The sequence below is a fragment of the Hyperoodon ampullatus genome (genome assembly GCF_949752795.1).
Source record: "Hyperoodon ampullatus genome assembly, chromosome: 1".
Taxonomy (NCBI): domain Eukaryota; kingdom Metazoa; phylum Chordata; class Mammalia; order Artiodactyla; family Ziphiidae; genus Hyperoodon; species Hyperoodon ampullatus.
Window position 1 is genome coordinate 154,687,146 of NC_136914.1, and position 144,179 is coordinate 154,831,324.

Consider the following 144,179-nt stretch of genomic DNA (forward strand, 5'->3'; position numbering starts at 1 on the left):
AGAACTCTGCTTCAGGCATGTCTGGAGTGAAACAGCTCAGGATGAAACAATGCAGAGAGTGTTTCTCATTTAAGGATTTAAAAAAAAGAAGAAAGAAAAAGTTAACAACAACAACAAAATCTTGCCTGTCACAGCTGCTTAAATTACCTAGATATTTTCCCTTTCTCCCAGCCTTTTTGTTGGTTTGTTTGTATGTCTTTAAATAATTTATTTAGTGTTTTTAACACATTTTCAGTGATCACACGATAATCATTTATTCACATGAAGAGGATATCAGTTGGAAATCAAGGTTAATAGGTGGAACTGGAACCATACGGTTTCAAAAGAATAGAGTATGCTAAGCCTTCTATTAGGTGCTAGAAAAGAGGGCAGAATGCTCATGTTATGTAGCAGGTGACATTTAGTCAAATAGGATCACAATCAGGCATTGTGCACAATGAGACCATGAGATTTAGGAAATAAAAATATTTGATTTGCATGTTTTCCAAACTGAGTATCTTAGATGAAAATGCTCTTTTAAAAAAATAGATTCTTAAAGGAGGATATTTCTGGTAGAGACATGGGAGGCTCAGCAAAGGAAAATACTTTTTCAGGGTGACTTGCTAAGGAAACAAAGTGTGTTTTCTCTCTACTTTGACCAGGGAGACAGTGTTAGATCCTGATCAAGGACACAGGGTCCTATCAAGGACACAGGGTCCTAGTTTATGAGGTATCAGATTCACTGCACAGCTTGAAGATAACGGTTCAAAGATAATGCTATGTTATGGGCTATTGTGGTCTTATGTTATCGCTGGAATCCTAAAAGGGGTGCTAAAATACAAAAATGTAATCTAAACACATAAAACTTCCAAAATGTTCACTTTTGGAAGAAGAAAAAATATTCACACAAATATAATTTTCCCATCATTGGGAGAATTATGACTACATTTTTTCTGAGGTCAGTTCACTCATTAGAAATAAAAGACAGATCTTCTGATCCTCCAGGTTATCAACTATCAATTAAAGCAAAACTGAATACAGAAAAATCTGAATTAACTCCACCATAAAATCTTTACCAAAACTTCTAAGAAGTATCTACTTGAAATGGGCTTCAACTCCTTTTCATGCTGACTTCTGGTGTAACCAAAGTCCAAGGAGTTCAAGAGAAAGGAAAGAAAAGATAAGCAAAAGGACTAGTTAATGCATAAACTGAATAATTCAAAGCCCCAAACAATCCACAATTACAGTATTAGGTTGTGTAATTTGTAGTAATAATGTCTTGGCTGCAAGAATGATATTTAATTGGAACACTTTGTGAAATTTTACTTTATAACGTTAGAAAGATTCCAAATATGATTTTTTTTGTAAAGTAACAATAGCAAGCTTAGAAAATCACTTTGCTTCAACTCTAACATCCCCTTAAACTATAATTTATTACTTAACCAGGTGTACAATAAAATGTTTATGTTTAATGCTGATTTTATTTAAATAATTAGAAGAAATTGATTGCTGTCCAAAATTAAAATAAATCAGGCAATTTGCTTACAATCTCATATGTTGAAAATAAGTAAAAATTCTGTTCAAACATACAAAGGGAGAATTTACCATTTTCATTAGAGAAAAAATTATGTGGGGGAAAGAATAGTAATGTCAGAAACACAGAAGTCTCGGGTAATGTTTTAAAAATTAAATGCTTTCATTCAAAGATTTTTAAAGGAAAAATAGGCCATCCAATTTGGAAGAAATCAGGTTCTAAGTTAGTACATTTTTCATTAATTTATCAAAATTCATTCTTCAAAATTACCAGCATGGACCACACCAATGATAAGTTAAATGCCTACCTATGTATTATATCAATAACAATAATTTTAATATTCTAACCATTTCATAAAATTGAGCTAAATGTTCTATCCAGATAAGAGAAATTACTTTATAACTGACCCAACCTGTATGATTGATTGTTTTAACCCCAAATATCTTCTGGGGCTGCAGGAAAAAAAAAATCTGTCTGTATTGAATATTGAAGACAACACTTCAAAGTGTTTACAAAGCACTACTTTTCCCATTTTGGTTTCTAATGAGTTACCCAGTGATTCTTCAGGTTACTTTTACTTGAAAATCTTCAGTGAGACTGCTTGAAGGAAGAAGCAAAAGCACAATACGTATTCGTCTCCGACGCTGAGTAGGTGATTAGTTGTAGAGATTGTAGAATGAAAATCTGTATTTTTTCCTCTACCTTTTGAAATGAAGTATGACTATCCATCAATAACAGTTTGTTCCTCTTGATCTTACTTTTAATTCCAGCTTTCACTGAGTCAGCTCCATTTGGTGTGGTGGATCCGGAGCTCTTTGTTGCCATAATGGATAAGCTGATGGGAGAGAATGGGACTTCTCAACTCCCCCAGCAATGGGCCATGCCCCATAGGAGGGGAGATGAAAGCTACACTTCATTCCCTGGTGACTAGAGCCTTTATCACTGGATGATGAAACACAGCATCCTTGTTCTGTGCTCATATACATCTGGGGCTCCTTTCTCCATGATGTTGGTTGCAATGACCCTATACAAGAGAAAAAAGACATTTCAGTATTCATATCACTCACAATGTCCAGCAAGACAGACCCTAATAGTAGTGGCTGGAGAGTAGGCCTGAAATATGAGACACAAATGAACCCATTTTCAAACCATTCTGGACCCAATTTTTAAAAAATTAAAATAGTTTTGGTTAGTGAGATGATTCAAAGGACTGTGCTACCTGACATTGCTACTTAGCTTTCTCTGTGTACCTCCTCTGTCCCCATTTGGCCCATAAATGACTTGAGAACAGACCTCGGGTTTTAAATGCACTTGCATTCCTATTCCTTAGCTTGGTACTCTGCACTTAACTTGTACCAGTTGATGTTGGCTGAGGTCAATGAATATGGTTCTATGGAGGCACCACTAGTATAGCCTGTGGCTTAATGGGTTTTCCAGGGTAGAGAAAGAATTGGCTCAGAGCCAATCTTGATCTTTTATCTCATTTCCCACTCTACCTCCCCACTTCCAATCTCCACACGCACTTTCACAACAGGCATTTATGAGATGGCTGGACATGACTGCGGATATGATCACTCATATTGGGAGACAGGTATTTTGAGTAGCTCATAGAGAACGGGTCAAACTGTTTGCAATAGAATGAGTAAAAAGAGAGAGATTCTAATTTATTCCTGAGTATTCAGCTAACTGAGTCCTTAGTTCTTGTCTGAGTTTAACCATACTCTTTTAATTGTGCTACTGAATATCTTACAAAATTACATTATATATACCTCTAAAGGGGATTATCTTCATAACGAAGAATTATTTGCTTTTAGCTCCTCAAGAAAAAGTACTATGTAAAACAAGATATTCCATTACATTCAAAAATGCTACTAATAACAACAAAAACCCAAACAACATTTGAAAATGCTAAATGTTTTTCATTATCCTGATTAATAACACTTGTAATGATATATATATACATATATAATATTTATTGTAGTTTTAATATTCAATTCTGAAGCATACCTTAATATCCAGAGCCTTCCTCAAATTAGGAAAGAAAGTTATACTGAATTTGGGTTACGTGGCAACACACGTATGAGAGGGGGATTTGGAGTGAGTTTTTCAAAACAAGAAGCCTATGTTCTCTCTACGAGGAAGTCTGAGAAGAGAATGGTAATAAGCATATTTATGAAGGGCAAATATCAGAAAATATAAGTGGGGCTGAAGCACCTCTCATTAGCAGAGGAACTGGTTTTGTTGGCTCAAAGTTTCTCTGAACCTTTCTGAAGGTTTATGATTCAAAAAGCATATTCAACCTCATCCTCTGAGTTAGGAAATACAACTATGATATCTGAGACCCAAGCCCAAGAAATTTATCTTAATACAACTCTTGACAAAAGTATTATGTCGAATCATACGTAACTCCATTTCTACTGGAAGCAGATTGAGTTCCAGAACAGCCTGAAAATGTGGGTTGATTTTACAGCCCCTCTCCCAGGGGTCTGGCTGGATTTCATAGACGGCCAGGCATCTGGTTGAGGGCTAGCTCCTGATAAGACTTAAATACTTGCAAATCCCTAGGAGAACCCCCAGATCAACTTAAATTCACAAGAATCCTTCCTTCTAAAACATGGAACACATTTTCTTGGAGCCACTTGCAATTTCACTGGAACCATACCTACAGCTGCCAATATAGATCCCGAACCCCAAGAATGACCTCAAAACCCAATCTAAATCAAAATAAGGAGTGACTCGTTGTGTGCTTGCTTAAGGGGACCTAGCAGACTGCTATGTGACCAGAGTTTTCAGTGAACATGGTAACCTCAGGTAAACAGGAATCTAGTCTAAACATATTTCTCTAAAGTTCTATGGCATTCCAATACAGCCAGCTGCTCACACAGCTTATACAATTTCACTATTCACTGTTTCTGTGTGTAGATGAGACTTTTCACATTCAGGGAAACATTCAAGATCCAGGTAAAGATAATCATTCACCAGGCTCCAGGGAAGAAAACTGGCCAACATCTGCCACCAGGCCGTCCTTGAGGGCTACAGGTTGACTCCCATTGCTGAAGTTTTGATGTTCCTTTATAACCACAAACTGCAGCAAACAAAAGGGAGAGAGAGGACATTGTTAAAATCCATAAATTATCTCAACATACGTTAAATAAAATCTATGGCTTCATGTCCACCTATAGAAGGTAAAAGCCAAAAGAAAGGCCCTGTCAAATTTGTCTCTCTGGCTAACTAAAGATTCAGTTTTCAGTTAGAAAGCTTCTGTTACTCTCTGTTAAAGCAACTAGCACTACCCATACATGAATCCACAAGTGTTCTAAGCATTGCCCACAGGCCAGACGAATAATATCTTGCACATGTATGTGCTCCAACTTTTCAAATGTGTGTGTGTGCTTAATTAGGAAAATTCACTTAAACATGCTATCAAGTTCTGAATAATCTGGGCTCATTAGTGGGTAATAAGAACTAATAATGCAACTACTATTTTGCAGGGATCCATGAAATGTCTTTTCATGCTTGAACAGCTTGGGAACCAGAATTCTAAAAGGCAGTCTCAGAAAACAACATTATTTCTCTTTGGTCAACAAAATGATTATTTTTGTCATTGTTTGTACTGTCCACATTCGATTGGGCACTTGCAATGCAGGCTAACCAGAGTTCACTGGCTCACATTCACACCAGATAGATTAGAGATTAAAGTAGATCAAAGATAAAAGGAGAGAAAAGAAGTGACCCCATGCCCCAGGATGAAGGATGCAGTTTGGTGAAGTCCTTCCTTGCCAATCAGTAACCCAGCAGAGAGACTGCCCCAAGGTTCTGAACCAATGCTCTACTGGTTCAGAAATGTACCCTCCACATAATGAGCCCATAGCTCAGAAATACAACGAGGAAGAGAGAATAGAAAAAAATCTCCTTGGTCATATTTCTCCTTGAGAAAAGTATAGGAATTAAAATGAGTAGAGTCGATTAGGGAGAGAAATGTTGGTGAGAGAATGGTGGATCCTCTGAATACGTTTTCATTTTCTTATTTTCCACAACACTAATCACCCTTCTCCACCTCCTCCTCATTGATGGTCTCCCGCAGTAACTCATTGCAAAACTAATACATGACCCACTGTTTAAGGGCACATGACCATTTTTCTGGCTCAAGTTAAAATCCAGTCCACTGCACTGCCAGTTTTCCAACCACATGCCTCTCTGCCAGAAGAACATAGGTTCCAGGATTCTGGCCTGGGTTGGGGAAGGCAGCTGATGGAACCAAATTTGTTTCTGCTGCTTCTCCTCCTAGTTTGGGTGCTCAGCTCTCTCCCACTCACACTGATATCTGCAGCAGCAGTTGGTGTCAACGACAGTTCTGATGGCTGGGAGACTGAACCTCTTACCACAGCCCTGAGACAGCATGCTGCTCATGACAGCAGCAAGTGTTTTTGATTTTTAAAGAAATAAGATACAGATTGTGTTTCTCCTTCTCTCCCATGATTTAAATAAGATGAACTAAACTTGCTACCCAAAACCTGAAGGAAGTAACATACAGGCTGACAGTGAGATCTGGAAAATTAAAGAGTCCACAAGTCATGAAGGTTCAAAGAACTGAGGACATTCTGTAACTAAGTCCACCCAGAACCACACACTTAGGGAACCTCCAGAGACAGGAGGGATCTTAGAGCTCATGTAATCCAAACTCCTTGGAGTCCTGATGAAGAAACAGGGGTTCAGTGACTTGCTGAAAATTAGCCAACTGGTTAGAAGAGTAAAGCCAGAATTCACATTTCTTATTGTATTTCTGTACTCAAGTTCCACCAAAAAATAAGTATACACTGAATGCGTACAACAGGCAGAAACAGATGGTCACTTGTTAGTCAAAAGCATAGCCACAGGAAAGCTGTTCTCTGAAATGCACATGAAGTAGAGGCTGGAGAGTGGGAGAAGTGATGTGGGAAGGACCCCAAATGATGCCTTTGCCCCTTGACAACCTCTCCCTAATAAACTTTTCCCTACGTGCCCACAGGTTTCAATTCCCCACGGACCTGCCATATAGTCCAGCCTCTTCCACAACATATACCACAAGTGATACCAACAACACACACTGAACCAGTCAAGTTATCTCTGACGGGATTCTGAAAATGGAAATTCCAGCAATTTCAAGAGAGCCTGTCCCAAGTCTGCCCTCTAGTGTTCTAAGATCAATTGCTGAAGTGGATGATCTATGAAGCATTTTGAACTTCGCAATTACTATGCTTTTTGGAAAATATACAGGGTTGCCAGATAAAATACAGGATACCCAGTAAAATTTGAATTTAAAATTGAACTTTCAGTATTAGCATGAATTTAACTAGGTGTCCTGTATTTTTATTTGCTAAATCTGGCAAATGTTTTGCTGCTGAAGTTTAAGGACTTAAAATGTGTGTGAGAAAAGAAATTTTAACAAAATTAGGAGCATAATCTTGGGTTTTTAAGACATCTATCTGAAAGGGATCGCCTAAAAATGGGGAAAGACTTTTCACAAACACATAAAAAGCCAAGTTATAGCAAGAAAGTACATGCTAGAAAAAAGATCCCATAAATGTCTCGTGCATTACATTATGGCACTAGTTTAGCTTATCTGATTACTTTAATTTAGGACACAGTTCCCCCACCCTCACTGCCCACCCAGGACCTCCCACTTGCTGTGGTGTTAGGTAACATTAACACCAGCTGGAAGCTATAATAGATTCCAGTCTCTCTGAACTCAGTGAAGAATGAGAAAAAAAAAATGAACTGGGATTAACGTAAAGCTTTACTGCTTTACATTTCTTGCTTCATGTAGTTAATTTCTTGCTTCATGTACTGTGGTCACATTACCCAAGGTTGGGGGCAAGAGGACATCCCAGCCTCGTCATCTGAAGGCCTGATACTGCTCACATCTCTGCTCGACTCTTCATAAGGATTCTTTGGATTTTTCGATAGCAGCTTCTGAGTCCTGCCATAGAGCCAAAATATCAGACAATCTCAAAACAAAATAAAACAGTAGCCTACTCAGTGATGGTCAAGGACAACTACTTTTGTTACTGAAATTTAGGTACTTAAAATGCATGGGAGAGAAGAAGTATTAAGGAAACTAGGAGACTAATTTTGTGTTTTAAGGCATCCTTATCTGCATTACTTTCCAGATGATGCTTCACTCTTTCCAAGGTGCCGTGACAAGGGGTAGGAGGGCGTGGGGTGGGCGGGAAGCCATGCATTCATTCATTCATTTATTCATGGACATATTGATTGAGTACTAACTATATCCTAGGCCCTGTCCTAGTCCTGGAGACATAGGAATGGAAAAACAACACAACAAAATCTCTACCTAAACGGACTTAGAATTTGTGGGGAGGGGGCGCCCATGGAAATAGTACCACAGCAATTGTGTGACACACACTATCTTAGCTTCATTTTACAAGTGAAGCCAGTGGGACTGGAAGATAGTAGTGATGAACCCAAGGCACACAGCTACCAAGGGCAGCCCAGGAGCTGGGTCACAATGCTGTGCCAACTACATATTGGCACCTGCCATCTACCTCTACAAGGATTATATCACGAGCTGCAGCAGCTGCTGACCTTCAACACCCACTGAAAGGAGTTCAGTGCGGAGATCAGGAATGAGGCACTCTGTGCTCTGCGAAAAACTGGCAGAACAGGTCTTTAGATAATTAGATATTCTCAGGAAAAGATTTTATGAGCCCAATTCTTGCATCTCCTTGTATCTAGCAAAGCACTAAGATCCTTCATGGTGACGTCACCTCCTCATGAGTAGCAGTAACCTTCACAAGACTAGCAGCAACCTTGCGCAAAAAATATGTGCTTGATTGCCCGTACTCCCCCTTCACCAAAGTCACATATATACCGACCTTGCCCCCTTCCTCTTTGGAGCAGTTTCTCAGAGCCATCTGAAATGCTGTCTTCTGGGCTATAGTCCTCATTTTGCCCCAAATAAAACTTAACTCATAACTCTCACGTTGTGCTTTTTTTTTTTTTCAGTCGACGGATGCAAAGCCTAGGCTCCTTCCAGGTTTATGCAAGGCATGGTGTCATGCCCTGGGGGAGGGGGTGAAAGGGAGGGAGATCTAATGTGAAAGTGGGATCCCTGTCCTCAAGGCATAGCCTTGAGAGGGAGAGAGACAGGTACATCACATACTGAGCAGCCATTTAAGGGAAACCAATGAAGGAAAGGTGGTGGGGAAGACCACCAGCCAGCCTCAAGATTCCAAAATAATGCTGCTATCCGGGAGCAGATGGCATCTTAATTCCCTCTAGGAGTGTAACCCTCAGTCAAACAGGCCTGTCTGACCATTGGAGGAAGGACAATAAGGAAGGTAGGGGCTGCTGTAGAAGCCCCATCCCAGGAGCTGTGAATTCCATGAGACAGATGGAACCCCATCAGGAAATAGTGTGGGTTATTATTTTTAATCAAAAGCATCAAGGAAAAAAATTGAAGTGGTTAATATAAACAGTTCCAAAGTTGCAAGTTATAGTTTGTGACATAATACTTCCTGTTGATTTTTTTTACAAAGCAGTCCTTCCAAGAAATAGTTTTATTTTTATTTACCTTCCAAGAAATCGTTTTATTTTTAAAGTCTTTTTTATTGAATTTGTTACAATATTGTTTCTGTTTTATGTTTTGGTTTTTTGGCCGCAAGGCATGTGGGATCTTAGCTCCCTGACCAGGGATCAAACCCGCATCCCCTGCATTGGAAGGCGAAGTCTTAGCCACTGGACCACCAGGGAAGTCCCCAAACAAGTTTTATGAAGTAATAATATTACAATACTTTTAAAATTATTTAGTTCCACGAACAATCTTTTCAGAGATACACAAGACAAATAGTGTCGGACAGTCAATCTAGACAAAACAGGTCAGACTGACACAAAGGGAGGAATAACTGATTTTAACTCTTTAAAGAAAATTGCTAAACACACCTAACTGATAAACCCAATTATAGATCTGTATTTATTGGTGTACATTAGTGACGTGGCAATATTTAAACTGGCAGTTTTAATTTGAACTTAGCAGCATATTACTTACTATGTCATAGTCCATAGAATAAGAAGAAAAAATACCTAATAATTACAGTACACTTGGACTTGTTTCTTCCTTCCATTTTTCTCTACATTATTTGCCAATCATCTACTTTCCTTTTGGCATTCTGTCCAATGGGATGAAACGGTGATTATTCAATATTCTTCCTACAAATATCCAAGATATTGATTGAACACCAGGCTAAAAAGTACAATGGTTACTGATGAACCACTGAATTAAAATTTCAAGTTTTTGCCTGAGAATCCTGTGTCTCAAGATAGAAAAGGATTTGGAACGTGTGACTCCCTGGGGAAGATTACAGTTCATGGAAAATCATAACAATAACAAAAAGCATTTATTAAGTCATATATGCCAGACAAACTACAACGGTGCATAAAATGCTTTTCTGTATTGAGGGTAGTGGAGGATGCTGTCTTACTTTTTAAGAAAGTGGAAAATGAGCAAACAGTGTGATGTCCATTCCTTCACCCTAATGTAGTGGTTTTTTTTTTTTTTAATAGATGTGTAAATATTATCGTTCCACAGTTCTAAACTTTTAACTTGAAATGATTAAAAACATAAACTCCAAGGACCCGAAACTTCCTTCCAAGTTAGGGAAGATAACTGAGTTTCTTGAACAGAAGTTAATACTTTGTGGGAAATCAACTCAATGGATGGCACCCATGAAAAATTATAGTTATACAGGCTGGGGCTGGTGTGAGAGGAAGCACATGATGCTAAAAGAAAAAAAGTGGAATATAAAAACGTGTGAGGTTAAATAACAACCCAGTAAACTACATAGGTTTATGGACAAAGACTGGAATGGAACAATAAATCCACTGATGTTTTAGAGCAATGAAATCCTGGACCATTTTTTGTTTTCTTTTACTGTTACTCCAGTTTTTAAATGAAATAAGTGTGTAGAAGCAGCTCATCTCAAGAAGCCCCTGGGAGGAGCTAGAAGGAGGTTGAAAGTTCCAATGGAAGCAAAGTCACCTGTATTTCTGAGCCCCGCACAGCCCCAGGAGCAGTAGTAGAAGAAGCACCACCGCGCAGGCAGCCACCGCGGTGATGCTCCGCTGCCGCCCGTGGCCAGCATGGCGCAGTTCCCACCACTTCAAGTCTCGGTGCTGACATCGCTCCCCGACGTAGCCAACGACACAGCTGTGACAACATACAAACAGAGGTCAGCAGTGAGTCAAGGCCGAAAGCGCTTATATTTTTGCACTCAATATCCAGCCGTCTCTCAACCTCTGCATTTCAGCTTCAGCTCTTTGGACATATGGAAAATCCATCAGGGGTCAGTTGAAAGCCCTCTAATTTACAAGTTAATGCAACACAGACTTCCCCCATTGTTCTGTTGGCCCTGGGATTAATGGGGGATTATTTGCATACCGCTTCTATAAGGCACTGCAGAACATTGATTAAAGATCAATTTCTGTTAGGCTAAAATCCTGTGAAGCTTCCTCTAAGACCAACATAAAGCAACCCTGCCCGGAGAGCCAAGGGAGTTTTTGAACAAATGTTCAGCCAGACTGCAATGAGTATAGGTCAAAGGAAGGAAGAATTCAAAGCAGAGTCTTTCACTTGAGACCAGGTTGTAAAAGAATGTTGAGTAGTCTCTGAACTGGAAGCATAGACTAGTCTGCAGAGGAAATCATTTTTCCTTCTTTTTTAAAATCACAGACTCAAAAGGACTCGGTGGTGACACACAAGCATTTGCCTACTTCTTCAAGGGAGAAAAACTAAATGGAGGAAAAGGGGCATTCACCAACATCCTGCTGTTTCATTAGTGAAATTGTTACTGGAATTACCAGCGGGCAACACAGGCTGCGAACCTTTAGATGAAAGTAAATGAAACAATGCTGCCATCTACTGGGAACACATGCTTCCAAAACTCTCAGGATCTTGGGTAGAACTATATTTATTATTCTTTGTAAGAGCATAAACTTTAAAAATATTCTATTAGAAATTTTGTGTTGCTCACTTGTTAGGAATTTCTTCACCTTGGCCCTGGATCTACTCTCTGTATGTATATTCATGTCCCTACTTTGTTCCAAAAGGAGGTAAAGGAATGAATACACAGAGGACTGATACCAGTCCCCATGGGGGGAAGAGGCAGCAAGGGAAAGGCGTTAGATGAAGCATGCATCATGGATGAAGTCATGGATGAAGGCCCAGAAGGTCTCAAGTCTAGTCCTAGTTCTACCTGAGTTGGTTATAGGAGCTTTGGCGAGTCACTTTCAAAGACAGCAGGGAAAGTAACTAGTGTTTGTTATGCACCTTATGTTTCTGATATTGTACTAGGCACTTTTACTCATTTTATTTTTGATGGCATATTCCCATTTTATAGATGAGGAAAGTGAGATTCAAATGAGTTAAGTAATTTTTCACACAGTTAGTGAATGGCAGGTTTGATTCAAATGGTTCTCTGATTTCAAAGTCTGTGTTCTTTCTACTACATTGGGCCACTTCCAAAGAGTTTTAAGTTACATGCACCTCTGAAGAACTATTCTTCTAGAAGTGATCCTACCAGAGAATGCAGGATCTGAGTGTAGGAAGCATAAAGGACCATCAGGCTATTCCCGGCTTTCCTGGATGCTGTTTTAATGCTAGCTGTCCTTGGTTATAGACGTTTACTATCAACGTCTACCAGCCACTTTTAAATTGTTTAGATATTAATAGGCCACATCTCCAATCCTCTCATAGATCTTAGGGTCTCAAGGAATATGCCAAGCACGTGACAAGAGAACTGGGAGCCCAGGAGGCTGCAATATCAAAGCCTCTCAGCCTTATAAGGTCCAGAGCAATCAGCCAGCATTTCACAAGGGCAGGCCAGGCTCCACTAGTTCTTTAGGGTTTTTTTTTTTTTTAAACATCTTTATTGGAGTACAATTGCTTTACAATGGTGTGTTAGTTTCTGCTGTATAACAAAGTGAATCAGCTATACATATACATATATCCCCTCCCTCTTGCGTCTCCCTCCCACTCTCCCTATCCCACCACTCTAGGTGGTCACAAAGCACCGAACTGGTCTCCCTGTGCTATGCGGCTGCTTCCCACTAGCTATCTATTTTGCATTTGGTAGTGTATATATGTCCATGCCACTCTCTCACTTTGTCCCAGCTTCCCCTTCCTCCTCCCTGTGTCCTCAAGTCCATTCTCTACATCTGAGTCTTTATTCCTGTCCTGCCCCAGGTTCATCAGAACCATTTTTTTTGTTTTTTTGTTTTTTTTTTAGATTCCATATATATGTGTTAGCATATGGTATTTGTTTTTCTCTTTCTGACTTACTTCACTCTGTTATGACAGACTTGAGGTCCATCCACTTCACTACAAATAACTCAATTTCATTTCTTTTTATGGCTAATATTCCATTGTATATATATGCCACATCTTCTTTATCCATTCATCTGTCGATGTACACCTAGGTTGCTTCCATGTCCTGGCTATTGTAAATTGTGCTGCAATAAACATTGTGGTACATGACTCTTTTTGAATTATGGTTTTCTCAGGGTATATGCCCAGTAGTGGGATTGCTGGGTCGTATGGTAGTTCTATTTTTAGTTTTTTAAGGAACTTCAGGGTATATGCCCAGTAGTGGGATTGCTGGGTCGTATGGTAGTTCTATTTTTAGTTTTTTAAGGAACTTCCATACTGTTCTCCATAGTGGCTGTATCAATTTACATCCCCACCAACAATGCAAGAGGGTTTCCTTTTTTCCACATCCTCTTCAGCATTTATTGTTTGTAGATTCTCTGATGATGGCCATTCTGATCAGTGTGAGGTGATACCTCACTGTAGTTTTGACTTGCATTTCTCTAACGATTAGTGATGTTGAGCATCCTTTCATGTGTTTGTTGGCAGTCTGTATATCTTCTTTGGAGAAGTGTCTATTTAGGTCTTCTGCCCATTCACAACCCTTTTTTCATGAAACCTTTCACAGCACCGCTGTTGGGAGAACTTGGGCTGAAGAAGACTTGCCCCATAGGGTGTGGGTTGGTTCAAAGCCAAACCAGAATGAATGAGGACCTCTTCTGTGCTCAGGAGGTTTGGGGTCCTCTGAGAATCCCCAGAGCGGGGAATCTGTGAGGAGGACTTTGGGTGTGGAGACTTCCAGTTCTCACATCCTCTGCATCCCCGGGGCAGCCAGCAGGTCCTGCATCTGAGGGGAGCTTTCGTTGCCTCCAAACAAGGAAGGAAGCGCATTCCTTTATTAATGTGCTCACAATGTTAAGAACACTCTGTGTGGAATGATGCCTGTGAAGTGTTTCTAATAAAAGCTGGACTGGGAAGCACTCCTTAGAGATGTGTTATTATGGAATTAAAAAACTACAAGGTGAGGTCATTGGGGCGGGGAAGGAGGGAAGGGTTGGACATCTGATTAAACCACACTTTTATTAAATATAGAATTCAAAAACAAAGTTATGATCCAGATTAATGGGAACTCTGGTGATATTTTAGATGTTGCTTTTTGATTAAAGGTCCTTAAATTTAAGTGTTAGATCCCACTTAATTGTCATTTTGTAGCAACTCGTGTTTGAAACATTATTAGGGGAATATGATATATTCATCAGGATTTAATGACAGAAAGGAAAGCAGTGTGCTAAAGAGTTCACAAATCATTTAATGAATTGCTGCTATCAGGTCCAAATGAAATTAACGTGCTGACTGCAATAGGCAACCCTGCAGTACCCTTCTTCTTATTATAATGTCCTCTTTTTTTTAACATCTTTATTGGAGTATAATTGCTTTACAATGGTGTGTTAGTTTCTGCTTTATAACATAGTGAATCAGCTATACATATACATACATCCCCATATCTCCTCCCTCTTGCGTCTCCCTCCCACCCTCCCTGTCCCACCCCTCTAGGTGGTCACAAAGCACCGAGCTGATCTCCCTGTGCTGTGCGGCTGCTTCCCACTAGCTATCTATTTTGCATTTGGTAGTGTATATACGTCCACGCCACTCTCTCGCTTCATCACAGCTTACCCTTCCCCGTCCCCATGTCCTCAAGTCCATTCTCTACATCTGAGTCTTTATTCCTGTCCTGCCCCAGGTTCATCGAACCTTTTTTTTTTTTTTTTTAGATTCCATATATATGTGTTAGCATACGGTATTTGTTTTTCTCTTTCTGACTTACTTCACTTTGTATGACAGACTCTAGGTCTATAATGTCTTTAATAACCCAAAGTTAAAGTATCAGAGAGAAACACAAACCATTGCTAGGACACTTGTTTTCATAATTTCATTATCTGTAACAACAAGAAATCATGAACAGGTAAAAACAATTTGATTCTTATTATCAAAATCAAGGATGATTAAGTACTAAATTTATCTTAGGTTAGAAAATCACAGCATGAAATATGAATATGAAAGCAGATTTCTATTAGAACTGAGTCAGTTTTGCTAATATTCATGAGCATTTTTCACTGTGTCTGTTTGTGTCAGGCTGATGTGATTTATAATGCAAGGCCATATACTTTGTCACAGAATATAACTTATTCTTCTTATAATTTAGGCTATGTTTCTGCTGATTATTAGTGATAAAATAATCAAAGCCTTGAAGCTTATAGCATCTTTTCATGAGGATCGAAGTATTTCATCATTCCTTCACTAGGCACAGAGAAAATTATCAATGAGTCAGGAGTCCAGCCATAGGAGACCTATTCATTTTTCAGTATCTATCAATTCCCTCAGATTGCCTTCAAATTATGAAAGTAATTAAAAGTAAGATTTGATACAAAACTAGATCTTCTGGGTGTGGTTTTTACTAAAAACTGAGGGGCATGGTTTCTGAGTGAGTACGGTGGAAACACCTCAAAGTTCCAGGGCTTCCTTGAACCCTCTCTTCAGGTTGACACTTAGCCCACCAAAACCATCACGGGGACAAAAGCAGAGCAAAGGCAGCCATGGCTGCATCCAGCAGTTGTTACCAAACAACAAAAATGTAAATGCCAACTATTAGGAAGTAAAGAGGGAAAAAATGTGTTAGTTTTGAGCATTGAAGGCAAGAAGTCCAGTGTGAATATATATAACACTTTTTAAAATTCAGAAACATAGCATTGATGTGCTCCATCTATTTGGCAGAAAATAAATCAAAGTTTTAAGAAATTCTCTCAGTTTAATCCCCAGCCTATACCAGTAGTAACATCAAGTTATTTAAATAAGAGGGAAAATAACCAGTTCCTTACAATTAATATTTACCACTAGCACTGGGTTAGGGGCGGGGGGTGGTGAAATATGCAGGAAAGGTGTAATACACACACAGAATTTATATATGTAAATATAGGGTTACATATATAAATTATATATTTTTCCCTATGGAAAAGCCTAATTATAGAAAAATCTCAATATAGGTTTTCTGAATCTGCTAAAAGTTATGGGCTGCAATATCATTTCTCTGTGCCAGCAGAAAAATAGCTTGACTTACTTGCAGGCATAGCTGTCGACTGCTTCAACATACATACACACACCGCCATGGAGGCAGTACCCATCATGGGACGGGGGACATTCGGGGTAAATATTTCTCACAGGAGAGCGGCCATCCTCCCTGGGATGAGAGGGTAGAGTCGAGTCTAGAAGAAACAAAGGCATTTCTTTTACTTTCTGAAGTGATTGGGGTCTTTCAGATATCAATATCAGGAAGTAGTTTCTGTGAACAATTTGTGAGATAGAACAATAGTTGTGATTTAGAACAACAGTTTCACTTTCTTAACCAGACCTCGTATCCTTCACCATGGAGCCAGCCATTCTTTCCTTAGGTTCAGCATTATTTGACATAAAGCATGTTGGAAGCTGTAAGAGAATGGTCAATCCCAAGACCATATGAATTCCGAGTGCAGATCTCATTATAAAAGCACATCCATCATCCAAAAACACACGCTGTGTGAAAAAGCAGTTAGCTTAAGAGTGTCTCACTGAACAACAGTATCTCTTTATAGCTTATAAACCACTTACCACTACACAGTCCACTACCCCTAGTTTCCTGGGAGTCTCAAAAATTTCTCCCACACGAGACTTTCTTCTAAAAACTATTTAAGTTGTAGGGGAGCCCTCAAAGACAAGACTAGCAACTTTGACAGAAAGGAAATGTTACCATAACAGAGGGGATGCCAAAGTGGGGAAGTCCGTTTTATTGAATGGTTTGCTGCTCTTTAAAAGGAAAACATTAGGGTGTGTAGCTGATTATATAAATATTAGGAGTCTTTCAGTACCTTTAAGAAGAGCAAATTATTTGAGAAAATAATATGCTAAAAAAACAGAGACCCGAGCAAGTGCAGAACCTTCTTTCTCAGGATGTTTTCTGCTTGCAGAGCTGAGACAGGTAAATAGCTGGCAATGACTTAGCTGACCCTGGCTTCTATGGTCTATGAAGCCAGCTCCCCTTCTGGGTGCTGATGGTAAGAAGATACTGCTGTTATGGGGGAGGGTTCAGGAAGCAGGAAGCGACAATTATTAACATTTTTTTAAGTTCTAATTCAGATCAAGAAATACTGACTTTTTTTAATACAATTAAATGCAGTTTTATTAAGAATTTCAAATTACATATGTCAAATTTCTAGAATGGAATAGAACCATTTTGAAACTGGAGAGATGGCATAGATGAACACTGATATCCCTTGAAACTCCAATTTTATTTAAAACAACAATTCCTCTGCAAACCATATTCCCCCTTATATAACAAGATGAAATAGTATCTACCTCTTCACTTAGGCAACAGCTATTTCCTAAAGGAATGGAAAAAAAAAAAAGTAGTGATTTTGCTACTTCTTTAAGTTCATTAAAAATGGGATTCTATCTTTAGATTAAAAATTTTAAGTTCAGAAAAGGCTTATTTTAAAATCCTTGAAAGTGATTCAAAATGCTAAGAGTCCGGACATCCTCCTCAACCTGTCTAGCCCTGCAGAGCTTTTCCAGCAGCCCCCAAAATCAACACTACAAATCAGGACATTAGCTGCATAGTTAAAGAGAACCACCTGTGTTCCCACCTTTATTGAATTGTGAATAATAAAAAAGGATTTATTCCAGATGCTATTAAATTAAGAAAACTTGGGCCATTTCACATTCTCAACCACAGCATCAATCTAATCAGGAAAGTAAACTCACCAGCCTGATTGAACTGAATGATTTCTAGAAGCTCTAATGGAAATACAGTTGGGTACTGATTTTTTCAGAATCAAGTCCCTCCCCTTGGATCTGGACCACCCACCAACCTACCAGGGCAAATCCGTCCAGGTTCAGACAAGTTGCCAGCACATGTGCAGGTGTAGTTTCCCTCCGTATTTGTACAGGTAGCATTTTCCCCACAGGTGTGCACACCCAGTTGGCACTCATCAATATCTGTCAGGAAAAGGGAGTAGGAAAGAGAAAAGTAGGGTGCAGAGGAGAACAGAGGGTGGTATAATTGGAAAACCCAATATTCTGGAAAGGGAGCATCTTCAACTTCTGTCATGCCACATGTTCTCAGAGCTCTATACATTTGTAGTTTCAAAAATTCTATTATAAATGTTGGAGAGAGAGATGGACTGGGCCCCTTGGCTGCATGCCCATGCAGGTAAACTCCTGACATGAGGCTGGAAGTTTTCTTACTGCTTGGAAGGAAAGGAAATTTCCCAGCCCATGTAGCTCAGTGGGAAAGTTGGAGATGGTAAACTATCTCCAGGTAAACATTTAGTAGTTCAGATCATATCAAATTCAACATTTTTGCCTTTTTTACATAAATATGAACAAAGTCATCACTTTTTTCCCAACTACCCATCTTTTATTTTCTCAGTTACCACCACCCTAACCTTTAGGTCCTTCTTCTCTTCAATTTTCCATTGCTGTAAGAGGAGCAGCCTTTCAACATTCCCTGCATCCCATCTCTCCTCCGTTTCTCTCCTAAACACCAGTGTCACATTAATCTTCCCAGACCACATCTCCCGTCACTGCACCACTTGACTCAGATGCTGCCAGCAGTTGTCCGTTTCCTAGAGCTGTGCTGCCTAATATGTAGCCATCGCCATTTGTGGGTATTGAGCACCTGAACTGCAGCTAGTCCACACTGAAATGTACTGTAAGTGTAAAACACACGCCAGATTTTGTGGATGTAGTACCAACTCTGAAAGAACATAAAATATATCAATAATTTTTATATTATAGATAACTAATGAGAACCAACTGTATAGCACAGGGAACTCTACTCAGGGCTCTGTGGTGACCGAAATGGGAAGGAAATCCAAAAAAGAGGGGATATATGTATACATATAGCTGATTCACTTTGCTGTACAGTAGAAACTAACACAACACTGTAAAGCAACTATATTCCAATGAAAAAATAATGATGATACTAATAATTTTTATATTGATCATACATTAAGCTGTTAATATTGGGGATATATATTGAATTAAATAAAATATTATTAAAATTAATTTCACCTGTTTCTTTTTGCTTTTTGTAATGTAGCTACAAAAAATTTAAAATTACATATGTGACTGACATTATATTTCTACTGGATGGTGCTGGTCTAGAGAAGTAAAACCCCAATGCCTGACTTTCAGATTCTAGTTTTCCACAAATATAACTCAATTTACTTGTTATGGACTGAATTGCATCTCCCCAAAATTCATATGTTGAAGCCCTAACCCCCAGAGTGACTATATTTGGAGACAGGACCTATGAGGAAGCAATCAAGCTTATATGAAGTCATAAGAGTGAGGCCCTAATCCAACAGGATTGATGTCCTTCTAAGAAGAGGAAGAGATACCAGAGGTATCTCTCTCTCCCTCTCTCACTCTCTCCACAAGCCACAGAGGAAAGGGCAGGTGAGTGTGGAGCAAGAAGGGGGCCACCTGCAAGCCAGGAAGAGTCCTCACCAGGAACCAAATCTGCCAGCACCTTAATCTGGGACTTCTGGCCTCCAGAACTCTAAGAAAATAAATGTCTGTTGTTTAGGCCACCCAGTCTACACAGTACTTTTTATGGTAGCCAGAGCAGATGGAGACACCACCTTGCCAGACTCAGTTTCTGTTCTCCTTCACACAGTATAGACACACAGTCTATACTTAAGGCTCTAGGCTTTTCTCTACCCGCCCCCCAAATAAGACCTGTGATATGTTCATGCCTGGGATGCTCCCCACTCCTTCACATTTCTGCATAAAAAAAATGTACTTATGCCCCCTGTTCCATCCAAAATGCTACTTCCTCCATGAAGTCTTTCCCAATACCTCAAACAGATATGTCTACCAGTTCTGAACTTCCACTTAGTTTTTACTTCTCTTATGATGCATACCTTTCTTCACCACTTATCACAGCCGCATTTCTTTTAGATCATATTCTCCACGTAAGCAAGGACTGCCTTCCTCATCTTGGTATTCCTCACAGATCCTAGCACTGTGTCTTTGCACTAATAGGGGTCAATTAAATATTTGCCACATTGAATCACTAACATGAATAGCCCAAAGGGAGTCTTTTTTTTTAACTGACATCCTACAGCAATCTCTATGAATTATCACCTTGAGAATGAGAGAGAAGCAAAAACAATGATGTACTGTTGGCCAAGAAACACAACTACTCTTAAGAATAACAACAACAGTTTTATATAGCACTTATTGTGTGCCAGGCATGGTTCAAAGCACTATATCTACTACATCTCTATATCTACTATATATACATGGGGCTAAGGGGCAGTGTGGAGAACAAGAACAAGCTCAGGGCTTCCACGTGGTCCGAGACACCATGCCAACCAGGCAGGCTGGGCCATGACACTCTGCTCCGTGGAAGGAGATGGGTGAGTAACAGAGTGAGAATCCAGAGTATAATGAGTTTAAACATCCAAGAAAGTATACCTTCCTTTTTCTTCAAAGTAAATTAAATATAAAGCCTGTTTGTCTAAATTATCTATGAGCCTGCTTAATTAGAGCAGTGACATTTTCCCAATTGACAGCCAAATATGTGCTTAAAAGAGCCTTTACAGATGTCTGTGGACTCCACAAAACTAATCTGATAAACGTCTGATTTAAACCAACCAGATCCAGAAAATTGGTAGTTATGACTGATATTTCATCTTTAACCTCAACATGTGGGAGAAAGCAATGCCATTTTAGTTTGTTATCAAGGCATCTGCCCCTCACAGTGAAAAGATTTTTATGTTTTCAGAAGGAAAGGAAAATACTGAAAGAGACATGTTAAAGCCCCATAAAACTTGAGATAACTATTTTACTGGGCCAAGATGGCTTCAGGCAGGTCTTCACTTGTAGGGTGACGTTGTGTTACACCTGGAATGGTACTTGACATCCACTAAGTGAACTCCCAACCCAGCAAGCCACACCCAGACCTTGGCAGAGGATGGTGATTATGAAAGAGGTCTTAATCATTCCTTGCTTGATTCTAAATGTCAACGGCTTGAACTTATCAAGAGCCAGCTGTGAGCCCTTTCACAGAACCCCACCTCCTTCCCTTTACACACAGCCATGACCTCCAACGAACCCACATCAGCTCTGCAGTTCACCACAGTTCAATTGCCAAATTCAGTGACAAAGAAAATGCTGTCCAGTTCCCCCCATGATGGCTCGAGGTGTGGAGTTATCGATGAGGCACTGATGTCACTCAACCCCTGGAGAAAGAATTAGAAAGGCAGAGGGGAAAACAACCTCTGCAGAGTGTAGAAGCTGACTAGTGCAGTCATGGCCAAAGGGCATGAAATTGACTATTTACCAAAAACTGAAATATGTCAGTTTGAACAGATCACACAACTCCTCTTTTAGTCTTAACATGTGTGTCACCGCAATTCTCTCCTGTCTTTTCTCGGCCCACCACACCCAGTGTATGGTGATTCTCCAAGGCCTGCCTTCACCCTTGGCCCTCTGCACACAGCTCTCTTACCGAGGCAGTGGATCCCATCTCCCTGGTAGCCTTCTGAGCACTGGCAGACATGGCCACCTTCAGTATTGATGCACTTGGAGGAGGTGGGAGGGCAAACTGAGATACTCATCTGACATTCATCTATATCTGTGGGCAAAATGATGAGCTAGTGAAATACACAGGCAATCCTGGTATAAAGGAAAAGAGTAGGAAAGGATAGTATAATCTTACATACAATCATCCAGCCATTTACGAGTACTCCTTGCAAATGTGATGCAAACCCTCCATCTTGGACTTAAAGTTCATTTCTGAATCAATTTTTACAGATTTCTCAGTGTTTCATTAGTGTAAGTAAATCACTTTGTGTCAGAGTTTCAGACCATAAGAACATTTACAATAATGGCTATCAATGTAAAATAGTAACCCATCCAGCAAAACCTATTTAATAAACTAAAACTTATGACCTAAGCCTCTGGGGGGAAACACTGTGTTTTTATTGGAATTGGAGAGTTTATAAATTTGACTTGAACTCAAATTCATGCTTTTAAAGTTAATTATAAATTCTTCTCCTTGGGGCTTCCCTGGTGGCGCAGTGGTTAAGAATCCGCCTGCCAATACAGGGGACACAGGTTTGAGCCCTGATTCGGGAAGATCCCACATGCCGTGGAGCGACTAAGCCCATGCGCCACAACTACTGAGCCTGTGCTCTATAGCCCACGAGCCACAACTACTGGGCCCACGTGCCACAACTACTGAAGCCCATGTGCCTAGAGCCTGTGCTCCGCAGCAAGAGAAGCCACCGTGATGAGAAGCCCGTGCACCGCAATGAAGAGTAGCCCCCACTCACAAAGACTAGAGAAAGCCTACACGCAGCAACGAAGACCCAACACAGCCAAAAATAAAGTAAATGAAATAAATAATTTTTTTAAAAAGATCAATTATATTAAAAAAATTCTTCTCCTTAATGTCGATTGTCTATAACATGGAATTTTAATATAACTCAATGTAATATAACAATATGTTATATGTTTCTTATTTTCTATTCATACACCCATTACCTTTCTAGCTAATATCAAATAATGTATTCAATCCTCAGGGTAACATAAATCCTTCTGGAGATTTTGAATCAGTATGATCTGAGAGAATGTTTCTGATTCACTATTTTCCAGATATTATGTGCATTTGGATTTTGCTCTTACCAGAACACAGTTTTCCATCTCCGGCAAATCCTTTCAAACACCGACATGTCACATTCTCTCCCTCTGAAACACACCAAGCCTGTTCACTGCATCCCAAGGTACTACAGTCATCATCATCTGCAAACAGCGAGAACCCCACAGGATTATTTCCAGACCTCAGAGAGGAAAATGGACTTCAATGTTTTGCATTCTACCGAAAATTCCAGTACTTCCTTTCTCAAGTTCTGGGGCAGGTTAACCTCCAAATAGAAACACTGTGCTGATCTGTAAGCTATATCTATATTAAAGGATCCACAAACCATATGTTTCTGTTTACATGCTCTCAACAAATCTTTAGTCTTAAAGAATTATGTGGTGTTCAAAGACCCCCGTGTGAACTTATTTATAATTTTTTAAAGCATTTGCAAATTTGAACTATACAATTGCTAGGACTAAATGGACTCAAACTTCACAAATTGTATTGCTTTATTTGAGAATTCCCAACCGTTGTGACATACAAAAGGGGTCAATATATTCTTGTCTCTCAAAGATACGCAACTAATATGTAGCAAGTAGATCTGTGTACCAACATGGCAAAGAGATTTAATCATAAAAAGATTTATTGTCAATTTACTAAAATTATTTTTGACATGTAATAGAATATATATGTCAAAATGTATGTTTATTATCAAGATTTATGCCGTGACTTGCAAACCTCAAGGCACTTTTTTTTTCGATTTTATTATTTTTGGCTGTGTTGGGTCTTTGTTACTGTGCGTGGGCTTTCTCTAGTTGCGGCGAGCGGGGGCTACTCTTTGTTGCGGTGCGCAGGCTTCTCATTGCGGTGGCTTCTCTTGTTGTGGAGAATGGGCTTTAGGTGCACGGGCTTCAGTAGTTGTGGCTCATGGCCTCTAGAGCACAGGCTCAGTAGTTGTGGCGCATGGGCTTAGCTGCTTTGTGGCATGTGGGATCTTCCTGGACCAGGGCTCAAACCCGTGTCCCCTGCATTGGCAAGCGGATTCTTAACCACTGCGCCACCAGGGAAGCCCCACCTCAAGGCCCTTTTACAGAGTCATGAACCATACAAACTAAATGCTGTAAATGGATCATTTCATTTCATACTCCAATGAAATGCAAATGCCCCAGAAGACAGAGTTGCCTTTTGAGCCATAAACATGAGCAAGTTTTTTTTTTTTCCTTTGGCTATTTATGTATATAATCACTCTCCAAATGCCTCCTCTCTGTTGGAGTTGGGGGTACCTCACATACCACAGTAGGATATAAACTGTCTTCTGTCTTTTCACTGGTAAATTTGCTCATCTGAGTATAGAAGAGGACAAGAAACCCTCCAAAGTTGCCCATAAATTAAAGAAAGTTAAATGATCTAAATAGGAGTCAGGTGCCATGTGAATGCAGACATCGGGTAATTGCGTTTGATTTGCTTAGCTATTTGAGTGAGAAGATTTTTCTTGTGGGAACACGGGCCTTTCATGCTTGCTTGGTCACCTCCTGTCACTCATGACTCTTTGAGATGGATACGTTCAGACTAAATCAATTATCCATTGGATTCAGCATTTATTTGGAAGACTAGCTCCCAAATCACAAGGCTATTCAGAGTGTATGGTGGACAGTATCAAATTACCCAAGACATTTTAAATCACTTGCGGAATTATCTTAAATTAACATATGATTCAGGATTTATTTGGTAACTTGCAAACCCCAAGGCAGCTTTGCATAATGAACAGCAATGGATGTACAGTTGCAGGAGGGATGAGCCATAGCCAAAGCTCCTTCTGCCACAAACTAGCTCTAAAAGGAAGGCATGCTTATGCTTCACATGCCTCTTCTCTAAAATGCAGATGACAGTTTCTGTTCAGTCTACTTCACATGGTTGTTGTAAAAACTTGAAAAAGTGATTTTTAAAAGAATCTTTTGAGAACTATATTTTATTTACATATCTAGATAAGAATGATAAAGAAGAAGAGTATTGTGACAGCCTGAATCAGAATTAGCCTTATCACACTAGAAAAGACTCTGGGGTCTGTTTGTAAAATTAACAAAATTAATTCATTTTGAAGTACCTACTATGTGCCAGATCCTAATGAGGGCCAAAAATATGGTGGTGGAGAATATAGACAAGGGCTCTGTTTTCTTACATGATTATTTATTGAAGTATAGGTCTAATAAGCACAATCAAGAAAAAATACTGGGTTCCAAGAGAGCTGAAACAACTCTCGCCTCACCTGGTCAGGAGACTAGGAAAGGCTTGCTGAGAAAGAGCATATTAAGCTGAGATCTGAAGGATACACAAGACTTGGGGAGGTGGGGTTATAAAGAGCACTGTAGGCCGAGAAAACAACACCTGCATGTTATAGGCAAGGCCCATGTAATGGGAGCAGGCCATAGAAAGCTGGGGATAGAAGGGCACAAATTGAGGCTGGTGAGGTGGGTACAGGCTAGTTTCTCCAGGGCTCAACAGGCTACGTTAAGAATTTTACATTTTATTCATGAATTTAGAAGAATTCGTGATTTTAGTGAATTTGACAATGAAACTTTTTAAGATTGAATCTCTTTGCCATGTTGTACACAGATCTGCTTGCTCCATATGACTCTGTGTCTTTGGAGAATAAAAAGATATGGACCTAAAGTCTAACATAAAGTTTTCAATTGTTTTTTTAGTATAGATACTTGTTTGAAATGAAATTTCACAACAAAATATAAATAAGACCCCTTAGCCTAACACAGGTAGAACTCAAACTTTACAGGCTAAGAAAAAATAGAACACAATCCAGGGAGGGAAAGATGAGGTAATCTTCACCAAGACAATCAATTTCATTTATTCCGCACGAGGCAGAGTACAGTCTCCAGGCATGAAGCCAAACACAGCCTGTTATATATGTATTCCAAATCTTTAACCATTTTGTCACTCCCCCATGCCACCCACGTGGCCTAATTTACTGTCTGTCATTCACCTTGGTCTTTGAGTCCCCCAAACATTAGCCTTTCAAAATATCCTCTATGAACCTCTAGGGATCCCTAGTGACTTTGAAAAGGTTCTCTATACTGCTAATATATATTATGTATATTGTTTTATTCTACCACATTGTCTCCACATCTGACTATGACCTTGGAGGCTGGGGCTATATTTAGCTAAGTATGGTATCACCAGCATTTAGCACGGTGTATGGCAAATAAATAGTCACCAAATGAATAATATTCCTAACGTGACCATGTTTCCAGTAATTCTTTTCTTGATATGAATTGGTCATAATTTTCAAAATCTTTGGTCGAGTCACTAACTTCACATATCTTAGTTTTCAAATCTGTAGAATGATAGATTGTGATAAGGGTCAAATTAGAGGATATACTTAAAGGACCTGGTAAACTCTAAAGCTCTGTAAAAATTATTATTACTAAAAATATTCACCTCTTTGGATTTTATCAAAAATCACACTGATAAAATCCTATAAGGAGGGATAAGAGGTCCCAGGGCCTCGAAAATTGTAGTTTGCTGACCACAAAAGTTGTGGTTAAGTGTATATAATGCCCTAATGTGTAGTTCTCAGATTTACTTTTAGCCACATACAGTGTTAAAATTGTCTCACTCAGAAATATAAATTAAAAAAATGCTTCAAAGCAGAGCTGCACTGATTGAAAGGCAGAGACTTAGCATGAAGAAGAGGTGGGGTTTGCAGAAGCTTTAGGGCTGAGCTAAGCCCAGTTTGAAAACCACTGGCTTCATAAGTGAACACAGAGTATAAAAGAATTAGGTTCCCTAAAGTCGTTACATACTGAATAAATTATTTAGCATTTTGGTGATAAATGGGTAATATATTATAGAAGAAAAAAAAATCTAACATTTGCTGTTTGTGGACTTTCTGGAGCAGCTGAAGCAACCAGCCTATATTTGCTTATCAGCTACCATCTGCTTTTCACATTGACAGAAGTAAAGCTAAATGGGCCAAACACCAAAAATACTAGGCATGGATGGAGATACACCCAAATCTGTCCTGGCCTATTTTTCACTTTTTTTCCAAGTTAGATTTCTTCAAAAAACATTCAGTCCAATGACCCTCAATGAGTAAAGTTCATGTCCAGTCTAATATGGAGCCATCTTCCTCAGATAAACCATTCAGAAGAGAAGGACCAAAGTTTGAGTCCAAAGTTTGTCTTCACTAGCTTTGTGTAGATTTAGTCAACATTAAGTTAGAGAGTTCATTCAGAATTTCTGATTAGTAGGGTGGAAATTGTTGGAACCAAAGCTGTATTGGAGAACTCATTATTCATACCTGACACCATGATTTCAGCCACTAGCATATGTTGAGGTTCTGTAATATTATCTTCAGGCTCTCTACTGCTGGGTAAGATGTCCAACGGTATCACTCCATTACTCAGATCTGCTCCACTACCTATTGAAGGCCAACGGATACAATTAATTTACCGTTTGTGATTCAAGAAATGTTTGAGTTCATTTATATTTATGGCTGTTTGTTGGTTTTGAGTTCAGACTCTTTCTCACAGTTGGAGGATTCAGAAAAACTGCCAGGGTCTTGGTGGCTTAGAAAACCTTCTCTGCTACACTACACTCTCTCAGCTTCACTCCATGCACTTATAATTGAGGGTGGGGAGAGCCAGTAGGGAAGAAAGACAGGACTCTTCTTGGTACTGGCAAAACCAATAAAAGTAGAATATCAAAATCCTTATGAACATAACCAGCTCATAATCACTGCTCGCCATTACTGAGGACAAATTAGTGAGATGATCTCCCCAACCTGCCTTTCATATATACCCCTTCTCCTTTAGGCTGCTTATAGCATTTATTTTAGCCTGATTTTGCCAGTATTTAGAAATGTGGAAGGGCATAAACAAGCTATAATTTAACATGGGCATGGGACCTATGCAACTCCCCAGAACATGGAAGAAATGGATCCCCTAAAACACTGTGTATTCTCTAAGTGTGGGCCATGGATCCCTGGGGTCTCACTGCATGGCATCTAGAAGGTCAAAACTATTTTCATAAAAGGCAAATAACTGTATTGTTATTTTCACTGTCAACATTGATAACTGATGGGGCAAAAGCAGACATGGGTGAAAGTGTGGTGCTTTAGCATGAATCAAGTCATGATACTAGTAGCATGTTCTCTACTGTGGTCATGTTCTTCACTGCCACACACACACACACACACACACACACACACACACACACACACACACACTCCAGTTTCACCTTTAAAAGCCCATGATGGAGCAGTAAAATTACTAATTTTTAAAAATCTTGACCATGGACTACCTGGCTCTTTAATCTTCTGCGTAATGAAATGGGAAGCAACACATAAAACACTGTGCACACACTGAAGTTATGATGGTTGTCTGGAGGAAAGGCACCTGTGAACTCTCAGAGATACGAGCTAAAACTAGGCTCTATTTTTATTCATTGAACATGATTTTTACCTGAAAGAATGTTTGATAAACTATGTCATTAACATTTGGGGATTTGATATTTTCTCAAAAATGAATGAAGTGATGCTGTCACTTCAAGGAAAATTAGCTCACAGTGCTTGTTGCCAGTAATAAAATTTAAGCTTTCAAGTGGAAAGTAGAATTCTGGAAAATTTTCCACAAAAAAAATTTAACAAAATCCAGACACTCAAAGACTTTTCTGATGAGTTTGATAATAATAATTAGTTAATGTTATTGTAGGTACATTAATGTGATATTTGGCAGACTTGCGTAACTCAGTCAATCAATATTTTTAAATGACCAAAACATGATGCAACAAAATCATGCATGGCAAAAGATCCATTCAAAGTGCAAAACAGAACACTGGGTTTTAACATAGCAGAGGACAAAAAGTTCATCAATATGGCTACAGATTCAACATTGCAACTAACTCTAAGAAACTACCACCTGTCTAGTTCTGATATATATAATATCAAAAGAAGATATACAAAAAAGTCCTCTGAAAAGGCTATTAAGCAATCTTCCCTTTTCCAGCTCCATGTGTGTCTGATTTTCTTCATAGGCTTCAAACAAAACAACACAGCAACAGCTTTAACAGAGGGGCAGATGGGAGAATCTGGCTGCCCTCTATTAAGTCAGATATTAAAGATATAAATGTAAAACAATGCCATTCTTCTTACTACATATTTTTGTTTTGAAAAATAGAGTTATTTCATTTATTTTCATAAAAACATGTTCACATATAATGGAACATTACTGTAACTTTAATAGAGATATTAAAATTTTAGTCTTAATTTCTAATATCATAAATCTTGATAAATATAACCCACACAAACAAAGACGAGTTTTTCGATCATTTTTAAGAGTGTAAAAGGGTTCTGAAACCAAAAAGATTGAGAATTGTTATCCTAAGGCAACAATTGATAGAAAGTTCAGAAAATCCAAAATATCCAATTCTGGTGCATGGATAAATTAATCCATTTATTTGCTGTCAATGTCACCTAACATATCATGCCTATTGGATAAATATGAATTTAAAAAAAAACATCTAAAATAAAATTTAAGTTCTCTTTGGTATAAGATATCAAGAGATGAATCCAAATACACCTTACCTGTTTGGATGCACATTCAAGGGAAGTAAATCAGTACTACTGTTTACATGTCATATTAGATCTCTTCATCCTCAAAGTCACATTTAGTTTTTAAAAACGTGGACCACAAGCCTTGTTGGGCTGGATTCCCTACACCTGTTTGGTATCCTAAACTTATTTATTACAAAGGACTTTGCTTTTCATATAAAAACAGTCATGTAGGGCTTCCCTGGTGGCGCAGTGGTTGAGAGTCCGCCTGCCGATGCAGGGGACACGGGTTTGTGCCCCGGTCCGGGAGGATCCCACATGCCGCGGAGCGGCTGGGCCCATGAGCCATGACCGCTGAGCCTGCGCGTCCGGAGCCTGTGCTCCGCAACGGGAGAGGCCACAACAGTGAGAGGCCCGTTTACAGCAAAAAAAAAAAAAAAAAAGGCAATCATGTGGCAGGGGGTTTATATATGACTACCTCTAAAATTGAGGCCATAAAACTTCTAAACAAAATGTATTTGAACATTCCCTGAATTGGTAAAATACTGGCATTTATTTCCAAGGATGGGCTACTCCACCAAAAATGGGGGGCTGGAGCACTGGAACTTAAGACTTTGAATATTATCTTTTGTTCATTAATTTTACAGCTAGAAGAAGTCAATTGAATTTAGTTTGTAATGAGGAGGCCAAACTCATCAGAGGGGGGAAAAAAGACAGCTTGGCATCGCTAAAAGCAAGGGAGCTTTTAATAATACAAAATATTAAAAATTAGCACAAGCATAAAAATCAATGTAGAACAATATTCCTGAGCTAAAGTAAGATAATTTGGCCCCATAGTTTATCATATTACCTGCCAATATCTGATGGCCATTCAGAGCCAGACACGTTTTTCCATCTGGAGCTTTCACAAAACCTTCACGACACAAACACTGAGCAGTTCCAAACCTCTCTTCGCAAATATGTTCACAGCCTCCGTTTTGATGTAAGCAGGCATCTGCTCCTAGCAGAGAGGAGGTACATTCACAGATGGGCTTGGAGATGAAAAGGTGTAAAATCAGTGTACAGCTTTGGGGGAAAGAAACTATCTAAATGGAGCTGTTTATATCAAGAGCTATTTCAGAAGAGTTCCTATAAAGAGCCACTGGTTCTAAGATAAGCTCAGAATGTTATTACGTTAGGAGTATTTATTGAGTTTAGCCAGTACCTTTGTTCAAGAAGCTATTTGGGAAGATAGGACTCCTATTTCCTGACTTATAATCTAGTCAAACTGACAAAGGGTGATTCAGAAAGAAGAGTTACTGTGGGAAACTAAGTGGCTTTTCCATCTGCTTACCTACTCCTGGCTGAAGCTCACTCACTTGCATTCTCAGGAGGTGGGGAAAAGCCCAGTGTAGGCAGAAGCTTCCACTGCGGGTTTCTAAATCACTCCCCCCACACATCCCTGCCCCTGCCCTTAGTGTCTTTAACCCAAAAGTCTTTGAAAAGGAGTAAATAAGTAAAAGCTACTCAGGAGAAGAAAAGTTGAGGTTGGAGGGATAAAGCCCAAACTTATTACCAGACTATCTTAGTTTAAACGAAATCCAAATCTCAGGAGATCTTAACATCTACCCAAATTAGTGAGAAGTGCAACACACACCCCCTTCCCTGCCGTCAAACAATTAAAATAGTTGCAGATGCCAGTCAAAGAAAGACTGTGTCCAGTGTACCTGGTTTTGCCAATGGATGAACTACAACCAGTGATGAGGGCTTCAGCATGCTGCCTCGGAGACGTACCCTATTTTTGCCAGTCCTCTTGTTCACCCTTATTACCGATGGCATAGTCCAATCAGAGAACCACACATGATCCTCAAACACAGCCACAGCAAATGGGTGACCTGGAAGCAGTTGAGATCCATTATAAACATCTTGTCTTTGCCATGAATATTTTTAAAAGGACAAGGCCTGAAACATATACCCAATTCCTACACTAAATCAATTCTTTAATACAGCTGCTAAGCAATGTATGAGCCACTTCCTTGAGCCACCTACATCAAGGAGAACCCACATGATGAGGGAACCTCTTCTTAGAATGGGAGCTTGGTGGTATGAAGTCCTAGCAAAGCCCATGGTCATCCAGCATTCAGAGAGTGGGAGAATGTGGGTGATTGACATAATACCACCAATAAGAAGGAGACCAGGGCTTCCCTGGTGGCACAGTGGTTAAGAGTCCACCTGCTGATGCAGGGGACACGGGTTCGTGCCCTGGTCCGGGAAGATCCCACATGTCGCGGAGCGGCTGGGCCCGTGAGCCATGGCCACTGAACCTGCGCGTCTGGAGCCTGTGCTCCACAACGGGAGAGGCCACAACAGTGAGAGACCCGCGTACCGCAAAAAAAAAAAAAAAAAAAAAGGAGGCCAGGGCAGGAATGTTTCCGTGTTCAGTGATTCTGTCACTATTTATAGACTAAACAACTTGACTGGGTAAGTTGGGTAAGTTATTTTACCCCTCTCTGCCTTAGGTTCCTTGTCTTTTGAATGGCAGTAATAAGTAGTAGACTAAATTTATAGGTTGCTGTAAATTGAGATTTTTACAACATTTAAAAAAATCTAAGGTAATTGAATAACAGCCTCCTCAAATCCCATCTCCACCAATATATTTCCTTTCCTATCTCTTCTCTTAACTAAAATTAGTCCATTGACTGTGCTCCTGCCTTCTCTAGGACTTTGTTCTGTCAATTACTCCTTTCATTTACATTAATTCTCTTCTATTCTCTTCATCTTACCAGCTTCTTTCCCTTAGCTGAGTAATATATTCAGGTCTCTCCTATCTTAATTCCCTCATCCCCTTGACCCCTCTAACTTCTTTTTGTCTCTTTCCTTCCCTTCTCAGACAAGTTTTTTGGAAGTTATTTATTATCTGCTGCTTCCATTTTCATGTCTCCAATCAACCCCTAAGTGGCTTCTTCTAATCCTACCTCAACTAAACCCACCTCTCCATGCCACTGAAAGTGCTCTGATAAGATATTCCAGTATTTAGGGAAATGTTTCAATATACTATCTCAAGTGGTTAGAGGCTAAAGCTAAGGACCCCTAGGTTTGGAAGCTTTTATCACATCCAGTCACATTCCCCAGGCCAGTCTTTTTGCTAATGAACAATGGATTTGGTGGATTAGGGTGAATGTCTCCCTCTACTGGCAGCAAACTCGAACGATTTTTCCAGGTGAAATGAATCTCCACCCATCATTATTGACCAGGGCCATTAAGATTCATTTGGGTCTCTAGCCTTTGTCCCAAATTAAAGCCATAAAGGCAGGAAGGGAATTTTCTATATAGTTATTGTTTTGTTTTGTTTGTTGTGATAAAAAACACATAATACAAAATTTATCATCTAAGCCTAAGACTTAACCCACAGTTTCAGTCATGTTAAATACATTCACGTTGTTGTGCAACCAATTTCCAGAAATTTTTTCATCTTGCAAAACTGAAAATCTATACCCATTAAACAACTTCCTGTTTCCCCCTCCCCCTAGGCCCTGGCAAATACTATACTACTTTCTGTTTCTATAAGTGTGCCTATTCTAGATACCCTAAGTAAGTAGAATCATACAATATTGGTCTTCTGTGACTGGCTTATTTCATTTAGCAAAACGTCCTCAGGGTTCATCTATGTTGTAGTATGTGACAGAATTAGCTATTGTTTTTCAACACAAACCCCACATTAGATATAATCTTCCTTATTGTTTGTTTATAGGAGAGCCACAGTTGAAGTACCAGTAGATGGCACTGTAATGGTGAGAACGGTTATTTAGATGTTCACATAACAGATTATTTGTATTTGTATTTAATAGGAAGTTGCATTAGTCACAGATTATAGCAATACAAATTATTTACAAAATATCTCCTATGTTTTGGTTTAGAATATGTTGTCTTTACATTCTAGTTAGGAATTTCCAAATCCCTTTACACCTCCAAATATCAAAACTATAACTTTACATTTATTTGGGAGATGTATTTTTTAACAATGTACGTCTCCCCTACTAGACTCCATGACTTCACAGGAACCATAATTGTTTTACTCTCCACTGTATCTCCACTTCCTATAATGGCACATGGATGATAAAAGTCTACAATTGTACACAAGCTTATAATTTATTGTGAAGTATGTCAATTTTTAAAGAAGCTTGGAAGTATGTAAAATTTTTAATTATATTTCTCTTGATCTATTTAATGTATAACACAAATCTAGAAATTCATTACCAAAGAGAAAAGGCAAAATGAATACCTTACATGGATTATTAGTTTGTTAGCTTCTTCCTAAAAGAGAGAGACCATGTTTTTTCATCTTCCCAACCAACCAGTTTCTAAGTTCCCAAAGCATCTCTAACATCACCCTGGCTTTCATTTCGACATCCAATCTGTTACCAAATCCTCTCGGTTTTTCATTCACAGTGATTTTTGTAATATTCTAATCCTCTATTCTACTTTTTAAATGGCAATCTTCTAGCTCAGGCCTTTATTAACTGTTGACTGAACAATTATCATAACCTCCTAACTCATTTCCTTCTCTCCAAATTCCAATCCAACACTTATACTGTTACCTAAGTGGTTATCCTGATATACCAATATTATCAGATACATTTCCTGCTTAAGAATATGCAATGGCTCCCTAGTACGTTCAGAATTAATTTCAGTTAACATATTCTGGCAGTACTAACATACAAAGACCAATTTTTTGCAGCCTTATCTCAAATGATAATGTTTTATCACCATCTATTTACCACATGGTCCAGTTCAAATACTGTCTTTGCAGATTCCCTGAGTCAAAATGAATCTCCTACTGCTATATAATGTCATAACAGTTTGTACTTCTCTTTTAACAGTTAGCATAGGCTACAGTGTTTCAAAACTCTTTATGAAAATACATGACACCCCATGCAAAATCTGAAAATATAATAGGAGGGAAAACTGTATTAACCTTTGCACATGAATGGCTAAAGGTGATACTATCACTTGTGAAAATGACATTTGAGAAAACATAAGAAATGATAGTAGCTGAACAAGTTCTTATTCTTAAAGAAGTTTTAAAATGGTTAATATTTTCATTCTGATTTTAAGAAACCTTGGCAAAGAGAAATGATTATGCATCACTATTTTTTATCCAATATTCCAGTGTTAAAGTAATCTTTGTAGCTCATAAATCTCTGGAGAAATCTGTTAGTTTGTTTGTCTGTATTCCTTTCTCACCATATGTTTAAGGGTGTGTGTGTGGGAGGGTGGTGAGTGTGTGTGTGTGTGTGTGTGTGTGTGTGTGTGTAAACACATTTTGTATTTAACACTCATCAACACTCAATCAAGTTGAAGAAATCACCCATTCCAAAGCCTCACCTACATCGTTCTGGGCAAGTCTTTGGCGTTTTGAACCATCCAGATTGGACATTTCAATCACAGACTGCTTGGCATCGCACCAGTACAACTTGTCAGTTAAGTAATCAATTGTTATTCCACTGGGCCAGACCAGATCCGAGCTAGCTATAACCAGTCGGCCAATGCCTTGAAGGGAAGAACTTTCAATTCGTGGATTAATCCCCATCTCAGTCCAGAATAATCTCCTTTAATCAAGAAAGCATACCACAAATAAAACTTGCAAGGAAAAAAACTTCTTTTATTCTTTCATTATGAAAAACATCAATGTAAATCACTTTAGCATAAACTAAAGTGGTACACCAAGGAATACAGAAAGAGAAAGTATAGCACTGAATATTGGACACATAATTTTCAAAAGCAAAACATTACCTTCTCTATGTACAACTTGGACAGAAAATGCTGAATTAAGGCTCAGATGATTGGATAAAAAAGGAATTGTTAGCTTAAAAACTTGTAGTATATTACTAATCAAAGGTGTTTGAGTGCATATTCTTAAATCAGCGTTTCATGCTACAAAAGGCAAAGGAATCTTGCTAGCCTGTCCCTCTGCTATGCATATGTAAAACTTTCTGTATGTGTAAAATTACAACGTAAAGGGAAGAGCATATTTATCAATTATCCTGTTTTATACTATGTACTCAGTTAACTTGGTCAATTTTAAGGTCTGTAAATCAGGTGCTGAGGCACATTTTTTGAACTCAATATGGTTCAATATCTTTTCACTGGTTTGTTTAGAGATGGTTACATTCTCATTGTTTGAATCATGTGGCTGGCTCCAAATTAATTATCTATTTCTACCAGTTTATTATTTCCCACAGACCATCATAAAATTTCCATTATAAATAAAATAGAATGAGCTTTTATCCTTGATTTTTAACTAGGAAGGAATTAGTTATTCTCCTTAACTTAATTCTCTAAACTTAAACCAACATTTGTCACTAATTCACAATTAACAACATAGAGCCTCCTAATATTTCATGATTTCTCTTTCCTCTTCCCTAAATCTAGGAATGACCTATCACTGGAACTCATGATTTTTCTAAATAGAATTCATAAGCCATGCAATCCAAATATCATCCTCTCTCAAGAAACAATATAGTTTTTAAAGAAAGTACATAGTGTAAGGGGCTTATGCCTCATTGATTACAACCCACTTCTTTTCAAAAAGAAATTGAATTTGCTTAAAATGAAAGGGTATCGAAACAATAAAGTTTTCTATGGGAAAAACAAATCAAAAGACATTAAAAGGATGAGAAATTTATTCTGGCCATACCATTTCTGAACATTTGAACAAATCTCATGGATTTTCTTGGTTTCTGATTCCACTGAGCACCTGAGGTCTTAAGACAAATTTTGGACACTAGCACATCAAACATAAACTGTCCTATGACCTCCACAGAAAGGGCCTTATTTTCATAAATACTTACTTGGCCATTGGATGAACAGCAAGTCCTCGTGGCTGAGAGATGTCCTCCTTAATGATTATTTCACGATACTTCCCATTTAAATCACTCCCTTCAATGAGAGATTTCCTAAAATGCATGTAATATAAAGGGGCTTTTTATATCAACTTTACTTTTTTTTATCAAGTTTACTTTTTAAACAAAAATACTTGTTTTCCCTGTTGATTACTGAAAAGCAAAATACGCATTCTAAACTCCCCTATCACAGGTGTGCACATGAACACACACACGTCAGGAGTAACACTTACACAAAGTCTATTTTTTTTTTAACACAGTGTTTAAATTAGTTTCCCAATATTTATCCCAAGCAATTAAAATACACCATGAAAGGGTAAGGTAAGGGGGGTCTGTGTCGGTGGCCTGGCAGGGATAAAGCCAGGAAGTGCAAATGCCACCATCCCTTTCTCTTCACAACCTCCCAGCTCCTGGCAGAACCAATAAAAGCCTCAGCCTGGTGTTCACAGATCACAGGGAGGAAGGAGAGTAGACCTCGAAGGGCCACAGAGACAACCAACACAAGGACAGTAGGAGAAGACTTACACTGACTTTAATTTTCTTCCATCTGATTCTAAGACAAATGGGAGTACTGAAATACTCTTTGCTACTCTTTACATTAAAAAATAATAATAACTCTTTGGAATCTGGCAGGGGAGAAAATTCTTGTTTCTAATTTTTCCATTTATTTGTCAAACAAATCTTGATGATTAAATAGACACTTCCTCAGCACCTACTGTGTGTCAGGGATTGACCTAAGCACTGGAGATACAATAGTAAACAAAACCCAGCTCTGTCCTTAAAGAGTTAGAGATCAGCTGGAGAGCAAAGGGGAGGGAGACCGAAGGGGGTGGGGAGGGAGGAGGATGGGCAGGGAAGAGAGGGAGAGGGAACTGCAATGCAGAGACTGTAAAGAATGCGACTGGCAGACTCAGTGTGGGTGGCTTGCCGGAGTGCACTGTGAGCCCCAGCAGGTTCCCTGAGCAGGCAGGACCACAACAGAGGAGATTAAAAAGAACCTCCCTGGGGCTTCCCTGGTGGCGCAGTGGTTGAGAGTCCGCCTGCCGATGCAGGGAACACGGGTTCGTGCCCCGGTCCGGGAAGATCCCACATGCCGTGGAGTGGCTGGGCCTGTGAGCCATGGCCGCTGAGCCTGCGCATCCAGAGCCTGTGCTCCGCAACGGGAGAGGCCACAACAGTGAGAGGCCCGCATACCGCAAAAAAAAAAAAAAAAAAAGAACCTCCCTGGGCTTCCCTGGTGGCACAGTGGTTGAGAGTCCGCCTGCCAATGCAGGGGACACGGGTTCGTGCCCCGGTCTGGGAAGATCCCACATGCCGCAGAGTGGCTGGGCCCCTGAGCCATGGCCGCTGAGCCTGCGCGTCCGGAGCCTGTGCTCCGCAACGGGAGAGGCCACAGCAGTGAGAGGCCCGTGTACCGCAAAAAAAAAAAAAAAAAAAAAAAGAACCTCCCTTCCCCACCTCGTGCCACCTACCCAGAAACACAAGGCAAGACCAGTCCCTCCTCTCTGTGCTACAAAACACTCAGGAGACCTTCTGCAGGTGGCTTGTTCAAGTGCCCTTTCTAGATGGGGGCCAGGGCTTGATCTTCCTCATGGACCATATGCAGGAGGGAGATAAAGGTAAAATTGGCTCAGGGCCTGGGCTGGGCCAAATACACTTTGCAAACTACCAACTCGGGGCAGTGGATAATTTGAAATCATGTATACTCCAGCACCACTTTTAAAAGATAATTTTACTCCCAGATTAAGTGGAAGGTATTTTTGAACTCCATGTGTCAAATTCACTCAGTCACAACTGTCACTTGTGCCTGTTCCCTTGAGGGAAGGAATTCTGAAGCCACTTGCTTGTGACCAGGGGAAATAAAACTGTCAGTTCTGATCTCATTGTTACATCATCTCTAAATTCTTACTGTTCTGAGCAGGAGTAAGGTGATGAGAATTGAGACCGACATAAGCTCCTGACTCTGGAGCTGTCTTGGGCAGGATTGCTGGAATTTACTCTCAAAGCTCCCCAAGGGGGTCACCCAATAACACACTTCTATTTGATTCAGCCACAAAGCACATCTTGAACTCCAGTGTTGGTCATGAGACAGCAAGGACAAGGGCGGACATTTGGGTTCACGTGAGTTCAAGCATAACCCTTAATCTAGTAGCGTATCTTTCTCTTCATACTTGTTATCTAATTGGTCTCAGTGCCACCACTGGGACCCTCTAAACCCACCCTATTTCCAGGGCAAGAGTTGTCCATCCAGAATGCTAGGAGAGTGATTTTTTTACCTCATGGTAGTTTTTGTTACCTCAAAAGGACGAGCAAACAGATATATTGTTTCCCTCTTGATTCTTTTTACTAGGCGTTTGACTTTGGGAATCAGGATTCCTTAATACTAAATAATAGCACTGCCAGCGAAATTATCAATCTGCTTCCTTCCTAGAGTTAGATGTTAATTTGAATCTGTCTTTTCCTAAGCCAATGTAAACTGTAAGCATCCATTCTGGTTCTTTTACTTGGTTAAGAGTTACTATATAATCTAATAACACAAGCTTGGAATCCCAGTTATTTAAATCCAATTTCTAGCTAATATGAAGGTTTTCAAACTATAAACCTTTCATTTCCAGACAAATTAAAGGTTTTCTCTTAGCAGCTGCTGAGGACATGAGAAAGGCTTGTTATTACTCAAGTCAATGAACTAGAGAATTTGAGGTCTGATCCTCTGGGATACGGTGGTGCCTGTCTATCTCCTGAAGGCATTGCCTCAGCAGTAGGTACTAGGGTGCTATTCATCAAACACGTAAAATTAGAGGTGCCATGCAAATGTGGGAAATATGGGGAGACCCGGCATGCTTAGAGGGGCCAAAAGTGCCAGACATCTGCTGTCCTAATCAATGTTTCCTAGAACAGCCGTGCACAAGCTCTGTTATTATGCACAGCTAATATTTTAAATGTCCTTTTAAGTAGGTTCAAAACAGAGAAGGCCATTATTAAGATTTTTAGCATTGTTGTAACTGAAGTTGACTTTCATTTGTTATGCGACACTGGGTCGAGGACATTTAACTGACCCTGGTTGTAGAGGGCAGTACGTACTATGATTATTAAAAACACAAGCTTTGGAAATGGTCATCCTTGAGTTCATATTCCAGAACCAGTACTTGCTGGCTGCTTGACCTTAGGAAAGTTATTTTACCTCTTTGATTCTCAATTTTTTAATCTTTAAATTGGGGATAAAAAGACTTACCTTTTGGGGAGTCAATATGGATACAATATGGATACAAAGTGCCGTATCTGGTGCATTTCAGTTATTCAATAAATGAATAAATACCCAAAGGATAAAGTAATGGAATGAAGGTATGGTTAAATGAATGAACAAATGATTGAATGAATTATTTAAAATATACTCACTCTGGTTATAGAAATGCCATATTATTGATAACTGGGCACCACATCATGCATCTGGCTCATGTTTGAAAGCCTGTTTGTTTCCCATGGGTTATCCAGACCAAAAGAGATTTTCTGGGACATAGAAAGCCTACCCTCAAGCACATAAATCCACTCCCTGGGACTTCTTCCTCTATGTTGGGACCACTGATTTCAGAGGTGAAACCCTAATTAATTCTCTCTTCTTTTACTTTAACAAGCTTGCAGAGGTGCCAGCAGTTTGGGTTGGCCACCAGGTCACTCCATAGCTTTAAGTTACTCTGAGAAAGTATCCCAGAGCATGGAATCTCTAACCTTCTTCTGTGAGGTACTCCATGGCTGGCTCCTTCTTGCTCAGAAGCAGGAAGTGGGCTCTCATTAGCACACACAAGGGATGCAGCCACTTCCTTCTTCCCCCTTCTCCTGCCCCATTCTTGGGGCTGACAAGGCCACACATGCACACACGCACACACACACACCAAGTGCAGCCGTGCTTCCTGCAGCCCCAAGAGCAGTGTGCCCAGAGGACAGACACACCACAACTTCTCTCTGGTCCTGTTGTTGCCCATCAGAGGGAAACAGGCCATCTCTCCCACCCTGAGAGCCAACATGTGGGTTCTAGCAAGACTTGTCACTTAAATGTTGTGCAACCTTGAATAAATCACTTAGCCTTTCTGAGCCTTTGTTTCCCCACCTGTAAAATGAAGGGGAAGTTGATCCCTGAAGCCCCTTCCAGAGCCCCCTCTGGGAGTATCCATCCTTTATTTGGCAATTATTTATGCATGACCTTATGATATTTCTTGTACTGAGATTTAGACCAAGCATTTGTATTAGTTTTCCCTGTGTACATGTGTCTTATCTCCCTGGCTAAACTGTAAGGTGACTGGAAACATGGAGCGCTTCTCATGCTCCTGTGTATCTCCCATGCTACCTAGGAGAGAGCCTGATCCACAGCAGATGCTCAGAGAATGCTTGCTGATTATATCCAGACAGGTTTTGTGTTTCCCTGATTACAACCAATAGCCTGAAATGCAAAAACACATGCTGCTTTCTTGGTCCTCAAAACTTGCCCATGGATACAGACCTTGATGAAAGATAGAGTCTTGATTAAAAGGAGGAATGTCGGTTTTCCCTGGTGGCACAATGGTTGAGGGTCTGGCTGCCGATGCAGGGGACGCGGGTTCGTGCCCCGGTCAGGGAAGATCCCACGTGCAGCGGAGCGGCTGGGCCGGTGAGCCATGGCCGCTGAGCCTGCGCGTCCGGAGCCTGTGCTCCGCAACGGGAGAGGCCACAACAGTGAGAGGCCCACGTACCGCAAAAAAAAAAAAAAAAAAAGAGGAGGAATGTCCTGTTTGGTGGTGGGGAGGAGGTGGAGGGACTATGGAAAGCACTGGGGGCAGCTTTCCTCCGATCCCAGTCAGGTGCCCAGCAACATTTTCCTGTGTTCAAAGTGGAGGATGAAGCCAGCTGTATTACCTGTCCAATCACTCCCCTCCCATGTGGCTTAAAACTGAAAGAGGAAACCTACCCTCTGTCTGTCCAATAGAATTTACGGCCAATCCAGTCTACAGCAAGACCTTCTGGCACACCTACTTCTTCCTCAATAAGCCTTTCTCGCTGGGAACCATCCATATTTGCTCTCTCTATCCACTTTAGGGCTGTATGGGCAAAGTATATCTACAAAAGAGAACACAGGCATTTCAGTTTGATTTGTTTAAAAACTTAATGTGGAATATATACAAATGAGGTCAGTAAATCTTTATATTATACAGTACAATAGTTAAGAGCTGGGCTTTGGAGATAGACACACCTGGAACTGAACTCCACCTCGGTTGCTTCCCAGACATGTGTAAACTTAAGCAAGTTTATCAGGGTCTCAGAGGCTGTTTCCTCATTGGTAAAATGGGGATAATACTATGAAGCGCATTCGTTTTATATATATAAGTTCTTAGCCTTGTGCCTGGCACATATTTCTATTGCTATGGGTAATTTGCTTATCTTTGATCATTGGTCAATAACAAAGCCATCATACTTGAACTCTAACGGCTTCTACAGCCTGAAAGGGAACAAAGATGAGCAGTTTAATGGGGGCTGCAAGCTGAGCTTTAACTTCTACTGCTTGATCCACAGGATTCCACTTCGCTGCAAGTCAGGAGACACAGCTTCCTCTCCCAGTTTTGACACTTATTTGTTTGATTGCCTTGGTTAAAGCATTTTATTTATTTATTTATTTTAAAATTGAAGTGTAGTTGATGTACAATATTATATAAGTTATAGGTATATAATATAGTGATTTACAATTTTTAAAGTTTATGTTCCATTTATAGTTATTATAAAATACTGGCTATATTCCCTGTGTTGTACAATATACCCTTGTAGCTTATTTTTTACATAACAGTTTGTACCTCTTAATCCCCTCCGCCTATATTGCCCCTCCCCACTTCCTTTTCCCTACTGGTAACTACTAGTTTGTTCTCTATAACTCTGAGTCTGCTTCTTTCTTTTTATATTCACTAGTTTGTTGTATTTTTTGGATTACACATATAAGTGATAACATACAGTATTTGCCTTCCTCTGTCTGGCTTATTTCACTGAGTATAATACCCTCCAAGTCCATCCATGTTGCTTCAAATGGCAAAATTTCACTCTTTTTTATGGCTGAGTAGTATTCCATTGTGTGTATATGTGTGTGTGTGTGTGTGTGTGTAGGTACCACATCTTCTTTATCCATTCATCTGCTGATGGATACTTAGGTTGCTTCCATATCTTGGAAATTGTAGATAATCCTGCTATGAACATTTGGGTGCATGTATCTTTTTGAATTAGTGTTTTTGTTTTTTTCTGATATATACCCAGGAGTGGAACTGCTGGGTTATATTGCTGGGTTTATTTTTAGTTTATTGAGAACCCTCCATACTGTTTTCCACAGTGGCTGCACCAATTTATGTTCCCAATAACAGTGTACATGGTTAAGTCATTGAATCTCAATCTTCTCAGCTATAAAAATGACAAAGTCAGACTAGGTATCTGCTAAAGTTCCTTTCATCTCTAACTGTAGATAATTCCATTTTAATTAATAGATTTTGTCCAACAGAACATACCTTGAAGATGCAAAGTTCTTTTTCAGTCTAGTATGCAGACTATCGAACAGGTACAAGAATAAAAAATTGCTATGGGTTAGCTGACAATTTAATGATAGCATATGTGGAATATTAACTGTGAGTACATATATGTACATAAACCTATCATCAATAATGAGAATATTCATAAAATGGTAATTAAATAAAGGATTATCATCTTTCTGGATAAAATAGAAAAGGTTCTATTCCATAATACAAAAATGGGCACTTATTATATTAAAAAATACTCTGCTAGTGCTCTGCCTCTCAAACTCAAATGTGTACACGAGTCACCTGGGAATCTTGTTAAAATGCAGATTCTGATTCAGTGGTCGCAGTGGAGCCTGAGAATCTGCAGTTCTAACACGCTCCAGGTCATGTTGATGTCACTGGTCTAAGGACCACAGTTTGAGAAGCAAGCAAATGAGAACATTGACCAGAGAAATGAAAAACCATGAATAAGCCACATGACTTAAAGTTCATTTTAGGTTTCCTTATTCACCTAGTTGTAAAAAACACTGACTGTGTGGGAAAAAACTAATTTGGTAATAAATGAATCTTGAACTGATTCTATTAATTTTTTCCTGTTAATATAATTCTTCTACGGAGTCAAATAGATTCAGTTCATAGAAAAAAAAAGAACTGTTTGCTAGTATTTAATTACAAAACTTCTATTTGCAAAAGTAGTTATATTTGGCTATCAATCCATACTAATTAAACACAGACTCAATTTGCTTCACTCTGTCTCTTTTGGCCATTTACCAGAATGTTTCAAATCAAGAAGAAACAAAAGCACAAGTTTTAAAATTCTAGGAATTAATGTACCATCTAGTAACAACTAAATCATTATGGAGGGAGAGATTAATAACTATGTAACTTCATAATTATTGGCTGCTTCATCTCCAGAAGATACTGTAACATATCATTTCAAGCACATTCTAACCTAGCATAAAGATAACAAGAAATTAAAGACCAAATCGTCAGCTGATTGGGTTGATAATTTAGAAATTCTAATGTTTATACAAAAAAAACTTCATGTAAAATTATTATATAAATAATGTTGTGTTAGACTGCCATTCACACATGAGCTGTAAAACATGTTTCTTGGTTTTCATGGTTAGGAGGTCACTGAATTTCCTCCCTTAAGGACATGTATTAAATGCAAATTAGTAAACCATACTTCCTATGCTGCACCTCAACCTCCTATTTCTCCCAAAACACAAATAAATAAAAACCTATTTATGGTGCTCTTCCTGTGTGTATGGCACTGTGCTAGCTTCCTATTCTTATTTCCAAAGAGGAAACTAAACTTCAGATTCTGTTCAAATTATCCCCAATAAAATGGCTGAATCACAGCAGGAACAGGGTAGGGTTATGATAACAGAAACATCCTTAAAACTTTCTCAAATGATGTTTTAATATCTACATTTAAATTTTTCTTTGCCTAATTGTTCTGAGCTTAGCAGGGGATTTTCAAGTAACCCAGGTCATCTGTTAGGATAAAATCCTCTACTCTGTCCTTAAAGCACAGCCACATCTGTTCAAGCAGCAAAACCATACCTTATTTTCCACAGGGTCATGATCTAGGGCAAAAACCATTCCTATTTGCTGGCTGAGCAGGGTTCCATAATCTGTTCCATCAAAATGCATGTGTCGAATATCTTGAGAATTGGCAAACAGCAAAAACGGTGGTGGTCCTAATAACCAAATTTAAATATGGTTGCATTTAAAATATGCCTTGGAACCCAAAAGGCACTTCTGACCCTTCCCATTCATTGTACCCTCTTCCTTAATTTCTGCAGTACTTGTTTCTTAATTTCCCACCTGTACGGTGTAGGTTAAGACAGGCAAGAAGACTTCCTTTTCCATGAGGTGACTTATGGCCAGAATTTCATCACTGGTTTCCTCCCTGTCTAGGTGCCTGCTTTTAAAATGCAAATTACTTATAGAAAGAGACAGTGTTAAGTAACAAACATCTTAACTAAATGATGTAAGTCTTATGCTGTGTAATCTCCTTGATTCACACATATTGAAACATTATTAGCAGACTGTATTAATTCATGTCCAAAAAAATACCCTCTCTGGTCTGGACAGTTTTAAAATGGAGGTATCATTATGTGAGTTAATAACTAGACCCCTGATAATTTTCAGAGCTCAGATTATGCTATATTAACTAAGGCCCTGAGAAGTTAAGGGTACTGGGGTCTAAGGCAAGCTCTGTAGGCTCATCATTATGTTATCCCAGGTTACAGGCATAATGAACCTCAGGAGAGATTAAATCAATTTGGCATAAATCTAGGATTTCCAAGGCTGTTGAAGGACATGAGATGTAATATCAGAAGATGAAAAAATAGTTGAAGCACACAACTTCATATTAAATTTTGTCATGAAAAGGACAGAACTTGTCAAAGTATTATGATTATTACATTTACCAGAGAGATAAAAATCAAATCAATCTACAAAGATTTATTAAATGCCCCTTAACTATAAAGTGTTTTAAGACTATTCTGGTTATGACTTTCACGTATACTGGAATGCCATACCTGATGTTATAGTAAATCTTTGTTTAACACTAATTAACTTCAAAATGTTCCTCAAACACAGAATTATTATTTATTTAATGTTAATTTATGTTATTTATATTTATAATGTGATTTGTTTTCCATTTCTAAAAATTAAAAAAATCAGACTTTCTATGCAGAAGCCAAAAGCAATTTAACACTTTCTAAATAAAATGTTGTTTTTCACATAATCTTTTTTGCAGAGACACACTTTCAAATGTTCACAGCACTAACCTGAGGCTGTACAGCTCTTTTTGTCCAGTTGTAGGTCATACCCTGGAATGCAGCCACATTCCCAGGATACTGGGCTAAGAGGGATGCAGAGCTGGCTACATCCACCATTATCGGGAGATGAACAACCTACAAAAAACAATTCCTTGATGTTAATGATGTTATGGTATTAAAAAAATATCAATTTTTCATCAAAATATTAAGATGAACCAAATATACATTGCTTTTTAAAACCATTTCCACAATCATTCATACTGTCACAATCAAACTTATTTTTCAGAGATTAGGAGGAAAATGTCACCATACTCTACTTCCCTATAACCTGACATCTTCAGTGTTAATCCTTCACATCCCAATGACCCTTGTCTTCTTGTTCTATCACTGAATTTGTGAACAAGCACACTGGCAGCTGGCTGGAGTAAAAAATGCATTTTGATGAGTTTGGCAGCTGGTCTAATTCTTCCTAGTGATTAATATATTTTTTTCTCTCTCACATTTTTGGTCTCTTGACTTCTTTTGCTCTTTTTATTTAAAAAAATGTCACACATAACTCTTTGCTAATTTTGAGTTATAGCCTTCACTCTATATGCTTAAGTCTCTATGAAGATAAAAGTAGGGAGGTATTCATAGGTGCAAGGAACAGGCTAAGCACTCCACATCCACCATCTTGTTTAATGCTGGTTACAAATCCAGGAGGCAGGTATCATGAACCTCTACAGATGAGGAAACTGAGACCAAAAGAGGGCAAGTAACTAGTCCAAAACAACACTGCTAGTAACTGGTAATGCTATCTCAGGGCTGTCTAGCTTCAAAGCTCTTGCTCATACCCACTACACTATGCTATCTAAAAACAAAACACAAAAATCTTATTTAAATCCATATGTTAATCCATTATGTAAATATCTTTCAATGTGTAATGTTGGAAAATCTATTCTCCTTTGTCAGTAGATGGATTTTTAGGTGTCAGTTAGAAAATGAATGTTTTCAAACAGACTATAGATAAATAAACTTACCACTACAGGTTTTCCCATCTGTCTCAAGCACTGAGCCTTCAGGACAGAAACATATGGGACCGTCTGATGTTAGAACACAATCATGACTGCATTCAGACACATTGCTTGGGCAGGAAATTAATTCTAATTAATGAAAAATGAGGCCAAGATTAGTGTTAAATCAGATTTGTGGAAATTTGGTAAATTCAGTTGCTAACAAAAAAAATGATATCCTGAAAAGAATAAGTTAAATAAAGATTGAACATTTATGAATTGTTGTGGTAATGGAGATATAAAAATAAAGAAAAAGTTTCAAATCTAAAACAAATTAAAGAAGGGCTTCTAATTTTGGAAAATGACTCTAGTTTCCTCAAAGTTTCTTCACTGACAATTAATACTTTTTAATTTATTAGTCATCAAAATTCCAAAATATTTTAAATGGAACTTGGGCAAATGATTCTCAAGTTCATCTGGAAAACAAATTACATGTGTAAGAAAACTAAAAACATTGTGTAACTATGGTTAGGTGTAAGAACAGAATGAGAGGCTCTAAAAAATATCAAAATGTATCACAAAGATGCAATAATTAAAACAGTGGGTAATGAGTACAGGAATAGACCAAGAGGATAATATCAATAGAACCAGACAGAAAGTTCATTTTATTTTTTTGCAATTTGTAAAATTTATTTTGTCACAATTTCAAATGAAATAAACAGTTTGCACTTAACTAACAAATTTACTTATCTAACAAACAGTTTCTCAATGGTTTGGTTTGTCAGGAACCTTGTAGATATCTGGTAACTCATTTGCTTATGATTCTGCACAGTTATAGATAGAATTCAGATTGCCCCAGTCTAAATGTCAAGGTTTATATCAAGCACAACATTTTACAGTTTCTTTAACTTTTTAAATTATTATTTTCAAAGAACAAGGCCCCAGTTTACATCATTACCTTAAAAAAATGAAGATTTATTTCAATGGAAGATAATTATTGTGAAAGCATTTTTTTTACTTGATAATTATTTTATGTAAACTTATGTGGATTTTTTTTGCATCAAAATATTCCCTGATAGTATTAAAGCAGGTATTATAAGTTTTTCAGAATATACCTTATAAATGAAATACAGTTATAGGAAAGATTGGAAAGCTCATTTTAGAAAAGACTCAAGTACACATAAGAATATAGTATGTGATAAAGGTATTTTAAATCATTGAGCATGTGGAAGATCATCCAGTAAATGGTAGAGAAATAAATGAGTAATACTTTGAGGCAAAAGCTAAATCTCTACCATATACCACACATCAAAATAAATTCCAAGTAAATCAAATATTAAAATGTAAAATATATACTATAGAAGTTCTAGCAGTTTTGACAATCAAGTGAGATTCTGTGTGTCCTACTAGGCACATAATGGACTCTTTATCATCATGTACTTGAGAATATCTGCTCACAGATAAACCACATGGTATTAGAAGAAGGGCAAATTCCATAAACAGTCACAAAGGTAGTGGGTAATATCCAAGAACTTCATTACCATCCATCCATTTTTCTGTGCCTTGTTTCACAAGCACATATAACATCCAGACTAACATATTCTCCATCATCTGTGAAGCAGTACTAGACAATATATATGAGATTTTTTTTTTTTTTTTTTTTTTTTTTGGCTGCACTGCATGGTTTGTGGAATCTTAGTTCACTGACAAGGGATTGAAACCTGGCCCCTGGCAGTGAGAGCACCAAGTCCTAACCACTAGACTGCCAAGGAATTCCCATATGATTTTAAACATTTGTTTCTACTTAGCTATGTTGGTAGATTCAATAAGAAACCCATAAGAAGGTATCTGAGTATGTAATCCTAAATTTGAATTGAGAATGTTCATATAAACTCATATGTATTTCTCTTTTTAGAAAGTGTTTTCCTAAATCTGATGCCCTAAAACACTCAAAACAATAACTGACTTTGAATCAGGTTATGTTTTCTAAATACTATTTCTCATAAAAAGGAAGCAGTGGCCTTGAGAGATTGCTGATTCTAGGTCTAGAACATGGAATGTACAAGACAAGCCTGGAAAATATGTCCTACCAGGTAAGAGAAAACTATCAAAGACTACTGGGGTCTGGAACCCATTTGAAGATTCTCCCACCAGCCAAAGAGGAGACAATCTGCTCATTGGTAAGAATAACAACTGCAACGGGTTGAAACATATAAAAAATGTTAAAAATCCAAGAGTTCATAATAATACTTACAAAAAACAAAAAACAAATCTCCCAAAGTCATTGAAGTCACCATCACGCTGATGCCAAAACCAGACAAAGACATTACAGGCCAATATCTTTGATGAATTACAGGCCAATATCTTTAATGAATATAGATGCAAAATGCTCAAGAAAATATTAGCAAACCAGATCCAAAAGCACATAGAAAGGATCATACACCATGATCTCGTTGGATTCATTCCAGGGTCACAAGGATGGTTCAACATATGCAAATCAATCGATACGATACACCACATCAACAAAAGAAAGGACAAAAACTACATGATCATCTCGATAGATGCAGAGAAAGCATTTGATAAAATTCAACATCCATTTATGATAAAAACTCTTTCCAAAGTGGGTACAGAAGGAATATATCTCAATATAATAAAAGCCATTTATGACTAACCCACAGCCAATATAATACTCAATGGTGAAAAGCTGAAAGCCTTCCCATTAAAATCTGGAACAAGACAAGGATGCCTACTTTCACCACTTCTATTTGACATAATATGGAATTAACAGATGCACACTACCATATATAAAATAAACAACAAGCACAGACAACTATATTCAATATCTCAATACCCAAAAAACTACAATGGAAAAGAATTTTTTAAAAAAGAATATAGATATATACATATATATGTGTATAACTGAATCACTTTGCTGTACACCTGAAACTAATGCAATATTACAAATCAACTATACTTCAATAAAAACTAAAATTAAAAAACCCCATTGGCTACCTTTGGAAGATGTTAAAGAACCAACCCATTATCCTAAATATAAGTAAACAAAGAGAAAAAATTCATCATTTATACTGCCTTAACTGTAAGAATTGTATCTTGAAGTCACCAAATAGTTAATGAGAGAACATTCTTTTTATAAAGGTATTACAATTAATGATTAAAAAGAAATATTAGAACTAGATATCATCATTCAAATCCCCTGATGAAATAATGAATCTAGGAAATGAGTGTTAATGGCCACTACAACGATTCCCTGAAAGATGACTGGGCTCTTTCTTGCTCCCAGCAGTCTTGGCAGCTTCTCTTGGTTGGAGGCAGTCCCACCCTAAGGCAGAAAAATGGTGGCCGAAAAGAAGACGAAAAAGTTGCTGGGCTTGATCGACTCTACGCTCCAACTCATTATAGAAAGTGGAAAGTAAGTGCTGCAGGTACAAGCAGATTCTGGAAATGTTCAGACAAGGCAAAGAGAAACTGATCATCCTCACCAACAAATGCCCAGCCTTGTGGAAATCTGAAATAGAGTACTACACCATGTTGGCCGAAACTGATGGCCACCACTACAGTGGCAATAATATTGAATTGGGCACAACATGTGGAATATACTAGAGTATGTGTGTCACTGGCAAAGCCTACTGGGGTCCTCAGGAAAAATAAGATGGAATCTAGGTGATAAGATAAGGTCTAACCTCTTCTTTGGGCTTAGTCTCGATTCAGTTGCATGTAGGGGGCCATGTGCAGAGGCCTTGCGCCTAATACATGGGATCAGAGTTCCCAGCGCAGAACTGCTGCACCTGTTACTGCAGCTCGGTGGGCCATATGCAGAAGCACTGTGCTCGACCCCTCAATTCAACATGGCAGTGACAGCCGTGTGCAGAGACCCTGCACCCAGCACTGCGATCTGGAGCCTGAGCAGCACACTTGTGTGTGCGCAATGGGAACTCCGCCCCCTCCCAGCTGTGGAGAACCCTATAAAGCAGCCCTGCCCACGGTGTGTCAGGGGAGCATGTACTATGGAGGTGAGCTCACATCTCTCCAATCTCTGGTCCAGTAATAAAGCTTTCCTTCGCTTCTGAACCAAACTCGGTCTCATCCTATTGGCACTAGCGATGCAGAGCAGGAGGACCCTTGTGAGGACTGACTGGAAAGGGTCAGTAACATGCACACTGGCTATTATTATTATTATTATTATTTTTTACTTTTTCGGTACGCGGGCCTCTCACCGCTGTGGCCCCTCCCGTTGCGGAGCACAGGCTCCGGACGCGCAGGCTCAGCAGCCATGGCTCACGGACCCAGCCGCTCCACGGCACGTGGGATCTTCCCAGACCGGGGCACGAACCCGTGTCCCCTGCATCAGCAGGCGGACCCTCAACCACTGCGCCACCAGGGAAGCCCACACACTGGCTATTATTGACCCAGGTGATTCTGACAGCATTAGAAGAATGCCAGAATGGACTGGTGAAAAGTAAATCATGCATATTTTTTCTTCAGTAAAACTGTCCAGAGTTTGTTTTTTAAAAAAAGAAGAAAAAAGACCATTGGGGAACTTTAGAACGGATGACAGAGGGAGAAACAACCAGATGTTATGTGTCTCCTGATGGAAGTATAAACATACCAATGAAGTATTATTGTCAAAATTTCAAAGCCTAATCTGATCAAGCCTGCAGATCTAACTACAAGTTTGAGAAGGACAGGGACATCTTAGAAGTGTGTTCAGTTAAAATCCAGAGTGTGAGAAACTCTGCAGGAAAAAAAGTTTCTTCAGCAAATACTTGCAAGGGAAAAAAAAGAGGAGAGGGAATCTGTAGGATAGAGAGAGAGGTATCAGCTAATATCAGTATAACACACGGAGCTTGTTTGGATACCTAGTCAAACAAATCAACTGTTGAAAACTTTTTAAGATAATTTGAAAACTGACTAGATACTTGATGTTATTAGGGAATTATTGTTAATTTTTTTAGTTGTGATAACGGTATTGTGGTTATACCTGAAAACTGACTGGGTATTAGATATTAGGGAATTCGAGCGAGTTTTTTGGATGTAATAGTGTATCATGATTATGTTTTTTACATGCTTACCTTTCAGAGGTATATAAACAGTAAAATATATAAATACATGTTTGTTGGAGGTTTTGATTTAACAGGACTGGGATAGAGTCTGGTCATTCGCATTTTAAAAAACAAACCAGGGCTTCCCTGGTGGCGCAGTGGTTGAGGATCTGACTGCCAATGCAGGGGACACGGGTTCGGGCCCTGGTCTGGGAAGATCCCACATGCCTCGGAGCGACTGAGCCCGTGAGCCACAACTACTGAGCCTGTGCGTCTGGAGCCTGTGCTCTGCAACAAGAGAGGCCAAGATAGTGAGAGGCCCACGCACCACGATGAAGAGTGGCCCCCACTTGCCGCAACTAGAGAAAGCCCTAGCACAGAAACGAAGACCCAACACAGCCAAAAATAAATAAATAAATTTAAAAAAAAAAAAAAAAAAACAAACCAAAATAAAACTCCAAGTTACTCCTGATGTATACTATTGACCGAGGACCACCAACGCAGATCATAGCCACCTTAGAAACATCAGTGAAAATGAAGGAAATAATGCAATAAATACTTGTTGTGACTTACGGTGACACCGTTTGCCATCAGGAAGCAGAACAAATCCTACAGGGCATGTGCAATAATAGGATCCAGGGATGTTTTCACACCCAAGAGTACAGCCATGATTCCAAAAGGCACACTCATTGACATCTACACCATAACAACAGTAAAACAGTCAGACGGTTATTTTTGAAAATAAATTGTAGTATCACTAATAAGTCAGCAAAAAGTAGGGTATCTCACACCTCTATCTGCTGTAACTGACCATGGCAAGACTGTTTTTGCTACTCTAACAAAGGGTGAAAGAAATTAGTTCAAATATCATGAAAGCCATGGTTTAAACTGTCACAGTTTATACTTTCAAATACAGATTTTCATATTCAAATTACTCTTGGGATAAAGCAGTACTATTTCCCCTGAAAAGATATAGCCATTTAAGGCAAGGACCCTAGAAAGTTCTCGACAAGGGCAGGACATGCCCCTGCTTTGCTCTTCAACTTTCTCAATGCTGACAGGAGCCCTTCACCTGAACATGGGAGCATTCCCTAGCAGTTTTACTCTGGCTGAAACCCAGCCTTGCAGATCACTGTTCTATGCTATGGCTGTCGCCCACTAGTCCCACATAAGCAGGGGGCTGCAGTTAACAGGCAGATGCCAGGTTTACCTGAAGTCTCACCCCAACTAATTCCACTGAATGTACATTGCAGCCATTGGATTCTTTTCATCAGTAACTCACTGGACGTCCCAGGAGAAAGGACATGGCATTTCTCCTTGGGTTAATTACATCGGACCTGGAGTCTCACAGTAGGACGAGCCCAAGTTAACCAGCCAAGGTGCAGTTTCTCAAGATTCCTATCAAACAGTTATGTGATAAGATGTGGGAGTCACATACCCTTTGAGGATCTTATGGGAGCTACGGAACTACTTTCCTAAAAAATCTGACAATATGGACATTTTGCACACCGTCAAACCCACAGAACTCCGTAGAGTCCACTCAGAGAATCCCTGCCTTATGTCAATCCCTGAGTAGCCTCTGAAAGTATCCGATCTGGGAACACAAGATATAAAGGAGACCTGAAAGTGTTACAAGGGCTTTAAAATTGGGGAAAAAATAAAATTGCTTTTCTGGGGGAACAAAGGAGGAAACTTGAAATTGGTTTCACATGGAGGTTCTGGATTGCCCACTGAAGACCAGCCACTGGCCCAGGTGGGCTGTGCTTGCTCACCACACATTACCTTCACAGTTCTTTCCATCTTGGCTTAAAGCATATCCCTCTGCACACATGCACACATGGGACTTAAGCTCTTGACCACACATGCTGCTTCTGCAGTTACCTTTCCTCAGTTTGCAGAGTTTCTGATCTAAAAGAGAAGGCAGTTAATTTGGAGTGGAGGTGTGTTTTGACAAGGGCAATGCATGATCCCCTCATGGCTCCTAAGAACTCTAATCTTCCCGTGACATCAGCAGGGGTGTTGTCTCACGGAGGTGGCACTGCTCTAGGGTCAAACATTAGCCCAGATTACTCAGCCTTCTGAAGCCCATTTATTTCTCTAGTTGTATCTCTCCTACAGTAGCTCTTGGGATAGGACATACTAATTACCTGGAGATGTCATTCCTTGGGTTACAAACACTAAGCACAACTTAATAGCTTTTTCTTTTTGACCTGCTTTTATCAAAAGTATTTATTTATTTAAAAAATAAATAAGGCAATAAACAGAAATGCTGAAAATGAAATATCTGTTTAAGAAGCAAAAAAGGCTGCAAAATGAAGAACATCTCTTCTTAAGTATAATATTTATAGGTCAGATCTATATATTTATCTGTTTTTAGGATCATTATGTAAAGTACAACTTCTTTCAGACAGTATATACCACTGCCATATGTCTTATCCCCAAGTTTCTGAGTTTACTGCTGCCAGCATTCCATGTGTGACAAAATAGCCCAGGGCAAATAGTAAAATCTGCTCAGTAAGGTAGGTGCTTGGATTAAATTAGCCAAATACATTGAACAACAAATGGCCAACTTGGTACCTTTGGTTTTTAAAGCCAGAGTCAAGGGCTAAACTAGTAACACATATATCCCTGTTCGAATTTTGTTCCTTCTCAATTTTGCCAATTTTAATAATGACTTTGTGAAATGCTCTGGGAAATACAGAGGTAAGCTTGAATTTGAGGGCAGCTCTCAAGGTGCATGTAGTTATGGAGGCCAGAGCTCTGGCAATAGGTGACGGCAGAGGAAGAGGACTGGGGTCAGGCACCAGGAGACCTGGCATAGCAGAGATCAGCGAGAGCCTGTGAGTAAGGGGAGGAGCCCACTAAAAACACAGGCTTGCTGTGAAAGACACAAGAAACAAGCCAGCGAGAGCCTGAGCACAGTAGTGCACGGGGCTGAGACTGTCCCCCATGCAGGTCTGTTTCTCTGGTGTCTGTCTACTTAGAAAGGTGCCCCTCACTCTGACTCTACCCCTTTCCTTCTACTTCAAGTTACTAAACACTTTTCTTGACCGACAAAGCATCACATTAGAAACATATTCTTGCCCCCTTGAAAATGTTTCTAATGTACCTTGAGACCACCTGGAGGGCACGTCACCCTCTAGAGATTCTGATTTGATACATCAAGGGAAAGGCTCACTGTTACCGGAATCTGGAATGATTCTGATGCTGGAGTCTTTACACCACACTTTGAGAAACACTGACCTAAAGTACTAATGGAATATCCCACTTTCACCTCAGTTATGTACGCCTCCTTTTAGCTAATCTGCGTTATTTCTTCAGTTATTTTAAACTTGTTTATTCAGATCTCTTGATAGAATTACATGCATAATTATTTAATACTGTTGCAATATTATCAACTAAGTTAAGATTTACAGTGAATAGTTTTATAATTAAAATAAATTTTTTAAAATTTATTTATTTTTGGCTGTGTTGGGTCTTCATTGCTGCGCGCAGGCTCTCTCTAGTTGTGGTGAGCAGGGGTTACTCTTCCCCGCGGTGCGCGGGCCCCTCACTGCGGCGGCCCCTCCCGTTGAGGAGCACGGGTTCTAGGGGCACAGGCTTCAGTAGTTGTGGCTCGTGGCTCTAGAGTGCAGGCTCAGTAGTTGTGGCGCACTGGCCTAGCTGCTCCGTGGCTTGTGGGATCTTCCCGGACGAGGGAATGAACCCATATCCCCTGCACTGGCAGGAAGATTCCTATCCACTCTGCCACCAGGGAAGCCCTACACTGAATAGTTTTTGGATATTGATTCCAAAAATTTTGTTTCTTGTCCATGGTTTTTATGCCAATTATGCATGTTTAGTAACATTGTTTTTCATGTTCCTACACGCTTCATATATCAAAATTTTAATTAAGAAAATTAGAAACAAAATGACCCCAATTTTTAAAGCAAATGACTAAAGTCAGAAACTCACAAATGTACTGGAGACAAAATGTACCTAATTCAAATTTCTAAAAAAGAGTATGTGATTGTTTTAACTGTATTTTTTATAACGTTTACAAATGAACAACAACAAAAATCCAGAAAGGCCTGATTAATAGCACCTTTTAATAGCACCAAAGTGCTACTACTTTCTTGAGGTAACCAAAAATTGAGAGATTATGCTTCCTGTAAATATCTCCTATAAAAATCTTTCCAAACCCAGTATGATAGACGACCACTGCATTAAGAATTGGGAAAACTGAGTTCTGTGTTCGTCCTGCCTTTTACATAAAATCACTTTATCCCTTTGACTTCAGTTTCCATGAAATAAAAGTGTTGAAGTAGATATTCTCTGAGATCCCTCACTTAAAAAAATTATGGTTCTATACAGAATCAAATGTTTGTTGTAAATTCCTCTAAATTTATACCTATAAAGATTCTCAAACCTTAATGCCGGCTTATGATATGTTAATGGAGATTCAAACTGACTTACGGAGAAAACAATTAATGTCTAGGGTACAGGAAATTGCTCTGTTCTTCATCTAGATCCAATGTTATTTATTTTTTTTTGTACTTTTCTACTACCTCTTACCTGTTCTTCTGTGTGTTCTTATTATCATCATCAACATCACCAACATCATCACAATTCTATATATATATGTATATATCTTTTTCATTAATCAGTAAGCCTTTGAGGATAAAACATGTATCCCATTCACATTTATAGTCCCAATAGCACCTAACCTGGTGCCTTTTACAACACAGCGGTGCTACAAACATCTGGAACACATGCACAAAAACCTGTGATCATGAAACCTGCAACTTAACTCCTTTATTTGGTTTCTCCTTGAATTTCCAGTCAACCTCAGAGTTACAACTCAAATAGATGGTCAGTATTCTTTCCACTATACCATACTGATGATGGTTTTAATGATACTCATTAACAATATACATTACTATTCAATGATGAACATAGGCAGGAAAGCAATCACTATTCGTCTCTGAATGGCTGTGCTGATGATGTGACCTGAATTCAGACACTAAACACTTAAAAGGTCATTTTAGGAAGAGGCAAAACATAGGGGATTGAGGGCTGTATTTTGTTTAATCTCCTTAATCTGCTGTTCTTTAGCTTCAAATTAGGCTGAAGCTAGCACGCAGAATGCTGCTGCTGACCTCAGATAACCTCCCTCCCAGAGCCCAGCAGTGGAATCTAATTACCTTTGAGCTCAAATTAAAGCTCCTAAATCATGGAGTTTAATGTCCACCACCAACTGCGCCTTCAATAACTGCCCAAATCACAAGCTCTCATGAGCTCTGCTATAGCCAAGCAAACTATAGATCTTACCCTGGCGCACTTATGAAACAACACACGTGGGATTCCCAAACCTGCTTCTTTCCACTGATCACACATTTCTCTCCACCTCAAATTCAGTGTCAGACTCACCTCATCAACAAAGCCTTTCTAGTCTCTTCCATTTGAACCCATTCACTTGAATCATTCTTTTAACTAAATATTTAGCACCCCCAACAGTTAAAAATTTGAATAACATTTTTAAAGCATTTACATTATCACATGTAATTTTTATAACAAGCCCTTGAGCTATGCAGAGTAATTATTGTCTTCCATTTTACAGATTAGGAAATAGTATCTTAAGGATCACATATAGTTAATAAGGGGTAGGAGTGGGACTCGAGCTCAAGTGTTCAATGACAGACCTCATCTCTTTAATGTATATAATATGTGTGTTTGTGTATATGTATATACTTATGTATATATATAAAAAATATATATATTTTTATGGGTTTTTATAGAAATATATATATTTATATTATTAATATTATATATTGATATAGACCATTATATACTGATACATAATAAAATTAATATATTAACATATTAATATGTTATGCTATATATTTTATGTATAATAAAATATATAAATTATATATACAATATATTTTTCTATAAATGTCTATGATTTTTGTTTTATTTATTTATTGTCTTTTTCATTAGTGAGTTCCCTGAATAAATGACTCCCTCACCTTCCCCAAAAAACTTCCCAAACTGTGTAATATAGAAGTTTATTCTTCTTTGTTAATAGAAAATAAGAAGGAAGAAATGAGAATGGTTATTTTGTGCTATTGGAATTCCTAATTATAGTAAAAAAAAAAAAAAAAAACCACTTAGCCAGAACTTAGCTACTTGGTATCCTTATCCATCTAAACCTAAGAATCAGAAAGTAAAGAAATCGGGACTTCCCTGGCGGTCCAGTGGTTATGACTTCTCCTTCCAATGCAGGGGGTGTGGGTTTGATTCTGGTCAGGGAGCTAAGATCCCACATGCAACAGTAGCCAAAAAACCAACACATAAAACAGAAGCAATATTGTAACAAATTCAATAAAGATTTTAAAAAATGGACCACTTAAAAAAAATCTTAAAAACAAAAAGAAAGTAAACAAATCAACAGCCTCTGAGCAGTTAAAAAATAAATGCCTTTTACTCTCAGATGCACCCCTCAGGCCCACTCAGTCTTTCCTTATTTCAGACCTATTTCTGAGGAGCTTGGCCAGTCCACAGCATGAAGATGCAAACACAAGGTGTGAAGGTCTCCGCTCCCATTGCTACCACCCCCATCCGCAGTGCATTCCCCACTAGCAGGAGTGGCTACATGATTCCGATGTTCTTTCTTGCTGAGCGCAGACACAGCCTCAGCCCAGCATTCTAGACCACCAAGGGTTAGTTACTGGTCATCTTTCCCACAACTAGAAGCCTTATCTCAGGTCTCCTCCTGGAGAAAGACAGCATAATCTGAGTGTGAAAATGATAGTAACTGCAATGAATAAAAACATTTCAAATATTTTTTACATCCTTGAATTCATAAAGATGCTTTTTTTAAAAGAAGGTCACCTCTGGAGGATACACTAACCCTTTATTCTGAAAACAGATAAATTAAGGGAAAGATTAAATCAAGCATTTAATTTACCTTTCCTATAAAAGATGCTCCTCAGGGAAATCATAAAGCTGATGTGGAAAAGTTATTCAACAAATAAGCAGTGATAGAATTAGAATGTCATTACTTCAAACCTCTAATGAAAAAATGCCTCTAAGCAATGACAATTAATAGCTTGTAAAGCCATTACACAAAAGGCTGTTAGGAAACTCTATAATGGACAGACCAGGCTGGCAACACCTGAACCACTGATGAATCTTGAACATCACAAAAAGAATGGAGACCCAGCCACTACATGCCCTCTGGCATGGTCACTAGGAAGCATGCGGTACTACCCACAGTACCACCTATAAAGTACTCTTGCAAAAAATCTGAATCTGATAAGGCTTCTAGGCTAAAACTACCAGTGTATAGGAAAAACAGAATCATGTTAATGACACCACGGGGATAGAATCTGAAAAATCCAGAATGTGGGAAATTCCAAGGGACAAATGATCTGGGTTCCTCAACAAATGAATGGCAGGAAAAAGCCTCAGAAAATAAAGAGGCCACAGCCAGGCATATGGAAACCAGCAAGAAGCAAAAGACAACAGCAAGAAAGATAGAAAATTGATAAAGAGCCATTCCAAGTATTTAAAAGGCACTTCACATGGCAGCCATTTGGTGTCAGGGCAAACCTGCATTAAAAACACAGCTTTGGGCTTCCCTGGTGGCGCAGTGGTTAAGAATCTGCCTGCCAATGCATGGGACACGGGTTTGAGCCCTGGTCAGGGAAGATCCTACATGCCGTGGAGAAACTAAGCCTGTGCGCCACAACTACTGAGCCTGAGCTCTAGAGCCCGTAAGCCACAACTACTGAGCCCACGTGCCACAACTACTGAAGCCCGCATGCCTAGAGCCCGTGCTCCACAACAAGAGAAGCCACCACAATGAGAAGCCTGCACACTGCAACGAAGAGTAGCCCCCGCTCACCCCAACTAGAGAAAGCCCACGTGCAGCAACAAAGACCTAACGCAGCCAAAAATAATTAATTAATTTAAAAAAGAAAAAAAACCCAGCTTTGCGTCAAATCAGTCCTATTCTTGCCCCAATGACGTGTATCTTTGTAAATGTGACCCTCATCATTAAGAAAATGTCAATAACTATCTATAAATATGTTAGGAAGTACAGAAATCCATAATTTGCTAAGATTTCTGTAATTAAATAACAGAGCTTTGGGTGTTTGAACTGATCATTTAAACTATATGAAAACAGAATATAAGTGTAGATGAGGGTATGGAGAAATTGGAATCCTTGTGCACTGTTGGTGTAAATGTAAAATATTTTTTTACATTATACTGTTTTCCACAGCTTAAAAAAAATCTTAAAAACAAATCAACAGCCTCGGAGCAGTTTAAAAATAAATGCCGCTGTGGAAAACAGTATAATTGACCTTCAAAAAATTAAAAGTAAAATTACCGTATGATCCAACAATTCACTTCTGAGTATACGTTCAAAAGAATTAAAAGCAGCATCTCAAAAAGATATTTGCAGACCCATGTTTGTAGCAGCATTATTCCCAATAGCTAAAACATGGAAGCAACCCAAGTGTTTATCAAAGGATAAACAGATAAGCAAAATGTGATATATACATGCAGTGGGATATTATTCAGCCTTAGAAAGAAAAGAAATCCTGACACATGCTACAAAACAGATGTATCTTGAGGATATTATGCTGAGTGAAATAAACCAGTCACAAAAAGAGGAATATTATATGATTACACTTATATGAGGTCGTTAGAGTAGTAGTCACAATCACAGAGACAGAAAGGAGAATGGTGGTTGCCAGGGGCTGAGGCAGAAATGGGGAGTTCTCATTTAGTTGGTGTAGAGTTTCAGTTTTACAAGATGATAAGGTTTATGGAGATTAATGGTGGTGATGGTTGCACAAAAACTGTGAATGTACTTAATGCCCCCTAACTGTACACTTAAAAATGGCTAAGATGATAAATTTTATGTTATGTGTACTTTACCACAATATTTACATTTTAAGAAAAAATTATGTGAACGAAATATTCATATATCTAGGATGATTCTTTTCTAGAGGTATCAAAAAAACCAAGGTTTTACAGTAGAAACCCCAGCAATGACATAATCAAAGTGAATTAGAGTCCCACCTGGGCAGTTTTAGCTACACTAGTCACTTCCATAAGCAGGTACATTTCTAGGTGGAGACAGTTCTCCTTCAGGAACTCTCAGAGTTAAAGAAATTCAGCAACATTTTTCTGCTTGAAATGAATGCAAAGTATTTTAAACAGTGTTGATGACAGATGTGCTTCATTTTCCAAAGAAGGCGCTTTTGAAATTCTCTTATGAGCTTAAAACTGGAATCTACATTTTAAAGAATCACAGAAGAAAGCAAAATTGTTTGCACCTTTTACAAAAGAACATCTGTGAGCAGTAAAACTATAGTTGCAAATTCTCTAAATGTTGAGCTTGAAATAATGCCATCAACACTGTATACAAAGAAGTTCCCGCACTGGCTCTGAGATTCATATACAGTCTGTACTTTGTATTCATGAGTTCAACACCACATCTGCATATTCAACCAACCGTGGATCAAAAATATTCTTTAAAAAAATTCCAGAAAGTTTCAAAAAACAAAATTTGAATTTGCCTTGTGCCAGAGACTGTTTACATAGTATTTACAACTATTTACGTAGTATTTATATTGTGTTAGGTATGATAAGTAATCTAGAGGTGATTTAAAGTATAAGGAAGGACATTAGGTAATATGCAAATACTACACTATTTTATAAGGGACTAGTGCATCCTCAGATTTTGGTATTGGCCAGAGTCCAAACAAATCCCCGTGGATACTGAGGGACAACTCTAACAGCATAGGTGTCAGGGCAGCCAGGAGAACACTGTTGCCTAATAAGTTTAATCATGACAACAAAAATGTGAGATCAACTCTGTGTCTCTTTTCAGAGCACCAGAGGAGGAGAGTGTGTGTGTGTGTGTGTGTGTGTGTGTGTGTGTGTCAGTGAGAGAGAGAGAGACAAAGAGAGAGACAGAGAGAGAGAAAGATTGATTTTCTGAGTTCCTGAAGTGGAAAAAAAATTTTTAAAGAGAAAGAAAATAAGGTTTGGGCCCCATAATCTGTTCAGACTGAAGCCTTTAACCACCATCAGGCCATGGATAGACAAGAATATGCCAAATGACAGGTTATCCCAAAACAATTAAGGCAAACCTAAGATAGGAAACTATAGACAATAGTGAGAGGGTAGCTGGGAGGCAGCATGGTGTCAGTCTGCCTGGGTTCAAATCTCAGGTCTACCCCAGTGTGAACTTGAACAAGCAATTGTGACACCTCTGAACCTCAGCTTTGTAATCTATAAAATGGTACTAATAATCACACTTAATTTGTAGGGTTTTTGTGGAGATTAAATGAGATAATGTAGGAGAAGCCCAGACCAGATCATTCTGCACCCAGTCAATGGTCATGACTATTATTTCTAAGAGCAATACAACCTGTGCCATTTTTCTATTTCCTACACAGCAGCCCATGTGACTCCCAAATCTATTACTTCTAGCCCAGACCTTTTTCCTGAAAGCTAGACCACTTAATGAAAAGAAAGAAGAAAAAGACTGAAGCATAAAAGAGTCTAAAAGACCCTAAAAAAGACTCTCACTAGAGTTAAGCTGCAAAGATCTGCTGCAGAGAAAACTGATTTAAAACACCGGGATTTATTCATAACTATACAAAAGGAAGCAGGCTCGCTGAAGACTGTCTGGCCAAGGGCAGGGGCTTACAACAGGGAAGAAAGGCAACACGTATTCAGATATTAAATATCTTTAGAACTTGTTCCTCGTGGCATTATTTAGCAGGGAGACGGTACCAAAGGGTGTTTTTCTCAGTCTTTTTTTTTCCAACTATGGTTTATTAAATGTCCTCTAGGCACTGGGAGTACAATGGAGAGTTGTATTCTGTGTCCTCATAGGACAAAGGAAGTTGAGGAAGACAGACGATTACGGCAAAACATGATAAGTGCCCTGTGACAGGGGAAATCTGCTATTTTCTGCAAATAGCTACTGAGGCTCTGAGTGAAGAGGTCAGGGAAAGTGTTCCTGAAAGAAGTGATATTGGAGCTGTTTCTCAGAGGATGAAGAGTAAGCCACTGCCGAGAATTAGAAAGAGTTCTCCCAGGGAGTTCCCTGGTGGCCTTGTGGTTAGGATTCAGGGCTTTCACCGCCATGGCCCAGGTTCAATCTCTGGTCGGGGAACTGAGAGCCGCAAGCCATGCGGTCAAAAAAGAAAGAAAGAAAGAAAGAGTGTTCCAGAACATGCCAAAAGGCTGGAGGAGAGAGCAAGCATGCCTCCCTGGAGGAAATCAAATCTTTGAGGATGGCTGCAGCCCAGACTTTAATGCAGAAAATAGTGAGAGTGGAAGCTGAGAAATGAACGGGGTACCCCGTGAACCAGTTAGATAAAAAGACTGGGTTTTATTATTGGCAATTGAGAGTTGACAACTGATTTTAACCCAGGAATGACACGATTGGGTTCTTCATTTTGAAGGGTGATACTCCCTGCAGCATGGAAAAGGGAGGTGGTAGACATGAATTAAGTGGACACCAGGGATGGAGGGCTCTGAGAGGGGCCCAAGTGGTTAGATGGTAGGTAGTAGAATTGTCAGGAGATGGAGATTGATTTCATGGTGTTGGAATGAGAAAGAGGGAGTTAAGGGCAACTCCTAGATTTCTGCCTGTCGAGGTGGAGGTAAAATGCTACTCACCAAAGTAGGGACACTGGAGGGAGAGAAACTGGGGAGAAGGGAGGGGAAAGTGACTGGGTCAGTTATTTCCTTTGTTCCTGAAGCATTTGCAAGAAATCCAAGTAGAAATGCTCAGAAGGCAGGTAAACATATGGGCCTTGAGAAGAAAACTTGTGCTGAGCCTGAATGTGTACCTCCGATGTGGCCCCAGCAGGACCCTGATCCTGGAGGAAGCAGACAGCAAGAGAAGGCACCAGAGTGACTACTCTCAGGAAATAGGTCAGAATCATCAGAAAACCAGCCTGATGCCGAAACTGTGGCTCTACTACCTCGACTTGGGCTCATCAATCCGCTGCATCGACCTCCTCTATAACCAGCCAATCCTAATGGACAAGCCGTGGACAAACAAGGACTTGTTTAAACTGATACATTACTCTTCCTTGTGGAGCTCTGTGGCTTTGCCTTTGTTAGCCCCACCCTTGCCCTTGGTCTTCAACAGGACTGCTCCCTTTTGTATATTATGAACAAATCCCCAATGTTTGAAATCACTTTTTTCTGCAGCTTAGCTCTCGCTATGCCTCAGGTCCCCCCACCCCACCCCTTCATTTGTCTATATCTCAAGAAAGAGGTCTGGACTAAAAATAATATATTCAGGAGTCAAACAGGCTACTGCATAGGAAATAAAATAGAAAAATGCCACAGGTTATACAGCCCTTAGAGATCAACAGTGCACATAACCGTCTGAGTGGTTCTGAGAAATCACTTGAGAAAAAAACAACCTGCTTAACTTTATTTAACCCAGTCTGTCTAAATCATCTGACCCTAAAATGTTTCTTCCTTCCAAATAACCCTTACAGAACTAGTGTTTGGAGAACATTTTGATAAATGATAGTTTAGGCATTTTTCATGAGGTAAGTTTGTTGGTCCTCTTATTTGTATAAGTACATATATTTTATAACAAAAATAATATCAACCAAGTTACATGACGTTTCTCAGCTATCTCCTCACTGAAGTAGTCTCACTATTAAATGCCTTGCAAACCAAGGTACTACTACTATTCACTTTGCCAGAAGAGCTACAATTGTAAGCCTATTCTTCAGCAGGAATTAACCAGCCTCCAGAGAAGTACATCTAAATGTGAAGGCTATCAGGTACTTTGAGAACCTGATGGAAGTTAGGTACCATCTCCCTAGAGGCACAATTGCATATCTTCATCTAACATATACAATCAAGGGCTTCACAACCCTAAATCTCAGGTGAAGAATTTCTGCTGTACATGGCACTAAAACAATTTAAACCTATCTGATGATAGCCAAAGTAACAGTGCTCTTGAAATCAAAAGTCCTTTGCACTTGGACCTCGAATGAAGCCCATCCTTTGATCAATAACTAAAGCCAGTATCTCCAGTGCCAACTGCCTTCTAGATTCCAGGTTTGCCTGTAGCTCTGCAGCTGGCACCGTCTTTCCAATCAAATTCTATTATTTGCCACATTGTTCTATAGTGCATCATGGTAGATTTTCTCCTGAAATTCATGCTTTCAATATCCTATTTGAACTCCCCATCAAAGAGGCCAAGTAATACTGAAGGACTCTGAAGAGCTTACCTGTTTATGGTAGAAAGAACACTAAACTGACAGACAGGAATTTTTTCCAGAATCCATCATTTACAAGGTGTGTAATCCTGGAAAAGTCACTCTATTTCTCTAGGCTTCATATTTTTCAATTATGAAATGAGTACAATAATTGAGGACCTTTCTGTCTCACAATGTTGCTGTGACAAACCAATATGATAATGCCCAAGAAAATACTTTGGAAATTATGAGGTTATATATAAGTGTAAGAGATAGTGATGATGATGATGATGATGATATCTCTAACTACTGTGAATGAGACCAATAATTATTTATTCATAGCATTATAGTTGTTGGTTCTAATTTTATTGTGAGTCATCACCACTTGGACAATAAGTTGTATTTGAGCTTGAGTCGAAATTTCCCATGTAAGGTAACTGGCAGTATATCAGATTCACTGCCTTTATGTGTGGAATATGGTCACCATCTATTTTATAGTCTTGCTACTTGGTTGTTGTTCTTTAATGTTGTGCTCAAGCCACAGTTGAATTGTTTACCACAACTCTTGCTTTTTAAATTCAAATAAGTGAATTAAAAAAAATAACTTGCCTGAACAAATGTTTCATCTCTAGGAATTTGTCCTTGCAGTTTCTCATCTCTTGCATTGAAAGTATAGTCATTACACAAGTTAAATTATAGTTTCTATCTAAGTTTTTTAAAGAAATAGATGAAAAGCATTTGTATTATTAGTTACCTGCCTGAGGATATAAGAAATAAGAATGTCAGTTTCCCCTAGATTCTAACCTACATTTGACAATCTCATGCCTGTTCTCTGTTCAGTCCCTACAGCTCTCTTCAGGATCTATGTCCAGGGTGGGTACAAACCCATTTATACACTAATTGTGGGAGGCACTCATAGTCCCTACCATGTCCCACATTGTTACCAAATCCTAGTGGCATCCAACAGGCAGAAAGAAAACAAACAGTTCCATCTTTATTTTGGAAACTCACAAGGCTAGTTGCAGATGAAAGTAAATAGATTTTAAAGCCCTCTTGAAATAAAATTTTTACATAAAGGCAGATGTTAGTGTAACATAATTTATGTGGTATATAAGCCATATCAAGACAGCCTACTTAAAAAAAAAGATTATATGTGAAGGAATTTGTATGCCTGTTAGCATAACTGACATCATCTTGGGCCCTTACAGTTTCTCCTGTCCTTCTGCTGGCCCTTCCCAGGACTGTGCTGTGCAGCGAACCACTTCTCTGTCATCAAGGGCTTTGTAGGTAATAATCATAAGGACCAGGTAGCCTCTACACTCTTTTAGTCCCCAAACCATGATGAAAACCTTCCCTGACATATTCCTGGCACCCATGAGTCTAGTGACCCATTCATAAACATTGTTTCCAAGCACGTACCCCCATACCCCAGGTTAACTATAAAATTGTCCCAGTGGCCCCTCGGCAGTGCAGAGTACAGCTGTGAATGCTTCCAGGTCATTGTCTGCCCAGTTGCAATCCCACCCTGTAAGTTATTCTATAATAAATCAATCCACTGATTATACGGAGATGCCTGCCTCATTTTTCGGTCTTAAGATGCTTCCTCAGTTCAATGGGCACTTTTCGTTCCCTTCGTCCTTCAACAGAATTCAGAGAAGACTACATTTGAAAGTAGAAATTTGGAACTATGACTAGATTCAGTTAATCCATTTACTTTACTAATTCTTTATAAATAAATAAATAACCACTGAATATAGGGTGGTTTACATCAATCTGTCCATCCATCCATCTGTCAGATATGGTCCCTGCATGCATGGCATTTATAAACAAGTGGGAGAGAAAATCAAAAACAAAGCAAAGTGGTATGTAATTCCACGTTTGATGAGTTCAGTGAATATCTATCGAGAGAAAGATAGGAGGTGAAGAGGCCTACTTTGCTCAGATGACCAGAGAAGGCCTACCTGAGGACATGACAGTTAAGCTCAGAGCTGGAGAGAAGTCTAGGCAAAGAGAAGAGTGACTGCAAAAACCCGAAGGTATGAAGGAGCTTGGCATGTCTGAAGAACTACAGGAAGACTTGTGTTAGAGTCCAGTGAGGGGAGAAGGAAAAGATGCTGGATCAAATTGGTCAAATATCGATAGGCCTGGTTAAATGTTAAATTTCGATCTAAATGCAAAGGAAAGCTTTTGAAAGATTTTAAGCAGGGGGGGTTAACAGATCAGATTTACTACTTAAAGGCAAGAGGCGAAAACGGAAAGATGAATTAAGTAGCTGCTACAATAGGCCAGACAAGATATGCTGGCTGGGGCTTCCCTGGTGGCGCAGTGGTTGAGAGTCCGCCTGCCGATGCAGGGGACACGGGTTCGTGCCCCAGTACGGGAAGATCCCACATGCTGCAGAGCGGCTGGTCCCGTGAACCATGGCCACTGAGCCTGTGCATCCGGAGCCTGTGCTCCACAACGGGAGAGGCCACAACAGTGAGAGGCCCACGTACCGCAAAAAATAAAAAAGATATGCTGGCTGTTTGGACTATGGTGGTGGCAGCTGGTGGGGGCGGGGAGTGGACATTTGAGATGTATTTAGGAGGTAGAATGTAAAGGATTTGGCAGTATGTTGGAAATTGAGGGTGAGGCAGTGGGAGAAATCAAGGATGACTCCTAAGTATCTATCTTGAGCAAGTAGGCAGGTGGGGACTATGCCTGACCCTGTTTGAGGTCAAAGATGACTCACCAGGTGCCCAAGGATCACCCTCTGCCTTGGGCTGTACGAGTGGATGCACTACTTTAATTCCACCAGGTGGTACAAATGATGGACTGAGGTTAATTTTAACCATATCCTTCCCAGTGTGCTTGTTAGCTATCCAAATTGTCTTCTTTTTCCATGTTGAATAGAAAATACGATCACCAAAAAGGGACATCGCAAAAAAATTGTGCCTAAAAACAACAAGGAAAACACATAAAGAATGGCAGAACATTTCTTCTGGGCTTATTAAAGTTTCACTTCATTTCAATTTATTGTCTGAATTTTAATCACCTACATTTTCAATTGTTTCTCATTTAGGGTTAGAAACAGATATTAAGTTTAATTTTTTCTTTATGTAGACATAGTCTGAATTAATAGGATACGATTTTTAGCTGCAGATCCATTCTCATTCTTTTGCCTCTCAGCACATAAGTGTGGTGAAAATAAAATAGGGAAGAAAACAGGAACAGGATAAGAGTGGACTTCAGGTTGTGTCAATTTTGCACACCTAATTGCTGCCTCCTGCCACAAGCTAGAGTCAGTTGCTGGCAAGATAGCAAATCAAATGAAAGACAGATGCTTCACAAAACATATGACATAGTAATTCCAAAAAGAATAATTATAACCAGCATGTGAAAATTTATTATATGCCAAATACTCTGTTAATTATTTTTATTTGTGTTTCTTTACTTAATCTTCACAATAATCCCAAGAAATAAGTCCTATTATTATCCCCACTGTATGGCTCTCAGCATAACTGATGCCATCTTGGGCCCATACAATTCTTCCTATCCTTCCGCTGACCCTACCCAGGACTGTACTGTGCAGTAAATAACTTCTCTGTTGTCAAGAGCTTTGTAAATAATAGATATTGTTTAATAATCATTAGGATCGGGTGGCCTCTATCCTCTCTTAGTCCCCATAAAATGATGAAGACCTTCACTGCCATATTTCCAGCACCCACAAGACTTAGGAATAAATCTTAACTGAGGAATGCACTTCCTGTTTCCAAGCACATATCCCCATACCCTAGGTTAACTGTAAAATTGTCTCAGTGGCCCCTTGAGAGTGTGGAGTGAAGCTACAAATGCTCTGGATCGCTGCCCACCCAATCCCACCCTCTGAGAAAGTTACCCTATAATATACTGATCCATTGCTTATATGGAGCTGCCTGCCTTGTTCTTCAGTCTCAAAATACCATTTCAGTTCAGTGGGCACTTTTTGTTCCCTCCCTAATCCGACACCCACATTAAAGGAAACAGGATGAGAGAAGTGGTGTAACCTGCCCAAGTCACTCACCTAATGAATAGTAAATCTGGGACTTGAGCTCAAGTTTTTGGACTCCAAAATCTGTACTAAACCACTACACCAGTTTAGCTGACAAAAGTAAAATTAATTTCTTCAAATGGCAATTGTGTTATTTTATACCAAAAGCAAATCTTACTGTGTGCGATGTTTGTTAAAATGGACGGAACCTCCATCGTAATCACAGGAACAAATATAAGAACTGCTTCTTTCTCTATAGTACTGAATCCAAAAGAGCCGTTTATCAAGCATATCCAATGACACAGCTGTTATTTTCTCTGATGTCTCTAACAGAAGCTTCACTTCCACACCACCGAGATCTGCTCTGTGAAGGCTGCCCGCCACCTCTGAAGACCAAAACATAAACCTGAGGGCAAACACATCATGTAGACACATAATTGAATGTAAGGTCACTGAAATGGCTGACTTCTCTCAGTTTTTCAGTAATCCCCGGATGTCTGCACAGGACAAGTTTGACTATTTTGAATGAAAATTCAATTCAACAAATATTTATTGCCCTGTTATGGCAATTCCGTGTGATTTCAACTTAGAAGGAGAATTACGCTTCTCTAGCAGGAAACCATGATAGTCAAGAGTGCTACTGGTAGAGCGAGCCTGCCTTAGTTCAAACCCAGGCAAATGCCCTATTGAAAATGGTGTTTGTGCATTGTAAAAGAGAGTCTTGGCCTCAATCAGGAGGTCTCTTTAAGTCAAAATGTTATGATTCCATGAATTTCAGATTTTGAAATATATTTCAATGTCCAAAACCAGCAGAATTTACCTTTCTACTGGATCAACTGCTATATTTGCAGGATATTTTAAGGCGCTTAAGAGAACACGGGAATTGTTTCCTTTCATATCTGTTACTGTAATGATTCCTTCCTGTTGATTTGACCAAATAAGTTCTTCATTGATCCAATTTATTGCCATTCCTGAAACATTTTTCTCTATCTTGCAGATTTTCTGTAAAATCAAATTTTAAAATTGTTATTAATATTTCCCCATTCACAACAAAATTGTTTTTATTGTTATGTATCAAAGTTTATTCTTTTAAGTTCTTGTCATTTTTGTGCATTCCCAAAATTTAAATGATAAACTAGTCATAGATACCATGCCATTATTCAGATGCAATATTCATCCTCCCATGTGAATATTTCTGGGCATAGTATTTATATCACAGCTTTGAGATGAAAATTTATTCTATATTTATTGAAATTAGGCAATCAGCCATAAAGTATTAATAGTTTCAACTATAGTAACAGTGGAATTTCCATGCTACATTAAGGTTAGTTTTTTCAATTCCATTTGCTAACGGATTTTTCCAGGTTCTCACCTGAACCCAATTCCAAGCTTTGCTAAATTCTGGCAAGATTCCCTTGGAGTTTGTGCATAGGGGCATGAAGTAGATTAATTTCTTCTGGCCCCTCTTCCTCCCTTTATAAAGGGACCTTCCAGGTCCCTCCTTTTCTAAAAGTCCTCAGTGCCTTCAGGCTCTGTCCCCAGGATCTGAATAGCAGGGCTTTTCTTTATGCTCTCTCATGATAAAAACAACTTAACCAAACCTCAGTTATCTCCTAGTTCCAGCATGCGCAGGTAAACCGGTCCTCTAGGTGTGTGGAGGGTGAGAGATTGGAGGAAGCCCTGATTTGTACCATGGCAGATTCCTGTGGTGGAAATATTCCCACAGTCACTGATTTTCAGCTACCAATGTGAAATCAGCAAACACAGAGTTGGGCAGAAATCAGTCTCAGGAGTCTGTGCTATTCCTACATCCCATACAAAGTAATCTAGCCAATCCATTTAACTAATTGCTAATATATTAGTTCACCCCGGTAAATTGTTTGCCTTTTAATGGTTGTCCTTTTTAAACAATGTTTTAACCCAAAGCAGGGACTAATACTAGTGGATTTTAGGCTTCAGGCCAATCCTTTCCTAATGACTTGCCACAAATTCCACAACTATTTAATGTTTCTTCCTGTTCTCTGACAGGAAACCCTCCAAATTCTTAAACTCAAGATTTTGAAACTAGTCTACAGATGGCTGGAGAGTAATGAGTAGCCATCTTTGTTAAAAGTGAGATTAGTAAGTATTAGAGATGTGATAAAACAGATTAGTGCCTAATTGAAGGCTTTAAGAATAATTGGAGGGAGAAAGTTGTGTTTAAAAAAAAAAAAACCAAAAAACAAACAGCAGGCACATTGTGTTGGGAATAAATGCTTAAGGTTTCTCTGGCCACCTGCTCTCTGTAATCCACCTCCCAGGAGAGACCATTCCTGCTGGGACTCATTTAAGGGTTCTACTAATTAAGAAGAAAGATAAAAGATCTTTTGTATGTGATTGAAGCAAAATATTTTATATCTATCACCTGCTTTATTATTTTTTTTCCAGAGTGTGAACACCTTGAGGATAAAAAGAAAAAAGATTTTCTTCCTAAATATTAGGTGCAAAAACCCATGACAGAGATTTTAAACAGATGAGACAGGGTTTCTCAACCTCAGCACGACTGACATTGGGGGCCTGGTAATTCTTTGTTGTGGGGGACTGTCCTACATATTGTAGGATGATTAGCAGAATCCCTGGCCTCTAGCACATCTTCTCTTCTCCCCAGTCCAGTTGTGACAATCAAAAATATTTCTTGACATTGCCAAATGTCCCCTGAGGGGCAAAATTGCCACCAGCTGAGAACCACTGGAGTAGAAAATAATCATGTAAATAATCTGTTTTAACCATAAAATGGTGATCTGGCTTAATAAACTTACATCTTTTCAAAATTACATTGACATCCTCCTCACTTTCTCCTGTTGGGGACTTCTGAATATCAATGCCACATGCATGGGCTTGTTCGGTAACATGATACCACAGATGCAGATTAAATAAATACCTACATATGCCAGACGGGTATTTGCAATGTAATGTAATTTTCATTTATCTATATGTTATGAATTTGCTATATCATATTTGACAGCCTGTTCAAAAATCCCTCAAATGCCATGGGAAATGGTACTTTACCTCTTGGCTTGTCCCATTCAGAAAAACTCTTCGCAAAAGTTGTCTTTCTAGATCGACCCAATAGATTCTTTCTTCATTGTAATGAAAATCCATGATCATGGATACGCCAGCATCTGCCACCAATTGCTCATGATTAGTTCCTTCTAAGTCAATCCTAAAGATCCTGTTTCCATGCGAGAAAATTAAGAAGGGTGCAGGACCTGCATGGGAAGAAAGAAACCAAACAGTATATTTTCAACAATATTTTATCTGATTAAGACAAAATACTTCCCCATGACAAATAGCACAAGCAGAATTAATTTTTTATTTTTTTTGTTTGCACAATTTTTTTGGTTGTGCTGCATGGCATGGCATGTAGGATCTTATTTCCCCAACCAGGTATCGAACCCGTGCCCCCTGCTTTGGAAGTTTGGAGTCTTAAACACTGGACTGCCAGAGAAGTCCCCACAATTAATTTTTTAAGTCCTGCTTTTATATTTTAAATAAATACCATTGTTTAGATAATAAAGACTTCCTGTAGGTGTTCACAATTAATTTTGTAAATACTTTTCTCCACAAATTGATTGTAAGAAATGAACATTGACAAATTATGAAAAAAGAAATATTTGAAGAGAAAGACACTTTCTAGCTTAATGTTATATTTATGTTCAAAAAGAAACTACCTACTGTATCCTATTGTAGAGGGTCTGTATGAATGTCAAATTTCATTATGTAAATTGGAAATAAAATTTCAGATATTACCGTTTTGGAAATGGATCTCCCTCCTCTAGTCTTACCTTATGAACAGAGCATCCAGGTTACTGACAAAGAAGAACATGGTGAAACCTAGAGGTCTTGAGCGGAATCAGGAAAAATTGAAATGCTGTCCATGAAAGCTCTGAAATATTTTGTCCCTGTTAATGTTGCCACATAAAATTTACGACTCCCAGTTAAATTTGAATTGCATGTATATTGCATGGGACATCCTTTACCCTAAAAAAGTATTCACTGTTTACCTGAAATTCAAAATTCAAGTAACTGAGTGCCCTAAACTTTTATTTGCCAAATCGGAGTAGTGGACCTCAGTGGATCTCTTGATTCCTACAAGGCCTTGCCCTGTATCCTAACCCTATGCCTGGGGTCCCGTCCTGTTCCAGGTGATGACCATCTACCCACTCAGACTCCCAAGTACTCCACACCTGCTTGGGAAGCTGATACCTCTCTTTGGAAATCTCAGCAGAAATTATTGGCCGTCCACATGGAGCTTGCCTCCAATGCTCCAAGACGATGTCAGGGCACCGTGTCATACTCTGCAGCCACGGTTAGCAAGGGTTAGTTTCCTTGGTCTTTCCGGACTGAGGGTGAAGAGGCTTCTGCCATTCTGCCTTTAGATAACTATCCCAGTTAACCACTGGGATGAGTGGGGAATTGCAGAAGAATTCTAACACATTCTCACTGCCCTGCTGGGCTGACTCCATTCTGTTTTAATATTAAACCGTAATAACTTAATGTGACATAATAAATGTGTTTACTGTTCTAAGGATTTCAAATGATGATGAATTAACATCCTCTTACTTGGGGATTATGTTCTAGAGTCAGAAACACTAGCTCCACTTTAGAGAATATATTGGAATAGAGATACAAGAGAAGGGAGAAGTGTAAGATTGTGAGAGTTTTGAAATAGGTGCCTTTATAAATGTCTAAAAGAATTGGCTCAAATCACTCTTCCCATATCTTTTCCACAGCACAAGACCCCTGGCAGAGATGTGTAGGACAGCCCATTCTCCATTGCCATTCTAGCTGTAGAATCAGATGTATAACAGGAGAAATGGAAAGGGCATTAAACTGAGAGCCAGGAGGCCTGGTTTCCAGCCCTGGCTCACTAGTTTCTCTGGACATCTCACAGGACCTCCCCAGCCCATATCAGAGGACTACTGGGGAAAGAAAATGAAATTATAGATATGAAACTATTTCATTATTTGTGAAGCACTACACAAATATGATTTGCCATTACTTATTCCCACAACCAAGGTCTCACTACGTAGGGTTGTAGCACTGTTCAGGTTTGAACCTGTGGACTGGAATGTCGCTATAACTCATTTCTCTTATAGCAATGTATCACGGAGAAAAGGAAGGCATAGGAAAAGACACCCTAAATAGACAGCTACTAATCTGTGGGCCACAGATTGCTGCAGGCCTGTGGATTTGTTGCCAGGAGTCCTCTCTTTGAAATGTGTATCATGCATGCTGTGTAAACTGAATAGATGTGTCAATACATGTTATTAATTTTCTAATGCATTGATACATTGATGAGATCGATAAAACATTTGATTCATTCCAAAGTACTATTAAATAGGTTTCCAGGTAAAAAAAGGAGAAAGGAAAAACACTCTAAACATTTTAGACAGAACATAGCATAATGCTTTGTACATAGTAAGTACTCAAAATTTTTTCCTAAATCAATAAATTAATGAAGAAATAATTGTATTTTTAATTTGTCTGGGCTTTTTACCAATATGAATGAAGACATAGACACTAGCAGATCTACCAAATTAATAAAAGCAGAATCTATTCTATGTTGTCATTTTACTAACAACAACAATAATAATAATAACAAACTTTCACATCCTGGTCTCATTGATCCTTAATATAACACCACGGGCTAGATGGGCCAGATATTACAGTCAATGAATCAAAGAGAAAAAATAAATCTGAAAAACACTTAGATCCATAAGGCACAGACCATAGCATTAACTTCAATAGCTTTTCAAAAAACAAATATTTATGAAAATACTAAGTATGAATAATGAATAACTTTTATCTTCAGATTTTTCTCATTCACGGGTGAATCCTAGCATCCAGTGTTTTATCATAGCTCTCAGAACTAGAAGACCCTACACATTACCTAGTTCAGTGTTTCCCAAAACTGTTTGTTCAAAACAATCACACAGGGTGCTCTGTGTGCACACGTGTGTGTGTGTGTGTGTGTGTGTGTGTGTATGTGTATTTGTGTGTGTGTGTATCTTTTGCAGATCCCTTCTCTGGAAATTCCATTTCAGTAAGGCTGGACTGAGGACTAGGAATCTGTTTTCTGAATAGACAATCCAGGTGATACTTATATCTTGGTGAATTTGGAAATTGTAGATCTAGTTCAGATGAGGAAATTCAGCGACGCTTCCCAGAGTCCCACCTACAGTTGATGGTAGAGCTGGAATTAGAATCCATGTACTATCCTCTCAACACAGTACTCTTTCCTGCATTGCTCTGGGTTATGTGTCAAGACATTACAATCTTCATTTTACTTCTGTAACAGATTTTTATTCCACCTCCCTCAAAACACCATTCCTACATTGTCAGCATCATTTTGTGTAAACCAGGGCCTGGGATGAATATTTGTGAAAATGAATTGTAATATGATTTAAAAGAGAGTTAAAGACTTTGAGCATTAGGCCTGGTGAAATAGTCATTAGACTGTAGGACACTGGAAATGATAAATAAGTTAGTGTTTTTTCAAACCTGTCAAAGACTCTATAAACACTGGTATGTGGTACAATGTGTGGATTTGTCAGCAGGGTGTGCACATTTGAACAGCTAAACTTTCCCATGTCAAAACCCGCAGCATTTATTTTGGGTGCAGTTCAGTGAGAAGGAAGTGCATAGAAAATCAAACATCATGTCTAAGGAATACAAACCCAAAGACAGCAAACAGGTCACAGCAAATCAATTGGAACCTCTGACTTCTCAACCTGGGGATTAGTAGGGGATCTTCAGGAATTAGAAAGGAGTCCAGAATGTTTGGAGCACATTGAAGATCTGGGGCCTCCATAGCACAGAGGTCAATTATAAAAAGCAGTTTTTGATTGAAAGGGGTGGGGATGTGGGTGGCAGAAACAGAATATTTCACAACCATCACCCCTTCATCTGCTCTGAGTCTGGAGAAGCAGCCCCACCCAGGGAAATGAGAAGAGAAATTGACTGTCTTCTTTGGGGCTTGGGGGCAAAAGCTCGTGGGACCTGGTTTACACATCAAGGATACTGGCAGGCATGTTAGCAAGACATGCCAACACTTAGTCTTCTCAGGCCAACACTGCCACCGGCCCTCACCGCCACAGGTTTCCTGCTCTAAATCTGGAAGCAGACTGAAGAAGGCTCACAGGACAAAAGAGAAAATGGAACTCTGGATTTTCAGGATTCAATGACACTATGAGAAAAGAATGTAGATTTAAACTGACGGGCCTGATGTAAGAAAGCCTGACACCTCCTTACCTGCTCCTACCTAAGCCCCTGATAGGAGTCATTTATTCCTAACTCCCAAGGGGCTGACTTGAATAATATCTGGGTTTTATGAAGTGCAGAAAGTTTTATTTCACTCTAAAAGGCTATCCTCATCTTCTTTTTTTCAATTCCTTTTCCTTTTCCTAAAAGGGCACACATTTACTTTTTGAGCAATCACGGCTTTCTTCTCAGCTTACTCATTAGGGTCAAAATTCAGGACAGATGAGATAGAAGCCAGGTGACTCAGAAATAATACATTGAATACAAACAGTTTATACAACTCAATAACAAAACAACCCAATCAAAAAATGGGCAGAAGATCTAAATAGATATTTCTCCAAAAAAGACATACAGATGACCAAAAAGCACATGAAAAATGCTCAACATCACTAATTATTAGAGAAATGCAAATCAAAACTACAGTGAGGTATCACCTCACACCGGTCAGAATGGCCATCATCAAAAAATCTACAAACAATAAATGCTGGAGAGGGTGTGGAGAAAAGGGAACCCTCTTGCACTGTTGGTGGTAATGTAAATTGATACAGCCAGTATGCAGAATAGTATGGAGGGTCCTTAAAAAACTAAAAACAGAACTACCATATAACTCAGCCATCCCACTACTGGGCATACACAGAGAAAACCATAATTCAAAAAGTCATGTACCACAATGTTCATTGCAGCTCTATTTACAATAACCAGGACATGGAAACAACCTAAGTGTCCATCAACAGATGAATGGATAAAGAAGATGTGGCACATATATACAATGGAATATTACTCAGCCATAAAAAAAAGAAACGGACTTTATTTATTTGTAGTGAGGTGGATGGACCTAGAGTCTGTCATACAGAGTGAAGTAAGTCAGAAAGAGAAAAACAAATACCATATGCTAACACATATATATGGAATCTAAAAAAAAAACAAACAAAAAAAGGTTCTGAAGAACCTAGGGGCAGGACAGGAATAAAGATGCAGATGTAGAGAATGGACTTGAGGGGAAGGGTAAGCTGGGACAAAGTGAGAGAGTGGCATGGACTTATATACACTACCAAATGTAAAATAGATAGCTAGTGGAAGCAGCCACATAGCACAGGGAGATCAGCTTGGTGCTTTGTGACCACCTAGAGGGGTGGGATAGGGAGGGTTGGAGTGAGACACAAGAGGGAGGAGATATGGGGATATATGTATATGTATAGCTGATTCACTTCGTTATAAAGCAGAAAGTAAAATAAAAAAGTCTGCAAATAACAAATTCTGGAGAGGGTATGGAGAAAAGGCAACCCTCCTACACTGGTGGTGGGAATGTAAGTTGGTGCAGCCACTATGGAGAACAGTATGGAGGTTCCTCAGAAAACTAAAAATAGAATTACCATATGATCCAGCAATCCCACTCCTGGGCATATATCCACACAAGACTATAACTCAAAAACCTACATGCACCCCTATGTTCATAGCAGCACTATTCACAATAACCAAGACATGGAAACAACCTAAATGTCTATCAACAGATAAATGGATAAAGAAGATGTGGTACATATATACAATGGAATATTAGCCATAAAAAAATGAAATCATGCCATTTTCAGCAACATGGATGAACCCAGAGATTATCATACTAAGCAAAGTAAGTCCGAAAGAGAAAGACAAATACCATATGATATCACTTATATGTGGAATCTAAAATACTACACAAATGAACATATCTATGAAACAGAAACAGACTCACAGAGATAGAGAACAGGCTTGTGGTTGCCAAGGGGCAGGGGGCCAGGCAGGAGGGAACAATTGGGAGTTTGGGAATAACAGATGCAAACTATATATATACAGGATGGATAAACAACAGGGTCCTACTGTATAGCACAGGGAACTATATTCAATATCCTGTGGTAAACCATAATGGAAAAGAATATGAAAAAATATATATAAGTGAATCACTTTGCTGTACAGCAGAAATTAACACAACATTGTAAATCGACTCTATGTCAATAAAATTTTTTTAATAAGAAATAATACATCTAGAAAGGTGAGCCAGGAGATGTGAACTTAAACTGCTACCAAACCAAAATTGGGTCCTCTTACCTGTGCACAGTAAAGCCATTCTACAGACACCAGGTTGTGATTTGAAGGAAAGTGCAGCGTTTATTGTAGGGAGTCATACAAGGAGTCCAGGATAGCCAGTGCTCAGAAACCTTGGACTCCCCCATGGGTTACAGCAAATCATTCCGGATGCGCAGGCTCAGCAGCCATCGCTCACGGGCCCAGCCGCTCCGCGGCATGTGGGATCTTCTCGGACAAGGGCACGAACCCGTGTCCCCCGCATCGGCAGGTGGACTCTCAACCACTGCGCCACCAGCAAAGCATTTTTAAAGGAAGGTGAGGGAATGGCATCCCAGGCTGTGTGATCAGCTCGCGCACAATTCTCTGATTGGTTGATGGCGAGGTAACAGGGCGGCGTCACAGGGGTTAACTATATTCATCCTTAAGCTCCAACAGGTGTGTGCTGGGGGCAGTGCTGTGTGCTCACGGTCATCAAGTAGTTAATTTCTTCCATTTGGTGGGGGTATTAGCATCTGTAAAACAACTCAGGAAATGTGCATCCAATACTGTTATCTAGGTCCTACAAAGAGGAGCTGAAGCAGAGGGGAGGGGGGAGGGGTCTGTCGTGGGACGGCCCCGTAGGGTCCTGCTCAGTTACAAAATCTTAATTCTGCAAGGAAAGCTCTGAAAAATGTGAAGATTGCCACCCTAGTCCCTGAGTGGTGGTAGAAATGAGTCATCTGGAGCAAAAAATAGCCCCTTCCTGACCCTCAGCCACATTCTCATTATCAAGCTAAAGAAAATCCATTACCAGGTGCTCAGGATAGTAACTGAGGCTAGCAAGTTCTAGAAAATTAAACTTGTTCTTTTCAACAGAGCCACTCAGAGTCTTTAATGTGCTATTACACACTTTGATTCTCCAAGAAGGTGGGTGGTAAATACCATCAGAATAGTAACAGCCAACATTTTGAGTGTTCTCTGGGGTAGCACATTAAATGCATTATTTGATTTAATTGGGTAACGTTAGGAGGTAGATGCTCCCGGCATCTTCATTTTACAGAAAAAGAAACTGAAGTTTAGAGCCATTAACTTGCTACAAGTCACATGTCCAATACATAACCAACTGGGGGTTTAAAGCCATGTCTTTCTGATCACAGATTTAGCTTTTGAACATCATGCTTATCCCAAACTGAATTCATCAGGAACTCATTGTTTAGCGTCTTGTAGTTCAGCTCCGTCAAGGAACCCACTTCAGGAAGCTGACCAAAAGGCTGGATTCTCTGCATCCATCCATGTTCCAGGAACTAATTAGAAAGTGGGTCTCTTTCAGTGGATTCCTATAACTACATCACCTGGATATTTTTATATCTAATTCTATAATATGTTGCATCCCATATATAATGTATTCCCTGGGTTCCTTGACTCATGGCCCCTTTTTCTCCATCTTCAAAGCCAGCAGTGTATCATCTTCAAATGTCTCTCTGTTTCCATCGTCTTCTTTCTCCTTTGACATTCTGGCCTCCCTCTCTTAAGGATGCTGGTGAGTACATTTAGGATTCACCTAGATAATCCAGGATAATCACCCCATTTCAAGATCACATATGTGAAGTCCCTTTTGCCATGTAAGGTCACATTCACAAGTTCCAGGAATGAAGACATAGATATATTTGGGGGCCATATTCAGCCTAAAACAGTTAACAATGGTGAACATCTTTTCATGGATTTATTTATTATCCTTATATCCTTTTGTTGAATGTATCTGTTTAAATCCTTTGCCCATTTTAAACTGGTTATTTATTTTCTCATTATTGTATTTGAAAGGTTTTTAAAAAATATATGTTGGATACAAGTCCTTTGTCAGATACCTGCTTTGCAAATGTTTTCTTCCAGCACACAGCTTGTGTTTCCATCCTCTTGACATTGTCTATGGCAGAGCAAAAGTTTCCATTTTGATGAGGTACAATTTATAATTTTTTTCCTTTGTATATCATGTTTTTGGTGTCATTTCTAAGAACTCAACTCCAGGACATAAAGATTTCTATGTTTTCTCCTAAAAGCTTTAAACTTTTACATCTTAAATTTAGATCTATAATCTATTTTGAGTTAATCTTTGTATAAGGTGTGTGGTTTAGGTTGAGATTATTTTGCTCGTGGATGTCTAATTGATCCAACCTCATACGTTGAAAAGACTATCCTTTCTCTATTGAATTGCTTCTGCACCTTTGTCAAAGATCAAATGACCATATTTATGTAAGTCTATTTCTGGACTTTCTTGTCTGTTCCATTAATTTATGTGTCTATCACTCAGCTTATACCACAGCTCACTATCACTTTTTTTTTTGGCCGTGCTGTACTTGGGACCTTAGTTCCCCGACCAGGCATCGAACCCGTGCCCTCTGCAGTGAAAGTGCAGAGTCCACTGGACTGCCAGGGAATTCCTCACTATAACTTTTTAAAAACTCATAATAATGCAGTTTTGCAGAACAGTGAATGCTGGCAGAAGGTTCCTGTGCTGTAGGTAATCCTTCATCTTAAGTAAGCATGTTTATCCCTCAGCTTGTCAGCATAAATTATGCTCAATTTTATTTAAAGATTAATGTTACCATACTAAAATGCATTCCCCAACATTAAAATTTTTTTCCAGATGTTTCTCACAAACACACACACACACACACATACACACACATGGAAATCACTATCTTGAACTGTCCTCTGAGTTTTGCCTCTGTATTTTCTACTTTCTGCTGGACATTTCCAGTTGCAGATGTCACACAGCCTCAAAAGTCCCTCTGCATGTTAAAAACTGAGTTTATGCAGGGACTTCCCTGGTGGCGCAGTGGTTGAGAGTCCGCCTGCCGATGCAGGGGACACGGCTTCGTGCCCCGGTCCGGGAAGATCCCACATGCCGCGGAGTGGCTGGGCCCGTGAGCCATGGCCGCTGAGCCTGCGCGTCCGGAGCCTGTGCTCCGCAACGGGAGAGGCCACAGCAGTGAGAGGCCCGTGTACCACAAAAAAAAAAAAAAAAAAAATGAGTTTATGCAACATTCATTTGCATCTATTGAAAAGATTGAATTTAATATAGGAGTTAAAATTTTGGTTTAAAGTTCAATATGTTTTGATATTTAGTCTTTGATAACGGTCACAGACAAAATAGATATTTCACAATTGTATCTATATCAAATACAAGAAATGCTTCATTGGCTATATTTACAAAATCACAAAATATGTTTTTAAATTACATCTATCAATTATTCACAAATTTTATTGAATTAGACTAGCAAATTTCTGCCTTCCTGTATTTTAATCAGTAAACGCAAACTAACAAGGTGTGGCATTTTATATTTTTAGCAAGTGGAATTGAAAGGACAAAAATTCTTAATTTATAAGTTTTAAAAACAGTTGGGAAAACTCTGTTTACAGGATTTTTTTTTAAGAATGCAGACACGAGAGGTTTTTTGTTTTGTTTTGTTTTTTTGTTTCTTCAGAGTAAATCAGTAAATTGCACTGTGTACCAGAGGTCAGATAGGTGTCACAGAAGAAAAAAAGAAAGAAAAAGAAAAAGAGGGGTGGGCAGTAACAGGATGGGTGGAGCAGGTTAGAACTGTGGTCAGAGAAGGTCTCATGGGGGAAGTGACATTGAGAAAAGACAGAAGAGCAGGGTGGGCCAAGTAGATATGTGGGGTAAGAGCCTTCCAACCAGAAAGAAGAGCCAGTGCAAAGGCCCTGAGGTAGATAAGAGAGAGTTTTTAATAAGTGACATACTGACATTGATTCAACAACCAAATCACATGACAATAGAAACATTTCCAACATCATCAGTTTTCAAACCACTCTCTTCATCATAAATTTCCTACAATCAGCAAGTCACTTTCTCACTCGTTGTTAGAATGTCATCTTTAACTGAAAGGGATAAAGTTCTGTTGTTTTAGTTACTTTTTGAGTAGCATACCACTGACACCAATTTATCATCACAGAAAAGGTAAAAAAATTTGAAATACTTCTCCCTTTTTAAAAAGAAAAATATGTAACATTTGATCATTGTCATAAGTGCTTTGCTTCCAGATACTCTGCAGGAAGCACGTGGGACAAATATTTTCATGGTTATTCCCCATTCAACACAAAGTATTACAAAGAATCTAGTTTAGTCTTGTTTTTATAGAAATAATGACATCAGTGATGCCCCACTGCACTTTGTGCAATTCCAGTTTCAGTGATTTTGCTGCCCTGATTCCCTGTGAAACTGTGGAGACTATACTGTAGGGTCTGCTGTCACCTCACCCAAGAATGCTTTTTGTTGATGTTCCAGTAAATGCAGTGGCTCCATTGCCACTGAGTACATGCGTACTATTTTTTTTCACAATATATTTGTTAATATATAAAGAAGTCATTGACTACTGAGAAAATTTCTTCTCTGATGCATCTTTCTTTTATTGGCTTATAAAAAAGTATCTCAGTTCTTTGTGCATTTCATTGTTGAAACAGAGAGGCAAATACAAGAGTGGCTAAGATCCCTGGCACTGGAGACAGAATACCCATGTTGACTCTTTATTGGCTCCACTATTAGTTATAATAGCTGTGTGACTTTCAGCTCATTACTTAACCTCTCTGAATAGGTTCCTTCATCTTGGAAATGGAAATGATAATAGTACTTTATAGGATTATTATGAAGACTAATTCATGCCAAGACCTTAGAATTTTCCCTTACATATAGTGAGTTCTCAGTAAATGTTCACTCTTAGTCTCTAGAAAATACCATAAGCTGAGATATAGCAGAAACGCCTTTACTCTCACTCAAACTGTATAATTTTTCTAATACTTACTTCTTTAAAATTTCAGTAATGCCTTCTGTGAAGTTTTCAGTAGTATTTGCTGACAAAAGAACACATTTAATCTGTTGCCATGTGGTTTTCCATGTATTACTTTAGGCATGTTCTACCACAGCAAGGAGGAGGAAGACAAGTATTTCACTAATAGTGTGAGGTTTTACCTTTTTTTTTTTGGCAGTCCAGACTTGTGAGGGGAGTTTATTTTTACATTGATGATTATAACTCCTATTGCCAGAGACCACATTAGCCCTAATGACTAAAAAACTTAGGCAACAGTCACAAAAATTTTGTTATTGCATATTTCAACTTATAAAGGCTTTACCATTTTTGCTGTAATGTCAGAAACCTCAAGGGAGCCTTCTAACTTTTTATCAGTAAGCTTATGGTATGTAGTCTTGCATATCATAACTTTGAACACAACTGTGAAAATCATAAAGAGTTAATCTTCACATTCTGGATACTTATTCTTAAACATCTTGCTTGTCCTGATGGCTTCATTAGCTAACATTTTGAGGCAAATTTTCACTTGTTTCGAGATTTATCACTAATAATAGTAGTAAGCATAAATCCATTTTTCAGGCTTCCTTCTTGTTAATTTCTCCTTTTTGTCAAATCTAAATGTTTTTATCCCTTATGCAGCCAACAAAGAGCTCATTCTAAGAATAAGGGGTCAGTGCTGTTCTTTCCTCATTATCTTCTTGGGCTTGCATTATTAGCATTGTCTGCCATCTTTACCTCCTTTTCAGGAGGGTTTTTAAGTCACTTGTTAGATTTTGTAAGAGTTAGCTTTGATAAAACCAACTAATATGGTCCATAAGGCATCAGGTAAACTGCGGCCCACCCACACCTCGCCCTCTAAGCTGAGAACCTCACTGTCCCTCAGGATACCCTGGGCATCTGGATCAGTGATGTCATCACTGTCAGTCCAAACACATAACTGATGTTCAATAAATATTTGTTGAATTGATTTGAATTAATTCATTGGTATAATTGGTGTATTTATAAAAGGAAATCTCAGTCCTGCTTTCAAAGCGCTTTCAACATAGAGAGCTAGTAACAGACTTTCCTTACACTAACTTAACATTATTAATACTTTTCAATCGAAAGAAGTAATAAAATCATTACATTGATGGGTTTTCAACATCAATTGTGGGAGGTAACATGTGCTTGGTATATATTGTAAAATGAGTTGAGGGTCCTGAATTCCAGTTCTCTTAGGAACCTGGTGAGTTAGTTCATTCCTCTGGATTTCAACCTCTCATCTGTAACATGAGGCAGTTGGGCTGGATGATTTATGAAGATCCTTTCTAATCTAACATTTATCAATTCCTAACCTGCCTGTCTTACAGAATTCAATAGTTTCATTGTTTGCTGCATTTTTGAAAGAATCCTAAGCTTGTGGTAAATTCATAAATAGATGTTATTCATCTTAACCCCTATTTTCTGTGAAATGTTTCCATCTCTCTGCTTCTCTAAACTTAAAATACCAAATCAATAATGTGTCATTATGAGCTCTAATAAAGGAAATAAAACAATAACCTAAAGCAAAAAACCTGCCCCAAGTGACACCAAAAACTCAACTCCTGAAAGAAGTCTACAAAATTAATCAATTGATTAAATCTGTAAAAAAATTTTTAATGTACAAAATTTGGTGTTGGTCTCATTTATAACCAACACAATTATCTTCTCCTTTTCCTACCTTTACAATCATGTTCCTCATATTGCAAGGCTAAACAAATATTTGCCTATAGATACTGAATTTTGAACGTTTCTAGATGAACAGACAGAAAGAAAAGAAAATGAAGAAGTGTTGGAACTTAGATGTTTCCTGAGTCCAATTCCATTGTTCTTATTATACCACCCTGACCAGTGCTAATTTCTGGGCCCTAGCTGTAGGCATTGCTATATAAATACAGAGAAAAATACTTCATATAAGTTTCTTGGAATGTTGAAGGCAAATGTGACAAACTCTAAGAATAATTACTTAGAAAAATTAATTAATTGGGGATTTTGTACCCTACTTTATCATCAAGGATAGTAACAAATCACAGAGAATACCCTAGATGATTGTTAGGACTTGGCTCATGCCAAGAAACCAACTTCAGGTTTCTCTAAGAACTGTTGAAAATCTGAAGAAACAGGTATTAGAAAAATTACACAAAGCAAAGGTGTTTCTAATATGTCTTAGCTATGGTATTTGGTAGAGTAATAGCTAATATTTACTGAGAACTCACTGTGTGTCAGGCAAGATCCTAAGCACCTTATACGAATAAATTTATTTAGTCTTCGTAACAATCCTGTGAGGTAAGTATTAGCAGCTCATATCAGCTACATAACTGGACTTTGTCCATTTCAACAGCTAAGGCCTATCAGAACCTGCCAGGCATAGTGCACTGACTAGGCGTGAGAGGACTCCTTCATGCAAAGCAAGGCAACAAGGAAGTGCGACACTGGAACCACCACCTCTCCAAAACAGCTCCAGTTTTTCCTGGGACAAGATCAATCCACTCGTGTAAAGCACCAACCACAATTCACTCTGTCTAAAAATATATCCTCTGTTTGAAAAATGGCATTTTATTCGTCTATTGGAAGGAATAAAACCTGGTCATTTTATATGCATCAACACAGTCTGCATTAAAGAGGGATAACCATGCAAAAGGTGCTTCTATTTAGCTTTCTGTTCCAGAAGATAACACATCAATGTTGAAAGACAGTCTCCATTCATCCTCTGATGAGCATTACTGGGTACTTTACAAATGCATTAAGATTCACAATGGAAAGTTTTCTTCACATACCTTATTTTTTTCCTCTTAGGTGAAATTTTTGCCATGATTCATTAGAATAGCCAAGAAATATAAAACTTTCAGAAATTTTTCAAATGTTTCCCAAAAAATAATAAGACTTTTGATCCACTTAGAGCTTTTAAAATTCTCAACAACATTGCCTCAATCAAAAAGATATACATTTCCACACACCGGGTAAATTAACATTAATGATAGTAACATTTGCAATTTCCTTGCAAACCAAGGAAAGATTAAATTCCTGTAGTAAACAGAACAATTGCATGCTTCAGGGGGAAGGGAAAAAAACACCAGAAGATCCCTGGTAGCTTCTACCTCTAGGCATGTTTTGAAACCTCATAAGGGAAGGACCCAAAATGCAGAGGATTCGTGTCAACAGCCATATGTTATGACAGTGTTGTGTTTGATGGGGTCTTCCATCTTTCACCTGTTTATACAAGGATAGCTCATGGAAGAAGAAAGATCCTTCTTCAAGCTTCTGAAATTTTAACCAGAAAAGCATTGAAGTGAACAAAATAAAATACTATTTCTCAACAGACACACCATGTGCTAAAGAACAAGACAGCTGCCATGAAGTTGTTAGGACTGTCTGTCTATCCTAGCAACAAACTACCCACAAAAAGAACCACCCCATGAATGAAATCCACTTACTACACACAAAGCTAATCCGTAGCACCCTGATAGGTGTCTCGGAATGGAGGAAGAAGGTAGTGCCTTTCTCTGAAAGGTTTCGTCTATCCTACACTGGAGGGTACTTTGCAAATAAATCAGTGCCCACCATGAATCACTGTCATTCTCACACAAACTCCAGTGTACTAAGTATCCTGGGAAATACTTGGGAAATCCAGACACTGAGCGACATTAGCATGGCCAGGCTTGGGAGAACATGAAAATCAAGGTCATAAGTGAAAAGAGATGCACACAACAATTCAAACTTCGGACTTAGAAAGGTCAAGAGGTGATGAGAGCAGAAGTTCCTGCCTTGCATTTGGCTAAAATGACTGAAGTTTCTATACATTAACTAATTTCCAGCATCAAAGGAAAGTTTTGAATGATAACGTTAAGGAAAAGATCTCCTAAAGACAGACATACATGTATTTACATGTATTATTCCACAACTGCCCTCAGAGGTTAGTTACATTGGCCATATAAAATACAATGTGTTTTCAGATATGGCTAGATCTTTCAAGAAGTATAAAGGTCTTCTCTGTTTAATGTAATTTTTTCCTCTATACCTGACAAAAACATTACACATCCTTTCAGGCCTGGATCTCAGTCATCTTCTTGTTGTGGGTCCCAGCAAATGGGACAGCTGGGGACATGACTGGAGTGATGGTATGCAAAGCTAATATTTTGTTTGTTTGTTTGTTTGTTTTTGCGGTACACAGGCCTCTCACTGTTGTGGCCTCTCCCGTTGTGGAGCACAAGCTCCAGACCCGCAGGCTCAGCAGCCACGGCTCATGGGCCTAGCTGCTCCGCAGCAGGTGGGATCTTCCCGGACCGGGGCACGAACCCGTGTCCCCTGCATCGGCCGGCGGACTCTCAACCACTGTGCCACCAGGGAAGCCCCAAAGCTAATATTTGTATTAACGTTATTGTTAATAAAGAATCCTTACAAAATAATTCTGCATTCCTGGTTCACCTAATATCCAGGTAATACTCCCTTCATGGTGAGTAGTTTTAGCGTTCTGGATGAAAGTATTCACCTGTAGGCAAGAAGTAAATAGATAGTGGGGACAATTATGTTTCAATGCTCAAGGTTTTCTTTGTTGCTGTTGTTTTTGTTCCTGGTTCTTTCTTAAAGTTAATTCTAACATTAGAAACTATAACACAGTGAAACTAACATTTTGTTCCCTAGCTCTAGGATTGCTCAAATTTGGAGTTATTACTAAAACTTAACTAAACACTAAACTGCTTTGTGGAATTTGAGAATTTCTTGAAAAATACTGAGAAATTTCTTGAAAGAAAGTACATTGTTTAAAACTGACCTGGACATTCTGGAAACGTTCTCCAGCTATTGCGGCTAGCTACTGAGTCTTTAATTTTTTTCCTCAGAACAGGTTTGCAAAACTATTTCATTAAAGTAATTGCTGAAATAGCTTAGATCAGGCAATTTACACATATTGGAAAGTCACTAGTTTCTTTTTGATTTTTCTCCACTATAATCAAAGTGACTAAAAGGTTAAGAATGTTGAATAGATTTTAGAAGACGAGTTTCCCAGGTAAGGAATTTCTGTTTCCTTTCATCTGAGGTCTAATGTTTGATTTTTTAACCGTCTGGATTAAGAGACAATATATAAATTAATCTAAATAAATTAGTACAATAGAATCTACGAGTCAATGATAAAAATAAGAGAGGAGACATCGTAATTGCTTTGTAATCCAAACAATTTGATTCTCTTAATAACAGACCACTGACTGGGGAATATTCTGCCTCTCTCATCTTCACCCACTGGTGGCTCTCATCCGTCCTCCTCCCATTCCGGCCACATCACTGTGGAGTCACAGTGCTTGTGGAAGACAGTCCCTCCTACCTGCCACTCATTCTACTATTTCACCTGAAACGTGGGACTGGCCTTTTGCTCATTTTCCTCAGCGCAAGGGAGATCAATCTTTAACTTTTAATCAGATCTTCTTTAATGACTAGTGATTAATAGAAAAGAAGAACAACCCACCTTACAATGGCTGGCCAAGACCAGACTTATGAAGGTCTCTTTTCAAGGCAGTGCCCTACCTCACTTCTGACCTGTGTCCACTGGGCCAGAGAAAGGGCTCCCCTAACCCTGGAACTCTGCAGCCCTGAGAGTTCAGGAAAAGTCTCCGCTTCACGTGGCATTCCCACCACCTGGTCTTCTCTTCTGTCTCAAACTTAACACTCCCCCATTGTGGAAAGACAAGCGAAAAGATTGGTTTAACCTGTGGCCAGAATTTCTCTTCTGAGAAACAACTGTTTTGTTTTTATTAAAACACTCCAGTGTACTATTTAGAAATTTTTTAAGGTTTTTAAATTATTATTTATAAAGAGAGGCCTAGGATATGATCAAGCAAACAGAATTGGAGGAGGAATAAATCTACAATGGTTGCCTGAAACAGATGAAGGAGGCCGAGAAAAAGAGGACTAGGTGTAGATCAAGGTCACTGAGAGAGAAACAGGGGTGGCTAAATGTGGCGAGAAGCTGGCGCTCAAGAGAGGATGGTGGGTAAGGCTTTTCCACACAAAACAATTATTTAACTTTTAAGTACAAGAATGAAAAACATTTTGTTCTAGTTGTTTGATGTGCTGGATCAGGACGTGACCGTGACGTTTTGGGGTTTTTTTTTTTTTTTTTGCGGTACGCGGGCCTCTCACTGTTGTGGCTTCTGCCGTTGCGGAGCACAGGCTCCGGACGCTCAGGCTCAGAGGCCATGGCTCATGGGCCCAGCCGCTCCGCGGCATGTGGGATCTTCCCGGACCAGGGCACGAACCCGTGTCCCCTGCATTGGCAGGCTGACTCTCAACCACTGTGCCACCAGGGAAGCCCCAACCATCACTCTTTTTTTTGCCCCAAGCCTTCAGTTAAAGTTTGTACCCTCACAGCCCAAGGCACTGGCTCTTCTGAGAAGTGAAACAGGGTGGTGTGGGTGTGAGGTAATGGAGTGTGGGAAAGGGACAGCGCGGGAGGGAAACAAGGCACACAGTAGTCAATAATTCAGCGGAAGGACCAAGTGGACACAGAGCCTTTCCTTCCACATCACCGTCCCCGCCCAGCAATCCTCCAGGATAGAGGAGGGAGACAGTGAGTTCCTCCAGAACATGAGATGGAGACACAGACCATTTTTATTTTAAAATCCTAAGATACTATGACCCCAGCAGGCCATAGAGCTTTGGAATTTATGAAACTCCAACCCATTCTTAGGGATGTGGTCTGTTCTTCTGGCCCTTATGGCAGAATTACAGCGCAACCCTACTTCAGGAGGGATCCTGGGGCGCTAAGTTAACCAGCTGGGGAGATCAATTTTTATTTCTACAATTACATATTCTGAAAAAACTCATTCACTATAAATAATTCCCCTTTACTTTAAAAAAAATTAGCAACCTTTTTGCTTTTCTCTTCATGCTTAAGTGAAAGGAGCTGAGCTAAAAGGAAGAAGGATGAAGCACTTATTCCATCATTTTACTAGTTCTCTGAAACAGTCTCTCCCAAGTAGGATGTGTAACCACTTAGAGATTGTAAGATGGTTCATTATTGTGTGGAAAGAAAATGTTCGAAATGTTATGTGTTGTATAATGTTCATAATATCAGTATATATATTATGTAAGTAACTGATAAATAAACATGTTTTGGGAGCATATGTCCACATTTTAACTTTTTTTTTTACAGATGGAAGGGAGTTTGGAGACTACTGATGTTTAAAAAAAAAAAGCCCAACCATTTATTCTATACAAGGAATTATTTCAAATGGATTTTTTATGAAGGCAAATTTGTAGATGATAAAGTAAGATTCTGAATTTACTTAAGCCAAATTACTAGTCCATTTACTTTTGATGGGAAACAATTATTTGCTCTACTCTGAAATAAGCAAATAAGTCTCGCCTTCCAATTTCTAAATTGAATGTCAAATAAAATGGACAACCCCCAACTAGCCCAAAAAAGTAAATTCATTTGAAGAACTAATTTATCATTCCTTTATATGCCCTCAACAACTTTACAAATCTTAGGGAAATTGGTTCCAAACATAAGGAAAAATACATAAGAAATTTAAATACTTTCAAGTGGCTTGTTTTTTGCTGTTGCTAAAATCACTACTGGTAAGAAATCTAACAAGCAGACTTACTTTGCACACAGTGGAATTTTTTATCAGTTGATGTCACAGAAAGGCAAATATTGGAGCTGCAGTTCCACAAGGGCACTCACTCAAACCAGTTTGATACAGTTCTGTGTTTTTAATAAACATTTCTTTTGAGCACAGAAATACAAGTTATGTATGTTGAAATTATTTTGACTACAAATTGTAATGTTATAAAAGTGTCATTGGGTTTTTTCAATGTAGCATTTTTCCATGTGTAAAAGAAATTCAATTATTATAGAAGAAACTAAGCCATATTTAGAAGATACTACTACTATTCCCACCAATAAAATAATGTTAACAACAATAAAAATATTAATAGCAGCTAAGACTTATTGAGTGCTTATTACATGCCAGGCTCTGTTTTGTGCACTTTACATGTATTAACTCAGTGGCCCTAAACCCAGGCTGCCCATTATGCCTGTTGGAATCACCAAGGGAGAGTAACAGAAAAAAATGCCCAGGTTCCACCTCCAGAAGGGACTCTGACTCACTCACACCAACTGGATGCTAACCCCATTGGTGGTTCTAATGTACAGCCAGCATTGAAAACAAATACTTTAACACAATCCTGACAACAATCCTTGGAGGAGGGGGAGTTATCTTTATTTGATACTGAGGGAAATGACACACAGTTCACAAGCAGCAGAACTGGGATTTGAACCCAGGCAGGCAGTTTCCAAAATTTAAGCTCTTTACCACTAAGCTCTACTACCCCTCAAAGACCACAAACCACTGAGTATTTAGGTGATGCTTTTATTCACGTGGCATGCATAAAAGATCATTCCTGTAATTTCTTTGCAGTTAGATTTTTTTGAAAAAGCTTTTGCGTAACTCTGGCTGAAAAAACAAACAAGATTTTGATCATGGAGTTCCTCTGGTTTGCACTTGACTGGGAAGCTGACCAAGCCTTAACCAGTGCTGAAATCAGTGATTTCACTGTTTGCTGCTAAAAGTGATCTCCCCACTTGGCTAACTAGTGCCCTAGGATCCAGCCTGCAGCCAGCTCTCTGAGGCTTGACCTGTACTTCTTCTTCACTCTATTTACCAGGAAAGTTCATATAAATAACGCAGGTACAGATATAAAACAGGAACAGTTCCTTTTCAACTGCTATTTCTCCTCCAGGGCAAATAGGCTTGAAAGTTCAGAAGCCCCTGGCCAGCAGTTTTCCTTACTGCTCTCCTTATGTACTGTAGTTCAAACAGAAGCAAACAGAATACACAGTTGATTTAAAAAAAAAAAAAAAGCAGGAGGTGTAGGGGAGGGAAGAAATGAAGAAAACCCAGTTCTGTGTTGTTATCACTTGTTTTCTCTGGTTCACAGTCACATGCAAGACGACGTTGCATAACGTTGCATAAAGTTACCTGAATCAGACCACAAAGCATTCTTCCTGCTGGGTCAGGCTGGCTACAGGTGGTCTGTCTCAATGCCAGGGGCAAGGAATAAGGCAAGTAGAACTTAATTAGAGGAAAAATAGATGATGGCACCATATCTATTTAGAGAGGAGAAATACTATCCTCTGAAATGCATGGGGCATAGGGTGTGACCCAGGCAGTTATCAGCTAACAGGAGACGTGGAGTATCAAGTAAGGGCTTTAAACCTGTGACTTGCAAGGAACAAGGGAGCAAAGAGACAGAGTCACAAAGTGGCATCCAGACATTCCACCCTCCGTGGGGTCTGTGCCATGTCACTGCAGTGTTCAAGTAAGGCATTTTGTGATAGGATTTGATCAAAGAGATTTAGCCAAGATATGGAGCCCAGAGGAATTTTATTGAGCACAATCTGCTAGCCTCCGTGGCAGGTGCATTTCCCGTGTTATCTCATGGAATCCACACAATTCTGAAAGGGGGCATTATTATTTTTCAGCAATATTCTACTGTAGCTCAAGTATTAAGTAGGTAGCATGGATTTGAAATGAGGTATGTTTGCTTCTAAAACCTCTGTTCCTTCCACTCCGTGACACAGTCCCCCTAACTCATTGTCTCTATTCTGGGCTTCAAGTTTATTTCTTCAACCAGCCTCAGTGAAGGCACTTCTGAGCCACTGGCAGCGGGGGGGCAAGAAGCCTGAGGTGCAGACTCACTTGCTAGCAGGGATCGAGGTGTTCCCTGAGACTCTAAAGCCATGAGTAAAAGTTCATTTTCGTACTATTTTTGCTCTCTCAGGTTCTGCTTCTTGAGAGGCTCCCACTATCTCTCCTCATCCCATGCAGATGGCAGTGCCTGACTCTGGTCACTTGCCAACTACTTCCACCCCAAAGCAGTCCAGTCCACTCGACATGACTATGTGGAAAGCTATGTCCCCAACAGCTGTGTAACAGGCTCATGAGGTCATTTTTGTCTTTTGTCATTCCCTTTTCATTACTATTCTTCAGGGCCTTGATTAGCAGACCAGGGAAACACACTCTATTCATTCAGCAAGAATTTATTGAGCATATACTACGAGAGCAGAAATGTTCTAGGTGCTGAGGACATGGAGATAACTAGAACGCAGTCTTTCCTTCCAGTACCCTAGGGCTCTGCTCACCTGTTCCAGTAAATGCTGCCTGGTGACAGGTCCCTGACTTCCTCACTGGTAACTTCCTTTATGGGACGGCCAGGACAGGAGCCCAACAACAGCTGTTTGCCTCAGAAGTGTTCCCTTTATTCCCACTATTTCATGCTATATTCCAGAGGCTTCTCTTCTGGAAAATTTACTGTATTTCCTTCAATCTACCTCTTTTGGGGAGCTAGCCCTCTTCTCAGAAGGGCAAAATGCCAAGAAAGGAATATCAGGGCAGTTCATGGTCTGTAATGGATGGAAATGTCTAACTCGTTTGAGCAGCAGGTTGGAGACCCACCCAAGGATTAAATTAAATGAATCGAGGAGGGGGCGGGGGAAGAGACATTTTTTCAGCCAAAGTCCTTACTCAGGATTGCTATTTTACATTCAGTAGAATTCCCACTGACTCTTGATTAAAAACTCATTTAATATGGGAGGGGTTGTGGCATATTAGCATTTCTTAGCAGTTCCCAAAATTACAATGCACCTGTTACTAAAACCTGGAGCTGCGTCAGAGCTTCAGAAACAGCAGTGAGGGAGGATGGGAGGAGGTTTAACTTGAACCTTAGCTTAACTTTGACAATGATAGAATCACTTTTGTGCCCAATTCCCTTCCCATTTTTCACTGGGTGTTAGCAGTCTCTGAGTTCTTAAACAAATTTATCCGAAGGAGGATATTTTTTTATTCATGGCTTAGAGACAGTCTCAAAAAAAAAAAAAAAAAAATCCATCTGTTTCCCCAGTTTCCCGTATAAAGCTAATCAACTAAGTATTTAATCACTCCTCATGTCAGAATCAAGACGGAGGTTTATGTGAAATGCTCAGCTAGTTAAAAATAAGACCTATTCACTCACACACAGAAGAACAATTTGAGAGCTGTGAATTTTTATAGTTAGTAGCAGATTAGCTCTAACAGCCAGCATTAGAAAACAAAAAGGAAGCAAATATACACACCCAAAGACAAACCAAAAAAACAAAAAAATTGTCCAAGTATGCAAGACGGAATGAACAGGTATCTGAGGGCAGTTCCCGGGAAGACGGAACTCCTTTTGATGGAATTACTTACCCACACAAGTAGAATTCCCATTTCCCGAGGGAGAGCCTTCAGGACAGCTCCAGCGCTGCAGTGCTGAGAGGCTAACAAAACTAAATTTAAAAACTACCGGCAACAGAAGGATAAGGAACAGCAGCATAATCTTGACGGGCTTGAACTCTCAATAGAAAATAAGTTGACTCCGCTTGAGCATAGCCCAAGCAAGGTGGGTATGTCTGACCCCCAGCGCGTCCACCCAGGTTGGCCTGCAGCCCTGGGGCATCTTTTCCTCTGCTGCCCTGTTGCCCTCGAGCTCCTTCTCCTTCAACTCAAGACAGCGTCAAAATGCAGCCTGAAGGGGACACTCCAGGGAAAGATTTCTTTATCTAAGTTTTTGGGAAGCCGGTAAGAAATACCTGACACGCTTATGACAAATTTCGCAGAGTTTAACAGCCATGCACTGGAGGCCTGCCGCGGACTTCACTGTGACAGGCAAAGCAGCAGGGCCAAGGCTAGAGAGAGGAAAAAAAAAAAAGGAAAGAACTGGTGGAAAGTTCCAACCACGACCCTTCATGAGGCTGAAAGAAGAAATATGGACATACGATTCCTCCCCAAACACGGTTTCTCTTTTGGAAAAGTAGAGTGACTCCCCTTTCCTTTTTAAAGCTTTTCGGCTCCACCCCTCTCCTTTAGCAACACTTGAGTGAGCCTCTGTTTGCAAATGCGAATGTGGGCAATTCCAGCTACAGGAAAGCATGGACGGTTGCCAAGGAGGAGATAGCTGGCTATTCACCATAAACATTCCGGGCAGAACCAGGGGGAGAGCAAGGAGGGGGCTGGGGAGTTGCTAGTGATGTCTTGGAGGTACCTGCTGAATATTGGCTACGTTTGAATATCTGGAAGGATGGAGACAAAGTTAAACCACGTTGTATAAATCAGTGGTGAACAGCACTGCTGATAATGCAGAGTTTAGAGCAATTGATCACTCACCTGAGCAATATTAAAGAAAAATGACCTTCAGCTCATTATTTGAATGAATGTCAACACCAGTGCACATTCCTGGAGCTTAATCTTTCTCCCTCCTGTATATTTTATAGCGGAATTTGAAAGATTATTCTTTCCAAATCAAAGGGAAATCCCTGACGCCAGATGAAGAGCTACAGTATGCACAGACACCTTTTCTTTCAGCAGGACCATAATAAAACATCGTGAGGGGCCAGGAGTGCAGGGAAAGGAGGGGATTGTTATCATAGAGCAGTGTTGGAAAAAATAAGCTAATAGCACAAAATCTGGGAAGCATTGGAAATCCAGCATAGCTGAATGCTGTTCCTTCTCAGATAGTTTAGGCTATCTTTTCACATCTCAGTGATAAAAAATAAAAGCTGCAAGTGTGGAATAGCTGTCTCCTCGACCACTTTCTACTTGGAACAGCAGCAGTTATTTCTTCAGGAGTGCACCCAGGACCCAGAAATATCCATCTCAGGCAAACCATTTACACCAGATTTGATGAACAATGGAAATTTCTGCCAATTTATTTCATCCTGGAAAACAAGCTTTCATTTAAGTTGCCCAGAGGTAGTGTTCCCAGTGCTAGTCAAAATGTAGATAAAGCGATAGTCACAAAAATAACAGTCACGCTGGTGAACACCCCTTATGGAGAACGGGAACGACTCCAAGCCTTTTACTCATGTTTAATTATGTTCTCGTCATTTTCAAATACTGGGTCACTTTTCTGAAACAGCTAAAGTCAGGATTCCTCTGATTTCAGCCAGCCTCTGCCAGGCAGCTCTGACCCCTTACAGGAGAAACAGACCCTAGGGGGCAGCAGAAGTCACGGGGTTGGGGAGGGGGGAATACGTGGAATATTCCATTGCTTTCTGGACTCAGACTCAAGACTCAGAATGAATGTCCTACAAATACCCTGCACTGAGTTACTAACCTTGTTAATGAGCTTCCCCTCCAGCAAATGCATTGCGGGTGTCACAGGTGACAGCAGTAGAAGGAGCTTGCTTAGAGGACAGTCTATGTTAGTGGAGAAGAGAGAGGAGAATAACATGAACACAAATATGAAATAACCCACAAATATATTCTATTTGGATTTTGAATCTCTCATATTATTTTTGTTGTAAAAAATCTTGCTTTCTGAATTACATGTCACTTGGGCTAATGTGGTCATTAACGTTGAGCATAAGCCCCTTAGGAAATGGTGGAGTCAACATGGGTATGGTAGATGCTGTGATTAGTGACTCATGTTAAAGGTCAATCCCAGCTCATTCAGAGACAACCTAGGGTTGCCCAGATGGCGAATACATAGGACAGGGGCTACCACCTAGAAAGGACATCCAGAGATATTTAATAAGTCCATATTCTTATTTCTAAATAAAACTAGACCTCTCCTGGACAAATGAACAACCTCCTTATTTTAAAGCTGCCTAGAAATCTATTGTAACTTTATGGGTTTGAGCTGCCTAATACCTTTTAGTTTCTGGGATTGAGTCAAATTAACTAATTCATTGATTAATTAAAGAGCTCTATGTGATAGGCCACTGTAGGGAATACAAGAAATAGAACTCTTGGTCCCTAAGTTCAAGACCTTGCTGAGGTTGATTAACCACCACAACAAAGAAGAGTCTATGAGTAGGAACTAACGAATGACCAGTCACCAAGTATTCTGAGGGTGTCAGGAAAGAAGGGGAATTGCACAAACTATGTGGACCAGAGTATGCAGCAAAGCTTTCTGGATTAATTAGGAAGCCTCAGACGGGCCTGGAGAAGGAGGAAGGCCATGCTGACAACAGGATTTGTGACAGGACAAAGAAAAAATTGTTTATTTATTAGATCTGTAGATCCTGAGGTGATGCAGTTGGATGGGAGGACCTGCTGGTAGGTCCATGAGAGAGTTAGATGTTAATGGCAAGGGGACAGCTCTGAATGCTTTTAAACATGAGTGGACATCAATAGGAGAAGGGAGGCTATTGGGAGATATGTTTATGTGTGCTGGTCATCAGTCTAACTCTTCAGATAAAATTTCCCTATTGAAGCACAAAGCACTTAATTCTCCTGGCTGTACACACAGCTGTTATTAATCATCACCACCACCACCCCATCAACAGATTGCTTCCAATATGTCAGGCATAGAGGAAATACAGATGCTTTATTCACATTGCTTCCATTCCTCAACACCATCTTTCAAGGTGGGTATTATTGCCCCATTTCACAAGTGAGGACGTTGAAGATCAGAAAGGTTGAGAATTTTTTCCAATATTACACACATTTATGGAGAATATGAATTCTGAAATCATGATTCTCTCCTCACTAGATGGTGTTTTAGATCAGAATAAACAGGCTGGGATATCATCAAAAGAAAGATGTATATGCTCACAGGAACCAGAAGTGACAAGGCAGTGCGTTTTGGTAGGAGTGACTATTAAATATCCATCCACAGAAAGAGTACACAGATTATTTCACGGTCCACTTCTATCAATAAGTGTCAATTGTATCGGGACAGTTCCTACAAGATTTGAAAACATTTTCTTTTTCTTCAAAATGAAAGTTGTTGACATCTGTCTGGCATTCTTAGCAATTCGTACACGGCAGAAATTGAAATAGTATTAAGGACAAGAAATTAGGATCCCAGGCACAGGAGTTAGCTATCAAGGGCAAATTACAATTTATCAAGATATGAATACCAGATATAAAAATTGTATTGAAGAAGAAGGGCAACTGTGCTCCTTGGTTTTTACCAAAATGAGTTGAAAACTTATATCCACAAAAAACCCTACACACGAATATTTACTGCAGTCTTATTCATAATTTCCAAATTTTGGAAAATGTCCTTCAATAGGTGAATGGATAAACAAAATGTGGTACATCCATACAATGGAATATCACTCAGGAATAAAACAAAATGAACCATCAAGCCACTAAAGACATGAGGGAATCATAAACTCATATTGCTAAGTGAAAGAAGTCAATTTGAAAGGCTACATACTGTAGGAATTCAACTATATGACATTCCAGAAAAGGCAAAACTATGGAGACAATAAAAATATCAGTGATTGCCAGGGTTTGGGATGTAGGAGAGATGAATAGGGGGAGAACAAAGGATTTTTAGGACAGTGAAACTATTCTGTATGATCTGATAATGGTGGATACAGGCCATTATACATTTATCACAACCCACAGAATGTACAACAGGAGTGAACCCTAATGTAAACTATGGACTTTAGTTGATAATAATGCATCAATACTGGCTCATCAATTATAGCAAATGGACCACATTAATGCAAGGTATTAATAGTAAGGGAACCTGGAGGGAGGGGGAGGGAAGGCAATATATGGGAATTCTCTGTACTCTGCACAATTTTTTTTGTAAACCTAAACCTGCTTTTAAGAAAAATAGTTTATTTTTTTAAAAAGAAGAATACTATGCTTAATGCACAGATTAAGTAATACCATGCTTCTAATGAAAGAAATCAGATTTTTAAAAGTACTTGGTAAACAAGAAGGAAAAGAGAAGTCCTACCCATGCTCCATCTTTCAGCTAAGTCCACCCCAATCACCTAGAAAGGTTCCTCTGACCAAGAGGAAGAAACAAGCCTTCAGAAACTGGGTATTTATTTTTAAAAGAGCCATAATAATCCATAATATAGAATTCCTAATTCTGTGAAGCAGCAACAAAATTTAAATTAAAAAAAAAAAATCTCGTTTTAGACTGTGATCCCAGCATGCCTATTGGTTTGCAACCTCAGGAGTTCCTGGGTGAAAATCGAAACTGGCCTCTGAACACAGAGGGCAAAAGAGAACTAAGAAAGAGGCAGACTACTCCTGATTGGTACGTGGCAGGTTTAATAAGTAAGGGAACTTATTTACAAGGCTTGTCTTGGGCACCCACAAAATGAGTAAATCTTCACACTAACCCCCTAAAATCTTCAGTTTTTCTGTAGAGGCCTTAACTGAGTTCAGTCATGTATTCCATCCAGATGATCTCAACAACACATTGTTCTCTCAAGGCCGAGTCCTTGAAATGGCTCCGGCTACGAGAACGGTGGGCAGAACATACATTCCAAGGGCAGGGGAGGGGAGGCGATGAAGAGCCTCAGGTCAACTGGTGGTCACGTCCTCTTGATGACCTCCTCCAACAATCCCTCCTTCATTGTTCTGTCAGGTATTTTAACTTCTAAAAATATCAAAAGTTAATGGAAAGAACTCTGACTTTTCTATCATCCACAATTCTGTTGTCCCTTGGTATCTGCAAGGGACTGGTTCCAGGACCCCCTCAGATACCAAAATCCAAGGATGCTCCAGTCCCTTATATAAAATGGCTTCATATTTGCATATGACCTACACACATCCTTTCCTATACTTTAAATCATATCTAGATTACTTATAATACCTAATACAATGTAAATGCTATGTAAATAGCTGCTATCACGTGGCAAGTTCAAGTTTGGCTTTTTGGAACTTTCTGGAATTTTTTTCCAAAAATTTTCCATGAATGGTTGGTTGAATATGCAGATGTGGAAGCCAGAGATATGGAGGGTCGACTGTACAATCTTTCCCCTGACCTTCAATTCTGCTGAATCTATAGAAAGCATAGTTCCATTAAGTATAGAACATCTGAAGTCTTGACAAGAGTACTACAGATGCTATAAATTATATATAATTTCATATAATTAAAACTACTTGCTGGAAACTCATGAAAATGCAAACCATATTTTCAGCTCTTCCTTTGCTTTTATTATATTTATTAAACTGTGAAGTAGTATCTTCTCTCCATTCCTCTACCTTCAGACAGAAATTGTGTGAAAATAATCATGGTTTACAACTTAAAATTGGAAAGATGTATAAAATAGATGGTGGAGAGAAAATATTTGAGTAAATGATATATTTTTAAAGTTTCAAATACCAGACAAACAAAATAAATTAAGTTGCTTTCATTTGGTTTCCCAGCCTGACTTCCAGTTGAGATGCATTCACGTTTTATTTTATTAAAGTAAAATTTATACAAAGTGAACAGATTTTAAGTATAAAATCTGATGAATTTTGGTAAATGTATATACACATTAAACCAACACCTCAACCAAGACAAAACGTTTCCATTACTGCTGAAATTTCCCTGTGCTCCCTCCAGTCAACCCCACCCAAGTCCACAGGCAACCATTGTTCTGATTTCTATCATCATAGGTTAGTTTTGTCTGTTCTTGAACTTTATAGAAATGCAGTCATACAGTAGGTTTGCTTTTGTGTCTGACTTCTTTTGTTCACCATAATGCTTTTGCTATTTATCCATGTTGTTGTGTGTATTGGCACTTCATTCTTTTTTTATCTCTGGGAAGTATTCTTTTGTATGAATAGATCAAAATTTGTTTATCCATTCTCCTGTTGATGGACATTTGGATTGTTTCCAGGTTTGGCTCAATGAATGTTTTCATTTCTTTTCAGTTAATACCTAATTACAGGTTCATAGGGTAGGTATATGTTTAACTTCATAATAAGCGGCCAAATATTTTTCCAAAGTGGCTGCTCCAGTTTATATTCTCACAAGCAATACGTGTGAGTTCCAGTTGTTCCACATCCTCACCTACATTTGGTATTGGCAGTCTTTTTAATTTTAAACATTTTAGTAGGTGTAACATAATATCACATTGCAATTTTAATTTGCCTTTCCCTGATGAATATTGGTGTTGACCATCTTTTCAGAAGTTAATTGATCATTCATGTATCTTCTTTTGTGAGATGTCTATTCACATCTTTTGCCCATTTCTTTATTGTGTTTTAAATATTTTTATTGATTTGTAGAAGTTCTTTGCATATATCCTGGATACAAATCTGATCTATGTATTACAAATATGTAAATATGTACATCAGATCTATGTATTACAAATATTTTATCCCAGTCTATGCCTTATCTATTCATTTTCTTAACAATATCTTTTGATGAGCAAAAAATTTTAGTTTTGATGAAGTCCAGTTTATCATTTTTTTCCTTTACAGTTATATTTTTGTCTGTGTTATCTCTAATAAATTATTGCCTACTCCAAGCTCTCAATATATTCTCCTATTTTTTTCTAGGCACTTTTAGGATTTAAGCTTTTATGTTGGGGTTTGTGATTCATCTTTATTAATATTTGTATATTATATGAGGTTGGAGTTGAAGTTTATTTTTCTCCACATATATATTCACTGAATATATAGTTAAATTGGGGAAAAGCTGACATTTTTACAATATTAAGCCTCCCAGTCTCAAATATTCTATATTTCTCCATTTATTTAGGTCTCCTTTAATTTCTCTCATCAATGTTTTTGACTTCTCAGTGTAGAGCTTTACACATCTTTTGTTAAATTTATTTGTATTTTACATTTTTTGAATGCTCTTACAAATGAATAGTCCTCTGATTTTATTTTCTAGTTGTTCGTTGCTCTTTTATAGAGATAAAATTGAGTTTTATATATTGACTTTGTATCCTGAAACCTTGCTAAACATTTCCTGTACGAGTATTTTTTTCATTGAGCCTAAAGCCTAATGTTTTGCTTACAATACCAGATGTAAAATTAAAAATATGATACAAAATCATGGGGTTTTTTTCTCAAACATCAGCTATCTTTACTTGCCATCAGTCAGGAGCCATCATCAGGAATAAGATGAAGAAGAAAATCTTCCATTTAGTCCTTATGAAAAGTAGACATTAACTCCATTTTAGAGAAGGTAACTATGAGGTTAGAGAAGTTAAGGATCTTGCCCAATGTGTCAGAGCTATTAAGTGATGGAGATGGACACAAACACCATGTCTGTCTGACTCTAGAGTATGTGCCTAAACCACTACTCTCTAGGGCCTCTTTTATTTCACTAATAATGTGAAGATGTGTGCCCATTCCCCATGCCAGCTCCTGAGACCAGGGCATCAACAGGAAAATATGGGTTACCACAGCCACCTTCTATTCTCTTTTTGTCAACTTCTTTGGTGTCTCCTTATGTTTAAAATTCTACCCATTAAGGTCTCTCTGGCTGCTGGTGAATGCCATAATTTGTGTTGTTTGGAAAATGAAGTAGCCTTTTCCAGTGATCCATAAAGTTGTGCCTGGAGATAATAAGAAAAAGAGGCAGCCATTAAATGAAATAAATAGATGTCCGGATTTTCACGGAAGTTTGAAGCAGTGCTCAAGACAGGGAAGTGAAATGTGATTATAAGAAAACAAGCCCAAGAATGAATGCAAGTGAGTATCTTGTTTGTGGAATAATCAATAAGGTGGTGTTATTCCAAATTCTACACAAAGACTTTAAGTACATTGGAGAAAGAAGAGAGGAAGGAATTTAGCCACTTTGGCTGAGACCAAGACATGCTGGGGCAATTAAAACACTGAATCTCGGATCCTGTGACAGCTCACCTGAATTAAATCTATGTCAAGGAAAAGATTCATTCTGTCATAGGTCACCTGTGGTTCCAGTTTCCCTGGGTGCATTCATGTGTTCATTTTAAACCTTTCATGAAATGTATCTGCTAAACCAAGAATAACAAAATTATGCAACTCTGGCATTGTGCAGATGAAACCTCTTATGTGCAGTATTTTAAAACTATACATCAGAATCTGACTGCCTTTTTTATTCAAAGGAAATTTACATTGTTTCCCCAGAGTTTAAGGACCAGTTATAATCTTCATTCTTCATTCCCTCAAATGAAGGTGATTACCATGTGTATATACAAGTAAACGTTACAGCCTCAGTCCTCCCATGTGTGCTGAGGCAAAAAGAAGAATGAGATTATCATACCTGGGTCTTAGGCCACAGCTTGTCCAAAATGTAACTTCCAGCAGGGAATCTACTCTACAATTATGACCAAAATGAACAGAACTGAAGTTTTTGATAACCTAGCCCATTCACAATATGACAGACTTTGGCATGATTCCTAGATTATACTCTTGTTCTATATGTTGAGAAATGATATGCTTAGTTTCCCCCCAGTTGGTAAATGGTCAGTTTTATATTACACATATGTTGATCTGGTATTAAAATAAGTCTGACCTTTAGGAGCCGCCTCGCATTTGGTGCAACCTTGTTAGCAAGCCATTTGGCAACACATTTCAGAGCTGTAAAAATATTCATAGGCGTTGACCATGTAATCTCACTCCTGGCAATCTCTCCCTAAAGGAATAATCTTTCCACTAAAAAAAAAGAAGTTATAATCATACAAATAGGTATTGTTAGTCATGATAGCAAAAATTAGGAACAGCTTTCATTTACAACAGAAATAGTTAAGAAATTATTACGAGAATGTGATGTAGTCATTAAAAGGGAAGTGTTTACCACAAAATTAATAGAAAAAATACAAACTCTTATCTATCCTACAATTACAGTATTTATTATTTTGTATAACAGATAAGAAACACAGAAAAATTGAAAATAGTTTATTTGAATAGGCAGTGACATTATGGGGGGGGAACCCCCCATAATCTTAAAGTTAAGATTGTGTTGTTTAAAGCTGTAATTTTAAAGGCAACTTAAGTAAAATATCCACTGACTTCAGATGAAGAGCATTATGTTCAGTTCTTTTATAACCTAAAAATCCTGCCCTCAGGTCTGCTGCCTCTGATAGTGCTCTCCTTCTGACCGCCTTGTTTATTAAAAGGAAAACCACATTTAGAATGCAATTCCCTTAGAATGTTTCCCTACCTCCAGCGGGGCCACACTTAAACTACTCCAAATTCCATCTGGAATTCAACACTTCATAGGTAAGGATCATATATCTAGTCTTGGTAGTTCATGTCAAGAATGTTTGGGAGTCCAAAACATACCCTCTGTTTAAAAATTGAGATTAAATTAAGATACAGTAATTCTCCAAAGCATGTTTAGTGTAAAATTTCAAATCTCCATATTGTTAGAAAATTAATTTCAATCCATCATATTATATATCTCCAGCTTTGGAAGAGAAACACAAAGCCTCAATGCTACAGTTTTTCTCTGACAATTTTTAATAAACTAGATGTTTACTTGACAAAATTATTGAAGCAGGCATATGTGGGTAGAAACATGAGCCTAATCAGTACTGTTTTATATGATGTTTATATTTTTACCGTACTAACCTAGTTTTCCTTCAGTCTATTTTTTGATGTAGATGTACAGATTTACTAAAGCATTTCCTTCAAAATTCCTTCTAAGGATATGTGGAGTTGGCCCTCCACTGTGTTTCTTCAAGATGAGACATTTCATTACTTCCTAACAAGCTTGTCTGTTTAATAGTGTTAAATGTTTCTCTTTTCTTCAAATAAATGTTAAAGTAATAATGTAATGTGGTTATGAATTTTTAAAACAAGTTTCCATGTGGAATGTTTCATCTGTAGCAAGTATTACATATACAGTAATCTTTACCCACATCTGAGACTTCAATGAGAACAGTTGGTCTCATGATTCACCCTTCTTTGAGAAAAACATAAATACTTAGAATAAGAAGCATAGCCCACAGGAGGGTAGTCAAATATGGATTATTTTGGCCTAGGGATTAAAAGACAAAGGCAGGGCTTTGGGCTGTAAATTGAAGATTTTTTTCATTTGTGGGGAAGAGCATAGTTTTTTATTTCCCACATTTACTGAGAGGAGTACCAAAAGCATAGAATCAAATCAAAAGTTAGGAATCATTCTTAATGGATCAATGATAATTCATGTATGAAAGTTTATAGGGTCTTCTGGATTTGCAATATATTTATAATGGGCTTCGCATTTATCTGAAGGGATTGGTGTAGTTTGAGTTGTTCTTGCAGTAATACAGGAATCAGGTTCTACTTCCTAAGCCAACGGACTCCTTTACTCTGAAGAAAACATCAATGACATTAATTAACTCATGATCACACAACTAAGAAAGCTTGAACTAGGAATAGTATCTGGATATTATAAATTTCCCATTTCTTTTTATGATTCTAAAATTATTATTGCTTGGTGACTGGCTTATTTTTATTTAAAGTTATCTCAGAGGGAGCTACTCCAAGTCTCCTACCAGATTCCTAAGTCATATGACCAGCCATACATCTTGTCAATACAGAGATAGTGCCTGGCACAGAGCAGGCACTCGGTATATCTTTGTCAATTGAAGAAATAGATGACTAGCAGGTTAAAAGTAAAAAGAATAGGAAAACATCTTGCTCTGTGTGTCTTTTTTTGAGACCCTCAAAAATCTACGCATAGGCAAATACGTTCCAAAAACCCAATAATAGCAAAATCTTCCATGGGCCTGATAGTTTTGGCTTTCCCTCATGGAAGTCATTCCCAAAATATAGCATCAATCTAAGGTAAAAACCTGCCTGATCATTTGGAATATTCTGAGGAACTCTTAAGGGGAGCGGAGATGTATCACTTCTACCCTAGAAGGAAATGAGGCCAATGGGAAGGGGGAGCAATGCACCCATGTGAGAAGCCCTGTGACCCCACGCAACCTCCCAGCTGCCCAGGGAGAAAAGCCAGCGTGTTGATCTCAACCTTAAATGCCACAATGAGAGAGAGAATCTAGTGTGTGGCATCTGAGTCCCATAGCCAGAGACACACCCTGTTTTCTATCACAGCTGTCCATGCTGTTCTTGGATGGCGACAAGGAGGAGGCTGATGGAGAGCAAAGTCGGAGGGCATAGGGGTGACTTTAGTGCCTGGATTCACTTAATATTTGAACAAGTTGATCTTTGGTAGAATTAATCCATTTAAAAGTGGAACTTCATTTGATGGCTCTGTTCCTATTTTTTCCAGCATGCTACAGGGCTTGGAGCAATTCACACTTATTGACTCTGTACCTAACATTCACCTGGAAGTTACTGATAAAAACAATAAATAAATCAAGAGTCTGAGAGCACCGAGCTCACCAAAAGTCAATAATAGGCCTTTTACTTAGTTTCCTGTAAACATGCCATTTATTCTAAAATGAATAAAGGAAAACCTTCAGCACCTAGCAATCTATTTCATGCTTTTTTAAGGTTACTGAACACCCAGTTAATCGCATTCCAGAGAAGGGTGACATTTCTGGGGCACAGAAAGAATGGTATTCACAGCTATTTCCCCAATTACATTTACTACCTTGAGTCAAGAACATCCAGTTGATTGCTTAAGGGAATGTATCTCACCTGAAATCCCCTTGGGTTGCATGCATTTGTTTTATGCCGATGATGTTGAGTCAAATTCTACTGGACATTTAGTCCAGCAACTCTTAACCAAATTCTGTTCTCCTAGTTTAATATCTGGCTTCAGGTAATTCACCTGCATGAAAGTGAGGAAACGTGGGTACCAATAATGGCTCTGACCTTGGATAAAATGCTTATCCTTCTGGGTACTAGTTTCCTTCTCTGTAAATTAAGAGGGTTGTACCAGACAACTTCTAAGGTGTCTTTTGGCTCAAAGATAGTATGTGCTGTGACTGGCAGTGTAAGGGACTACCAGTTACTACCATCGTTCATCCACTGAAAGGAAGAAATCACAGCATTTTATAAGGAATCATGGAGAGCCAACTCCAATATCCTCTGTTACCAAAATAAGGAAAATGAGGCCAATAGAAAAAAAAAAAAAAAGGTGTTCTACCAGCTAGATAGTGGTAGAACAGGCTGAGACCCAAATCTCTTGAGATGTTGTTGGGTACTTCTTCTATAAGACGCTGCCAAGCACAGTTCTTAAATCTCGTACTGAAAGTGGAAGTCCGACATCAGCTAAGGAGTGGAATCACATTCCTCTTCTCTCTGTTCTTATTGCTCTTTGCTAATATCTCTTTCAGCATTTACCACATTGCACTGTAATTAGTTAGGCGTAGGTGTGAACAACAGACACATACATACGCTCACCCCCAAAGGCACTTATGCACACTTTAGACTGTGAGTTCTTTGAGGACTTTGTCAACTCTAAGGAGTTTTACACATAGTGGGCACCCCATAAATGTTTGCTGGATATCACTGCATGAAGTGCTTCTAGAAGAATGTATGAGAGGCTGGGAGTACCAATATTTACCCCTCCTCTGCTCCATCTTCTAATCCCCGTCCAGATTTTGCTCCAGTAGCTTATAAACACAAACCCCTGACACCTACATGGAGATCACAGTGACAGCCTTATTATTGGAGGCTCAGTAAATCTCAGTGTACATGATGCCCTGGTGAAGGTAGATTAGCAAACACCAGTTGCACTCAAGCCAAAAAGAGGCTTTATGCTTCCTCCCTTCTAGCCTTGGGAGCCACCCAGACAAAAAACTGGATCCACAAAGAAACTGAGCTTGCAGAAGACCACAAGCTGCCTCAGCAGCCACCCAGGCACCCACAGAGCAGACAAGGAGACCTGTCTTCTGTCCCAGCCTGGGTATGAGCATCACATGAGACCAGGCACCATGTAAGACATCTGGTCCTGACCAATCCACGAGGTGTGCTGGGCTGGGGGTTGGAGATGCTCAGGTTTATGAGGCTGCTGCCTGGGCCCAGGACCAACTGATGCCTGACTTTCACCAGTCATGTTAGCAGCTCCTCTTCCTTTGAAGAAAAGGCTTGAAGAAGGGGGGAGAGAAAAAAATACAAAGAAAACAACAACAAAAGTGCTCACCAAGGGCTTCCCTGGTGGCGCAGTGGTTGAGAGTCTGCCTGCCGATTCAGGGGATGTGGGTTCGTGTCCCGGTCCGGGAGGATCCCACATGCCGCGGAGCGGCTGGACCCGTGAGCCATGGCCGCTGGGCCTGCGCATCCGGAGCCTGTGCTCCGCAACGGGAGAGGCCACAACAGTGAGGCCTGCGTACCGCAAAAAAAAAAAAAAAAAAAGAGCTCACCAAAATACCTCCTTGCACAAAAATATCAAGATGGAAAACTAGATTCTCCCCCCTTGAGAAACCATTATTAAGAAGAAAAAGAATTTAAATCAAATAAAATGTTTAAAATAAAATCCTTTTTAAAAGAGTGCTACTTAAATGGCTGTATTGGTTTTACAAAATGAAAGTTATTAAGAATATCTGGCTGATTATATGAGTCCATTATGAATATTTAATTAGTTTAAATATATATTATTTTTCCTTTATAGAAGTAATACATGATTATTGTAGAAAACTTAGAAAATAGAAAAAAACAGCAAGAGGGGAAAAATTAATTGCCCAAAGTCCCAACCATCATATAACGATACAACCATCTTATATAAGACAACAACTTATATAACAAATGCATTCTTTCTGAATATATTTTTACAGAGTTGTAATCATATGATATAAATGTAAATTTTATTTAAAAAATAACATGTATGTTTTCTGATGATAAAAGTAGTATGTATTCATTGTAAAAAAATTCTTTACAAATACAGAAAATAAAAATCACTCTAAAATCCACAATTAGCATATTACTTTATAAAAAGGAAAATGAAAAATGACCACATCTGGGACTTCTCTGGTGGCACAGTGGATAAGACTCCAAGCTCCCAATGCAGGGGGCCGGGGTTCGATCCCTGGTCAGGGAACTAGATCCTACATGCATGCCACAACTAAAGGCCCACCTGCCACAACTAAGGGGCCCACCTGCCATAACTAATGCCCAGCGCAACCAACACCCAGCGCAACCAAATAAATAAATAAATATTTTTTTAAATGACCACATTTGTGCCAAAGTTTTGCTTTACAAAGCTCTCACAAATATCTCTGATTTTGAATCTGCAACGAAATCATAGTAGCAAGTTATACTTCTAAGGTAAGCTTCTATAGTTACACTTCTAAGGTAAGTTGATAATTTCTAAAGTAAATTCCCTCTCTTGTGGGAAATTATTCTGAAAACTTTTTAGCACATCACTTTTTCAGATTTCTAAAATCCATTGTCTACATGATGCACCTAGAAGGAAATAAAGATTATATCCAACCCAATGCCAAGTCCTAGTGATTCCTCTGGGCTGTAATCTAAACTGATTATATAATCTGAACTGATTATAGCCCAGAGACGTGAAGCTTTTAGAACTAAACTTTAGAGACACAACTTTACTTGAATCATGGCTAACCTTTTAGCAAATAATATCAGTTAGGCATCATTAAGAAGCTCTAACCTCAGCTGTGCATTGTGTAATCACCTGGGGAGCTTTTAAAATCCCAAATATGTAGGCCCAGACCAGGGAAATCAAAATCTCTGGGGTCTGGTATCAGTGCATTTAAAAGCAGGTGATTCCAGTGTGCATTCAAGGTTGGGAACTCAGCTCTAGGGAAAAAGCATCACACACACACCCCACCCCCAGTAGTGCTTAGAATGTATAGAATGTCTTCCACCTCAATGGCAAAACATCTCTGGTACACTTGTCCCCCAGTGTAGATTAGAGATAACCAGAAACAAAGTGTATTTTTTATTTTCCAATTATATTCTTTTTTCCTAATTTTTATTATAAATATATTTCAAATATATATAGTCTGATTCTCTTATTGTAAAGTTTCAAGAAATATTCTTAAAATTTTCAAAACTAAGTTAATTTTAACTCATTGATAGTTTGTATCATATCTGCTCTCCACTTCACATCATACATACATTAAAATTGTATATAAATTAAAAACTTCAAAGTAAAATACAACTATAATAAGTGCAGAAGAACATTTGGAGAATATATATGCAATTTGGGGATGGGAGGGCCTTTTTAAGCAATATGTAAGTGTGAATATGACTGATTTAACTATACAACAAACCTCTCTATGAAAAACACCATAAATAAAGCTAAAATACATATAAAAAGCAAGGGAAGAATATTTGTGATATATGTAGCAGAGGTACAATTAATATCCTTAAAATTTAAATATTCTTACAAATTAAAAAGGCAGACCACCAGTCCACATTAGAAAAATGTGAAAAGTCCAAAAATAAGCTATTCACAAAAGAAACATAAACAACCAAAATATAAAAGCAGATGTTCAATCTCAGCAAGGAAAAAATTAATTCAAATTGAAATAATAAAGAAATATTTGACCACTTACAGGACTGTAAGGAGACCTTGATTCTCTTGGTGGGAAAATAACTCCAAAATATCCTTTATCCAGATTCACCAGTTGTTAACATTTTGCTGCATGTGCATCATTAATCTCTTGCTCTCTTGAAATACATATTGAAGAATAGGTTGCATACATCATAATACATCACGCTCCTCCTCTCCTCAGTATTATTACATGTGCATATTTTATTATCCTTTGTAAGGAGTTTGTTTATTGCCTTGAGTAAAGAGATAATAATCTAGCTCACACTTATTAAATATATTAGTGGATATCAAAATCATAAAACTATTCTCCAAAAGAATTTCCTTGATCATCATAACACATATTAAATACCTGGAAAATGGACTGACATAGTTGTTTCCTTCTCAGAGTTTGGCTCCTAAAACATGACCACAGTGAAGAAACTTGTAGCCATACATCAAGAACTTTATTTGAATTCCAAGACAGTACCGGAGGGCCAGTTTATCCAGGAGCAGATTGTCATGTGTGCACATAAGCACGAACACACAGATGCACCCGCATGTTTAAAGAAGCCAAGAAGCTGGGATACACCCCTTGAGCAATGCTTTGAAAACTAAAACCCTAGGTGTCCAATTTTACAAATGTGCAAATTGCTAAAGTGAAATAAGATTCTGCTAAGGGTAAAATGATATCAGGATTGGCAGGAGTGTGTGGGGAGGGAGGTGAAGGACTACTAAGGAAAGAGAATTCGATGAATGTTGAGTTTGTAAGTATTTCCCTGGGATAAGGAAACTACTCCATTTGTCCAGAAGAAAGAGAATCAGCTGCTGTGTTTGCACCCTGGCTATAGATATGGTGTGTTTGGACATATGGCAAAGATCATGTTTAAACAAATACCAAAAATGCCTGCCTAAAGCAGTCATATTCTAATAATACACATGCACTGTTCGATTCTGTCTAGAGATGCATCTTAATTGCATTAATATCAGAGTCAATTTTCTTTTCTTTTAATATTTATTTATTTATTATTTATTTATTTATTTTGGCTGCGCTGGGTCTTAGTCGTGGCACACGGGATCTTCATTGCGGTATGCAGGATCTTTTAGTTGCGGCATGTGGGCTTCTTAGTTGCGGCATACTTGAGGGCTCTAGTTTCCCATCCAGGGATCGAACCCGGGCCCCCTGCATTGGGAGCACGGAGGAGTCTCACCCACTGGACCACCACGGAAGTTCCATCAGAGTCAATTTTCAGTTTTCACTACTTCTCCTTAAATGTTAGTCTTTTCTTAACAAGCTGAGGAACCTGATCTAATCACTTATGTTCATTGAAGTTTTGGTGTTTTTTCCAATGCAGGTTGGACATATGAAAAAGGATGATAATCATAAACTCTGTCAAGCTGAAAAAAATAGTTCCATAACAGATTTCTATCTGTAATTCAGAGGTGGGTCTTTAGTTGGGTTTCTATTTCCTACCTTCATTCTGATCTTTGATCTACTGGCCTGTATATTTTTTTCTTTTTTTTACTTTGAAACAACATCAAACTCACAAAAAGGTTGCAAATGAACTCCAAAATGTGCTTTATCCACATTCACCAGTTGCTGACATTTTGCTACATTTGCATTACCAATCTCTTGTTCTCTCCAAGTACATATTGAAGTTTGGGCTGCATATATCATAATACATCATACCTCTTTACTCTTCAGTAGTATATATGCATCTCCTAAAAACATAAATATTGACTTTTCTCTTATATAATCTCAGTACAGCTAATAAACTCAAAGAATTTAATATTAATATTATACTTTTACATTATCAATCACCCTTATCCCAATTTCATCAATTATCTCGATAATGTCCTTTATCCTTTTTTTCTCTTCAGAGTCCAGGATCCAGTCCAGGATAACATATTGCACTTAGTTGTTATTTAGTCTTTGTTCTCATTTAATCTGGAACAATTCTTACTCTATCTTTAATGACATACTTTTAAAGAATACAGGCCAGTTATTTTTGAGAGTGTTCCTCAATTTGGGTTTATCTGCTGTTTTCTCATTAATAGATTCATTCTATTGCATCCCCAGCCAGAATACTAAGTAAGGGATATTGTGTCCTTCTCAGGAAATGACATATTGAGGCAGGTTATGTCTGTTGTCTCCCATCAGTGATGTTCATTTTGCTATCCAGTCAAAGGATTGTTCTGCTCATCCACTGTACAGTAACCATTTTTTCCCATTGCAGCAGTGAGCAATCTGTGGGGAGATATTTAGAGACCATGCAAATATCCTGATCCTTCTCAAATTTTTCACCTGGATTTATCATTTATTGATAATTCTCACCCAAACCAATCTTTAATGATTACAAAATGGTGACCCTTGATTTATCAATCAGCTTTCTGCTATAAGGAAGTGCTTTCACTTCATATCTGTCTATCTACCTGTTTGTCTACCTATCTATCTATATATCTATCTACCTACTTACCTACCTACCTACCATCTACTATATATTATCAGTAATGACTCATGGATTTCTATTTTATTCAGTGAGTTATAAACTATTACTGTCTTTATTTATTTTTATGATTAAATTTTCCCAGATTGAGCCAGAAGGAGAACCTTCAAGCTGGATTCATTGCCCTATAATTTTTTTTTGAGCACTTCCTTATATTCTGGCACAAGAAAATGTTACCTTCCCTATCACAGTCTTGAAATCAGCTATTTCTCCAAGGAAACTTGGGTTCCTCTTAGTGTGGCATGGTATTTAGAAGGTAAGATTTGGGTGCTAGGTGTGCTCATTACTATTGGAGTGTAATTGTTTCTAGCTGTTCAAAAGGTAGAGCTAAGAGAGGAAAAACATATGTACATAGATAGATGATAAAGACAGATAGATAGACAGATGGACAGACAGATAGACAGACAGATATGAAATAGTTCATATCTTCAATTCCAAATTCCAATCCACCCCACAAGGTTTTTTCCTTGCCTTTCCCTATCCCATATTTGTATCTTCCTGCACAGTAAAAATCCTGGTTTCCAAGAATATCAATCCATTCACTCATTTACTTACTCCTACAATGCATAAGAAATAATTTTAGAATTGCTACACCTATAATACTACAAAAAACAAATCTAAAAAAAAAAAAGAGTTCAAGCTTTATTTGTGGGTTAATTTCTCCCCCTAGACTGAGAGTATATAGTAAAGGACTGTATTCAAAAGATATTTGAGGAAAACTTCCACTTCTAGTAAGATAAGATAAACATACTTTTCTTTATTTCTTCTGTTCAGTACAACTAAAAACCCTGGACTTTATATGTAAAACAAACATAAGAAGACTGAAAGGTGGAGAGAAGGCAGACCAGTCAGGGACCTCAACACCTGAGGAACGACATGATGGTGAATTCCCTGGGTTTTCTTTTTGCTTCCTGTATCCCACACTTGGAACTGAAGGAGCTGGCAATCCAGAAATTTCAATAGGCATAGGTAACCACAAAACAACAAAAGCCTGTTCTCTCTAGCCAAATCGTAGCCTAGCAAGATGGAAATCTTTTGGACAATAACTAACTGCTCTACTCTAACCAAATATCACAGAAAAACCTGGGTCCCAACCCCACCCCATGCCAGCAAAAGCCAACTGGGGATCCTAGACTTTCACCCTTGCTGGGCTGTAATGAGGTATCCCCACCCTTCCCCAATTACAACTGCATGTAAATCTACAATTATCTCAAAATAAAAATTTTAATTAAAAACAAGAACAAATTATTTGGATTACTTCTTCCTTCTCCCCTTCAATGTGGATAGGTTATAAATTAGAAATGGTTGGGATTTGTTTTTGCTTACATTTAGTTTTATTTTCCCATACTTGAGGTTTTCATCTTAATTTTTGAATATGTAGAACATTAATATGCTTCCAAAAGGAAAAAAAATAACTATACAAAAAGGCATAGTTGGGCATCCCTGGTGGCTCAGTGGTTGAGAATCTGCCAACCAATGCAGGGAGCACTGGTTCGAGCCCTTGTCCGGGAAGATCCCACGTGCCACAGAGCAACTAAGCCCTTGAGCCACAACTACTGAGCCTGCACTCTAGAGCCCATGAGCCACCACTACTGAGCCCGTGAGCCACAACTACTGAAGCCCATGCATCTACAGCCCATGCTCTGCAACAGAAGAAGCCACCGCAGTGAGAAGCCTGTGCACTGCAACAGAGTAACCCCTGCTCACAGCAACTAAAAAGAAGGGCTGCATGCAGCAACAAAGATCCAATGCAGCCATAAATAAATAAATAAATAAATAAATAAATAAATAAATAAATAAATTTATTTTTTTAAAAAGGCATACTCAGAGAAGTGTCCTCTTTCTCCTATTTTCTCCACATTAATCTCCTCTTCCCTCTTGCCTTCCACCTCCACACCCCTTCAGGCAATCTATTTCACTGCTTTCTGGTTAAACCTTCCTATGTTTCCTTTTGCAAGAGTAAGCAGATATATGTATGTATGTTTTATTATTTCCCTTTCTTTCTAACTAGGTGTCTAGCTCCAGAAAAATAAAAGTTTATTCGTATTTTTATTGGCATAATTTTTTTAAATTGAAGTATAGTTGATTTATAACATTGTGTTAGTTTCAGGTGTATAGCAAAGTGATTCAATTATAGTTATTTATATTCTTTTCCATTATGGTTTACTATAGGATATTGAATATAATTCCCAGTGCTATACAGTAGGACCTTGTTGTTTATCTATTTTTTATATAGTAGTTTGTATCTGCTAATCTTTATTGGGATAATATTAAATTTATAAATTAACTTTGACAGAAATTATATTTTGATGATGTTGGAACAACCTAATCAAGATTAAAGACTGTCTCTCTGTTCGAATTTAGTTTTATATTTTTCAGGAGTGATTTTTTCCTCATATAGATTTTAAATGCTTCACATTTCATTTATTTCTAAGTATTTTCGATTTCTTGCTATTGTAAACAGGGTTTTCTTTTCCAAAATATCTTCTAGTAGTTATTATTTGCTTATATGAAAGTTATTAAGTTTGGTGTGTTAATTTTATTAACCTTGCCACCTTGCTGATTTCTTTTAGAGTTGTTTTTATCACTAATTCTCCAGGTTTTCTAACATTACTATTATGTCATCCTCAAACAGAGTTAGTTTTAATTATTTTTCTGTTCCAGTTTTTATACCTTTGTTTTCTCTTGTCTAATTGAGTTGGTTAATACCTCCAGTAATATGTTAAATAATAGTGGAGATAGTAGGCATTCTTGCTTTGTTCTAGCCTTGATGGGTGTGCCTCTGTTTTCACATTAGGTAGAAAGTTGGCTTTATATATGAATGTGTGTGAATATATACATACATATGTATATACACATACACATATGTGTATGTGTATATACATCAATATGTGTATATGTCTACCTTAATCATATCAATGGTATTTGACATTTCCTAATCAATGATCTGTGATATTTGAATATTACCCATAAAGGAATTCACCAATTTTTATTTTCTTCAAAGTTTGTATTAGGCATGAGTGTTAAATTTTTTCAAAGGCTTTTTCAGAGCTATTAATACATTAATATATTAGTTTATATTAATAGATTTTCTAACATTTAATCATCCTTGCATTTCTTTATAAACTGTTCTTGGTCATGATGTTTTCTTAATGTGGTATTGAAGTTTCTTAACTAAAATTTTATTTTGGATTTTTTGCATCAATATTCATAAATGATATTTATCTGGAATTTTCTCCTTTTTAAACTATATAATATTTAGATATTAGTGTTATACTCCCTTTGTAAGAAGAATTTGGAAGTTTTCCTTCATTTTCTCTGAAGCAATTTAAGTAGCACTAAGACTATCTGGTCTCTTTTGCAGGATTCCCCTATATCATCTGAGCCTAATGACTTTTGCAGGATAGTTTCTTAATAACTTCCTTTAATTCTGTTATAACTGCTCTGCTTATGTTTCTATCAACACTTGGGCCCATTTTGGTAAATTGTATTTTCCTATGCATTTCATCTAGGTTTTCTAACTTTTTCACATACAGTTATGCAAAGTAGTCCTTCATGGCTTTTTAAATTTTTCTGTTTAGCAATAGTTATTTCTCTCTTGTCATTTCATGCTGTATATTTGTGCTTTTTCCCTTTTTAAAATTAAATTTGTTAGTGGTTCATCTCTTTTGTTGATTAAAAAAACAGGATTTTGATTTAATCTCCTGTTTTTCTATTTTCTGCCTCATTAATGTCTAATTCTACCTTCATTATTTACTTCCTTGAGGTTTCTTTTTATTTACTTTCGTGTTCTTTTTCTAAGTCTATTTTTTTTTTTTTTTTTTTTTTTTTTTTTGCTGTATGCGGGCATCTCGCTGTTGTGGCCTCTCCCGTTGCGGAGCACAGGCTCCGGACGCGCAGGCTCAGCGGCCATGGCTCACGGGCCCAGCCGCTCCGCGGCATGTGGGATCTTCCCGGATCGGGGAACGAACCTGTGTCCCCTGCATCGGCAGGCGGACTCTCAACCACTGCGCCACCAGGGAAGCCAAGGTCTATTTTTTTATTTAGATATTTAATTCACTTATTTTTCTTTCTATTCACTTTCATTTTTATGTACTTGCCACATACGTACTTGCCACTATGAATTTTCTGCTGATCGCTACTTTAAAAGTATCTCATTAATTTTTATTTATAGATTTTAGAATTATCACTATTTTTCAGAAATTCTGAAATTTATGCTTAGATTTTAGCTTTCACACAAGCATTAACTAATGAAAGATCTTTTAAAAATTTCTTAGTGGGAGGTTCTACTTGGTGGATTGATGATGGCCATACATTTTTTGCATACTTCCACTGAGAGGTGGGGTCTATTTACCTTCCTGCTTGATTCTGGACTGGACTATTACTACTTAGATCAACAGAATATGTTGCTCTGGATGTATCTTATGAGGACTGTCAGTTACTGCTTTGGTCTCTTGAATCCCTGTACCACCACATAGGAGTCTGACGATTCAACTAGAGAGACCATGTGCAGAGCCCTGAAACTACAGGGGAGGGAAGGGAATGCAGTTAAACCCAGCCTTCCATGTCCCAGTTCCTGCCAAGGCACTGGATATGTGGGTAGAGAAGTCATCTTGGAAGTGTATCCTCCAACCAAGTCATCCCAGTTGACACCATAGAATCAGAAATAAACTACCCAGTAGAGCTCTTTCCAAATTCCTCACCCACAAAATCATGTGCAAAATATAATGTTTTAAACCACTACATTTCAAGCCACTAAGTTTAAACCTCTCAGGAAAAAGAGAAAATAGCTTTTTATCTCTTATAGCCTCAAAAGGCAGCATAAATGTATAGAAAATTTTTGGCTTGCATTTTCTTTCCCTGAATTTTCTGAAAATGCACCTCTGCTGTACCTTGTTTTTTATGTGGCTTTTTAGAAGTCTGACGGCAGCCTGATTTCCTTAACCTTATAACTAATTTGATCTTTTTGCCTGGAGGCCCTGAGGATGTTTTTCTTTGTCTTTAAAGAGTAATAGTTTTAATATTTCTGTATTTGGTGGCTTGCTTGCTTTTTTTTTTTCTTTTAATTTCCCTTGGTTTTTAAGGAAGGCCTGCATTTTGTTTTTGTTTTAAAGGGTCTTTCAAAATGCCTTTAAATCTTTTTTTTCCTACTTAACATTTTACTATCTGGTCTATAATTCTTAAACGGTATCCTTTGACTCCCACATATTACTTATATAGCAGGCAATTATCTTTTCTACTCTCTTTTTCTCTTCCTTCTCCTTTCATTTTTTAGTTGCATTCTTTCTACTCTGTCAGTACGTACAATGCTCACATACTATCCTTCCACCCATATACCCACTCTTGTCTCAGTCTTTGTTCTACAATTAAATGTATTAAATGATGAACGTTAGTGCATTTGCCTTAATTTCCTCCTTCTTGCTTCTTTCCTCTTATTGCCATATCTTTGAAGGGTACCACACTTTTCTGACTCCTTTTCCCCTAGAAGCAATGCTTTTCCAAAGCTTCCAATTCTGGTCCCACTCACTTTCAAGGCCCTTCCCTGTAGCTCATGCTATGAACTACCAAGTCCCAAACCTCAGGTCAGTATATTTGTACTAGTTTGTCTTTTATTTTCTGGGTGTGATTTTTGTCTCGGCTTCACATGTATTCTCAGCTCTCCTCTTTCTTTCTTAAGCCTTCCTTCTCTTACTCTCCATACCCCCAGGCTTGCAGCAATGGCAAGACTCTGTTGGAATTTGATGGTTATTTCTCTTACAAGCAATGTGAGGTTCATGGTATTCTCTATCTCCTACTAATGCTAAAAATGTGGTCATGTGTGGTTTTTAAAAATTTTTTGTTAAACTAATAGGTTCTTTGGGGAGGGACGAATGCATGAACATAATAGGATACAGGTGGCCACCATTATCCTCCAGACTTGCTATCTTGCTTTTTTGAGATGTTTTCTCTCAAAATTCTTCTGTACTCTTACCCTTCTTTCTTTGCTCCTAGGAACCACAGAGAATATGATAAGGAATTCAGCATCAATGGAAATCTATGTAACTACAATACTTCAAGAATTTAACTCCTTACTACTGTCACAATGTTAAACACTTGGGAAATTCCTTAAGATAAAAACAACTAGCACACTTAATAAATGGTGTATTAAAATAATGGCAATGATAGGAAAATTGCTACCTTTCTGCAAGGACTTAACTGTATATATAAATTATATCAAAATAATACATAAAAAACATTGGGGTATTTTTTCCCTGAATAGTTAAGGAATGAGTCATCAGTGTTATACCCTATAGCAAGGAGAAGAAAAATTATAAGGACTTCCTCATTCAACCACTTAGTTGAAATTAATTGTATAAAAAGAGGACAACACAAACTTATCCAATAGTTTATAGCCTAATTTTTCCACTATTTAAACAAATCAAGACTCATATGTTTACATACAAAATCAATTTTATTATAATTAAACAAAAAGAGGTTACTTAATACAAATATTAGCATTCTCTTTCCACTGAAACCAAAAGATACAATTTTATTAATTTTCATTTCTTTCTGCTATAGTCCAAATGATTGAACTTTTAGTCTACAATGTCCTTCAGTGTGTCTTTGCATCATTCCTGACTTCTGGAATATCCATGAACATCCTGAGTAATATTATAATAATATGTCTTACTCCACTGTTTTCTAACTCTGGTTGTTGGCAAAAAAGAAGTTGTTTGTTTTTAATGTGGAGCCATTCTGCTTCTTTGTAATTGCAATATTGCTTCTGTATCCATTGCATAGAACAGTGTTTCTCAAAGTCATTACATCACCTGCATCATTCCCCTGGGTTGAGTGTCAAATTGTGGTTTCCAAGGCCCCAGGCTGCTGAATTTGAATTTCTACCTGTAGAACCCAGTAGCCTCCATCTTAACAACCTAAGCAGCCGCTCCTAAGCATAGTCCTCCAGGGCAAGAGTTAGTGCCTTGTGCTACACTAAGCTAGTCTGGTCTCCCCACAGCCTGCTCCAGTCCTTAACCCTTTCTTGAGTGATAGAATTTCCAGATGCTTGGTGATCTTAGGTACCTTCCTATGGATAGTTGTTATCAAGGTCCATAATTATTTAAATTTGGCACCCAAAATTAAACCTGATCCTGTAGAAATAGTCTGTTAATGTAGAATACAGCAGAACTCTTACCTTCCTTGATCTATTACTTATATTGAAGTAACTTAACACTAGCATCTTTAGCAATTACTGTACATAACTCTATTGGTTCATAGAATGACTGTAATCAACTAAAGTCACAGATTTTTTTTTTACTTGAACGCCCATATTTATTCTAATACAAACACAAAATTTTCATTTATCCCTGTTAGCTTTAATATGCCATCTTATTAAGCTAATTTTCAAGATTTGGTTTCTTCACCTATCATATAAATATGTTCACTGATGATTTCATACTGCATGAAACAGTCTCTAATAGAAAGCCACAGGTCTCTGTCTTTTACCCTATTTTTTTAATATAATTCAGTTCTTATATGCAAATTCAAATATCCTCAAATATGTCCTTTACCCTATTCTATCTGGTTTTTATAATTGACTTGGGTGAAGATAAGGAGAGTACCTCTGGGGTACTCTGTATCAAGATGTTCAAAGGCACAGAAATGTCAATTTTCCCTAAAGAAATGAGAGAGGGAGAATTACTTTATTTTTTCAAAAATTATGCCATAGAATGCAAATTCACATGGTTTTTAATTAAGACAGAATAATTCACAGAAATATCTCTCTTCTGCCAGACACTTAGGACAATTGCCCTGGTCTCTCCAGACATACAGTTTTACTTTCCCCTTCAATTAGGAATATTCCAAGGAAAAGTTTGAGAAGCACCAAAATAAGATACCCTGTTTATTTTCACGTCCTCTGCAGAGTCGAGAAGCCTATGTTCATCCAGTCACTTATAAAAATGCTGAATTGAATAGGGTAAGGGCATTCTACTAGAGAATTTTTCATAATATATAAAGCCATTTCTAGACATTATTGAGAGGAGGCAACCTATATTACTCCAACAAGTCAAAACAAACACCAGTAACTAGCTGCTATTCGATTTTCAAGCAGTCCTTTATCTATCAGCTTAGTAACCTAAAAATAAACCATTTTAGTTTATCAAACCTTTTCCTAGGTTGACATTTGTTGGCTCCTAATGGCCATAACATTCATTTCTGCATGCTCAAAAACAAGCCTTTTAACAACCTATTTGTCAAATCTGTAAACATGAACCAAGTTATCTATAATTTCCAGAATCCACCCTAGTCCCCTCTTTAAAAATAAAGATGAAACTTACCCATCTGTGGTCTTGCAGTATTTCTCCTATTTGTCATGACTTTTCAAATACTTTTCAAAAACAGTAGCTCTGAGGTTATGGCTGAAAATTCTGTTACCACCCTGCTACCTAATATATCTGGCCTTATTTTAAATACCTTGGAGTTAGTTTACTAATCCCTTATCTATCTTGGGCTGAAATTCCCACTTCTCATAATTTGTTCTCCATATTCAGCTTAAAAACCCATCTAGAAAAGGGAAGGAAAGAGGGAAAGAAAGGGATGGGAAAGAGAGAAGGAAAAATAGGAGTTAAATGATTCTGCTACTTCTCTGATATACCTTCTGTTATCATCTTTAAGCAGGAGACTTATTATTTCCTTGTTATTTTTGACTAAAAAAAAACAAGCCTTATAGTTCCTTCTGGTCAACTTTACCATTTTTTTTTTGGCCTTGATTTATTTGGGGACTTAATTTATGACAATTTTATAATAAATTTGCTAATTTCTATGCTCAGCCTTGGCCACTCTTCCTTCTTTATACCTTTTATATATATCATTTGAAATCTGAGATTACTAAATAGCCATTCAACTTTCCTAAGCTTTCTTCCATTTTATTAGAATTATTTCATAATTATTCAGCAGTTTGTGTGTGTGTGTGTGTGTTTAAATCTCTCTTTGTTAGCCATAATCCCTTTTTGAGACTCAAGTCCCTGGGTCAAAATTTTTTTTCTTTGAACTTTTTGAAAAAGTTTCCTAAGGCACCTGTCTGACTATTTAGGGTTTGCTTTTCTGGCCATTATACACTATTTGCCTGGAGTTCTCAACATCTTTTATGTTATAGCACATCACTGATGATAGCCTCACATGTGACACACCCTCACCATGTATCCTGAGTTTTACAACCTCAAATATATTTTGTCTGAAAGTAAAATATTGTAATCATATTTAATTACCACATCTATTGCTATCTATCATTTATGAGTGCTCTTCACAATGCATATGGTGACAGTGATAAACAGGCTGTTGCTTATGTAGAATTCCATGCCACTTGCTATAACGTCAACCTTTCTCTCCCACTCAAGGAAGCATACTGTAAGAACATAAGAGCAATGATATCATCAGGATAACCTTGACTACGTTCAAACATATGTATTTTTAGAAAGTAGATGATTTATAATTTAATTTATCTTACTATGAGTAACAAATTACTTGCAACTCACCTCGTGTGCCAAGTCCAAGTTGAGGATGACAAAGGTGCTTTCTCCTGCTGTTCCTATCCCCTTCACACTACCAATTACCTTTTCCTCACTAGGCAAAATTAAGTCCAGGCTTCACTTGACTTCAATTATGAGAGAAGTCAGTAATTTATCTCATTAGGATGGTCCAAGTCTCCTTTCTTGACAAATAACCTGCCTTTGTACAATTTGGATGTCTTTTGGCTCATTAGTCTGTAACATTCTCCCACACTATTTCTAATGTGGTAGTATTTTGGCAGTCTGTTTATATGAGCCTTTTAAATATGGCAATGAAATTCCATGATGTCTTTAGAGTAAAGAAATGCACATTTTTGTAATCATCAAATTTAAAATAAATTATCTAACATAAGTTGAAGTTAAACACAAAACTGTCTTTAACAGGTCATTTTCCGGGATTCCCTGGTGGCGCAGTGGTTGAGAGTCCGCCTGCGGATGCAGGGGACACGGCTTCGTGCCCCCGTCTGGGAAGATCCCACATGCCGCGGAGTGGCTGGGTCCTTGAGCCATGGCCGCTGAGCCTGCGCGTCCGGAGCCTGTGCTCCGCAACGGGAGAGGCCACAACAGTGAGAGGCCCGCGTACCACAAAAAAAAAAAAAAGGTATCTTTCAAACAAAAAATCCTAACAATGAATACTGAATTAAAAACTCTTTGGGCTTCCCTGGTGGCGCAGTGGTTGAGAGTCCGCCTGCCAATGCAGGGGATGCGGGTTCGTGCCCTGGTCCGGGAGGATCCCACATGCCACGGAGTGGCTGGGCCCGTGAGCCATGGTCGCTGAGCCTGCGCGTCCGGAGCCTGTGCTCCGCAACGGGAGAGGCCACAACGGTGAGAGACCCGTGTACCACAAAAAAAAAAAAAAAAAAAAGGAAAACTGTTAGATCATTAGACAATGCACATAGTGATAAAAGCACCAAGGACAAAGAGGCTGGAAAGGAAAGGAAAGGAGACAAGAAGGGGAAGTTTGGGAGCTCTGAGCAGGCCATCCCTCCATGCTTGTCTTCTTCTAATACTCAGATTATGGCTAAACTAGAATTCTCTTTTTCTTTTTAATTAAAAGCCATTTGGAATGAGCAGTTTTTCATTCTCCAGCTGCTTGTGTTATAATTTCCACAATGTGTTACAAACAAATTAAAGCCAATTTGTTTCTTATATAAAATATAGAACTTGCTTCTCAGCATATTTCAGGACTCCTGACACACCTGTATAAATCTGTTCTACACTCCAAAATCTTCAATGTAAATGGAATATAATCTTTAGTAAATATGGTGAAAAATCTTTCTTTTAAAAAACTAAATTTTATTTATGAAGCCTCTTTCCTATCTAATCATGTGACCCACTCCAATTCAATTTCCCTGATGTTTTTAACCTAGAGTTTGACTAAATAAATCCACTGAATTTGCTCTTTCAAAATCCTAAAACCTCCTTTTGGGATCTAAAAGACTTTCAAAGTTCTTCCCTCTATCCAGGTAATCAAAATATAACATGGCAAAAGACAAACACTTTAGCTGTGGTCCTTTGGCTACATGAATATCTTCTGACAAAGCAGAAGAAAAAAAAAGAAGTGAAGGAAGTAAGGGGAGGGAGGGAGAGAAGAAAAGAGGGAAGGGGAAAAGAAGAGTACATAACAAAATATTAAAGAGATTGTTTTAAAATGAGCACATTTTTTAAAAAGACCCCATACAGTCTGTTAGCAGATGTATTAGAATGCAACAGTTACTATCTTCAAAATGGCCTTACTATTCCATGATCCTCTTTTTAAACTTATTTTTGCTAGTACCTATATTTCTAAGGAAAAATGTTTTCTTCCTTGCAATATAAATACCACTATACTGTATTGCAATGCATAATGGTACCAAGAGCTAGAGCTCTCCCTGTCCATGGGGTTTCATTTAACCTTAGTGAATGCAAAAATCTGTACTATTCCACTCTCACCTACAAGGCAATGGCAGCAAATGTGCACAACAAATGCCATAAAGCACTATGAACAAGAATGAACATCAAGGCTTAGCTCATTATACTAAACTTTCTTTACTGCCCAAAAAACTATCTTTTTAAAATTCAGAGTTTACTTTTTATGACTATTTTCACATGAATTTATTTTTAAGAACTAAAACATTATCCTAAAATATATTATTAACTTACTTAGCACTACCCTGAAAATTATTTCTGTGGACATTTTCTCCACAACAAAAATCAAAATTATTTGTCTTTTCAGTTCAGAAGTCTCATGACTTTTTTAAAGCACACTTAAAAGCACTCCATTTGTGATTTTCATGAAGGATATGAAAGTGTCCAAAACTCATCCAAACAGAGGGTCAACTATATACCCTTAGATCCTTAATCTTGTGAAAGAAATTTTGTGGAGCTCACATTTGCCTGAGCTGTAAAACCCTAGCAATAATACTCTGCTCTAGAACCCTCACTTTTAAAAGTCATGAGATTCCACGCTTGACCTAGAGCAAAGCAGCAATTTTTCTGAATCATCTCTGGGCCTTCGCATCCAAAGTTCCCCTACACTTTGAGACCTGGGGGACAGCGTTTCAAATTGGATATAAGTCTCTTTCGCCAAATCATCTTCCCAGAGGGAGTCTGACTTACACTGAAGTTTGCAAACTTTGTACAACAGGAAAAAAATCAATGGCAAGACAACAACACAGGCAGCACCACTCACCACCATAAGGAAAGACCCTTGAGAATCACCTTCTTCTTCAACTCTGTCAGTAGAAAAGGTGATACATTGGTCTTTCTGGGGAGGCATTCCTTTTGGACAGACACATGCTATATATTGCCAACCAGGCAACAAACCACTTATAGTGACTTGGTTCTTGCTGGAGTCTGCATTAAGCAGTAGCAGGTCCTTCTCACCATACTTGGAATACAACACAGTCACTTCCAAATTCTGTGTGGTGTTAGTGGTGTTCCACATCAAGATCACACTTTCATCGGTTTCTCTGACTACCTGGAGATTTTCTATTGTGGCATTCGTTTCCATCGGCAGGGCTTGATCCAACAATGCCAACTCTTCTCTTTTACTTGCACTAGCTGGGGGAAGCTTACCGCTACTCATCTCCACCTTGACATTTCTTTTCCCATCTGGGTGGAGTGACTGACGGCTGGCCATGGTAGTGCTTGTAGATATTCTAGTGCTTGGAGTTGTGGCTGAAGAAACAATGGAGGAGAAGAAAGGAGATAAGGAGAAGGAAGCAGTGGAGGGAGGAGATGAAGTAGAAGTAGGAGGAAAAGTGGAAGAAGCTGGGAAGGAAGAAGAGGAGGAATAAGGCCAGGGAGACAATGATGAACCAGGTAGAGTTGCAGATGTTCTAGATCCCAGCTGGACCTCTTGCTCAGGGTGATCCCCAGTTCTTCTTTCAGAAGTTTCTGATGATATGGTGGTCATGACAACACCAACCACTGTCACAGTAACCACAGCTTCTGACATCCCAGCCAAATTTTTGGCCTTACATTTGTAATCCCCAGCATCCATGTAAGAAATGCCTGTCAAGCTTATTATGGACCATCTGACTCCCTCCCCTGGAGATTCCTGAATTACTGGAAGAAAGAAAAATGCATAATCTGTGAGATAAAAGAAAGAAAAGATTCTCGCAACATGCCAACTCAAAAGGCAACAATTTCTGGTTCTACACGCATACCTCTCACATAAACCAAGAGGGAAATGGCACGCTGCAAGTCTCTGATTGCAGGCTATGGTTCTGTAAATGGTTTATATGGAAGTGTAGGACATTCTGGGTGTCATGAAGTTTCTATGGGAAATAGTATTTTAAAAAGACATGGGGCTGAGAATTAAGAAACTTTGGCCTTAGTAAACTTTTGTTTACTAAGTAGTATGTGATTCTAGACAAGCCAATTAGTGTCTTTAGGCCTCTGTTTCCACATTTTTTAAATAAGGGGATAAGACAAAGTGATTTCAAATATCCCTTCCAATTTTAACCCACTGTGATTCTGTAAAATGTTTATCACAAGACCTTACTTAAATATTTCTCAAAATACTTTTTCATACTTTTTCATTGTAATAAAGTGTTAACTATCCACATAGTCAGAAGGCATAGTGGACCATTTTCTGGCATGGAGGAGTCATAATTTCTATTCTTATCTTTCACAGTATATTTAATTTAGATAAACAAGTAAACAATGAGGTTTTTATTTATGGAATAATACATAGTGTTTGCAAAATTGGAATTTCAATTTCCTAAACACTAAAATCTGAACATATTTCCTTTCTGTCTTGATTTCTGAAGCTTTCTGAAGAATAATAATATGCACAGAGTGGTATTTCAGTAGCCCAAAATTCAACTCACTACCTTAAACTGTGGCCTTAGGCCTTGACTTTTTTTTTTTAATTCTATCAGGTTTCATTATTTCAGCCTCAATTTAAATTTAATTTGGAAGAGTTTTAAAAATATATCCCTTTACTCATCAGAATATCACTATTGAAACTAAGGCCAAAGCATTGATTTGGTCATAGTAGGATCTAAAAACCTGTGTAATCAATATTTTTAAAAATTACACTTTTTGCCTCATAATAAAGTTCCTATGTAATTTATTATTTGAATAATCATTCAAAAATAAGAAACTTGTTTGAAATTCCCTTGAAGGAAATTGTAATTGTTATACATTTTAAAGTGAGCAGTATCCAAGATGATGGAGGAAAGATAAAGACAAAGGCCTTATCTGCAACCATCCATCCACTGCATCATGTTGTTTTCCATCTAAGAAAGAAATCAGATTGTCTGATTTCATCTACATAGGTAATCAGACAAACTGAGGAAAATATTAATCAATAAAGTGTACTTTTCAAATTTCTTCCATTCAACAATCTTAGCATATTTTATTAGAAATAACCAGCCAATCTCAAATCATACAAAAACATAAGATTAAGTTCAGTCATTTGTAAACTCCTTGTTTCAAAGGCCTGAATTAAGAAGATACCTGTATAATTAACTGGTGAGCTGTCTGGTCTGGTCCAGGTGACCTGCGGGGTAGGGTAGCCAGTGGTATCACACCGCAGCAGAACATTACTGCCCAGAGCAGATGTGATCTGGGTGGCCGAGGTCATCACTGATGGCTTCAGACACTTCTCCAGCTCAGCCCGCTGAAACGAAATCCCTGTGAGGCGTTCCGGTTCACTACAAACCATCAGTGGATCGAGAAGTACTACCACAGGATCAGCGACTTTTGACAATGCCATTATTTTGGAAATGTGACAGTCACAGAACCATGGGTTGTCCTGCAGGCCTAGACCAGAAGGGAGGAAAAGGTTGATAAAGGTTTTCCTGATGACTTCTGTTTACATCACAGCCTCGTGGGATGGCATTTCTGCACTGTGGCCCTAAAAACATAAGTGCTTTGAAGGATTAGAGTCACCTCTCTGTTAGTTTTGCTCTGCACTCCAGCCACCTAAATCAATATATCTTGTCAGTTTAGATCATTAATGATTATAGCTAACAGTTATGGAACATTTACTCTGTACTGGGCTCTGTTCTAAGCACTTACCTGTATTAACTGATTTAATCCCAACAATTCTAGGAAAAGAATATTATTTCCCCATTGTAAAGATGAAGAAGCTGAGACACAGAGAAACCAAATAACTTGACCAAAGTCATTTAGCTAAGCAGTGTCAGAGTCGAGATTTGAATCCAAGTACTAAAGAATGACATAAATACAGTGATAGATTTCTAGGGTACCATGAAAGTATTTATATATATATATATATATATATATATATATATATATATATATATATATTTTTTTTTTTTTTTTTTTTTTTTTTTTTTTGCGGTACGCGGGCCTCTCACTGTTGTGGCCTCTCCCATTGCGGAGCACAGGCTCCGGATGCGCAGGCTCAGTGGCCATGGATCACGGGCCCAGCCGCTCCACGGCATGTGGGGTCTTCCCGGACCGGGGCACGAACCCGTGTCCCCTGCATCGGCAGGCGGACTCTCAACCACTGCACCACCAGGGAAGCCCGAAAGTATTTATATAAGTATTATTATAGGGTGCTGCAAGTCACCTAACTCAGCGTGCAATATGTCATGATTTTGTGTGATTTTAAGGCATATCGAGGTAGTACAAGTTGTTGTAGCAAAAGTATAGAGTGAGATGCAGGCAATGTTAGGAGACAAGATTGGAAAAACTGGTAGAACATGGCTTGGCATGAACGTTACATGTGGTGGCCATGGAGGTGCACTGCTCAAATCCCCTTTCAAGAGAGGATCAGCAGTAGGGAACATAGTTAGCTGACAGCTCCAGTTGCAAATGCCTTCAGGACCTGCCTCAGCTTTCAGAACTCTTAGCCAAAGTGTTGTGTCCTTCAAAGCGGCTATCAGTGAAAGCTTAAAGAAAAGTGAGAAAAATGTTATTGGAAACTAGAGGAAAAGGCACCATTGTTATGGAGTAGCAGAAGGTTTAGCAACACTATCACCTGTGGTTAACATGGGAAGTAGAAAAGGTACTCAATGAAATGAATGTTATGACTAAGGATATTTCTACACAGTGTTGAAACTGCTGCTTGGTGTCTTCTTGCTGCTCATAGTAAAATGTAAAGGAGAGACAATAGCTAAAGGAAGAACCGTTAAATGTAAAGGAACTAAAACTTGCTAAGTTCAATAATAAAACTGTTTCTTACACCCAGCCTCTCCAAAATTCTCAGATTAAGAAAGGGCTTCAGAATAAAAGTCAAATCCATGTGGGTGGTTCTATACAATTAGTTGCTAAGATCTCAGAAGAATCTAAGATGGTGCTTCAGAGCATGCAGTCAGACAAAAATCTCCCTAAGGATCTTAAGGGTGATGTCCCATACCAGCCTTACATAAAAAGCCCAAGGTTGGAAAAGATTCATCTCAAAAAGATTTGTGGTTGTGCAGTGAATTATACATTGATTTGTAAGGAGAAAAGACAGAACAGCAAGTTTAAAAAAATCTAACCCTGGTGGAAGATTTAACTGTCCATTCATAAATTCTAGATTTCTGTTTATGCCTATTTTTATTATAACAGCACTTTGTGGGTGGTTCATATTTCTCTGCCAGTATTGGTAAAGTTTGCTGTTTTTATTATCTTCCATATTAGAAACTTCTTTTCTTTCATGGGTGAATTACCTTGACCTTCCTCCTCTTACATTTAGTTCTGTGAATCTATGAGCAGTTCTCTAATATTGATTTAAATTCTACTCAACCTGCCAACAAACACCAAATTCACTCTGTCATATAATAATTAATATGTGTAGGGACTTTCCTGGTGGTGCAGTGGTTAAGACTCTGCCTGCCAATGCAGGGGATACGGGTTTGAGCCCTGGTCTGGGAAGATCCCACATGCCGCAGAGCAACTAAGCCCGTGTGCCACAACTACTGAGCCCACGTGCCGCAACTACTGGAGCCCACGTGCCACAACTACTGAAGCCCGCGTACTCTAAGGCCCATGCTCTGCAACAAGAGAAGCCATTGCAATAAGAAGTCCATGCACCACAACAAAGAGTAGCCCCCACTCGCTGCAACTAGAGAAAGCCCGCATGCAGAAATGAAGACCCAACACAGCCAAAAAATAAATTAATTAAAAAAATTTTTTTAATTGCTTTAAAAAAATAAATAATTAACATGTGTAGAACGCTTCATACTTTCAAAACACTCTGAGTTGGTATGTCAGATTTTTTCTTTATAAAATAATAACAAAAACAGACTTACAGATATAGAGAACAGACTTGTGGTTACCAAGAGGTAGGGGAGGTGTGGGGGCAGGACTGGGAGTTTGGGATAGCAGATGTAAACAATTACATATAGGATGGATAAATAAGAAGGTCCTATTGTATAGCACAGGGAACTATAATTAATATCCTGTGATAAACCATATGAAAAAGAATATATATATGTATAACTGAATCACTTTGCTGTACAGCAGAAATTAGACACAACATTGTAAATCAACTATATACTTCAATAAAATTTTAAAAAATAAAATAAAATAATAACAACACAAGATGACAGTTATTGGTTGCTTCCTATGTGGCAAATACTGCACTTATCAAGAATTGTAAAGGGTTGACACTTTACCCTACTTTAGGGTGACCAACTCATCCCAGTTTGCCACCATTTTATGGATATTGGTAGAAGATACAAGACTCCTAGTCAAAGATGAAGAATAATTTATTAATCACAGATCTGGAAGGAGACATTATTTTTATTATATTGGGTAGTAAGCATATCTACCCTTTGCTCTGGAGGGAGACATATCTCTGCTTTCCAAAGTGGTATATCTAGAAAAGACAGTTCAGAACAAAAGGCAGTTGCAGTGTCTACCTCTGTTCACAAGAGAAATGTGAGAGACCATGGAAAAGAGAGAGACCATGCTAAGGTGTTTGTCTATCTCAATCCTCACAATAGCATGAGGTGGATAATATTAGTATCATCCTCATTTTAAAGATGAGAAAATGCTCAGGGAAGTAAAGGAATCTGCCCAAGGTCAAACAACTGGATGCAGTCAGGATATGAACCTTGATATCCTGATCTTAAAGCTCTCATTCTCAACAACTGTGTATATGTTTTATACTGACCTTGGGAAGCTAGTATGATTCTTCCAATTTCATACCAGACATTAAGGCACAAAGAAAGTACTGCCTTGACTTTGTAAGTAGCGGAGAGTCCTAAGTCCCATGTGTTTGAGCCTCCTAGTCTAATACTTCTTCCACCATAATTCATCTCTTTGTCACCTAAAAACATCTAGAGCATGGGTGGCAGCTGTAAGTGCTGTCATGTACAAATAACAAGTGTTAAAGTAGTGATGTCTAGAGAATAAATGTCTATAAAGGGAAAGATCAAGAGCTATAAAGTTAACATTTTCATTTATGCTTTGAAACTTTTATTAAAATGTGTTAATGGTGAAACAAAATTCTTTAAAAAACAAATCCAATTGGTTATATCTAAAAGTTATGTAAACCAGGAGTAAATATTTTTAAATCCCTCAAAAATAAACTATTTATTCAAGCTATGAAATATCTAAGGTCAAGGGTACAACTTTTAAAGCCTGAATAATAATAGTAATCTGAGGGCTGAACACATTCAACTGTTTTTTCTTCTGGGGACAAAGTACAAGAACTCTCTGAAGTTAAACTATTACTTGTACTGCATTCCTTCAAGGCAAAGCACCAACCACAATCAGCAATTTGCATTAAGTAATTTATTTTATATAACTATTCTTGGATGGGGCAAAAGAACTTTGCCTTGTCCCTTTTCTAAAAGGGTAATGTTTTTCATGCATCACAGTAGTTGGATGTGCTATTCTTTATGAAAAGTCAGCGATAAATTCTAGTACAAAAGTTATTCTGCAGACTATAAGCTCTTGAAGGCAAAATCCATGCCTCAGTCAGTTTTGTGGAGGCAGTTGTACTTAACAATTCAAAAGGGAAAGTAAAGTCTTTTCAACAAATGGAACTACTGGACATCTGCTTGGGAACAAATAAACCTCAACCCCTACCTCACACTACACTCGAAAACTATTTTGAGCTGGGTCACAGTCATAAGCATAAAAGCTAAGAATATAAAGCTAAAAACTGAATATAAAAGTTAAAACTATAAAGAAAGAATATCTCTGTGACCTGTAGGTAAGCAAATATTTCTTAGATGGGACACAGAGATCACTAACTATAAAAGGAAAAACTGATAAATTGGATGTCATCAAAATTTTAAACTTTCTGAAGGGCAGAGTCAAGATGGCAGTGTGGGAAGACACTGAGTTAGTATCTCCCCACAACTAGGGCACTTGTCAGCCACTGGTGGGGGACCCTGATGCCCAAGGAGACAGGAGGAACCCCCAAGTGCACCTCTGGGGGTTGGGCCAAATCTCCTGTGGTGGGAGGAGTCTGAACCACTGGACCAACAGAGAACCTCAGATGTGAGGGAATATTCACTGAAGTGAGGTCTCATAGAGGTCTTCATCTCAGCACCAAGACCCAGCTCTACCCAATAGCCTACAAACTCCAGTGTTGGAAGTCTCAGGCCAAACAACTAGTAAGACAGGAACACAAACACACTCATAAAACAAACAAAAAAAATGAGATGGCAAAAAAATATGACACAGGTGAAGGAGCAAGGTAAAAACCTACAAGACCAAATAAATGAAGAGGAAATAGACAATCTACCTGAAAAAGAATTCAGAGTAATGATAGTAAAGATGATCCAGAATCTCAGAAATAGAATGGAGGCATGGACTGAGAAAATACAAGAAATGTTTAACAAAGTTCTAGAAGAACTAAAGAATAAACAAACAGAGATGAACAACACAATAACTGAAATGAAAAATACACTAGGTGGAATCAATAACAGAATAGCTGAGGCAGAAGAATGAATAAGTGAGCTGGAAGACAAAATGGTGGAAATAACTGCCCAGGAGCAGAATAAAGAAAAAAGAATGAAAAGAATTAAAAACAATATCAGAGACCACTGGGACAACACTAAATGTACCAACATTCGAATTATAGGGGTCCCAGAAGAGGAAGAGAAAAAGAAAGGGTCTGAGAAAATATTTGAATAGATTATAGTGGAAAACTTCCCTAACATGGGAAAAGAAATAGTCACCCAAGTCCAGGAAGCACAGAGAGTCCCATACGGAATAAACCCTAGGAAAAACACACCAAGACACATATTAATCAAACTAACAAAAATTAAATTCATAGAAAAAATATTAAAAGCAGCAAGAGAAAAACAAAAAATAACACACAAAGGAATCTGCATAAGGTTATCAGCTGATTTTTCAGGAGAAACTCTGCAGGACAGAAGGGAGTGGCAGGATATACTTAAAGTGATGAAAAAGAAAAACCTACAACCAAGATTACTCTATCCAACAAGGATCTCATTCAGATTTGATGGAGAAATCAAAAGCTTTTCAGACAAGCAAAAGCTAAGAGAATTCAGCACCACCAAACCAGCTCTACAACAAATGCTAAAGAAACTTCTCTAGGCAGGAAACACAACAGAAGAGAAAGACCCACAAAAACAAACCCAAAACAATTAAGAAAATGGTAATAGGAACATATATATCAATAAAAACCTTGAATGTAAATGGATTAAATGCCCCACCCAAAAGACACAGACAGGCTGAATGGATACAAAAACAAGACCAATATATATGTTGTCTACAAGAGACCCACTTCAGACCTAGGGACACATACAGACTGAAAGTGAGGGGATGGAAAAAGATATTCCATGCAAATGGAAATCAAAAGAAAGCTGGAGTAGCAATACTCGTATCAGATAAAATAGACTTTAAAATAAAGACTGTTACAAGAGATAAGGAGGGACACTACATAATGATCAAAGGACCAATCCAAGAAGAAGATATAACAATTATAAATGTTTATGCACCCACACCTCAATACATAAGGCAAATGTTTACAACCATGAAAGGAGAATCGAAAGTAACACAATAATAGTAGGGTACTTTAACACCCCACTTACACCAATGGACAGATAATCCAAACAGAAAATAAATAAGGAAACACAAGCTTTAAATGACACAATAGACCAGGTAGATTTAATTGATATTTATAGAACATTCTACCCCAAAGTGGCACAATACACTTTCTTCTCAAGTGCATACGGAACATTCTCCAGAATAGATCACATCTTGGGTCACAAATCAAGCCTTGGAAAATTTAAGAAAATTGAAATCAAACCAAGCACCTTTTCTGACCAAATGGCTATGAGATTGAAAATCAATTACAGGAAAAAAAAACTGTAAAAAACACAAGTACATGGAGGATAACAGTGTACTACTAAATAGCCAAGGAATCACTGAAGAAATCAAAGAAGAAATTTAAAAATCCATAGAAACAAATGACAATGAAAACACGACGACCCAAAACCTATGGGACGCAGCAAAAGCAGTTGTAAGAGGGAAGTTTATAGCAATTCAATCTCACCTCAAGAAACAAGAAAAGGGCTTCCCTGGTGGTGCAGTGGTTAAGAATCTGCCTGCCAATGCAGGGGACACAGGTTCGACCCCTGGTCCGGGAAGATCCCACATGCCGCAAAGCAAATAAGCCTGTGCGCCACAACTACTGAGCCTGCTCTCTAGAGCCCATGAACCACAACTACTGAACCCCATGTGCCACAACTACTGAAGCCCGTGCACCTAGAGCCCATGCTCCACAACAAGAGAAGCCACTGCAATGAGAAGCCCACACACCACAAGAAAGAGTAGCTACCGCTTGCCACAACTAGAGAAAGCCCGTGCACAGCAACGAAGACCCAATGCAGCCACATATAAATAAATTAAATTAGTTGAAAAAAAAAAGAAACAAGAAAAATGTCAAATAAACAATCTAACACTACACTTAAAACAACTAGAGAAAGAAGAACAAAGATAACCCAAAGTCAGTAGAAGGAAAGAAATCATGAAGATCAGAGCAGAAATAAATGAAATAGAAACAAAGAAAACAATAGCAAAGATCAATAAAACTAAAAGCTGGTTCTTTGAGAAGATAAACAAAATTGATAAACCCTTAGCCAGACTCAACAAGAAAAAAAGGGAGAGGACACAAATCAATACAATTAGAAATGAAAAAGGAGAAATCACAACTGACACTGCAGAAATACAAAGGATTGTAAGAGACTATTACAAACAACTATATGCCAATAAAATGGACAACCACAAAGAAATGGACAAATTCTTGGAAAGGTACAATTTACCAAGACTGAGCCAGGAAGAATTAGAAAATATAAACAGACCTATCACAAGTAATGAAATTGAAATCGTAATTTAAAATATTCCAACAAACAGCAGTCCAGGACCAGATGGCTTCACAGGTGAATTCTATCAAACATTAGAGAAGAGCTAACACTGATCTTCCTCAAACTCTTCCAAAAAATTGTAGAGGGAGAAACACTCCCAAATTCATTCTACGAAGCCACCATCACCCTGATACCAAAACCAGAAAAAGATATCACAAAAAAAGAAAATTATAGACCAATATCACTGATGAACATAGATGCAAAAATCCTGAACAAAATATTAGCAAACGGAATCCAACAGCACATTAAAAGGATCATACAGCATGATCAAGTGGGATTTATCCCAGGGATGCAAGAATTCTTCAATATATGCAAATTAATCAATGTGATACAGCACATTAACAAATTAAGGAATAAAAACCAATGCTCATCTCAACATATGCAGAAAAAGCTTTTGCCAAATTTAACACCAATTTATGATAAAAAACTCTCCAGAAAATGGGCATAGAGGGAACGTACTGCAACAGAATAAAGACCATATATGACAAACCCACAGCAAACATCATTCTCAATGGTGAAAAACTGAAAGCACTTCCACAAAGATCAGGAACAAGACAAGGATGTCCACTCTTGCCACTCTTATTCAACCTAGTTTTTGAAGTCCTAGTCAAGGCAATCAGAGAAGAAAAAAAAAAATAAAAGGAATACAAATTGGAAAAGAAGTAAAACTATCACTGTTTGCAGATGACATGATGTTATACATAGAAAATCCTAAAGATGCCACCAGAAAGCTACTAGAACTAATCAGTGAATTTGGTAAAGTTGCAGGATACAAAATTAATGCACAGAAATCTCTGGCATTCCTATACATCAACAATGAAAAATCAGAAAGAGAAATTAAGGAAACACTCCCATTTACCAATGCAACAAAAAGAATAAGATACCTGGGAATAAACCTGCCTAAGAAGGTGAAAGACTTGTACTCAGAAAACTATAAAACACTGATGAAAGAAATCAAAGATGACATAAACAGATGGAGAGATATACCATGTTCTTGGATTGGAAGAATCAATAATGTGAAAATGACTATACTACCCAAAGCAATCTACAGATTCAATGCAATTCCTATCAAACTACCAATGGCATTCTTCACAGAATTAGAGCAAAAAATTTTTACAATTCATATGGAAACACAAAAGACCCTGAATAGCCAAAGCAATCTTGAGAAAGAAAAACGGAATTGTAGGAATCAGGCTCCCTGACTTCAAACGATACCACAAAGCTACAGTAATCAAGACAGTATGATACTGGCACAAAAACAGAAATATAGATCAATGGTACAGGATAGAAAGCCCAGAGATAAACCCACACACATATGGGCACCTAATTTATGACACTTTGGCAAGAACATACAATGGAGTAAAGACAGTCTCTTCAATAAGTGATGCTGGGAAAACTGGACAGCCACATGTAAAAGAATGAAATTAGAACACTCCCTAAGACCATAGACAAAAATAAACTCCAAATAGATTAAAGACTTAAATGTAAGACAAGACACTATCAAACTCTTAGAGGAAAACATAGGAAAAACACTCTTTGATGTAAACCACAGCAAGATCTTTTTTGACCCACCTCCTAGAGTAACAGAAATAAAAACAAAAATAAACAAATGGGACTTAACAGCAAAGGAAACCATAAACAAGACAAAAAAGACAACCCTCAGAATGGGAGAAAATATTTGCAAATGAAACAAGAGACAAAGGATTAATCTCCAAAATATACAAACAGCTCATGGAGCTCAATATCAAAAAAACAAACAATCCAGTTAAAAAATGGGCAGAAAATCTACAAACAGTAAATGCTGGAGAGGGTATGGAGAAAAGGGAACCCTCTTGAACTGTTGGTGGGAATGTAAATTGATACAGCCACTATGGAGAACAGTATGGAGGTTCCTTAAAAAACTAAAAATAGAACTACCATTCAACCCAACAATCCCACTACTGGGCATATACCCTGAGAATACCATAATTCAAAAAAAAGTCATGTACCACAATGTTCATTGCAGCTCTATTTACAATAGCCAGGACATGGAAGCAACCTAAGTGTTCATCGACAGACGAATGGATAACGAAGATGTGGCACATATATACAATGGAATATTACTAAGCCATAAAAAGAAACGAAATTGAGTTCTTTGTAGTGAGGTGGATGGACCTAGAATCTGTCACACAGAGTGAAGTAAGTCAGAAAGAGAAAAACAAATACCATATGCTAACACATATATATGGAATCTAAAAAAAAAAAAAAAAAAGGCTCTGAAGAACCTAGGGGCAGGACAGGAATAAAGACGCAGATGTAGAGAATGGACTTGAGGACACGGGGAGGGGGAAGTGTAAGCTGGGATGAAGTGAGAGAGTTGCATGGACTTATATATACTACCAAATGTAAAATAGATAGCTAGTGGCAAGCAGCCTCATACCACAGGGAGATCAGCTCGGTGCTTTGTGACCACCTAGAGGGGTGGGATACGGAGGGTGGGAGGGAGATGCAAGAGGAAGGAGACATGGGGATATATGTATATGTATAGCTGATTCACTTTGGTATAAAACAGAAACTAACACACCATTGTAAAGCAATTATACTCCAATAAAAATGTTTAAAAAAATGGGCAAAAGACCTAAATAGACATTTCATCAAGGAATACATACGGATGGGCAAGAGGCACATGAAAAGATGCTCAACATCACTTATTATTAGAAAAATGCAAACCAAAACTACAATGAGGTATCACCTCACACCAGTCAGAATGGCCATTATCAAAAAATCTAGAAACGATAGATGCTGGAAAGGGTGTGGTGAAAAGGGAACACTTCTGCACTGTTAGTAGGAATGTAAATTGATACAACTACTATGGAAAACAGTAATGAGGTTCATTAAAAAACTAAAAATAAAGCTACCATATGACCCAGCAATCCCACTACTGGGCTTATACACTGAGAAAACCATAATTCAAAAAGAGACATGTACCACAATGTTCATTGCAGCTCTATTTACAATAGCCAGGACATGGAAGCAACCTAAGTGTCCATCAACAGATGAATGGATAAAGAAGATGTGGCACATATATACAATGGAATATTACTCAGCCATAAAATGAAACAAAATTGAGTTACTTGTAGTGAGGTGGATGGACCTAGAGTCTGTCATAAAGAGTGAAGTAAGTCAGAAAGAGGAAAAAAAAAAGACTGTATACTAACACATACATATGGAATCTAAAAAAAAAATGGTACTGATGAACCTAGTTGCAGGGCAGGAATAAAGATGTAGACATAGAGAATGGACTTGAGGACACAGGGTGGTAGGGGGAAGCTGGGGCGAAGTGAGAGTAACATTGACATATATACACTACCAAATGTAAAACAGTTGGCTGGTGGGAAGCAGCAGCATAGCACAGGGAGATCAGCTCGGTGCTTTGCGATGACCTAGAGGGGTGGGATAGGGTGGATGGGAGGCAGGCTCAGGAGGGAGGGGATATGGGGACGTATGTATGTATATGGCTGATTCACTTTGGTGTACAACAGAAACGAATACAGTATTGTGAAGCAATTATACTCCAGAAAAGATCTATTAAAAAAAAGAAATTTAAACTTTCTTACCAAAGACACCATGAAGAAAATGAATAGACAAGTCCCAGACTTGAGAAAATATTCATAATGCATACAACTGATAAAAGACTCATATTCAATAATAAAAAGACAAACATTAAAAAATTATAAAGAAATATACCAATGGACAATAAGCAAATATAAACTGTCAATACCATTACTTAGGGAAATGCAAATTAAAATGGCAATGTGATTCCACTCCCTGACGTATCTACTCCCAAGAATGACTGAAATGAGAAAGACTGACATCAAGCGTTGGTAAGGATATGGGGCAAACAGACTGTGTTAGTGGGAGTGTAAAACAGTATAACCTCTTTGGAATACTGGTAGTTTCTTCTTTTTTTTTTTTTAATAAATGTCTGTTGTTTATTTAATTAATTAATTTATTTTTGTCTTCGTTGGGTCTTCGTTGCTGAGCGTGGGCTTTCTCTAGTTGCAGCGAGCCGGGGCTACTATTTGTTTTGGTGGGCGGGCTTCTCATTGCAGTGGCTTCTCTTGTTGTGGAGCATGGGCCCTAGAGCACAGGCTCAGTAGTTGTGGCACACAGGCTTAGTTGCTCCTCAGCATGTGGGATCTTCCCGGACCAGGAATGAAACCCATGTCCTCTGCATTGACAGGCGGATTCTTAACAACTGCGCCACCAGGGAAGTCCCTGGCAGTTTCTTAAAACGTTACATATATAGCCATCCTATAACCTAACAACTTCAATCCTAGGAATTTATCCAAGAGAAATGAGAACACATGCTACAAAAAGCTATGCACAAAAATGTTAATAGCAGCTTAATTCATAATAGCTAAAAACTGGAAACAGCTCATATGTTCAATAACAGGAGAAAAGATGAACAATTGGTACAATCATACAATTGAATATGACTCAGCAATAAGTAACTACCGATACATGCAACAACATGGATGAATCTCAAAAACATAATGCTGAGTGAAAGAAGCCAGGCACAAGAGTGCCTCTTAAATGATTCCATTTACATGAAATTCTAGGGCAGGCAAAATTAACCTATGGTAATAGAAGTAAAAATAGTAGTTCCCTGGGGTGGGGGGAAATTGACTGAGAAGGGGCACAGAGGAACTTTCCAGGGTGATGAAAATATTCTGTATATCAAGAGTCCCCGGGCTTCCCTGGTGGCGCAGTGGTTGAAAGTCCGCCTGCGGATGCAGGGGACACGGGTTCGTGCCCCGGTCCGGGAAGATCCCACATGCCATGGAGCGGCTGGGCCCGTGAGCCATGGCCGCTGAGCCTGCGCGTCCGGAGCCGTGCTCCACGGTGGGAGAGGCCACAACAGTGAGAGGCCCACGTACCGCAAAAAAAAAAAAAAAAAAAAAAAGAGTCCCCAACCCCCAGGCCACAGACCGATACCAGTCCGCGGCCTGTTAGGAACTGGGCTGCACAGCAGGAGGTGAGCAGTGGGCAAGCTAGCAAAGCTTCATCTGCCGCTTCCCATTGCTCTCCATTGCTCTCATTACCTCCTGAACCATCCCCCACCCCCACCCTACATTCATGGGAAAATTATCTTCCATGAAACTGGTCCCTGCTGCCAAAAGGATTGGGGACTGCTGCTGTATCTTGATGAGGGTGTGCATTTTGTGCAGGTATATGTTTATCATCATTTACCAAATTGTACACTTAAAATCCACTGTATGCAAATGATACTTCAATTCCTCAATTTAAAAGAAATTTAAGGAGTTCCCTTGTGGTCTACTGGTTAGGATTCCAGGCTTTCACTACTGTGGCCCGGGTTCAACCCCTGGTCAGGGAACTGAAGATCCCATAAGCTGTGTGGCATGGCAAAAAAATAAAATTAAATTAAATGTTAAAAAAATTTTTTTTAAATAAAAGAGTGATGTCTCTGGAGATGGACTGTGAAGTTGAAGCTGAGTCTGCCTCTTTACCAGCTGGAAAAAGAAGGTGATGACAATTACAGACCCACTTCATGGGGTTGTCCTAAAGGCTGAGATAATGTCAGGCAGTCCTCAGAAGAGTGTCTGGCAAGAAGTAAGCCTTAACTGTGTGAATTTGTTTCCCCCATGCCTAGGAAAGAGCAGGCACACCAACAGAGACTGAGAAGTATTCGTCGAACTAAAACAATGCCATTTTACAGAATTCTGTGGGAATACTCAGGGCCACCACTGCCCTTCTGGCAAACTCCTTTCTGAATAGAAGAGCTCTTTTACAATGGAGCAAATTTGGGTACCAGGAAAAAGGACCAAAAAAGCATTTTATACTCTCTGCTACTGCAGGTTTTTTCCCCCAAGATAAACAGTGATAGGTCTTGCAGAGTTTGTCTGTGTAAATATGTCCTTATTCTTGAAAAAGAGGCCATGGAAATTTACCTGTTTTGTATATCAATAATCTAGTTTCATAGTTAATTTAAATGTTCATTTGCAGAACACTAGTTTACATTTTTACAGATACATTAAAGGACAATTTTATTCGGTTGATATTTTTATTCACACAGAAGAGAGAGGAAGTAATTGAAAAGCCTCTCCCTAAATTATTTTTTATTAAATAAATATATGATTTAAAGATATCAGTAAAATAAGATATATGAGGAACATAACTCTAGTATTATAACGTACCTTGCATTACAAAGGAGTGGGGAAGAGCATGGGTTCTAGAACCAAATGGCTTGTATTCAAACCCCAGCTCCATCACTATGTGATAAGTGACTTTGGGCAAGTCTTTTAACTTGTGCCTCATTTCTTCATCTATAAAATGGGGATGAAATGGTATTTACCATGGAGTGAGACTAGAAGAAGTTATATCCATAAACTTTTTGGCCATGAGTAAGCATTCCATCAATATTAGCTATTACTATTTATTATTACAAATAGAATCTGTTAACAGCAATAAACATAGGGCAATAAAAATGAAATGGAAACAGAATGTATCCCATTGTAATAGTACAAAGGTAAATTCTACAGGGTACGTGGAAAGATATAATTGCTACAGTTAGACACTGAATTCTAGAAAATCTAGAGCTGGTTCTTATTACCATATTTTAATGGTGAAATTGGAAGACTCAAATGTAGTTAAAAATAACAAGAAAGCCAAACTAGAAAAGTCTTTCTTTATAAGACACTCACATCTCAGTCACAGCTGCTATGGATTGTTGTTGATCTAAAATCATAGCCTCAGAGACTGTCCACTTTATATTCTAAAGAACTATCAAATAAACTCAACATTTCATTACATTCCTATTAGCAAGATGGAATAAATCTTGTCATCTCCATTTTCCAGATGTGAAAACTGAGTTTTCTGTGTGTGATTCACACACATGAACTAGTCTTCTTTTGAGAGGGTAGCATTTCTTTTCCCCTTTTGTTACATAGCAGTCATGACTTTGCTAAGGTCAGCTGCCACACATGGCTGGACATGTTTCAAAATATCTTTTGTTATTTATTATCATGATTATTATCATGATTAAAAAAGTAATGCATGATCATTGCAGAACACTTTGAAAATACAGAAAAGCAAAAAGATATCAAAGAGAATAGTTAACCAATTAGTGTAACTTTTCAGTCTCTTTCTTTGTAAATTTTAAAATAGTGATCATGCTTTATATATAATTATATAAATTTAATGTTACACTAAAAGTATTTCTCATTAGTTTTTAAAGAATCTGAACCCTTCCTCAAAAAAATATTAGCAAACGAAATCCAACAATACATTAAAAGGATCGTACACCATAATCAAGTGGGATTTATTCCAGGGATGCAAGGATGGTTCAACATCCACAAATTAATCAATGATTACATCATATTGTATCCAACAAAATGAAGGATAAAAGTCACATGATCATCTCAATAGATGCAGAAAAAACTTTTGACAAAATTCAACATCCATTAATGATAAAAACTCTCAACAAAATGGGTATAAAGGGAAGGTACCTCAACATAATAAAATCCATATATGACAAACCGGCAGTCAACATCATACTCAAGGATGAAAAGCTGAAATCTTTTCCTCTAAGATTAGGAAAAATTCAAGGATGCTCACTCTCACCACTTTTGTTCAACAACATACTGGAAGTCCTAGCCACAGCAATTAGGGAAAAAAAAGGAAATAAGTAAATAAATAAAAGGCATTCAAATCTAAAAAGGAAGAAGCAAAACTATCACTATTTGCAGATGACATGATACTATATATAGAAAACTCTAAAGAACCACCAAAAAAAGAACAAATAATTCAATAAAGTCACATGATACTAAGTCAATATACAGAAATCTGTGCATTTCTATACACTAATAACACACTTTCAGAAAGAAAAATTAAGACAACAATCCCATTTACAATTGCATCAAAAAGAATAAAATACCTAGAAATAAACTTAACTGAGAAGGTGAAAGACCTGTACACTGAAAACTGTAAGACACTAAAGAAATAAATTGAGGATGATACAAATAAATAGAAAGATATCCTGTGCTCATGGATTGGAAGAATTAGTATTATTAAAATGTCTATACTACCCAAAGCAATCTATAGATTCAATGCAATCTAATCAAAATTCCAATGGCATAGCTCACAGAACTACAATAAATAATTCTAAAATTTGTATGGAAACACAGAAGATCTCAAATAGCCAGAACTGTCTTGAGAAAGAACAAAGCTGGAGGTATTATGATCCCTGATTTCAAACAATACTACAAAGCTATAGTAATCAAAAGAGTATAGTACTAGCACAAAAACAGGCATGAAGATCAATGGAACAGAATTGCGAGCCCATAAATAAACCCACGTACATGTGGACAATTAATTTACAACAAAGGAGTAAAGAACATACAAAGGAGAAAGGACAGTCTTCAATAAATGGAGTTGGGAAGACTGGACAGCCGCGTACAAAAAAATGAAACTAGACCACTATCTTACATCATACACAAAAATTAACTCAAAATGGATTAAAGACTTGAATGTAAGACTTGAAACCATAAAATTCCTAGAAGAAAACATAGGTGGTAACCTCACTGACATTGGTCTAAGTGATGTTTTTGTGGATCTGACTCCAAAGGCAAGGGTAACAAAAAGAAAAATAAACCAACGGAACTAAACTAAAAAGCTTCTGCACAGCAAAAGAAACCATCATCAAAACAAAAAGGCAACCTACTGAATGGGAGAAGATATTTGTAAATCATATATCCGATAAGGGGTTAATCTCCAAAATACATAAAGAAGTCATACAACTCAACAACAAAAACAAATAAACAACCTGATTAAAAAATGAGCAGAGGATCTGAATAGACATTTTTTCCAAAGAAGACATAGAGACAGCTAATAGGCACATGAAAAGATGTTCAATATCACTAATTATTAGGGAAATGCAAACCAAAACCACAATGAGATACCACCTCACACCTATGAGAATGGCTATTATCGAAAAGACACGAAGTAACAAATGTTGGAGAGGATGTGGAGAAAAGGGAACCCTCATACACTGTTGGTGGGACTGTAAATTGGTACAGCCAACATGGAAAACAGTATGAAGATTCCTCAAAAAATTAAGAACAGAACTACCATATGGCCCAGATATTCCTCTGGGTATTTATCCAAAGGATTCAAAAACACTAATTCAAAAAGATATATGCACTCTATGTTCATTGCAGCATTATTTACAATGGCCAAGATATGGAAACAACCCAATGTCCAATGATGGATGAATGGATAAAGAAGATGTGGTATATATACATACAATGGAACACTATTTAGCCATAACAAAGAATGAAATCCTGCCATTTTTGACAACATGGATGGATTTTGATGGTATTATGCTAAGTGAAATAAGTCAGACAGAGAGAAATACTGTATCATTTCATATGTGGAATTAGAAAAA

At 38.4% G+C, this 144,179-nt stretch overlaps 2 protein-coding genes and 1 pseudogene across 3 annotated transcripts in view; 1 reads left to right on the forward strand and 2 right to left on the reverse strand.

Annotated features, from left to right (window-relative positions):
* Positions 1 to 2,286: 2,286 nt before the first annotated feature.
* EGF (epidermal growth factor) lies at positions 2,287 to 94,144 on the reverse strand (the record flags this gene model as incomplete). Its single annotated transcript, XM_079707682.1, has 24 exons — positions 2,287 to 2,537; positions 4,493 to 4,598; positions 7,355 to 7,472; positions 10,548 to 10,715; positions 15,985 to 16,129; positions 17,772 to 17,894; positions 21,418 to 21,543; positions 22,596 to 22,712; positions 26,864 to 26,983; positions 29,964 to 30,113; positions 30,820 to 30,987; positions 34,478 to 34,701; positions 35,944 to 36,048; positions 40,934 to 41,082; positions 44,085 to 44,221; positions 45,320 to 45,445; positions 46,330 to 46,452; positions 51,936 to 52,058; positions 53,145 to 53,270; positions 67,335 to 67,537; positions 68,791 to 69,018; positions 69,433 to 69,614; positions 71,661 to 71,860; positions 94,018 to 94,144. 24 exons carry the CDS (start codon positions 94,142 to 94,144, stop codon positions 2,287 to 2,289), a joined length of 3,645 nt encoding a protein of 1,214 aa, XP_079563808.1.
* On the forward strand, positions 49,656 to 50,783 carry LOC307049683 (large ribosomal subunit protein eL30-like; annotated as a pseudogene). Its single transcript has 2 exons — positions 49,656 to 49,930; positions 50,712 to 50,783. The product of its transcript is annotated as a large ribosomal subunit protein eL30-like (transcript).
* A 30,221-nt stretch (positions 94,145 to 124,365) lies between the features above and the next one.
* LRIT3 (leucine rich repeat, Ig-like and transmembrane domains 3) overlaps positions 124,366 to 144,179 on the reverse strand; it is a gene marked incomplete at both ends in the record, with an annotated part of 25,352 nt that continues 5,538 nt past the window's right edge. Inside the window, 2 exons of the mRNA XM_079707510.1 lie at positions 124,366 to 125,489; positions 126,888 to 127,193. Of these exons, the coding sequence (XP_079563636.1) occupies positions 124,366 to 125,489; positions 126,888 to 127,193 (1,430 nt within the window). The remainder of the gene's footprint in view (positions 125,490 to 126,887; positions 127,194 to 144,179) is intronic.